This window comes from Schistocerca americana, chromosome 4, assembly GCF_021461395.2.
Source record: "Schistocerca americana isolate TAMUIC-IGC-003095 chromosome 4, iqSchAmer2.1, whole genome shotgun sequence".
Classification (NCBI taxonomy): domain Eukaryota; kingdom Metazoa; phylum Arthropoda; class Insecta; order Orthoptera; family Acrididae; genus Schistocerca; species Schistocerca americana.
Genome location: NC_060122.1, coordinates 455,856,585 through 456,000,763, shown reverse-complemented (window position 1 = coordinate 456,000,763; position 144,179 = coordinate 455,856,585). Strand labels below are relative to the sequence as shown.

The 144,179-nt window shown below is 42.2% G+C and overlaps 1 protein-coding gene across 2 annotated transcripts; it reads right to left on the bottom strand.

The window, feature by feature from the left end:
- Window positions 1–33,017: 33,017 nt before the first annotated feature.
- On the bottom strand, window positions 33,018–134,749 carry LOC124612692 (UDP-glucose 6-dehydrogenase). 2 transcript variants are annotated; one of them, XM_047141034.1, is made up of 11 exons: window positions 134,605–134,749; window positions 134,323–134,482; window positions 130,227–130,364; window positions 87,646–87,810; window positions 64,052–64,249; window positions 62,078–62,225; window positions 59,499–59,593; window positions 51,792–51,995; window positions 48,770–48,925; window positions 48,168–48,285; window positions 33,018–33,173 (listed from the first exon to the last, which is right to left on the bottom strand). In XM_047141034.1, exons 2-11 carry the CDS (start codon window positions 134,479–134,481, stop codon window positions 33,091–33,093), a joined length of 1,464 nt encoding a protein of 487 aa, XP_046996990.1. In that variant the 5' UTR covers window position 134,482; window positions 134,605–134,749; the 3' UTR covers window positions 33,018–33,090. The 2 variants fall into 2 exon arrangements, with proteins under 2 accessions (XP_046996990.1, XP_046996991.1); XM_047141035.1 differs by lacking the exon at window positions 33,018–33,173 and having other exon boundaries at window positions 45,256–48,285.
- Window positions 134,750–144,179: the final 9,430 nt, after the last annotated feature.

The following is a 144,179-nucleotide window of genomic DNA, read 5'->3' as shown; positions in this document are numbered from 1 at the left end:
AGATTCGAACTGACGTCCTTGGTCAGTTGTGACATGAAGGGGGCATCAGTACATCGTCCGAGTCAGGTGAATCACCACCACAAACAACAACGTCACCGCCCCCGAGACACCCGACGCACACCAGAGCTGGACGTCGAATAAAATTCAAGTATCAAGATATACCTGGGGCTCCGCACTTTAAGGGAGCGGCTGTGAGGCAGTGATATTTTTCATGTCTGGTGCAAAGTGAGATCAAAAGTGCGCGAGAGTTTTTTTGGTCATGTGTTGTTTTTTATCTTTGCCGTAAGACTATAGGATCTCCCAGTTTTTGTTACTTCTCTGTTGTTTTTAGTTTCTTCTCAATGTGAGTTTTCACGAATAAATATTTTTCGTTAACTCATTATACCGGACGGCTATGCAATTATTTGTTGTAGGCAACAAACATTAGAATACCGCGCAATTGTCTCTCCTCTCCCAAGTTTTGCGAATACAACGTCTTCGGGGGGTATATTTCCTATTTAATGTCAGAGTACCCGTGGAAAGTGTTTTTTAGGTTCAACATTGTTACAATAATTGTCCAAGCAAATGTGATGACCAACATGCAGCTTTTCTGCCATCAAATGCAAAACGACCTTTTCAGCGTGACATTTTCCCCCCATATTTCCACTACTTCCCGTTTACACAGCGCACTTATTTATGAAACCGCCTGGATTGTTGAGCATGTACATCTTAATGCCATATTTATTACGTTTGCTTTTCATGTATTGTCTAAATGACAATTTTCCCCTCCAAAGAATCATTGATTTATCTATTGATAAATCTCTTCCCGGGTAATACACGTGAGACATTCTCGTGTTAAAATAATCCAACAAAGGTCGTATCTTATATAAACGATCGTCTGGTTTCGGGTTTCCTGGAAGTGGTTCTTTCTTCCAGTAGTCTTATAATCGCAGATATTTAACGTTATCCATATGTAACGAAACACCCAGGAAAACTAGTAATTCGCCGATACTTAGAGTTTTCCATTTACCGATCCTACATCCCTCTTTTGTATTTTCGCTCAGCAATATGTTGACTGCGTTATCGTTCGTTTCGTCAACTACAAGTTGCATCAATTCGTCTGTTACCAATAATCTGAAGAAGTCCTTAGGAGAATTGCCAGCAGAATGAATTTGCAAAACTTCTTCCTTCGTAAATGGGCGATACTACATATTATGTGGTTCTTTATGCCAGGACTCACCTGGATTATCTCCGTGTGACAGGTCGAGCTCTTTTTCGTCGTCGATTTCCATACAATCGTCGTATTCCATATCGCCAGATTCGGAACTGCCACGAAACGGATTCGAAAGCTGTGCTTCCACGCTATCATCACTCTGCAATTCTTCTGCAGCCTCTTAATGACAATCTGTGCGGTATGCCTCGTCCTCACTACACGGAAAATCACTGTCGTCTAGTACACTAAGTAACTGCTGCTCTGTCAATTTAACGTTTCCTGCTCCTTTTCACATTGGAAGGTCCAGGTGTCGGTTCATTAGCCGCCATTACGAACAATATACGTTCGATAATTGGCCACACAAAACAAAAATTTACACGCTTTGATACTAGCTCAGACGCTGCAACTAGACTGAGTAATCTGACAGTGAGCGCGGACGCTTATAAGCGTCAGCCGCACTGGCTCGTGGCTTGTTTTGACGCTTATCAGCGTCAGCAGCAGCGAAAGTGTTAATATAAAGATTGCTGGAAGTGATCATATGATATTGACGCAAAAATGGCAGATAAACCTGCAAAACTTAATTCAGTTAAAAAATATGTTAAGGGATAAAAATGGGAAGCAGTGTATGCAGACAATGATGCAAATACTAAATGTGACCAGTTTTTAACTTTAATTAATATCATTATAATCTTACAAGTCCTGTCAGCAAAAGGGGTAGTCAGTAAGTACCAAAGAAAGAAAAGCTGAGTGATGGGAGATGTACTCCATAAGAACACTGAGGCATATAATACTTTGCACAACATAAAAAGTAAGAGTAGTGTAATTTCCTGAGAGAAACAAAGCCATTATTTATTAATACAGCTGCAGATACAGGAGAGAACTACACAAAAGACATGATACTTCATAAATCAAGAGAGAGGAAAAGTAACAAAACTGACAGAGGACATCTGCCCACTGAAAGATGACAAAAATGAATTAAATCGTCTCGAAATGGCAAACATTGGTAACAGATACTATATAACTGTAGAAGAGGAACTGTTTAAACAAAATAAAACATGAACACAACCAAAAATCCCATATGTAAACCACACCATTTCCTTCATGCCAGCAACCGATATAGAAGTTTCAAACGTAAAAGACAAACTAAAAGTCAAACATTCATCTGGCTTAGATGGTGTTACATCACATCTCATAAAGGAATGTGGAGAAAAACCCTTAATAAAGGAAACAGAGGTGAATTAGGAAATTACAGGCCAATATAACTGATCTCCACTTTTGCCAAAATATGTATGAAATTATGATAAAGAATAGAATTGTAAGGTGTATAAATAAATTTAAAACATTACGTTCATCACAATATCATTCAGAGAAGAGAAATAAACAATAACAGCCTTGACAGATTTAGTTAACATATTCTGAGTTCATGTGACAAAAGACATGTGGGGTCTTCATGGCTAAGGAAGAAACTGTACGAGTATGAGATTCAAGGCAAATGTTATGACGTAGTGAAATCACACATTATGAATAAGAAACAGTGCACAGAAATCAAACAAACTAATAGGGGAAATTTAAATAATTCCAGATCTGAATTACAAACTGTCTGACACAAGACTCTGTGCTCGGGCCAGTACTGTTTATGATTTCCCAGAATACATAAAACAGAAATTTAGAGTATATGCCAATGATACTATAATTATGTGTGTCAGTAAGAAAAAGGAGAGCTTGAAAAGAAAGCAATCCTAAATATTGAAACTGCATACAAATACCTATTACAAAACAATCTTTTTATAAATTAGTCTAAAACAATGCAGTAGTGTTCCAAACAAAGCAGAGTGAGACATATAATGTAAATATTAAATAACATAGTGAGGAAATTAAAGAAGTAAGCAGAGCAAAATTTTTAGGAACTGTTATAGGTAAGCATTTGACATCGGGGGGGGGGGGGGGGGGGGCACATTGATGTACAAGGTAAAAAGATAAACACACAGATTTTTCTCATGTGCAAAACAGAAAAAGTTGTGAATGATAAAGTTCTCAGGACATTGTACAATGGACTTGTGTTCCCACATCTGTCCTGCTCAATTCATATATGGTGAATGGCACAAGATAGCTATTTAAAAAGAATATTTAAAAGTCAGGAGAGAGAGAGAGAGAGAGAGAGAGAGAGAGAGAGAGAGAGAGAGAGAGACCTCCTAAAAAGAGATACATGACCATCCACCAAGAGGACAGAAAAACTATTACACAAGGCTGTGTAATCCCAAACTGACAATGAGTGCTCCTGATGTAACAGGTGCTACAAACTATCAAAATCAACTAAGGAGAAAGGTCCGAACTGTATGGAGGGTGGCTGAGAACCTCCCATTTGAATTTCTGCAGGAGTGCCATGACTGTGTTGGCTGTATGAGACTTTGCATTGATGTGGAGCAGAATGGCCCCAAGGGTGAGATTGCCTGGTTGTTTTGATCTGATCGCTTGGCGGAGGGTGGTCAAGGTTTGTGAGTAATGCTGGGTGTTCACTGTTGTCCCTGTGATTACACCATTTATGGTCCCCTCAAAAAGGCTCTGAGGGGCAAACGATTCACCTCGGATGACGACGTCCAGCTGTACATGCGGAACTGGTTAACATCGCAGCCCTGAGAATTTTATGAGACAGCCATTCACCACCTTGTGTCACAGTGGGACAAGTGCCTCAACAGGAAGGGTCAATACTTCTAACATACAGGTACTGGTTTCTGTAATTATGCATCCAGCTCGTTTCTTTTTGAACGCCCCTTATATTGAAAAGAAAATTGTATAGCTGGTTGGCTGAAAACAAATGTTATAATAGAACAGAATTTTCTGATGGAGAGATGGGGAACATATGTTTAAAATTCAAAATGTATGACTCAGTGTCTGACTGAGTATGTATGAGTAGTTTTGTATATTGATAACTACATGTGTCTGTAATTATGTAAAAGATATGAAGCCTATTTTTTTTCATAAATAGTCAATTGTGAATAAAAACGAATAATGTATACTGTATGTGTGAACGACACAAAAGACATCAGTTGTGTTTATATGGTTAAAGATGGATACTAAATAAAATTATTTGTACAGAAAAAATGCTTCTTAACTTGTATGATTTCTACAGAAAAACGTGCTGGGCTGAATGAAACACTCAGTTGAGACAGGGCAACAGAGGCGAAAGTCTCAATTTATACAAAGAAAGTTTGAAGAATTAAGAGCCTTAAAGGAAGAAAGGCAACTTGTAAATGTTTCTTTCTGATATTTGGTGTACTGCTGGAAATTATACAACAGGAGATACTTCCATGATCTGAATGCCTGATGTCATACTATATCCTTTTAACCGAAGGTTTCAAACATGTAAGTTTGAAGCACAAATGCTTTTTAAGGACATAGTGTCTGGAACACACAGATAATATCTAACCTGAATTGATACTCTGCAAACCATTGTGAAGTTTATGGCACAACATGCTTACCATTGTGCCAAAAACTGAATATGGAGTGTGAGAAGAACTATTGCTTAAATACCTCTCCATACATTGTAATTGTTTTAATCTTGTCTACTTGTTCTATGTGGAAGTATTTCATAGTGGGCTGAAGCATGTTCACAAATGCCTCACTTATTACTCATTCTTACAAGTACATAAGTAGGCTTTTCTGTAAAACACTCTCTTGGTTTAGAGATTATGTAAGAAAGTTGTATACTTGGTAGAGACCTGGAGACACCTGACATTTTCTAATAGAGTATATAGTGGTAAGACAAAAACTTCAATACCTGATTTTAAACTGCATGTCATTTCCAGAGGCAGATGTGGATTGATTGATTGGTTGGTTGGTTGGTTGGTTGGTTTGGAGTATAAAGGAACCAAACTACAGGGTCATCAATCCCCTTTTCCTGTTGCAAGCAAGGCTCAAGGTACAAACACACCCAACACCACACCTAAAAAGGAAACCAATGGAACGAACAAAAATGGGGAAAACATACCACAAGGAAAAGTAGTAGAAGGTATTAAAATCATAGAGCATATGGTCTGGGCTGGCTGACAGACAATAATAAAAGCGGGTGAGCCAGCCACTCTGCAACACATTAAAATGTCCACCCCAAAAAGACAATGGGAGATGAACACATGTAGGGAAAAGACGACCACCAAGACAAACAGATATAAAGAAAGTGCGACAGAGTTAAAATGGAGGGAGGGTGGCGACCTCAGAGATAAGGCTAAATGCCCACCCTTAGATGGTACAATAAAAACCGTCCTCACAAATAAAACGTAAAACTAAATTTGCTGTTGAGGCATTGTCGCCCAAAACCAAAAGTAGGGTGCTGGGAAGGTTGAAAGGCCGCTGCAGAGTGGCTAAAAGTGGGCAGTCCAGCAAAATGTGGACGACAGTCATATGTGAGCCACAGTGCGGTCCTCGCAACGGAGGAGGTAGCCATGTGTTAGCCAAGTATGGCCAATGCAGAGCTGGTAGAGAACCACAGAGTTCCTGCGAGAGACACGAATGGAAGTCTTCCACACATTAGTAGTCTCCTGAAGGGCACACAGTTTGTTTGCATACTGAGATTATTCCATTCCGTCACCCAAAGCTGAAAAACCTTGTGGCATAATAATGATCGCAGGTCAGTTACAGGGATACAAATCTCCAGAAGTGGTTTCCGTGTAGCCTGTTTGGCCACCCTGTCAGCAAGTTCATTTCCTGAGATTCCAATGTGGCCTGGGGTCCACACAAACACCACTGAATGGCTGGACCTTTCCAGGGTAGAGATGGACTCTTGGATGGTCGCCATCAAAGGATGGTGGGGGTAGCGCTGGTTGATAGCTTGTAGGCTGCTCAAGGAATCAGTACAGAGAGGAAATGACTCACCAGGTCATGCAATCTGAAAACAAAGGAAGTAGGTTACAGTATGCTTGTTCGCCCACTGCTTGAATACTGCTCAGCAGTGTGGGATCCGTACCAGATAGGGTTGATAGAAGAGATAGAGAAGATCCAACGGAGAGCAGCGCGCTTCGTTACAGGATCATTTAGTAATCGTGAAAGCGTTACAGAGATGATAGATAAACTCCAGTGGAAGACTCTGCAGGAGATACGCTCAGTAGCTCGGTACAGGCTTTTGTTAAAGTTTTGAGAACATACCTTCATCGAAGAGTCAAGCAGTATATTGCTCCCTCCTATGTATATCTCGCGAAGAGACCATGGGGATAAAATCAGAGAGATTAGAGCCCATACAGAAGCATACCGACAATCCTTCTTTCCACGAACAATACGAGACTGGAATAGAAGGGAAAAAAGGTGGCTTGCGGAGTATGGTGGTAGATGTAGATGTAGAGCAGGTGTGCTCAAGAGCACAATAAATGGCCGCCAGCTCTGCAGTGAAAACACTACAGCCATCTGGCAAGGAGTGCTTTTCAATATGTCCTCCATGAACTTATGCAAAGCCAATGTGACCACCAACCATTGAGCTCTCAGTGTAAACCACTTCATGGTCCCAGTACATGTCAAGAATTGACAGGAGGTGACAGCAGAGAGCTGGGGCTAACTGAGTCCTTAGGACCATATGAAAGGTCCACGTGAAGCTTCAGCCTAGGTGTACACCATGGAGGTGTATGTGAACAGACCTTGAGTACAGGTGGTAAAGGCAAGGACTCCGCTTGAGAGAAAAGAGATCAGACCGCAGTCTTAAGCCCTGACCTGGGCCTCCAATGCAAGAGATGAACTGCCATGGATGGGAAAAGGAGACAGTAATTCAGATGCTCAGGAGAACTATGAATGTTTGCAATGTAACTGGCGAGCAGTTGTGCACACCTAACCTTCAATGGAGGGACTCCGGCTTTCACCAGGATGCTGGTCGCCAGACTCGTCCTCAAAGCTCCTGTTGCCAGTTGAATGTCACAGTGGTGTACTGGGTCAAGTAAACACAATGCTTAGGGTGCTGCCGAACCATAACCAGATGGGATTGAACAAGGGCTCTGTAGAGCTGCAGCAGCATAGAGCGATCTGCACTCCAGTTGGTGTTGCTCAGGCAGAGGAGGGCATGGAGGTGGTGCCAGCACTTCTGCTTCATCTGAAGAAGATGAAGAAGCCATGTCAATTGGGCACTGAAAACCAGTCCTAAGAATCAATATGTCTCCACTACAGTGAGTGGATTGTCATCTGGTATGAACGATATGACACCGACAGAAGTGCATGACACAGATGAATGGTACGACACCGACATAAGTGCATGACACAAATGAATGGTACAACACTGACAGAAGTGCATGACACTTGACTTCGCACCTGAAAACTGGGAGCTGTGGGCTAGAGCCCATGACTGCACCTTGTGAATGGCTCCTTGTAGGCGCTGCTCGCCAACACCAGTACTGGAGGAACAGTATGATGCAGAAGTCATCTGCATACAGAGAAGGTGAGACCAACAGCCTGACAGCTGCTGCTAGACTGTTAATGGCCACTAAAAATAGAGATACACTCAATACAGAGCACTGCGGGACCACATTCTCCTGGATATGTGGGAAACTATGGGAGGCTCCAACTTGGACACTGAAAGTATGGAGCAATAGGAAATTTTGGATCAAAATCAGGAGAGGTCCCCGGAGACCCCATTCATATACTAATAATGTGGCAAGGATATGTTGTCACCAGGTCATGTCGTAAGCTTTCCATAAATCAAAAAAGATGGCAACCACGTGTTGGTGTCTGGAAAAGGCTGTTCGGATGGCAGACTCAAAGGAAACTAGATTATCAATGGTAGAGCGACCTTGGCAGAAATGGCCCTGGCATGGAGCCAGTAGGCAACATGACTCCAGGATCCAACCCAACCCAACCGCCAACTTGCCATACATTTTAACAGCTTACAAAGAACATTGGTGAGGCTGATGGGCCGATAGCTATCCACATCAAGTGGGTTTTTACTGGTTTGAGCACTGTAATGATAGTGTTCTCCCGCCATTGCGATGGAAAGACGCCATCACACCAGATCCTGTTGAAGATGAGGAGATGTCACTTGTAGCCAGATGAGAGATGTTTGATCATCTGACTGTGGATCCCATCTGGCCCAGGAGCTGCGTCAGAGCAATGTGCAAGGACGCTGAGGAACTCCCACTCTGTAAATGGAGCATTACAGGCTTCACTGTGATGTTCAGTGAATGAGAGGGCTCTCCTTTCAATCTGCCGTTTGAGGGTGCGAAATGCTGTGGCATAATTCTCTGATGCGGAGGCTTGAGCAAAGTGCTCGGCAATTGTGTTTGCATCGGTAGATAACGCGCCACTAGTGTTAATGGCAGTAACACCTGTCAGGGTCTGGTACCCACAAACACGTCTGATCTTCATCCAGACTTGGGAAGGTGATGTATGGCACCCAATGGTCGAGACATACCTCTCCCAACATGCCTGTTTCCATCTTTTTAGAAGCTGGTGAATGCGGGCTCAGACCTATAAAAGCCATTAGGTGCTCTAGAGAAGGGTGCCACTTATGTTGCTGTAGAGATCGCCGATGCTCTTTAATGGCCTCAGCGATTTCTGGCAGCCACCAAGGTCTCGACTTTCATTGGGGGGCACCTTAAAGAACAGGGGCTCGTGTTTTCCGCCACAGAAACGATCGTTCTAGTGACCTGCTCAACTACCACTTCAATGTTACCTTGTGGGAGAGATTCAACAGTGACAGCAGGGGTGAAAGCTTCCCAGTCTGCCTTGTTTAAAGCCCATCTTGGTAGATGTCCGGGGGAATGGCGCTGGGGGAGTGACAGAAAGATGGGTAAGTGGTCACTACCACACAAGTCATCGTGGGCTCTGCAGTGGACAAGTTGGAGAAGTCCTGGGCTGCACAGGGATAAATCAAGGGCCGAGTAAGTGCCATGATCCACACTGATATTTGTGGGGGCCCCAGTATTTAAGAGGCAGAGGTCGAGTTGAGACAGGAAAGTTTCAACACCTCTATCTCGGCCAGTAAGCACAGTGCCACTCCACAAGGGGTTATGGGAGTTAAAATATCCCAAAAGTAGGAAAGGGTTAGGGAGTTGAATCACTGCAGCCAATGTGTTCAGGGGTACTGCATCATCTGGAGGAAGATGTAGGTTGCAGACAGTTATTTCTTGTGTCGTCCTTATCCTGACAACCACAGCTTCAAGAGGGGTTTGAAGGGGCACAGGTTCACTGTGTACTGAGTTCAGGACATAGACATGAACTCCACCTGACACACTATTATAGTCGCTACAGTTCATGTAATATCTCCTATAGCCGTGAAGGGCAGGGGTCCGCATTGCTGTGAACCAGGTTTCCTGGAGGGCAATGCAGAAAGCAGGTGTAAAGTTTAACAGTTGCCGTAGCTCATCCTGGTGATGGGAAAAAACCACAGCAATTCGACTGGAGGATGACATTATTGTGAAGCTGGGAAGGCATGAAGCATGCAAGGAGGCTGGTTATGCCTCTGGGTCACCTGTTGCCACCGATTGAGTATTTGTATCCATTCCTATTGTGGATGAGGCATCATTGAGATCCAGGTCCTCAGGGGACACTGAGATCTCCACCTCATCTGCAGGTGGAGAATTGGTAGGGAGTGGTGGTGTTGATGCCACTGGAGGATCCATTTTCTTAGCAGATTTCTTTGTTTGCTTGCCCTGTCACTTCTCTTTAAGGGCTTGCTGAGAGGATTTCTCTGAAGTAGCTTCAGGCATGGAGGAAGACCGTGAAGCTCTTTGTCCAGCAGCTTTTGGCTCCTTAAGCCACTGGCGAGTTTCTGCTGTGGCATTAGTGGAGGCTTTGGGAGAGAGGGTCCCAAGGGACACCTTCTGTATGAGAGGAGCCGGAGGAGGCTGTTGGTTCTCTGGCTGGGGGGAGGGGACCGATGTCCCTTGCATTTGGGGGATTTGGGGGGCTTTGGGAGCAACAGAAGGAGATTTTCCACCTGCCACCAAGGGGGCAGATGTATTCTGGAGGCCCAAAGGCCCCACAGTTTGGGGCATAGAGTGTGGTATGATTGGTACTTTTCATGGTGATGGTTATGTAGGTGCAGCATATGTGAATGTCAACTGAATCGGGTATAATCGTTCAAATTTACATTTAACGTCTTGGTAAGTCAACCGGTCCAGGGTCATGTACTTCATGATTTTCCACCCCTTTTGGAGTACTGTGCAGTCTGACGAGCAGGGGAGTGCTGCTCTCCACACTTGATACAAGTAGGAGGAGGCACGTAGGGAGTACCTGGATGCAGTGTGTAACACTCCGGTTTATTTTACTGACTTAACCCGCTCGATCGGGATCTGATAGCAGCCCAAATAGATAATAATTAATGTGACCGTGTACCTAATGGGGCTGGCAATCGGATTGGACTGCTACGGAGTTGTTACATTCCATTTTGTCCTTCTCGAATGCTGTAATAATGAATGACTGGTGCCAAGAAGAACAACAACACAGCTTCATTAATCAACGAACTATATTCACCACAAAAAAAAAAACACAACGTAAGGAGACAGCCACTGCCTCCGTCGTACAGAATTAATAACGGCTAATCACAGCACAGGCCTCTTCGTCATTTATTATCGTCACACGTAATTTCAATCACTGTAATCCAACACTGCAATCCAACACTGCTATCCAACACTGCAATCCAGATGATGCCGGCGCGGTAGACGCGTAATTACAAATATCGGCACAGAAATCTCACTGATCACGCTATTAATTATACTTTTACACTTTCCCGTATATTTCTAACACAAAGGGGTTAAGCCGCGGCGATGGCCACTCCCTTTGTCGGTGCGGTCTTGCATTCCAGCAACAGACCTCCACCCGGCTCGGCCCGCAGCGCGTACCACACTCTACTATCTCAACACTCGCTCTCTCTCTCGCCACCCGACGCACACTATCGATTGTTTGTCCTGTCGACCTGTGCTGTCGCAAAACTTATAGTAAGGGCCTACGGACCCCTTACAAGTGGACATCCGCAGTCTCGACATGTGGTGTTGGAAGTGCAATGGGAAGACATGTGCCCGAATTTCCAGCACTTAAAGCACCGTATAGGGGGAGGGACATGCGGTTTAATGTCACAGCAGTAAACCATCAGCTTGTATTGTTGTGGCATGTAGCCGACATTATTAAATCTATACATTCCAAGCATTGAAAGAAATGAAGGCGAAATTTTGGATTGGAAAGGAAATTAAAGTTAAGTGGTAAGAAATAAATAGTTTATGGTTTGCCCATGACATTGGAGTTCTGTCAGGGACAGCAAAGGACTTAGAAGAGTAGTGGAAAGAAGTGTATAGTGTCATTAAGAGATTTACAAGATTTTTATCAAAAAAGTAAACCATAGGTAATGGAATACAATCGCCAATGGCCTTGCCGCAGTTGTAACACCGGTTCCTGTCAGATCACCGAAGGTAACTGCTGTCAGGCTGGGCTAGCGCTTGCATGGGTGACCATCGGGTCGCCGAGCGCTGTTGGCAAGCAGGGTGCACTGAGCCCTTGTGAGGCAAACTGAGGAGTTACTTGGCTGAGAAGTAGCAGCTTCGGTCTCATAAACTGACATATGGCCGGGAGAGCACTGTGCTGACCATGTGCCCCTCCGTATCCACATCCAGTGATACCAGCGGCTGAGGATGACACAGCAGCCAGTTGGGCTTTCATGGCCTGTTCAGGCTGAGGGTATTTTTTTTTTTTTTTTTTTTTTTTTTTTTTTTTTTAAATGGAACGTACTCAAATTAAATCAGGCCTTTGTGAGGGAATTATATTAGGAAACGAGACACTGAATGTTGTAGATGAGTTTTGAGTTTTGCTATTTTGGCAGCAAAATAAGTGACAATGGACAAAGTAGAGAGGATAATATACTATCTGGCCCAACAAGTTCGAAAGCCCACCAGAATGCATGGACCTACATGACAGCTGCCGAGCGGCGCATATAATAATTGTGAGTGCTATTGTTACTCCCTCTGTTCTAGGTGTGGGCCATGATCCATGTGCCAGTCTATTGGTGCCTGCGGCCATGCTATAAAGCTAGCAGTGCAGAGGCACAGAGCTCAGTTGCATTCCGACTGCACTCTCATATCATTCATTGTATGCAGTGTTGCTTGGTTCTAGATATTACTATGTCTAGGCTCTTTATTTTGGTTTACACTCTGGACTTGTCTTTTTTTGTGTTGTCTTGTTGTTTGTCCATAGCCGTTGTTATGTTTTGTGGTTTTTGGCGACTCATCATTGCCACTCTCGGCCGGTCGGCCAGCATCTCCTGATCATGTCCAATTGTGGTTGCTATAATTGACAACAAGGAAAAAGGTTAACAGTGTCGTATGGACGTGAAACTCGTGCAGCTCATGGAATAACATCTGCAGCAGCAGACCGATTTGTTATGCCAGAAAATTCAACTTTTGTCAGAATACTTGCATGTGCAGGGTTCACAACCTATTCAGGCTGTGGTTACTTCCCAGTCCCACCCACTGGCATTTCCACCATTTAATGACATAAAAGAAGAATGGGTCATATACTTTCAGTGGCTGAAACAGCACTTTGCTGCCTTTTGGATTTCTGATGATGCCCTCAAAACAGTTGCTGTTCTTTTCTTGGGCTTCCCATACACATTTTTCTTACAAAAGAAGTTGGCTTCCATCACAAATCGGGTTGCACTCACATTCGAGGAGATGAGTTTGTTGCCACTGAACTGTTATTCACCACGATTCCATGTTGTTGCATCATACTTTGTGTTCCATCAGCACCACAAGCAACCGGGTCAGTCACATCACTTGTGAGTGGTGGCTCTGCAAGGACTGAATCAACATTGTGATTTCACTTACATGAGATGTGGTGTCCAACTGGCTCCCAATCTGGAAGTATGCATGGCAGCCCTCAAGCTGGATAACCCTTTTTAGGATGATATTTTGAAAATCATGCAACAGTCTGGATGACAGACTGATCTGGCCTTATAATATTAACCAAAATGGTCTTGCTGTGCTGGTACTGCGAACAGCTGAAAGCAAGGGGAAACTACGGCCGTGCTTTTGCATGCAGCTTTACTGTATGGTTAAATGATGATGGCATCCTCTTGGGTAAAATATTCTGGAGGTTAAATAGTTCCCCATTTGGATCTCCAGGTGGGGACTACTCAGGAGGACATCGTTATCAAGAGAAACAAAACTGGTGTTCTATGGATTGGAGCATCGAATGTTGGATCCCTTAATCAGGCAGGTAGGTTAGAAAATTTAAAAAGGGAAATGGATAGATTAAAGTGAGATGTAGTGGGAATTAGTGAAGTTCAGTGGCAGGAAGAACAAGGTTTTTGGTCAGGTGAATACAGGGTTATAAATACAAAATCAAGTAGAGGTAATGCAGGAGTAGGTTAAATAATGAATAAAAAAATAGGAGCGCAGGTGAGCTCCTATGAAAAGCATAGTGAACACATTACTGTAGCCCAGATAGACATGAAGCCCACGCATATCACAGTAGTACAAGTTTATATGCCGCCTAGCTCTGCAGGTGATGCAGAGATCGAAGAAATGTATGATGAGGTAAAAGAAATTATTCAGATAGTGAGGGGAGCCAAAAATTTAATAGTCATGGAGGACTGGAATTTGATAGCAGGAAAAGGAAGAGAAGGAAAAGTAGTAGGTGAATATGGAATGGGGGTAAGGCATGAAAGAGGAAGCTGTCTGGTAGAATTCTGCAGAGAGCGTAACTTAATCGTAGCTAACATTTGGTTTAAAAATCATGAAAGAAGGCTGTATATGTGGAAGAGGCCTGGAGACAGTGGAAGACTTCAGATAGATCATATAATGGTAAGACAGCGATATAGAAACCAGGTTTTAAATTGTAAGACATTTCCAGGGGCAGATGTGGACTCTGGCCACAATTTATTGGTTATGAACTGTACACTAAAACTGAAGAAACTACAGAAAGGTAGTAATTTAAGGAGATGGGACCTAGATAAACTGAAAGAACCAGAGGTTGCAGAGAGTTTCAGAGAGAGGATTAGGGAACAACTGACAAGAATGTGGGAAAGAAATAGAGTAGAAGAGGAATGGGCAGCATTGAGAGATGAAACAGTGAAGACAGCAGAGGATCAAGTAGGAAAAAAGACAAGGGCTAGTAGAAATCATTGGGTAACAGAAGAAATACTGAATTTAATTGATGAAAGGAGAAAATATAAAAATTCAATAAATAAAGCAGGCAAAAAGGAATAAAAACGCCTCAAAAATAAAATCGACAGGGAGTGCAAAATTGCTAAGCAGGGATGGCTAGAGAACAACTTTAAGGATGTAGAGGCATATATCGCAAGGGGTAAAGTAGATACTGCCTACAGGAAAATTAAAGAGACCTTAGGTGAAAAGAGAACCACTTGTATGAGTATCAGATATAAAACCAGTTCTAAGCAAAGAAGGGAAAGCAGAAAGGTGGAGGGAATACATAGAGGGTCTATACAAAGGCAATGTTCTTGAGAACAATATTATGTAGATATAAGAGGATGTAGATGAATATGAAATGGGAGATATGATACTGCGTGAAGAGTTTGACAGGGCACTGAAAGACCTGAGTCGAAACAAGGCCCCGGGTGTAGACAACATTCCATTAGAACTACTGATAGCCTTGGGAGTGCCAGCTCTGACGAAGCTCTACCGTCTGGTGAGCAAGATGTATGAGACATGCGAAATATCCTCAGACTTCAAGAAGAATATAATAACTCCAATCCCAAAGAAAGCAGTTGTTGACAGATGTGGAAATTACCGAACTATCAGTTTAATAAGTCACGGATGCAAAACACTGAGGAGGAGGAGGAGATTAGTGTTTAACGTCCCGTCGACAACGAGGTCATTAGAGACGGAGCGCAAGCTCGGGTGAGGGAAGGATGGGGAAGGAAATCGGCCGTGCCCTTTCAAAGGAACCATCCCGGCATTTGCCTGAAGCGATTTAGGGAAATCACGGAAAACCTAAATCAGGATGGCCGGAGACGGGAGCAAAACACTGACGTGAATTCTTTACAGACAAATGGAAAATCTGGTAGAAACAGACCTTGTGGAAGATCAGTTTGGATTCAGTAGAAATGTTGGAATAGCATTTGAAGACTTAGAGAAAGCTTTTAACAATCTCTCTTTCAAATTCTGAAGGTGGCAGGGGTCAATTACAGGGAATGAAAGGTTATTTACAATTTGTACAGATACCATGTGGCAGTTATAAGAGTCGAGGGGCATGAAAGGGAAGTAGTGGTTGGGTAGTGACTGAGACAGGGTTGTAGCCTGTCCCAAATTTTATTCAATCTGTATATTGAGCAAGCAGTACGGGAAACAAAAGAAAAAATTGTAGTAGTAATTAAAGTCCAGGGAGAAGAAATAATAACTTTGAGGTTTTTCAATGACATTGTAATTCTGTCAGAGACAGCAAAGGACCTGGAAGAGCAGTTGAACAGAATGGACAGTGTCTTGAAAGGAGAATATAATATGAAAATCAACAAAAGCAAAACAAAGATAATGGAATGTAGTTGAATTAAATCAGGTGATGCTGGGAGAATTAGATTAGGAAATGATATACTTAAAGTAGTAGATGGGTTTTACTATTTGGGGAGCAAAATAACTGATGATGGAGGAAGTAGAGAGGATATAAAATGTAGACTGGCAATGGCAAGGAAAGCATTCCTGAAGAAGAGAAATTTGTTAACATTGAGTATAGATTTAAGTGTCAGGAAGTCTTTTCTGACAGTATTTGTATGGAGTGTATGGAAGTGAAGGGTATGGAAGTGAAACATGGATGATATATAGTTTAGACAAGAAGAGAATAGAGGCTTTCGAAATGTGGTGCTACAGAAGTATGTTGAAGCTTAGATGGATAGATCACATAACTAATGAGGAGGCGTTGAATAAAATTGGGGAGAAGAGGAATTTGTGGCACAACTTGACTAGAAGAAGGGATAGGTTGGTAGGACATGTTCTGAGGCATCAAGGGATCACCAATTTACTATTGGAGGGCAGTGTGGAGGGTAAAAATCGTTGAGGGAGACCATGAGATGAATATGCTACGCAGATTCAGAAGGATGTAGGTTGCAGTAGGTACATTGAGATGAAGAAGCTTGAACAGGATAGGGTAGCATGGAGAGCTGCATCAAACAAGTCTGTGGACTGAAGACCACAACAACAACAACAACATGGCTTGTCCCCAGGTGTCAGTAGTTCAGCTGCCACCAAGGGGATGAAATTCTCATAAATTGTTTTCCCAATGTTTCATGACTGTTTCACAACACACCAATGTGCAGACTGTCCAGATCGCTGCGGGCACTTCACCCATTGTGGGAAGTATGAGCACCTCCCAACTGTCAGATGTCATGCGTTGGGAAGTCAAACCCCTCTTAACACTTGTGTCAAGGGATGCTGCAAGAACTATAAGCCATTGTTGCCCAGGGAAGTCCTCCTGCAACCAAGGTGGTCATGTAGCACCACATTTCGAAAGCCTCTATTCTCTTCTTGTCTAAACTAGGCCTATATATACAGCTCTCATGATTGCAAATCAGGACGTTCATTTACATGTAGACACAGGAGTAATGGTTTCCCTCATGAACTTACCAACATTTCCTCATCTGGGTTACCCAGGGGTGACTATGCCCTCCTGCAAATTGGTTGCAATGGTGGCAGCTCAATTCCCATAAGAGGTCATTTCGCAATTACTGCAATGTTCACTACCAGTAACAATGTTTGTTGTCAATAGTCCCTCAGCTGGTCAGCTGGCAACATTTTTGGCCTGGATGTGCTTGGATGAGCAAATTTCAGATAGTCTCAGACACGGTTCCCTTCGAGGAACTTGATAACCTTCATGCTTCGTTTGCATTTCTGTTTGAAACTGATGTTGTGTGCACCACCAGTTTCAAGGTGCGTATTTCTCTATGCCCAAATGCAGTGCCTTATTTCTGTCAGGCAAGTCCACTTCCAGTCTCCCTACAGATGGTGGTTAAGCGTGAACTCTATCACCTTCACAAAGCTGTGGTGATTGAATCTGTCAAAACCAGTGCTTGAACCACAACCCTGATGATGGTTAAAAAACCAAATGACTCCCTCTGGCTCTGTACGGATTTTGGGTCAACAATAAGTGTCCAGGCTCATGTGCAAACCTTCCCCATATCACCTTCTCACAAAGCTTGTCAGTGGTTAATATTTTTGTATGATAGACCTTGCCAATGCTTATCTACAGACCCCAGTGGATGAGGAATTACAATGCAATACGGTCATCAATACACCATTTGGCTTGTACAAATACAAATGTTTGCCCTTTGGGATACCTTCTGCTCTGGCAATCTTCCAGGTATACCTGCAACAGTTAACCTTGTCCATTCCCACTTGTACCATTTACCTAGATAACCTAATAGTTATGGTTGCTATATGCGCAACCTCTGCGCCCTCTTTACTATGTTGCATAGTGCAAGGCTCAAGTGCTGCCTACACAAATGCAAGTTTGTTTTTACATTTACTTTATTTTATTTTTTTGTGAGCAATTGGAGTATCTTAGACAGTTGCTCAACAATGACAGGATGCAGCCTACTGACCATAACATTTTGGCTGTTGGCTCTCTCCATGTACCCAAAAACTACAGGAGATGCAGGCTTTTTTGGGTAAAGGGGATTATTATTATTGTAAGTTCCTTCTACAAGCAGCACACAGTATGCACCCACCCAACTAGTTGCATAAGAAAGACGTTCAGTTCCAAAACACCATCCAGAGCACTATAGAGCCTATTACCCATTTTGGGATTGGTGGTGGTGGTCAGGAGTATGTATCTGGTATTTCGTCCCGATGAGTTCAAAAGCCCACCAGAATACATGGACAAAGCCTTATGCCCTTTTCTGTATCATGTCCCCTTGTTTTGGCTGCTGATGCTTCCCCCTATGATACTGGTGCAGTGCTGGTGCACGATAACAGTGATGGAACTGAGTAACCCATCACCAATATGTTGAGGATACTGATGCCTGCTCAAAGAAACTACTCACAGATTGAGAAGAAGGCTTTAGCAATTATCTTCAGTGTTAAGAAATTCCATGTGTACCTCTTTGGGCTAAGTTTACCCTCATTACTGACCATAAACCATTGGTAGCACTCCTTGGGCCATGCTCTCAGCTTCCTGAGCAAATGGCTTGAAGGCTCCAGCTTAGGGCTCTTTTCTTTAGTTCTTACAATTACACCATTAAGTACAAGCCTATTGCACAACATGTAAACATTGATGCGCTCTCTCATCTACCCTCAGGACAAGACCCAGCTTTTGACCAACAGGAGATCCGCTGTTTCCACATTGACATAGAATGTCGCTGCACCTTGGATGGGTTTACCATTAATGTTACATTGTGGCAAATGTGCTATAACTCAGTCTTGCAGTGTGTCATGCACTATGTGCTATATGGGTGGCTCACTTATTTTTCCCAATCTGCTGGTCCAGAACACCAGGCTTATCTGCTGGTCCAGAACTCCAGGCTTGAGCTTGCCTTTCTTATCATTTGTCTGTTGTCTCTGGCATGCTCCTGCTGGATGGGGAGGTTGATACCCACCATGTCATTGTCCCAACTATCTTATACTCTCGTATCTCAGAACTCCTCCATTGTGGGCATTAGGTTATGTTGCAGATGTAAGCCCTTGCCAGGTGACATGCATACTGGACAGGACTGGGTCATGGTGCACAGCTGTTCTGCGTATGCCCAATATCAGGCTGCTGCACTTCAGTCTTCCGCCCAATGACCCTCTCCCTGTTGGCACTGGGACAACATTCATCTGGATTTTGCTCGTTCTTTTCTGGACACTTATTGCAACTATCCCTCTGTGTTTAGTGTGGTGTCCAGCACTATGACCGCCACATTCAATGCACTTATCCAGATTCTCGCTGTCAAAGTGCTTCACTGCACCCTCATGTCTGAGAGTGGGCCCCAATTCAAGGTGAGAGCCTTAGAACAGTTCTGTGAGACCAGTGGCATTGAACAATTATTTATCCCACCTTTTCACTCATGCTCCAGTGAGGAAGTGGTGCAGATGGCATGTATATTCAAACAACAAATGTTCAAAACAGTGGGCACATCCTCCACCACAGCAACACTCACAATGTTCCTGAGCATCTATAGAACCACTCCTGTCCATGACTGTAACACAGTGGATCTCCTCCATGGGTGACAGCCAAGTACTATCCTCCACCTCCTGGCACCACAACTCTCGGATCCCCAGATCAAACATGCTGGACAATACCCCACAGGTTCAGCAGTCTGGACACATTCAAGTGGAGCGAAAGCTTTGTGGGTGCCAGCTACAGTGGCAGCTACCCATGGGCTGCACCTTATGAGGGTCAATACTCTGTCTACTGACTGTGCACCCTTCAGTAGGTCATTTGGAATTGGAGTGGCCACCCTTCCAAACCCCTCAACTAAACGGGTACAATTTGCACTACAGGGCACCATCGGCATTTCCTGTGGATGTGGGTTTAGAGGTTGAGACCTCACTGCAGCATCCATCCCTCATCACTCTTCCCCAGTGCACCATCAAACATTCCGCATTCCTTCTCCCAGGTGATAGGTTCTTCTGCTGGGACACCAACCACACCACTGGTTCACATTCTGAAACATCATCCATGGCACTTCAGCCTCTTCACATTCATTTCGGGGATGGGGTTGGGTTGGGGGAAGGAGGTATCTGGTATTCTGGCCCAACGAGTTTGAAAGCCCACCAGAACTCATGGACCTAGACACAGCTGGTGGGTGTTTGTGAGTGATGCTGTTGCTGCTTCAGCATCATGCCCCACACACGAGCCTGTAGGCACCCGTGGCCATGCTTTAAAGCTAGCAGCATGGGTTCCTGGAGCTCAGTCGTACTCTGACTGCGCTCATTCCTTGTATGCAGTGTTGCTTGGTTCCAGGCACTGCTATGTCTGGGCTCTCGATTTTTTTTTTCACTCCAGACTTGTCATTCTGTTGTGCTGTCGTGTTGTTTGTCCATCACAGTTATTATCTTTCATAGTTTTCAGTGATTCATCATTGAAACCCTGAGCTGGTTGGCCAGTGTCTCCTGGTCATAGTTTATTTTGTTTACTACAGATATGAAATGCAGACTGATGATGGTGAGAAAAGCATTTCTGAAAAAAGAAATTTAAGGGTTAGGAAGTCTTTTCTGATAGTATTATGTTTGGAGTGTAGCATTCTGTGGAAGTGAAACATGGATGATGAACAGTTGAGATGAGAAGAGAAGAAAAGCTTTTGAATTGTGTTGCTACAGAAAAATATTTAAGATTAGATGGGTAGATTGAATAATTAATGATGAAGCACTGACTCAGACTGAGGAAAAATATCTGTGGCACAACTTGACTAAAAGAAGGAATCTCTTGATAGGACACATGCTGGGGCATCAAGGAATAGTCAATTCACTAATGGAGGGAAATGTGGGCGATGAAAATCGTAGAGATAGATGTAGGCAGGAGTACAGTAATCAGGTTCATATGGATGTAGTTGTGGTGGTTACACAGAGATGAAGACACTTGCACAGGATAGTCTGGCATGGGGAACTGTATCACACCAGTCTTCAGACTGAAGACCACGGTAATGGGTTGCACAAGAGTTTATAAGCAGCCTCGACTTTAGAAGTGAGTACATTTACAATTAACTAAAGAAAGTAAAAATAGGCGTAAATCAGCTGTGTCTAATACAAGAAAGGATAAGTGGAAGTAGTATCTAAGTACATAATTAGAAAACAGCATATGGTGAGTGCCATACAAAATATTCAGTGCAAAAGTGAAGACCCCTCATGATATTGGCCAACCTATTACTAGACATCTGTGAATTGACTTGGGAATGGAGACAAACAGCATACATTGTCATCCAAACAGACCAAGTAATTGAAACTTTGCTCACAGCAGAAATGGAACAAAATTACACAGCAAATATGATTGTTTATCCAAATATATAAGAGTGGATTGCACTAACAGTGCCCAAGCTAAAGATGCAAGGTCTCCTGGTCCTGATGGCATGCAGTCAGAAGTGGTGCAACATCCATCACCATAGGTTGTACCGTATCTAACCAAAGTTTGAAATGCTGCTTGAAGGCTGGGCTGGATTCATTAAGCCTGGAAGATTATCAGAACAATAATTATTAAAAAATCCATGGACAATGATCCTGTGGATACTAAAATAAAGGGTGATTATAATTAAAAGTTAAACTTTCAAATGGCTATAGAAATAACACCACTGGTCAGAATGATGTCAAATTGCAATGGAATATTACCAGAGAAGGGGGAAAACATATGGCAGAAGAAAAATAAATAGTTACAAAATGTAGCAATAGATAGCGCTGTAAGCATCATGATTTAATTGTGGTCAACTACAAATGACAAATGACTTGTACAACAATGCCTAAGGTGTGCATTTGATGTTAAACAAACTGTTCTACTCAGTATGCACGTGTGTACAGGAGTGATACTTTTGCTTATGTATGCCCGTCCACCACGGCAAGGTTGTATCACATCAGATGGGAAAAATAAGTTTTTAAGTGTCCTGAGGCCAAAAACTGCATAAAAAGCGACTCACATCAGTTTTTTATTGTCCTGAGGCCAAAAACCACTTAAAAAGCATCAATCACATGGGCTTTTAATTGTCCTGCAATACTGCACAAAAAGCATCAATCAAAATCAAATCGGATTATTAATTTCCATGTGACTGTCGCAAAACATGTTCAGTATGCTGTCCACCGTTTCCTGCAACAAGTTGAAATCGAGAAACAGCATGTTCCACAACTGATCGAAGTGTTTCTGGGGTCACGTTCAGAATGTGTTGCGCAATGCATGCCTTCGATGCAGCTAAGTTTGCAATCGGAACACTGAACACAACATCTTTCAGATAGCTTCACAGCCAGAAGTCACATGGATTAAGATCAGGTGATCAGGATGGCCAGGCTGTAGGGAAATGGTGGCTGATAATTCTAGCATTTCCGAAATGGCGCTTCAGCAGCTGCTTAACTGGATTTGCAATGTGTGGAGGTGCACCATCTTGCATAAAAATGATCCCATCCACACATTCACACTGTTAGAGATCTGGAATGGTGTGGTTGCTCAAAAGACACGCATAGCGCTTACCAGTGATGGTACAGCTAACAGGACCAGGAGCACCTGTCTCTTCGAAAAAATATGGCCCTATGATATATGATGCAATAAACCTGCACCACACAGTGACCTTTTCAGGATGAATTGCTACTGGTTGATTTGCATGTGGATTTTCTGTTGCCCATATTCGACAATTCTGTGTAATGACATATCCTGTCAGATAGAAGTCCACAAAATCTTCCATGAACGATCATTGTCCACTTCCATGCGAGCAAGAAATTCTAAAGCAAAGGTCTCTCCTGCTGGCAGGCTCGCAGAAAGCAACTCATGCACTTGGGTAATTTTGAGTGGATAGCAAAGAAGGACGTTTCGTAGGATCTTATGCACCATGCTCATGAGTATCTCCAATGTTTGGGCAATTCTCCGTGCACTACATGTTTGCACATCACCACTTGTTTCCTCCTGCATTGCTGTGGCCACTGCTTCCACTGACTTCAAATCAAATTGTTTCTTCCCTCTGCCAGATTGCACACCAAAATAACCATCTTTGAATTTCCGAGTCATTTCCTCCAGACCCACGGCAGTCATTTGACCAACGCCGTTTTTCAAACCCTTCAGTGTCCAGAACTTCTGCAGAGCAACTTGTGCACAGTCATCATTCTTGTAATACAGCTTTACAAGCACTCCTACATTGAGACAGTCATGGCGAACATCACAGATGAGAAAGGACGAAAAGCCGTGTACCCGGTGTGTTTATACCAACTTCAGTGGGTCATGGGCATGACAGGTGTTTCCATTTATGTATTCTGACACATACAACACCATCTATTGTACAATTTTCACACAATTTTTTTTTTCTTCTGCCATACATTTCCTGCCTTCCCCAATAATATTCCATTGCAATTTGATGTCATTCTGACCAGTGTGTTATTTCTACAGCATTTTGAAAGTTTAATTATAATCACCCTGTATATAAACCAACATATAATTGATACACTGACTAATGAGTGGGAACATTTTATTTACAGCCACCTTCAAGTGCACATGGAGTCTTACAGAATTGGGCAAGTCAGTGCGACTTCAGATAAACCAAGTCAACTGATGATGCTGCTAACCAAGCAGGTTAACCATGCACATAGCAGGTAACACTGCTGACAGATATGCAATGGCAGTAATGATGAACATCATAGGCACAAAATTTTGGAACCAAAGTATAAAACTCTGTGATGTTTGAAATTTTCACGGCGTACTGTTTGTTCCATAAAAACACGGGAGAACTGCCGTAAGTCAGTAACATCTTGCCACGATATTTCGGCACAAAGTCTTTTGGCCATCTTCAGGTGAGTACAGCTGGAGAAGTACTGGCGAATACGCGCTGAGCTCTGCTATTTAAAGCCAAAGGGGCTGCATTGTATACTCTTGCAACAGAGCATAAAACTTATTCTGAACCATAGATTGGGATGCATAGTCATTATGCCATCCTTTGCAAATTAAACAAATTATCTGATGCTAACCTGGCCTCTGCAGGCTCCATTGAATTTGGGTTGCAACACACTTGAGAGGTTGGCCGAAAATCTTATATTGTGATAGTCTTTTTGTTGTGTCTGTCTATGACTCAGGATCTCCACTATATGGTGAGCAGCGATTTTCCTTTTCATAGTATTGAATCATTCAACCTTGCCGTGGTGGATGGGCATACATAAGTAACAGTATCACTCCTGTACACACATTTGGAATGAGTCAGGTTAAACATTAACAGCAAATCAGTTACAGCCACTTACACTGACAGTTCTGAAATTTACTTATAGATTATTTTATACTTGTGTACATTTTGGCAGAAAAACAGCTGCATGAAAAAAGAAAAACCATTATGCCTTCTCTTACCCTATTAAGCTTTTTTTTTTTTACCTCATACTTCAAATAAAGCAAGCATTTTTGGGTAATGTCTAGATTTATTTATTACAAAATTAAGAGTTAGGTTTTCGGATACATGAGGATTTCCAGATTGCTGCCTGCTCTCTACTGTTAACCTTTGTATACTCTTGCAACAGAGCATAAAACTTATTCTGAACCATAGATAGGGACGCATAGTCTATGTGGAAATTATTTTACTTCTAATGTTGTTGTGAATTTCACGCACTTTGCAGCCCAAATGTAGGTACACTACCTCTGTCTCGTGTGGAACACACAACTGTGTGCCAGGTTCAGAAATATGAAGTTTTGAAACTACTGGGATAACTGTATCTGATATTTGAAGTGTTTGACACACCTGTCAGCTCCAAGGCTGCATCACACTGGATGAAGATAGGTAACCTTGACAAAGTTAAGAGGATATCTGAATGATAAATAAATAGCTCAACAAGATGCAAATGGATACAAGGCAAAGAGAGTGGAGAGAAAGCAATAAATTTTGCAAGTTTTCAGTTAATGCTGTGTATTGCATAACTCATGATCCATCTTAGCAAAAATGTGGTGAGTCCTAACATAACTGCAGCAAAGATATTAATAATCAGTAATAATAATAAAGACTGGAAATATATCTTCATTCATCCATTGTACAAGATCGGGCACAAAACAAATATGAACAACTGCCAAAAAAATTTCTCTCCTTCAAGTCAATTTTCTCAGCCTGTCACAATAACAGAACAACAACTAAGTATAAAAATAATGGAGAGTACCTTGAACCAAGCAAGCTTCTGCCCTCTTTAGTGATGTGCAGAACAAATCTTCAATGTACAAACAATACTAAATACAAAGCAGTCAGAGACAGCCGAATCATCTGTTTATTTTTTTTTAACACTAACTAACAAGCAATCTCTCATTTCCATGCTCAAAGTACAATGGCTGAATCCTAAAATTCTAAATATAAATAAACAGACCCACGCCAATATAGAAAAGTGATATTCTTCAGCAAAATATCTGTATCTTACTGATCAAAACATGTCTCTGGCAGGGTAACAATCTGTTTTCACTCCTCTTTAACATGATTCTGGAGAGAGTCATCTGAGAATGCAAAAAAAAAAAAAAAAAAAAAAAAAAAACAAATGGAAAATTCTAAACTAGCAGAGACCCATACAATTAGAATGACAGAAAGATGAAATCAAAATTTCATGCCTAACTTCTGCAGATGACTTGGCCATATTAGCACTGACAGGTCACTGCAATGAAACACATAAAAACCCTCCAAGAATGTGCTTAAAAGTTTGCTTAAAAAATTCCTTCCATGAAAGCACAAATCATGAGTTCAAAACCTTGCATCCAAAAACTGTCTACAAAGTATATTCAGACTGAGAGAGTTCTGTATGTGAAGCACCTAGGTGAGATCTCTGAGAAGAGAAAAAATAGCATGGAGGATACACATACAGAAACTCAAGAAGACATATGGAAGAACTCATGATATCTACAACTAAAAATCTCTTGTCACACATTTAAATATCAGGCTGAAATGCTGTATGCCAGCAGTACTCTCAGACTTCACATAAAAGAAAGACATGGAAAACATCTGGAAACAGGAATGCAAAATTCTTGGCACAGGCATAAAGGGTTATGGCTATAGACAAAAATCAGAAAACAACAAAAAAATTCTCAAACTGTTTCACTGAAAAGGAGATAGAAAATTAAGGGGAACATCCATGGGCACTCAGCAACATGACTTACCTACAAGATTTTAACATACATAGAACAATTGAAAGCTATATCCTGTATTCAAAAGTCACAAAAGGTGATTGAAAGCTGTACATGAGATTCACAAATCACAAAAAACCAGAAAGTGGCCAGGAAAATTCGTTGTAGCTTTTAGACAGAAGCTCGTGCCAACAAAAAATTGACAGATGGTAAGTGAATTCAGAGAATGAAACTGCAAAGAATGCAGGAACAAAATGGACTGAAAAAAGAAAGAGAATTCATAGAGAGAGAAAAATCAGAGCTGCATTGGACCTCAGAAAAACTGAATCATAAGGCTTGCATGGTCCAATCACACATAATAATATTAATAATAATAATAATAATAATGTCTGAGAAAGGAAAGAATAATAATAATAACAATAATAATAATAGAAGATAGAAAAAAAATGAAAATAGAAGGAAACAAAACTAAACATTCAACACAAACCAAAATAAATTTTACCAGACAATAGATAACACACACATTAAAATAGACAATCCACCAAACATAACAGACATGGAACACTTCTGGAGCAACATATGGTCAAACCCGGTACAACATAACAGACAAGCACGGTGGATACAAGCAGAAACAGACACATACAAGATGATACCACAAATGCCTGAAGTGATAATTTTGCAACATGAAGTCACCCAAGCAATTAATTCTATGCACAATTGGAAAGACCCTGGAAAAGATAAAATAGCAAATTTCTGGCTAAAGAAGTTAACCTCAACACATTCACATCTAACTAAATTACTTAACAGTTACATTGCAGACCCATACACAGTCCCTGATACACTTACACAAGGAATAACTTATCTGAACCCTAAAGACTGAGCAGACACAGGAAACCCAGCAAAATATTGCCCCATAACATGCCTACCAACAATATACAAAATATTAACTTCAGTCATTACACAAAAATTAATGACACATACAACACAGAACAAAATTATAAATGAAGAACAAAAAGGCTGCTGCAAAGGAGCACGAGGATGTAAAGAGCAACTGATAATAGACGCAGAGGTGACATATCAAGCTAAAAGAAAGGTTGCTACACTAGGCATACATTGATTACCAAAAAGCTTTTGATAGTGTACCCCACTCATGGTTACTACAAATATTGGAAATATACAAAGTAGATCCTAAATTGATACAGTTCCTAAACATAGTAATGAAAAATTGGAAAACCACACTTAATATCCAAACAAATTCAAATAATATCACATCACAGCCAATACAGATTAAGTGTGGAATATACCATGGAGACTCATTAAGTCCTTCCTGGTTCTGCATTGCTCTGAACCCACTATCCAACATGCTGAATAATACAAATTATGGATACAATATTACTGGAACATACCCACACAAAATCACACATCTGCTATACATGGATGATCTAAAACTACAGGCAGCAACAAATCAACAACTCAACCAATAACTAAAGATAACAGAAGTATTCAGCAATGATATAAATATGGCTTTTGGAACAGACAAATGTAAGAAAAATAGCATAGTCAAGGGAAAACACACTAAACAAGAAGATTACATATTGGATAACCACAGCGACTGCATATAAGCGATGGAAAAAACAGATGCCTATAAATATCTAGGATTCAGACGAAAAACAGGAATAGATAATACAAATATTAAAGAAGAGCTAAAAGAAAAATATAGACAAAGACTAACAAAAATACTGAAAACAGAATTGACAGCAAGAAACAAGACAAAAGCTATAAATGCTTATACTATACCAATATTGACCTACTCATTTGGAGTAGTGAAATGGAGTAACACAGACCTAGAAGCACTCAATACACTTACACGATCACAATCCCACAAATATAGAATACATCACATACATTCAGCAACAGAAAGATTCACATTAAGCAGAAAGGAAGGAGGAAGGGGATTTATCGACATAAAAAACCTACATTATGGACATAATAGAGGGAAACATTCCACGTGGGAAAAATATATCTAAAAACAAAGATGATGTAACTTACCAAATGAAAGTGCTGGCATGTTGATAGACACACAAACAAACACAAACATACACACAAATTTCAAGCTTTCGCAACCAACGGTTGCTTCACCAGGAAAGAGGGAAGGAGAGGGAAAGACGAAAGGATGTGGGTTTTAAGGGAGAGGGTAAGGAGTCATTCCAATCCCGGGAGTGGAAAGACTTACCTTAGGCGGAAAAAAGGACAGGTATACACTTGCACACACACACATATCCATCCGCACATACACAGACACAAGCAGACATTTGTAAAGGCAAAGAGTTTGGCCAGAGATGTCAGTCGAGGCGAAAGTACAGAGGCAAATATGTTGTTGAATGACAGGTGAGGTATGAGTGGCAGTAACTTGAAATTAGCAGAGGTTGAGGCCTGGTGGGTAACAGGAAGAGAGGATATACTGAAGGGCAAGTTCCCATCTCCAGAGTTCTGACAGGTTGGTGTTAGTGGGAAGTATCCAGATAACCCGGACAGTGTAACACATCGACTACACCATTGCAGTTTCATAACCACTTCTACAACCCTTTAGATCACATAACATCAACAGATACAAAGAAAGTACATTGGAAAAAGAAAACACTACATGGCAAGCATCCGTTTCATCTAACACAGCCACACATCGATCAAGACGCATCCAACACATGGCTAAGAAAAGGCAATATATACAGTGAGACGGAAGGATTCATGAGTGCAATACAGGATCAAACAATAAACACCAGATATTACAGCAAGCATATTATTAAAGATCCCAATACCACAACAGATAAATGCAGGCTTTGCAAACAACAAATAGAAACAGTAGATCACATCACAACCAGATGTACAATACTAGCAAATACAGAATACACCAGAAGACATGACAATGTAGCAAAAATAATACATCAACAACTTGCCATACAACATAAACTAATAAAACAACACATTCCCACATACAATTATGCACCACAAAATGTACTGGAGAATGATGAATACAAATTATACTGGAACAGAACCATTATAACAGATAAAACAACACCACATAACAAACCTGACATCATACTCACCAATAAGAAGAAATTAACACAACTAATCGAGATATCCATACCAAATACAACAAATATACAGAAGAAAACAGGAGAAAAAAATTGAAAAATATATCCAACTGGCTGAGGAAATCAAGGACATGTGGCATCAGGATAAAGTTGACATTATACCAATTATACTATCAACTACAGGAGTCATACCACACAATATCCACCAGTACATCAACACAATACAGCTACATCCAAATGTATATATACAACTACAGAAATCTATAATTATTGATACATGTTCAATTACCCGAAAGTTCCTAAATGCAATGTAACATATACCATACAGTTAAAAGGAAGTCACACTTGATCAAGGTCCGCGTCACTTTCCATTTTTAACCAGACATAACATCTGAGAAAGGAAAGAAATAATAATAATTAGTTTGGAGATGGTATCTTGTTACTGTTTAGAGGAGTACAATTTTTAATGAACATGTGTGACAAGCATGTGTAATGTGCAGTGAACTGAGCTAACAAATCATGGCTTAAGGACTGATTTAATGCTTCAGTTTGGCACTAGCTGCTTGCCGCACCTTCAAGGTGCTACAGACATTCTTTGGGGTTCTGACAAAAGGGATATCATTGGAGTGTTCAACTCAACAATGTCACTCATTTTAACTTATTAGCAAATGTATACATAACACTTTCCAGACTTTTGTAATACACTACCTAACATATTCCTAATAATATTACACAGTGATATTTCACTTCTGTTAAGGGGATACGGAATCGGATTTTGGGTTAAAAAATCGAATTTTTTTTTATTGGCGTATTATATTCTGCCATGTTTCCTCTTTAAAATGACGTATCATACATAGCTCTCCTACAATTATAACTATTTTATTTTTATATATTTGTGAGATCGGGTATTGCGCTTTAGTTATACACGTCTCTCGTGGCTGACCATGAACTTTTTGGCAGTACCTTTAAAGTGACATGAATTCAAATATCCCGGTTTCCAGCAACTATTTATACACTAGTTGCCCGAAAATGTTTGTCTCTGGTTTCCTCAAGTTACTCTTTGACTTTGTGGCGGGACTGTTTTGTAAACAGTGTGATATAAGAAAGTAGTTGTTGTTGAGTTATTTCGTATTTAGTGCTTCATTTTTCGCAGTGAAAATGCCTAGAGCTAAAGCAAAAGTATTTGAAAAGCGTGTGAACTGGCAAAAGAAAAGAAATAATGATTCATTAGCAAAGCAAAGCAGTTCATCATCATCACTGTTGGAAAATGTGAATCCACTTATTACTGATTTGCCGAACGAACTTACACCAAATGAAAACAGTGCTTCTCATAAAAAACTAAGAGATTTGGAAGAGAAATATAATTTACTTGATAGAGGGAATGAAGTTTTTGAACTCATTGATACGAATATATTGTGTGAAGCTCTTGAAAACAGTTTGTGCTGCAAAAAATGTCATGGAAACGTTTCTCTGAAAGTAGAATCCCATGTTGGCCTGGCTGCCCAGTTTAATTTAATATGCAGTGTTTGTAAATACAGCTGTAAGTTTCCAAGTTCGGTTTCAGTAACTGTAAATAATGGATACAAGAAAACTGAACTTTATAGTGTAAATATTAGGTTAGTTTATGGATTGCGAGCAATTGGTAAGGGCAAAGCAGCTGGTGATATGCTATGTGGTGTTCTAAATCTTCCAAGTGCACCTTCAAAGTTTGAAGCTTACAATTATGTACCAGGATCTGCAGTTGAAGATGTAGCACAGAAGTCAATGCAGGTTGCTGTGGAAGAAGCAGTGGAAGAAAATGACGGCAGTCGTGACCTCACAGTGGCGTTTGATGGCACGTGGCAGAAAAGGGGCCACACCTCCAACAATGGTGTTGTAACAGCAACTAGTGTTGATACTGGCAAGGTTATTGATGTTGCAATAATGTCTAAATACTGTAGGTGCACAGGCAGGCTGAAAAATGAACACAGTGATGACTGTATTGCTAATTATTATGGTAGTAGTGGTGGCATGGAGGTTGCTGGGGTGAAGAAAATTTTTCATCGCTCTTCACAGTGGTATAATGTTCGCTATGTCAAATATCTGGGAGATGGTGACTCTAAAGCATTCAAAGAAGTTTTGGAAAGCAAACCATATGGGAACAGTGTAAATATAAGCAAACTTGAATGTATAGGACATGTGCAGAAGAGAATGGGTGCCAGGCTGAGAAGGTTAAAATCAGTTATGAAAGGGAAAAAACTAGATGATGGGAAAACCTTGGATGGCAGAGGAAGATTGACTGATTCCATAATAGACCACATTCAGAACTGCTATGGCCTTGCAATCAGGCAAAATACAGGCAATCTTGAAGAAATGAGGAGAGCTATATGGGCTTTATATTTCCACACCGCATCCACGGATGAGCATCCACAACATGGTTTGTGCCCCAAAGGTGAAAACAGCTGGTGTAAATACAATAGGGGACTAACAACAGGAGAGAAATACATTCACCACCACAGTCTACCATCAGCCATCATGGCAGAAATAAAGCCCATTTTCAGAGATCTGGCTGACAGAAGTCTTCTGATGAAATGTCTTCACGGAAAAACGCAGAACCCCAACGAGTGCTTGAATAGTGTGATATGGCATCGTCTCCCAAAAACAGTGTTTGCCGGAATTAATACACTACATTTTGGTGTGGCAACCTTCAATCTTGGAAATATAACTAAATGCCAGGTCCTTCAAAAGTTGGGTATGTGTGTTGGTTCCCGTACGGTACGTGCTATGTTCTTTTTAGATCAGCACAGACTAAGGCATGCTGATAATATAATCAAGACATTAGTGAAAAAAGCAAGACAGGTGCAGAGGGGTGCCAAAAGAAGACTTGAAGATGATTATGAAGACTGTGAAGGGGGTATTAGCTACGGATCAGGAATGTTTTAATCTTCTTTCTCCGTTTCCCGTAAGTTTACTTTTTACTTCATCTAGGAACATTATCTCAGGTACTGGTCAACCTAGAAGTCTGAAATTTTTATGACGTAGTGACATAGGTCCCTATTACATACTGAAACAACGATTTTTTAATTACTTGATTTACAAAAGACTTAGGGGTGATAGTCTAGTAAAAAGCGATGGAAAAAATTTACTTAAAAATAAATGTACAATATCTCTGTAAGAAAATACTTTGACAATAAACTGTTGTTTCAGTATTGTTGTAACATATGAATGCACATACAGTAAAATTTTTACCTCTCTGTCTCCAGTAGTTTGTGAGAAAATGTTCCCTATAGTAGGCATATATTAACATTGCGGGGATAGGTGATTCCATATCCCCTTAATACCCTTTTCATTTTGCCCAGTTTTCTCAAAGTTGCGAGGTGACAAGAATGTTTTATAACTCCTTTGTACTTTTTTCCTTTTTCCTGTCCCTAACATAATCAATTTTTTCAGTTTGTTGGCCCAGTGTCAAGAAACATCACTTACACATTTATTTTTTCATCATACATCTTCAGTAGTACACTAAAACAGAGAAGCAGGGCACTCCAAATTATACTGCATGTTCTGGACCTGACCACAATCAACCCTCATCCTTCAAGCTCCAGCTTGCTAAGTTTGTCACTTATCATTCATTCATTCATTCACACATTGTGTTCTGTAAATCTCACCACAATGGAAAGGCTATGGGGATGTGGAATGAATCATGTCACACATTAACAGGCAGAAGCAGCCACAGCAGGTTACTTCATTGATGCCACAACTGAATAATCTCTAAGTCTTCAAGTGATGTTTTCACTGTTTTCTTCAATACATTTGTCTTGGAAGGTAGGGGATAGGGGCAGGTTAGTAATTCAAACACATTGAAGATCGTGTTATGCAGAACATCCAAGATATTACAAGCAGTGGCTTAATTAAGAGTACACCTCAATTATTGTAAATTATATTCATCATTCGTGAGGCATGCCATCTGTGACCTCTAGTTATTTAAAAAATTAGAAATCAATGCAATCTTAATGTGTGCAGCATTATAATTTAAATAATTAGAAAAAGGTGAAGAATGAAACAGTTCTGTCAGTTTCAGGGAGAAAGTGGGCTGTACCTGACTCCACAAATACTTAAATGAATTCCAGTATATTTTTTTTTATTGGGATGTAAGTTCTTACACATTACAGTGCCATCATAAATGCATCAATGTACTTTATTGCACTGCAGTAGCAATGTTGCCAGGGAAGGATGTAGCCATGATCTCCCATAAGAAAGTCTCCCAGCACCTGGAGAGAAACAAATAAAACAGTAATTAGAATGACAAGATTTTTTTTAACAATTAGCATCTCAAATATTTGTTGAGTAATTGTACTTGTACTTCAATTATTATTTTATTTTGAGTTTTTGGATATGGTTTCAGTGTATAAATAACTTACTTATATGTGGAAAGCTAACATTACATGCATGCTTAGTGTGGCTCTGTTGATAAAATACAATACTTATAGCTACATCTACATACATACTCTAGAAGCCATAGTATGGTGTGTGTTGGAGAGTACCTTATACCACTACTAATCATTCCCTTTTCAGTTCCATTCACAAATGGAATAGGGATAAGACTCTAAAGTTGCCATTTTGGTCAGTTTTGAGAACTGTCATGCCACAAGAACTAAATTTTATAGGTGACACATAAAACTTATTACATTCCAGAGCATTATTGGTTATTCATTTTGTATAAGAATTCTGTAATGAATAACAAATCTGTACTCGTGGCTAGTGCCTCCTTGTAAGCATCTGTGGGATAGATGGTTCACTATTGATGGACTGAGCTTGTGCTCTCTTGAAATGTCACGATCAACTCTTTAGCAAATTCTTAATGTAATTTGGAGTAAATAAAAGTGCGTGCAAGAAGAGATCATGGATGTTTGACTGAAAAACACAAGAAACAAAGTCTACACTGCACCATTTGAAACAAGCAGCGTATTTCTTGTCCATTGACATTGTGCTTCTTCGCAAAAACACCCACTTGCATTCTGCTGAGTTGATGGAGGATTTGTTCCAACAGTTTAAATGGGTAGTTTCTGAACATTAATCTTATAGCCTGGTCTTGGCCTTGAGTGATTATCATCATTTTCCCAAATAGAAGGACTTTGTGGGGGAAGGAGCACTGTGGAAATGACAACAAACTGAGAGAGGACATTAGTGCCTGATTCAACAACTTGATGGCAACTGAGAATGCAAAAGGCATGTGAAAGCTTGTGGAGACATACATAAAATGTTTTTAAACTTGAAGAGAGACTACATACAAAAATAGCTAAGATATCAAAATATGTTGTAACATGAGTTTCCTTTCCTCATCTTGAACTAAAGTACTTGGAGAAACCAACATTACTCTTATTCTACGTATCATTAATATGTTGTTTCCAATTAAATTTCTTATCAGTCTGGCTACTAATTGTTTGTTTTCTTTAACATTTTTTGCTAGTTACTGTCCTTACTTTATGCTCTTCCTTTATTGGTTAAGTTATGCACTGTCTAATACAGATTTGTGGGTACCATGTTTTATGTTAAAATGTAATCATACAATAACGTTAATCACTCCTCCTATTGACATATGTCAGTTGTATTCCATTTTAACTTAGTTTTGTCAGCAAAAATAACTATTTTGCTTCACAAATATAAGAGAGGTCATTTATGTCCTTGTGATTTTCAATTTGTAGACTGGTTTGATACAGCTCTCCACATTAGACTTCCCAAGATTTAACTTTATATACAAAGTTAAAAAATTTCTCTTTTCCAGGAATGTTTATCTTGCTATTGACAGTCTTCATTTTACATCCTGTCTACTTTGTCACTTACATTATTGCCCAAATAGCAAAATTGTCTACTACTTTTAATGTTTCATTTCCTAATCTAATTCTTCAGCATCACCTAATTTAATTTGACTACATTGTTTCCTTCATTTTACTTTCATTGATATTCATCTTATTACCTCTTTTCACAACACTGTGCATTCTGTTCAAATGCTCTTCTAAATCTTTTCCCATCCCTGACTGAATTAAAACGTCATCAACAAACATCAAAGTTTTTACTTCTTCTCATCGATTTATAATTCCCTTTCCAAAATGTCCCCATTTCTTTTAGATATCACTAAACATATGGTTTGAATAACATCAGGCATGTACTACAATAATGTTTCACTCCCTTGTTACCAATGCTTCCTTAAGTTCTTATAACCCCAGTCTAGTTTTCTGTACAAGTGGTAGATTACTTTTTGCTTCCTGTATTTTATTCCTCTTACATTCAGAATTTCAAAAAGTGTATTGAGCCGCATTGTTGAAAGCTTTCTCTACATAAAAGAATCTGTTAAAGGTAGGATTGCCCATTTTAAGTGTATCACCTAAGGTAAGTCTTAGGGTCAGTTTGCCTAACATGTTCCTACATTTCTCTGGAACACAAACTGATCTTCCCCAATGTCAGCTTTTGCCAATTTTGCATTCTTATGTATTCATGCCTTTCAGCACCTGTTGTCTATGGATTCAGAATTATTACCTTCTTTTTGAAGTCCAAGAGTATTTTCTCATATATCTTGCATACTAGATACTAGGTTGAATAGTTCTATCATGCCTCTCTCTCTCTCTCTCTCTCTCTCTCTCTCTCTCTCTCTCCCTCCCTCCCAAGGATCTCAATAACTCTGAGCAAATACCATCTCGGGTCTTTTTTCAACATAGGTCATTTAGTCCTCTGTCAAATTATTCTCACAATTTGTCTCATCATAACCTACTTCCTTTTCTCATTCAACAACATTGACTTGAAGCTCATTTCTCTTCTATATATTCCTTCCACTTTTCAGCTTTCTGTCCTGGCTCTTGATATTCATAGAGCTCTTTCTTTTTAATCCAAAGGTCTCTATTTTCCTACAGGTAACATTTGTTTTTTCCTCTAATCATACATGGTTCTAAAGCCTTGTATTTCTTGTCCAGCTATTCCTTCTTGGCCATTTTGTACATTCTGCACTCACTTTTTAGATGTGTGTATTTGCTGTCACCTGCTTGATTTGCTGAGTTTTTATATTTTCTCCTTTCATCATATCAGTAAACATCTCATTTGTTATCCAAGGATTTCTGCTGGGCCACATGGTTTGCCTGTTTGATCCTCTGCTGTCACCACAATCTACCTGTTTATCTTCTATTGTATTTCTTATCCCCATTTCTGTCAATTGTTGCTTAATACTCCTTTTGAAACTGTAAACTGCCTCTGAATTTTTTTCAATTTATCCACCTTTCTGCAGTTTCTTCAGTTCTAAGCAGCAGTCAATGAATTACATGTGCAGAATACACACATGGTCTTGGGGCTGGTTTGTAGTATAAAACCTGGTTTCGAAATCTCTGTTACCATTATGTAATCTGTTTGGAGCCTTCTGGTGTCTTATCTTATATATCCGGTATTTTATTTTTTTATATACATATAAAAGGCATGTCTGGAAAGTAAATACTATTTTGGAAAATAAGTCTAAACATTTTTTTTTTTTCAAACCAAACTTTATTTTCACAAGAAAGAGCATCACTTGAACTCTTAGTCTATGCAGTAGTCACAATTGTTCAAACATTTGTAACAGCAGGAAAGTAACTTTTCTATGCCTCTTCATAGAAAGATGCTGCTAATGAAAACAGCTACTGCTGAACCCCATTTTTTGCACTGCCATCCCTATCATAGTGCCTTCCTCCAAAATCACACTTCAAGTTCAAGAACAAGTGGTAGTCAGAAGCTGCGAGACTGGGGCTGTATGATGGGTGATCCAACCGCTCCCAACCAAATTGCTGAGTGACACCAGAACAATGGGGACATGCATTGTCACAAAGCAACACAGAGCCTTGACTGAGTATTCCACGCCTTTTGTTTTGAATTCAGTGCTTAAGTTTTCAGTGGTTGGTTGGTTGGTTGTTTCGGGGAAGGAGACCAGACAGCAAGGTCATCGGTCTCATCGGATTACGGAAGGACGGGGAAGGAAGTCGGCCGTGCCCTTTGAAAGGAACCATCCCGGATTTAGGGAAATCACGGAAAACCTAAATCAGGATGGCCGGACGCGGGATTGAACCGTCGTCCTCCCGAATGCAAGTCCAGTGTCTACCCACTGCGCCACCACGCTCAGTTTTCAGTGTTTCACAGCATTGTACCACATTGACAGTCTCACCTTTGGGAAGGAAGTTGTCAGACAGTCTGCCCTGAATGCAGTGCACAATTTTTTGTGCAAGAAATGTTTTGATTTTTTTTTTGGGGGGGGGGGGGGGGGGGTGAGATTGTGAGAACCTCCAGTCCATCAACTGTTGTTTTGATTCTGGAGGGACCTCACAAACCCATTTCATCAACAGTCGCAATTCTATTTAAGAATTCATCTCCCGCATAAAGTATTCGGTACGAAATGTCAAAGCACTGCAGTCACTTTGTTTTGCGGACTTCTATAAGCATTTTCAGAACCCAAAGGGAACACAATTTGCAAGAATTTAAGTGATTTGTGACAATCTTGTGCAAAACCATTTTCTAAATCTTTGGAAACTCTACATAGACCATTTTTATTGTGAACTGTCTGTTTTCATGAATTTTCTCAATTGCTTTCTCGACTAAACCATCATTAAATTGTCCCACCCACTTTCTCATCATTTCATGTCATTACATTTTCATGATAAATCTCTAAAAGCTGATGAATTTTAACTGGCTGAGAATTCTTCCCTTTCAAAAACCATATTACAGAAGGCGCTTCATACTCTGTAGGCTCAGAGATGGTCTTAAAAGTTTTGAGTGATCACTAAAAAATGTGAACACAACACAATCCTGCTGTAATGACATCAGTGGAAAGACAATGAACCAGAGAGGCGAGTGTGAATGTGTGGAACTGTGATGCTAGTGCTGCGGTGGTAGTAGAATGAGACTTTACTTAGTTTCTGGACACACCTTGTACAGTTGGAAGGTGATTCTTGGTCGACATGATTATTTCTGGTTGGTTAAATGTGGTATATAGGTCACAATTAATATTACGTGGGGAATATAAAATGTTGGAGTAATTTGTGAATAGTGAATGAAAACATCATGCAGGATCTACATTGCCACTAACTGTTCAACCATATAATTTTTGGAGTATATTTTCTACAAGTTAAAGTCTTTAAAATATATATATATATATATTATATATAATGCTATGGGCTAAAGAATTAGCGTTGTTGCTCTACAGTTTCCACATTTCAGCAGTTCATTAGCAACACATGTAAAATAGTTGCCCAATTAGATTGTCATCTTCAATATCAAGCATTGTGATATTAGATAAGGAGGCTACTGGGATAAATGCACATTTTTTCCTCAGTTACAATCAAACTGTACTATATTACTTCATGTCAGTTTGAATGTAGCAAGTTGGAGCCGTGATCTGCTTTCAAAATACCTTCTTTATTATAAATCTTGTTAATAAAAGAATGTATTTTTGTAGTGCAATTTATAACTAAAATAGCACATTTTTAAACTAAATATTGACCTAATTGAGCACAATTGTTCTCTAGCCTTACTTTTTCAGTAAAATTGGTTTAGCTGAAAATAGCTGTTAGAAGGAGCAGTGAAATATCTGCAGCTTTCATCTGGAATCCCAGTAAAAATGCTATTAATGAATGTAATTTATTTGGGTTCATTATCAAAATTATGGTAAGCAGCACTCTGTCCTTTTAATAATATTATTGTTATGCCATCCTGGGCTTTCTGGGGTTAGTTTAAATTAGGAAATAAATTTAAATCATTCAATCAATGAATTAAAATCATGCCCTCAATGTGTATGCGATGATTTACACTTCAGCAATATAAGATGATGAATAAGGTTGAAAACTGTATTTCTTCATGCATTGTATTCCATAGATACCATTCAGAGGATGAACCTTCAGGTGTATGGAATGAGTCAAGTTATACATGAAAAACAGACAAGCAAATGATATAAACTTAAATCATACACTGTAGCAATGATAAACTGAAATGCTTAATACTCTTTGTAATTATGACAGTGAAATATAACCTAGCAAATTAGAGAGGAAGCCATAACACTGAAAAAAGCTGTTTGTTCCTCTGCTGAACTCCAGTTGGAATCCCAACAATATTAGGAAATAAACAGATTGCTAGTCACTGTAAAGATTGTCTGTTGAGCTGCAGGCAGGCACAATGAAAAGACTGTTACAAATTATATTTATTGGCTAAAGCCTTCTTCACCGAAGAAAACAAACACACATCCACACAAGCAAGCACACCTCATGCACGATGACCACTACTACTGGCAGCTCAGACTGGAAATGCTTAGAAAGACATCTGCGAGGTGTGAGGTTATCTACTTTACACAATAACTTCTTCTGAACAAATACTTTATTTACTTCAGCCGCACTACACCAAAAAGGTAATTCCTTAAGAGAACAGGGAGCTTACGTCTGTAGAAAGATCATACCTTTGTTTTTTGATCAACATAATGACAGATGCTTCTAAGGGCATAATGCTCTTGATTAATTTTTATCCATGTGTTGACTCCCTTTTAACTTTTTGTCCAACTGGACCACAAAGAATTTCACACACTGCTTCATTCAGTACATGGCTATTGATGTCTACTTCTGGTGCTAAAAGGTCATCTTTGCTTGTTTAAAATTGTATAATATGAGTCTTTGAGAGATTAAGACCAACTGTTAGCTGTGAATCACTTGGAGGAATGTCCACTATTATCTGAGTTGCATCTACTAATTTGAATTTGGACCTTGATTAGCATGCTCATGTCAGCAGCAAATGTTACAGTTTTTGAACTGTTCTTTAAAGTCATTAGAAGATCATCTATGTATGTTAAAATAAGTAATCCTAATGCAACCTTCGTGGGAGCCCACAGTATGTTTCGCCATTCCGAGATTAGTATCATTCTTGTGGCACAGTCTGATAATGTGATTCTTGGCTTTCTGTTGTGATGGTACGATGCCATTTGTTCGAGAAATATGTTACTTATGCCATAAAAATTTAGTTTGTCAAATAATATTTTGTGTTCCACACTATTAGTTACTTTGTCAAGGTTACAGACTATACCAACAGGATAATATTTATTGTTTAGCTTTGCCAAGAATTCACTTGAGTTCCCGTATGACTTTCTCAGTGGAAACCTATTATGAAAAGTCAAACTACAAGGCATTTAACACATTCTGCTCGTAAGAATGAGACAACATTCTATCATAGGCTACTCACTCAAACACTTTTCAAAAGATTGTAAGGAATCAATCAGGTCCGTAATTAAAAGTGGTTTGCGTATTTCTAGTTTTATAGATGGGTGCTACTACTGCACATTTAAGTCTGTCAGGAAATACACCCCACGTCTTTGACTGACTGACTAAAATGTAGCTTACGACTAATCCTATTGAGTCACAACAAAATTTTAATACGCTGAAACACCACAATATCCAGCAGCACAACTACTTTTTACACATAATCTTCTTCTTCCATTGGCTCTACATCCCAGGATGGGACTTGGCCTCCTCAATAATTTTCTGCCATTCCTCTCTGGACTTCGCCATGGACCTCCAGTTATGGCAACCGACTCTGGCAGTGTCCTCTCCAACCTCGTCGCTCCATCTCAACCTAGGTTGTCCTCTTGCTCTTCGTCCTCTAGGTTCACTGCAGCAGGCTTTCCTTGTGGGATCTATCTCGAGTTACATTACATGTTGAGCCCATCTCAGTCTACGCAGCTTTTTGAACTTTACCACGTCATCCTCCTTATAGCAGTCATAAAGTTAATCATTTCTTCACCTTTTCCAGGTCCTATTTACATATACAGGTCCAAAAATCCTCAGTATACTTCTTTCACGTGACCACAATTTTGTTTTTCATCTTGCTTCATAATTGTCCATGTTTCTGAGTCATAAGTAAGTACTGGGCATATCAGCATTTTGTAAAGTCGGCACTTAGTCCCTATTGATATAAGCTTGGATTTAAAATGTCGCCACATTCCAAAGCAGCATCGGTTAGAAGCACTTACGCCAGCCATAATTGCAGTAAAGGTGGTGCCATTTGAGCCCATATAGGTGAAACATTCCACTCACTAAAATGTCAATCCATCAAGGGTTATTGTGGGCTGTAAGGGCTGGTGAGTGCCATTATACATATACTTTGTCTTTTCTTCATTAATTCTCAGGCCCATCTTCTCTGCACTCAGTTTTAGAGCTGAAAATGTGCTTTGTAGATCTCTAAGTGTTCTGCTCATTAAATCCAAGTCATCTGCATATCCCAGCAATTGTCCAGACTTATAGTAGATAGTTCCTCTTGTCTGAATACCCGATTCACATACCACTTTTTCAAGTGCCAGGTTAAAAAGTAGGCAAGAAAGCCCATCTCCTTGCCTTAGCCCACTGAGGTGATAGTCTTGACTGCACTTGCATGGTACTCTGGGGATACTTTAGGGTAACCTCTGTTCAATGCACCAATTTTCCAGGCACTCTAAATCCCCGCATTGCCCCATAAAGTTTGGCCCGGTTTATTGTGTCAAATGCAGATTTAAAGTCAATGAAAAAACCAACATTGAATTTACTGGTCTTTTCTACTATTTGTCAGAGAGTATATACCCGGTTTACAGTTGACTTTCCTGGTTTGAACCCACATTGATAGTTTCTGATCTGCTATAGGTGAAAGTCTACTAAACAGGATATTAGATAGTACTTTATATATAATATTTAAAAGTGTTATGCCTCTGTAGTTGCTGCATTCAAATAGATCTCCTTTCTTGTGCACCAGACACACTATCCCTATATTCCATTCTTCTGGTAACTCTTCCTTTTCCCAGATGAGGCACTCAGTCTTGTAGATCCTACGATTTAGCTCAACTCCTCCAGCTTTCACTAGCTCAGATGTTATATTGTCAGTCCCTGGTGCTTCATTGTTCTTCAATGGGACAATGGCTTTCTTCACTTCTCCTTGGGTGGGGGTGGGGGGAGGCATCACCTTCTGGAGCAACTGGGGACTCTGAAGCATCCAACAGTTCACTGAAATACTCTACCCAATGCTTCAATACCTCTTGATCATCGGTCAGTAGTGTCCCATTTTTACTTTTACACAGGTCGATGCGCAGCTTAAATGCTCTTCTTTCACTATTCATTTCCTGATAAAATATTCTAACATCATTTGTTTTCCCAATTGTCTCCAGCTCTTCAGTCTGCTTTCTTTCCCATTCCCTTTTCTTTCTCCAATACAGTTTCTTCCCTTCTTTACTCTTATCTTGATAATTTCTTTTTGCTAAACAAGTATATGATTTTTCAAGCATTTTCCTGTATGCCAGATTTTTCTCCTGACTTTTCTCTTACATTCTTCATCAAACCAGGAATTCCTTGGTTGTTTTCCTTCTTTCCCTACCACTACTTCTACTGCTTTAATGACTGCATCACTGCAAGTGTTCCATTCCTGATCCAGGTTATCACTTACACTAGGGGTGTATATTGCAAGATTCTCAGCAACTTGCGCAGAATACGTTTTAAAGAGGTCTTCATTTTTTAACTTCGATACCATATACTTACTTTGAGGTGTTCCTTTGACTTTTCTTGCATTGGATATTCGAGCTCTTAGTTTCGCAATTACAAGGTAGTGGTCTGAATCTACATTAACTGAATCTACATTAACTCCTCTGTAAGTTCGTACATTAGTAAATTTGAGGAATGTCTGCCATCAATAATTACATGGCCAATTTGGTTGAAGGTACTCTGATCAGGGCTACAACATGTTGCTTTATGAACCCTTTTGTGTGGGAACATAGTGCTACCTACAGTCATGTTATGTGACAGTGCAAACTAAATGACTCTGTGGCCATTGTCATTTGTGTATTCATGGAGGCTGTGCTTTCCTATTAATGGGAGGTAATGTTGTTCTTTACCAATCTGTGCACTGAGGTCTCCAATAATTATTTTAGTGTCATACACAATGCATCTATCATAAGTTCTCTTGAGGTTCTCAAAGGTGTCTTTATCCTGGTCATCTGATATTTCTGTGGGTGCATATACATTGATCAATGGGTAGTTTGAGAATCGGGTCTTCAATCACATTTGTGAGATCCTAGATGTTATTCCAGTGAATCCACTCACTAAGTGTTTACATTTTTGTCTTACCGCGAACACTGTACCAAATTCATGGTGGCTCTCCGAACCATGGTAGAAAATTATCCAGCTTCCCCTATCAAGAATTCCATGTCCAGTCCATCGTATTTCCTGTAGGGCAATTATGCCTGCCTTGGTTTTACTGAGTTGATCTAGCAGTGACCTCAGGGCCCCCGATCTGTACAGCGATTGTACGTTCCAGGTTCCAATAAATACATCATTTTTTCGTTTGCCTTTAACAGTACCATGTCGTCGTTCATAAATTCCTCCGGCTTCTTTACTCTGAGGTTCCTGAACAAGAGTTTTTTTTTACAGGAAGGAGTTGTTAGCCACTTGCCCAACCCCCAACTTGGAGGACCAGGATTTGTATGAAGTTTACTCCTTTAGGGAAGCTGGCTTCACTACGCCTATAGAGCCCTCCCTGCCCTATGTTGTGGGACACACTTTGTCTGACTCCTTTGTCAAGAGCACTCCAGCTTGAGTGACCCTGCCAGTAGCTACGCTACTGCCGACACAGCTCTTGACTTCATCGGAGCACGCAAACCCTCCCGCCCGGCACTGAAGGTACCTTTGATAAGGCGGTGTCCCCTGGGAAGGTTTTACACGTAATAACTTTTTAAAATATTCTTAGCAGTTGTATTTTTGAAACTAATATCTATTGATTGTGTAAACAGTGTCTACACAAATATATCTTTCACAGCTGTGTGTGCATTCAGATGACTGCAACTGAACTAGTACATTACAGCACAATCACTTTGGTAATCAATGTGATACAATTTTCCTTATTCCTAAAACGTTCTATAATAAACACACACTGATGAGCCATAACATTAGGACCACCTGCTTAACAGTGTGTTGGTGCACCTTTGGAGTGCCATACACCAGCAATTTATTTGGCATGGGTTGGACAATTCCTTGTAGGTTTCTGGAGGTATGTGGAACTGTACGTATGAGCACTGGTTGTGCAATAACCGTACCTTATTGGCTGGTAATTTGTGGGCTTGGAGCTGACACCATATTGCATCCCATGTATGTTCCATCTGGTTCAGATCAGGTGGATTTGGTAGCCAAAACATCAATGTGAGTTTACTGTCAAAACACACCACAGCAAGATCCTGGCCAAGATTATCCTGCTACAAGATGCCACTTATCAGGAAAGGCATCACGCATGAAGTCATGCAAATGGCCTGCAATAATGCTCACAGAGTTCACAGCTGTCACAATGCCTTTGATTACTACCACAGGTCCCAATGGAATTCAACATGGATGTCTTCCACAGCACAGTACTACTCCCTCTGTTCTAAATCTGTGGCATGGTGCATGTTTCAAGCAGCTGTTAATCTGGATAACAGCATGTCGGACACGACTGTCGACCTGATGCAACAAGAAATAGGATTTTTCTGGCCAGACGACATGTTTCTATTGATCTGTGGTCCAATCCTGATAATCCCATGCCCACTGCAAATGTAATGTCATTGGTTAATACAAGCACGAATAGGGCTCGTCTGCTACAGAACCCCATCTTCAACATTCTGCCCTGAATGGTGTGCTTTGAAACACTTGTGCCTGCACCAGCATTGTACTCTGTCATCCGATCTGACACATATCACCACTTATCCTGCAGAGTGGGAAAGCCCTTCACCTTCATGTTCTATGAATAGGTGTGGGCATCCTACAACTTGTTGCCTACTCATGGTTTCACCATTGTTCAACCACTTCCACAGATGCTCAAGACAGGAGCATGTGAACAGTCTACCAGCTTCATATATCATTGCTGGAATGGTTTCCCATTCATCTCTGCTCCATTTATTTGCTTTCCTCTCCATGTCGCCTGCCAGCAGTCTCACAGTGAGCATGGTGATAATGTTTTGTCTCAGCAGTGTATAATGCTAAACAACTGGTAGTAAAGTTCCTACAGTGGTGTACCTCACATGGAGCAATAGAGGCAAAGTTACCCTTGTCTCTTACAAGGACTATAAGAACAGCCTCATTAAATGCATTAAAATTATGGAACACATTTTTTGCACTAAGCAGCTTCTCTGTTGGCATAAGATTATCCCAGTTCACCTAAGAGCACACATTTATGAAATATCAGGCCCAATACAGAACTGAATTAAGAATGTCTTGATAGATAACAAAATGTGCAGCACTGGAAGAACATAAATGTAAATTTAGGTCAGTATTCCGCAGTAACAATGTTCATTTTGAGGAATAAGCGAGAAAAATTTTAACAAAATGTATTTAGAATTCATGTATTTGCACAGTTACAGATAATGCACAAATTACATGGTCACTTACAATTTAATAAATAAAACGGACAACATAAAACTGCATTTGATTTTCACGTTTGACACAGATTGAGACATCTCCACAAGACTGACCCTGGCAAATGAGATTATGGGTGGCATTTTTGGTATCAATAATTCAAAGCCAATTCCGTGGTCTTATCACAAGTGCAAGACATTTATTCTGGAATATATATTACAGTTGCTGAGAAAATAACAGCTGTGAATAGAATCATAAAAGTTATAATGCATGATGCAATTGTAGTAAGTCATTCATATAGCTGAACATGTATTATATTCACAGGGCTGTTAAATTATGCAGATAAGTTGGTGTGGGGGTGGGGTGGGGGTGGGGGGGTGGAGGGTAGGGAGGAGATCAACCTCACTGAGAAAAATGCATAATCCCAGTTGCCAGGATCAGGTTACATGCATAAAATCAACACTGGATGTGTTAACTGTAGCACTTATCCCATGCCCATCACCACTTAAATGAACTAACAAGGAAACATTTTATGTTACTTTAAGTATGCTACTGTCAACTGAAGGTTTCTGCTATGGAATGATCAATTGTACAAGTATAGCAGTGTAACAGAACAGTATCATAACTGGCCTAATTTAATATGAAATTCAGTCATGTTTACAAAATTTAACAACAATGGATACACAAAAGCACACTCAAGAAAATAAAATTCAGATTGCTGCCTTAACTTGAAGTACAGAACTATCACATACAAAGAATAACTGAGAAGAAAGATGTGAATGCTGGACGAACAGAAGGTTGTGAATGACTGCCAGCTCTATCGGAAATATTAAAAATATTTTTTTCCATCAACTTCAAGTAGTCAGTAGTAACAATAAATCGAGATGCATTTCACATTCTTTATCATATCATTATGGATCCATTCTCTTTTTTATTTCTGTTGTATAGACTTGTGCAGAAACTTTAGCTTTTGATATCTGAAGTTTGCATTATTTTATTTGCTGATGCTGTCATTCACTCCCCAATCCTCCCAACATCAGGCAAGCAAGATCTATCTATGAGTCTAGCACAAATGAAATATGGGGAGAGGTAACCACACACCCACTTGTAAGTACTGTCATTTATCTGCAGGTGACTAGTTGCTTTCCCTCATTTTTGCTGTGGTTGTTTCTATCTTGATATTTTCATTATTGAAATACCACATACAAAATATTTTCCTGAACAACATGGCAGCTTTTAGCACACACAAATTAATATGGTAGTTACATCATCTAAAGACTCACTCAACTAAAGAGTAAATATTACAGATTCATGTGTACATAATGATCACTGGCATTTATTTGTTGCTGCATCAAAAGAACACATCAAGAAGTCTACAAAAAGCAAGTTTAACAATTAGAAAAATCACACATATAATTAAATACTTTTCATTCTATAATATTTTTTGTAAATGCATATTTGTCTTGCTGTAGTACATTTATTATACGATTAAATGCTTTCAACACATGTACAAAGAAGCTGGGAACAAATGAATAACACATTTTCACAATGAAGATCTTACTTCTCTACATCATTTCTTTTTAACATAATACTCTCTTAAGGGTTGCCTTCTTCAAAGAATATTGCAGTAGGTCAGAGGACAAAACTAGTTTGTTATTTAAGAAATTGATCAGTGGGGAAATTTTGAATTAAATGTCCCATAAACAAGTACCCTGACAACTACAGTCCTCAAAATACTGCAAATACTTCAAACAGGAATCAATTTTAAATGAGATGATACTTCAATAACAGTATCAATTGACAGCAGTCAATATTTATATTTGTGGTTTTATGTAATGAAATTTAATTCCACTATAGGGAAAGAGAAGGAACAATAAATAGCTAAAATATATTGTGAAACTATTAGGTGTAAATGGAATTTATATTGAAGTACACACAGAATACTTTCCTTTAAAATGTTATGCTATATATCTGATAATACTGATGGTATCTTGCTCTAGTTTCTGTATGGCAAAGGCAATTTCCCATAGAAATTACCACCACCTTGAAAGCACAGAATGAAAGTAAATCATTAAACTCCACATTCCTGGCTCTCAATGGTAACATAGATAATGGATTAATATGAAAGGAGAAAGTGCATATAAACATTTTTAACTTGTGCTCTCTGCTTCCTCTTGCCTTATACCAAAAAGTGGAGGTGAAGATTGAGGGAGAGGGGAAGCAATGGCAGAGGGGGATAGAAAATATTAGTCTATATGATGGAAATCGCATGAGGATTATGACAGGGCACTTGATAAATATAATGGAGAGGACGGGTGTGAGGGGCTAGTAGCTTGCTGTCTCCATCAGTGCCCTGTCACTTACAGTCACTTTCTGAAACAAAAGTGCTACGAAGGTTATGACAACGACACCTGTAGTGTCATTCATGAAAGTTACATTGACCACAAAAACTACAAAATGAAATCAACAATAAACATAAAACTACTTACGTGTGCTACTATGCAGGCAAAAACTAGATCTTTATGAAACTAAATGAATATTATCTCCACAAGTTGCAACAGTGATCATTAAAAGACAGAAAACAAGAGTTATAACACAACAGAACACACCTATACAAAAGTGTAAAAGATGTAGATGATTAATATACAATGAACAACATACATCTTTAAGTTATATGTTTTATACAGAAAATAAGTCTTTAAATGCTAACAAGTGTTCACATACGGCACAAGTTACAGGAAAATTGACCTGCTTTCTGTCTGAAACATACTACTCAGTCTGACAAGATCATCTATGCAATGTCACTTTCACATTCAGTCTTTATTTAAACCTGTGTTGTACTGCCCCACACTCGAGATACAACTGGTCGTGAAAGTCTTTTACCTATTGTCTGTACTTGGAAACCAATCTTCATCAGAGCCTCATGATCCAAAATTTTCCGTCCATCAAATATGTATGCTGGTTTCATCATTCCATTATAAATGCGTTGGTAATCAAGAGTCTAGAAATAACAACAATGATAATAATAATAATAATAACAATAATAATAATAATGATAATGATAACAATAACAACAACAATAATAGTAATTATAATGAGTTTTACTATCAGCACAAAAATTGTGAGGGGAGCACTTAAGCATGAAAGTATTATGGCATGCAGAAGTTTATAAAATTAAGCTGTTAACATTTATATGTTTATAATTACAGGCTTATTCCACTACATGAAAACTTTTCTCCTACAAGCAAAACCCACATTTTAAAATTCTCATGCAACTGTTTTAAAGTGCTTGTACAAGAGGAGGGGCATCTGACAGCAGGAAATGGGTAAGGAGTGCAAGAAATTGGTAGGAAATGGGAGGAAAAGGTATAGTGTATGGAAAGGAGGACGTGGATGTGGGTATGGATGTGGATGTGCACGTACCATCAAACTAACCCATGTTTCAAAATATGATATCAAAGACAGGTAATTCTATCAATACTTACAACAAACTCATCCCACTCGGTACATAGTACTATAGCATGCGTTCCCTTTGTTGCTGTATATGCATCACTATGTATCTCAATTGATTTCTTCACCTTTTCAGGCTCTTCTGTGACAGATGGATGTGTCAAGTCCTCAAGAATCTGTGAAGGTTCCACCTAATACAAAGCATCAACATCAGTTACTGCCAAAAATGGTAACAGTTGGCTAGAACACTAAGTGACAAGGCAGCACGCCAGCTATGAGATACTTTCTCTTTTGCATTTGTGACAAAAGTAATGCAGTTATCTACATTACCTCAATGAAAGTAATAATGTTGTGAATATTTTTGGACGTGTACATGTTGTTCTTTTATTTACTTGGTTATCTTGAGGGCACATTATGAAAATTGTTCTAAGCTACCAATATATTTCCTCACAGACTGTTGAAAGTACGTCTTCATACTGAAGCCAGAGACTGGAATTGTCTCCTATGAAAGAGCCTGTAATCTACTGAGTCATTATCTAGACACACCCACACATTATTGAACAGAATCACAGAAACGCAGTATTTAAAGGAGACGAAGTATCACGGACTGGCACGATGATGTGTTTTCTAGTTTGGAAAGCCCTTTTTGTCCAAAATAAAATGCTCAATAGCCTCTCTTTACATGGTGAGCAGCAATCTATCCTTATCATATCAATTTTTGTTATTCCATCCTGGATTTTTCATTACGTGAGAAAAAGACTATTCGCCACAGACATTCAATTTTGATAATTTTGGATGAATTTTTTTAAGACAACATTGCTGAAATGCCTCTAAACATAAACAACTGATAAATAAATGAAACCCTTTTTCACAATCTTTATTGTACAATGTAGGTTTTGAGTTATAGGACCAGTCTCTGCTATGTAACTGATACCAGAGATGAGAACCAAGCAATTCTATTTCTGTTAATTGTATAATTTTAAAGTTATCTCTGTTGTTAGTTTTGCTACAATTATATATGGAATTACATATTCATTAGTCCACCTCCATTGCGCAGCAGCAGCGTTACCGCCTACCATGCAAGGGGGCCTGGATTCAATTCCTGGCAGGGGACTGGGTGTTGTGTGTCCATCATCATTTTCATCAACATTGACACGCAAGTCAACGAAGTGGCGTCAACTAAAAAGACTTGCAATACGGCAGCCAAACCCCGAAGAGGATAGGCCAATAAATGTCATAAGATCATTTCATTTCACATCTTCATTAGCACAGCATTTATCATAAGTATGACTAAACATACACTGGACTAGAGCTATGCACAGGAATGGAATCTATTGTCATTATCTACTCATGAATGAAGACACTAATTTTTCTTCTATGCCAGAGGAGTAACATTGTCTAAAAAGGAATGAATAATTGAATTGTTCGTTCATTCAATAATAAATGTGGGGATACAGACATTTGTTTCTTAGTTGCTGATATCTCTGAGTGAGCTCTGCACCCTTACTATGTATGTGCAAGACTTCTACATCTACTTTGTATTTGTCATTTTCATCTAAACAATGTTCAGAAAAAAACTAATCTGGCTTCTTTAATACATTTAGTCACAGTTTTGGTAAATGCTGTCCTAATGAATTTTTAAATTGTACTGCCAACACAGACAGTTTACAGTTTAAGTCTAAAATTGAAAGATTAAAGTTGACATGTTAATCTTTGCTTGGTTCTCATTTTTGGTATCACTTGCGTATTGACACTGGGCTAATAACCTGGAACCTAGGTCGTACAATAATAAAGACATTTGTGAAACAAAGCTAAAGAACTGTTTGTTTGGTTAATACAATATTTCACCAAGAACCCACAGATGAACAAAGAGAAATAAACACCTGACATCTTGTCAATATATTAAATGGTGGATTTCAGTTACCTTAAGCCTAATAAGAATAAAAATTTTAAAGGTAGTTAGGAAAGGAAACGTGTAACAATTATTGATTACATGAACAAAGAGAGGCAAACATATTTTGCGGTGTGCATCACGAGTGTGTGCGCAGTTCCAGGATCTCTTCCTAAATCCCTGCATTGATTTTGACACGGACACAGCAGGTTGCAAGAGTATCAGCACTCTGGGGTTTATAGCCTCCAAGCTCCAATAGGAGCTGAGATGTAGGAAACAGGTTTTTTTTTTTTTTCATCCCCTGGTGTATAGGCTGGCCTGCATGACAGGTATGTAGTGTGGGAGCAGTGTTGGTCTGTCTAATCAAACTGCTTTGCATAACAGTCTCTTGATGTGTAGGCGTCCTGGCATGACAGAGGTGTTGTATAAGAGCAGTATCAGCCTGCTTTGTCAACTTGTTTTGTGGGCAGCATACATGTGTGGATGGGCACAGCTGCGGCAGTTTGAGACAGACAGTGGAGGGGCAGGAAGGAGGGACAAAGCGGAGGAGGAGGAGGAGGAGGAGGAGGAGGAGGAGATGGATAGGTAGTTGGAAGGGTGAGCAGACGAGAGAGAAAGAGAGACACAGAGAAGGGGGAGGATAAGGTGCGTGCAACATATGTATGGAATGTATACGTGAATGAAGCTTGGGAGGGGGAGGGGGGGGGGGGGGGAGGCTAGTAAATATATAAAGGAAGAATAAGTTAAGTGCTACTCCAACTACTCATGTGACAAACAAGTGGGAGACTAAATTAATAAAAATGGTGGGTTGTTATACTGAACAAGAACACTAATCCATCATATAATCAATTATTGTGAAACTGAATATCAGTGAAAAGTGTTTTATCAAATGTAGCTTGTTATGAAAGTCCAGAAAATTTTATACTTTTACCTTGAAACATAAAAGTTTGTAAAGTTATAAAACAAGAACTATGAAGCTTTACAAAGAAAAGAGTACTTTCTTATTGATATGACAGGAGGCAAACAGAATGTGAAATAAAAATAATACATCTGACTGAAGACGGATTTAGCATTAATTTTGCTGCATACTCAGTCCAATAAGGCCCCTTAAAAATATATAATCTGTAAGGAACATGCATGCAAACTGCATATTTAACAGTACAAACCTTTGGATCATAAATATGCAACTTTGCTCCTTCATCTAGTAATGTCGTTGAAACGTGTATGGCTGGAGACTCCCGTGTATCTCCTGTATTCTTCTTAAATGCAAATCCAAGTATTGTTATTTTTTTGTCTGTTACAGTATTAAACAATGATTCTATAACTTTAGCAGAAAACCGAGATTTCTGATATTCATTCATATCTATCACCTGCAAAGGAAAATAGAACTATAATTTCATTACTGCTCAGTATCAGTTATTTAATTTTTATGTAAGCAATTTGAAAAGGAAAGGGATGAGAGTGCTGCTGATAAAGCGCTTAAAGTGTTATCCAAGAGAGTAAAGACCAACATTTACATGTCTCACTTCTCCCTCCTTCCATTGTTGTTGCCACTATGTTGTAAAGGGGCAATGTAGTATGGTTTTTTTTTTTTCTTACATGGCTCTAAAATACGTAACAAGTATAATGTATATCCTTTCCACACTACAAGTGGGTCCTCATCCTAGGTCTGAGTTACTGGCTCTTCCTTTTTAACCTTGGTAACATATCTCTCACTACTGAGGAATTATTAGTTCTGAGATGCAGGTAATGTGTCCTGTTTACTTTTATTTCTGTTTGATGCTCACTGATATGTCTGTATTACCCATATTCCAAAATAAATGTGTTTAACAGCAATACTACACATTTTGCCTCCTGAAAGTAGGCACGGACCAGAAATAAGGTCTCTCAATTTATTAACAGATATAAATACTCTGCCAAAAAGGTGAGTCAAAATGTCACCAGCTTTCTGAAGGCTAAAAAGGTTAATTATACTAAAATTCACAAACTGTTAGTGACTGCAGCATCTTCTGCGCATCATTTAAGTTTAAAAGTATGTTCACTATGAACTTGATAGTAGTTCACAAGAAGCGAACAATGAGAGCTATCTTTAAATATCTCACCTGTCATGGGAGCTTCATAACGAATTTTCTTTAAATCGTGGTGTGACTGGTGAACTTACGGAACATCGATCTGCAACTGCACTATAGCTTTCTAGTAGATAGAACTCTGCATATCACTCTGAACATGAAGAAATTGACAGATGTTCAACTATACCAAAGGGAGCATCAATGGTTATTTACTGTTAAAAATAACTGCCACACCAAAAAAAGTGAAGCACCCAGCAGACACGGCTGGATTCAGTCTAACTTCATACACAGGCCCGTCATCAATGTGTATGTAAATAGTTAGACTTACAATTCTCTGTGACAGGTATAAGAACCACCAAAATGTGTCAGTGCCTTTAGTGCTGTTACCTATGTAAGGGGGGGGGGGGGGGATGTGAACAGTGCCAGGTGTTCAGTGATCACAGTGTAGGAAATGGAGATACCATGTACTCATAAGAGACAGCACTATCAGCAGCTTTTACTGAGATTTTGGGTCTCAGTTTGGCTGCTAGCTGAAACACGGAATATCCAGATTTATGGGGCATTCAGGTGTGAGAGTGGCCTGATGTTGGGCTGTAAAGGAAGTGTGGGCATGCGTATGCATCGACAACATTCTGGTCGACCATATCTAACCACCACTTGTGCCTTATTGGGCACCAAGAGTGTCATAATGTGCTCACATCTTCACCTGCTATTTAAAAACAGCTAATGGGCTCCCTGCAACATATTGTGTCATGCTGCATCATTGGTTGGAGACCAGCAGCAGCTGGACTATAGAATTACCATTCCATGCATGCTCAGCTTTTAACACCATAACACAAACAACTGCATTTTGAATCGGGCAATGACTGGGAAGCATGGACTACTGAGGGATGGTAAAGCATTGTGTTCAGCAACGAGTCACAGTTCTCCACTTCTACAGATGACCATCGTTGAGTTGACCTGGGGAGAGATGCCACCCTTTCAATGTTTGGAGAGGCACAGTGGTGTTACTCTTGGGCATCAGAGTCTGGGGAACTATCAGATATGACTTCACATCAAGGCCATTAGTGATCAAGGGAGCTCTGACAGTAAAGCAGAGAATCTTTCATCCTCATGTGACAGTATCATGGTGCAATTTTTTGATGGGACAGTTTTTTTCAACACATGGCATTTATGTGTATGAACTAACTGGCTGCTCGATGTTGAGGTACTCCCATGGTGAGCGTCTGCTCCCAATAGAACATGTGTGGGGCCACCTCAGATGCCAGCTTTGTCCCAGTGTCTGTATCTAGGATACCGATGATCAGCTTTCCACAGCAGAAGCTGCAACAGCTTTATGACATGCTTCCCAATCGAATGAGTGCATTTCTCGAGGCCAGAGCAGTGCAACGTCATACTGGTAAGGAGCTCATATTTCCAAGTTCTTTGTAAATTTAACTCCATTTCATTAGCACCAAAATAATGGCACATACCCTCTCACCCATGAAGTTTCATTTTATTTTCTCCTTTCCTTCTGGGTGCTTCACTATTTTTGTCAGGCAGTATGTATTCAAATGATGTGGCGGGTAACAACAGAAGTTTTGTAACCTTGTAACTGTAAAATATCTAGTAGTAGTTGTCCTAAATGCTTCAATGTGTAATGACCCTATAAAACTAGCTGTAAGGCAATCTGATGTTAGACAGATTCATTTAAAGAATCCTAATGATGTGTAACCCTTTCCTTAAAGAGGTAGTTTACAAAATCTTATTTGACTGATTTGTAATATTCTTAAATCAGCAATAGAGGAGATAAAGACGTGACTAGAACTACTGGTCACCAAAGGGACTTCAGGAATCTTGGAATCTTGCCATGTTGTCATCTCCTCCACTGCAGAGTCCTGAGGATAAAAAGCAATTCCTCACAGTAAACTGGTCCAGGAGCACTGACCTGAGACACATTTGGGGAACACAACTAAACAGACAATAAAGCTCCCCTTCTTAGACCATCAGTGTAAACACTAATTAAATTCTGGGCAGCAATTTAAAACAATGTAAAATTTAGTTTTAAAAATGTAATTTGGGTTATAATTATTCCTGCACCTCTTTAATTCTAAAATTAACCTGAGTGTGGAGTGATTCCCCTACTCTATCCCTGGCTTTGGAGCTTAATCCCCCCTCTCACCTCTAATAGCTCGAGTCTCTCCCTCATGTGGATTCTGAATGGTCTTGTTACCTATGGGCAGTTATTGAACAGATGTCCCAGTGGTGGCCAGGAATTGGAAATGAATGCTGATGATTTTGAAGATGTTATCAAACTGACAATGCAGTCTCACCAGCATCTGCGAAGAAGTTAGAAACTGGGCTTGTGTGATAAGGCCCCATTGCCATCCTAACAGCCTCATGCTGTATCACATCCAGATATGAAAACCTTGTTTATACAGAAATCTGGCAACTGTATTAAAGTGGCATCTGCATGACGCCTTAATAAAAATGGAGCAGACATGCATTATCTTATTCCCAAGACTGACGACTAATGCATTTTAAAAATTTAAAGCCTTGAGACCTCTTAATTTCATGTCTTTAAGGTGTGACAGCTCAAGTACTTCATTTTTTCTGTAAAACTGAGAACAGTGTCCCTCAGTTTTAAAACAAGTATATTACCGAGAAGTGGGAACAATTAAAATCAACATAAACAGTTTCCTCTGAAGAGAAATTAAAACCTGTGGCAATCACCCAATTCTCCAATTGCCTGATAATCAAATGCAACTGATAAGTGGTTATTACTAGAGAACACGCAGCAGTTTGAAAACTCATCCATGAAAATCGAACATTGTGCGAGACTCCTTACCACGAACATAATGCTACTATTTATCATAATGCCGAACACTGTTACACTTTAAAAACTTCCTGAGGCATGGTGTTCTTCTTAAAATATTCCAACAAGCCCTGTATCTAAAAACACTGTTCTGACAGGAAGGAGTGTATGAAACTGGGGAGGCATCCATGGAAACCACACCTGTGGAGCTGAGATGAGTGACTGGACACAAACTTTGGTGCGACTAACAGCCTTTACATGACATCAGAATTTCTTTGGGTTTTGTGAAAAAGAATTTGACAATATTCTGCTACGGTAGTCATTGAAGGCTGCTCTCGACAACCAAACACATTTTACTCAGCGTCTCTCTATAGCCCTATGCTTTGCTCTACACTTATTTAGCAATAGTCTGTTTCTTTAGAAGTTTCTTTACAGTGCTTGTTTACCATGAAGAGCCTCCCCACCCCTTCCTCCATTATGAACTTTTCTATTGGGTTCATATCTGTCCAATGCATGGTCAACTACTCTTTTATATGTGAACTATATTTCCTCGACATGACCCCGTCCATTGATAGAAGTTTGAATGTCCTCATTGAGAAAAGACACTGTCTCTTTTATCTAGTATTTCCAAACATACAAATCTTTCTTCTTGTTTTAGTTGCCTTTTATACTTTGGTTGTCACTGTTGCCACAACCGCCTCTTGGTCACTGATACCAGTGAGTGATCCTCAAATAAGTCAGGTCTGTTTGTTGTCATTAGATTTATTTCCATCATGAGTGGGATTCTGAACTATCTGTTCCAAGTAGTTTTCAGAGAAGGCATTTAATAATGTTTGAGAGGACATCTTGTCACACCCACCACTAACAAAACTGTAATTTTCCAAATCATATTGGTTGATCAAAATCTCCACTGATGATTACAGTATGACTGGGGAACTTATGGACAAGCAGACTGAAGACTTCACTAAAAGCTTTCGGTTATGTCAGGAGGTGAGCCTGCTGGTCAAAAGGAGGATTCAATTACAGTTTTATCCCATCCCCAATATTGATTCCTGCACAAACAATCTTGTATGCAGCTTTAATTTTAATCTCGTTAGATGTGAGTTTGTCTACTGTGACAAATACGCCACCCCATTAGCCCATACTTTCAATACACACTTAAATTTTTCCTAAAAATTGCACTGCTATCAACTTTCAGTTTTAGCCAGCTTTCCTGTTCCTAGAATTGCACGAGTGTCACTGCTTCTCAGGAGCACTTTAAACTATGACACTTTGTTGTGAATGCTTCAGCAGTCAAGTACTAGGATTTGAATACTCTCACCTTTGGGGGGACATTCCTTTGGATCTTAACCAACACTTTCAGGTCTCTCATAACATTCATTAGCTGTACTGGATGGAGAGTCACTTAATCTGAAAAACCCTTGTGTCTATACCACTCACAGTCAACTACCTGCAAAGCAGCCTCTAATGTGCACTGCACACCTGGCCCATTTAGGGGGAACCTACAGTTCTCAACCCTATGGCACAAGTCCAGAAACTCGCAGCCTAGCTTGTCACAGAACTCTTGAAGTATCTGGTTCAGTCCTTCCACTCAACTCAGAACAAGGGAGCCACTATTAGTTCTGGAAACAATGCTACAAATTGTGAGCTTTGTAGAAACATGTGTGAGGCTGTTCTTCTCAAATCTTCTCTGCCAACTGCTGGAATGATTGATGTATTAACTCAAAGCCCACAGGAGAGGCATCGTTTGTTTTAACATTCACCACAGCTTGCAATTGATTGCACCCTGTCCCATCAATGGCTGCCAGAATAAACTTTTCAACATGTTGAATGAGGCCCCCATGCATACACACTGAGTGCACCTGGAGTCCTTTCATGCCCCTCGCTACCATTTCCCTGGTGTACCTTTACTTATTGCCTGGGGCTACCATTATTTACTGCAGGTTCAGTTTACCTTAGTTAAAACCGTGCAGCACCAACAAAGCAGCTTTTCTGCTTGGGGTGGTTAACAGTGCATACAACTGCTTGATGTCCAGATGATCAACAAATTAAAACGGTATCTTGGAAACATAGGCAGAAGCGTTTGCCCAATATGTGAAGTCTCAATTGATCCATGTGTCCTGTATCCATTCTTGTTCCACTGAAGTATGGGAGCCATTTTAGTGTTTCGTTTTTTAATCTCCTCCTATCTTTCTGCTGGGACGGTGAGGCACTGACAGATTGTGGGGGAGGCATTCTGTGTGTAGTGGCAAGGCATCTAACTCCATGATATCCTCCTCATCAGTCAGATGTGCTATTATTACATGTTACGGTACCTGGGACATCTTTTGATCCAAACATCATGCTACTTTCCCGGTCAGTTTTCCCTTGGAGGTTGGTAGGGGAAATGGCAAGTTGAGAGAGACACTTTTTAGATTACCTTTTCTATAAACACTGTTAAAGCATTCCTTCAGCAATGTATGATTTTATAATCTTTACACAGATTTTACAATACCAGCAGAGCCATTCTAAACCTTCATGGATATAGAAAAGTGGCACTTTTTTCAAACATCCCCTCTATGTTTTTAGTAAATACAATCACATTTTGTTTGATTACATACTGAGACCCTTTACTAATTTTAATCAGACTATCAGAAGGAAACTCTTCTCTTACTCTTTTCGCCATGTGGTTGTGAATTCTTGCAGACAACACACCCATCGCATTTGGAGTGGTTTTCATCATGGTGTTCCCACGAGCAGCTTGGGATGTAAAGATTCACCCATACGGAGCCCTACTTGCCTGGGTAAGCATTACACAACCGAAATGTCGCAGGTTCCTCAGTCCTCAGAGGTTGTCTGGTGATGACAGATAGGTTTGTACCATCCTAGAATTGTGGGTGGTTAAATCAGGATCCTTGTTTCCTGTGACACACAACATTCCACCGGCTTGCCCCACAGTGGTCGCTGAAGCATGCTCAGAACTTACAGTTCTAGAGGACTGGTAGTCTTCACCAGATCCCAGCTCAGGTAATGCAAGTTCACAAAATCTGTACTCAGCCAATGAAGGCCAAGTTTCCTATGGTGCTCTTCGTCTGGCAAGGTTTATTAATTTAATAGCAGCACTTGCTTGTGAAGGCCATGCACAAACTGGAGCATTATGGAATTAGGGGAAAAGTTAACCAACACTTCCTTCTACATCTATAAAAGGTTCAAGCAGAAGCTCATCCTCTAGTGTCAACATGAAGAGAATATATAGGATTACTATAATGATGTTATGAAGTGTGGGGCACCACAAGATTCTATTCTAGTCCATGGCTTTTCGAGACATAAATCCAGCAACTGCCGTTGATATAAGAGCTGATTCAAAAACAAATGGATAAACCAGGACCACTTGGAAAAACAATGGATCATCATCATTATTATTTACATTTTATGGCATCCAATGGACCACTTTACGCAATTTTATTAAAAGAGTTTTTCAGTTTACTGTTGGACCAGTATTTCTCTATTATCTCAGATATCAATTTTCTTTTTTTTTTTTCTTTCCCATCTGAAATCATCCTTCGCATTTTCTGTTTGCTGATATTTGAGTTATGTTTGTAAAATTGTTGAACCATTTCTATCTCTTTAGTCAGCATTATATATTCAGTATCTGGGGACCTACCTGAACCTTGCACGGCACCAAGCCAGAGATTTAAAATTCTTTTACACAGAAGGTAAGATCAGAGAAGAGGGTACTATCCAGATTGCCACACCTTTCACATCATTCTCATGACTGTAATGTCGCTGAAGAGTTTGGAGGCACCAGACAACCGATGAAGATAAACAGCCAGAACTTGGTACAGCACTGCAGCCTTCATTAGTATGAAGGATCAGAATGGCATTAAATTCAAGATATAGCCAAGTACATTTTAGGAATGGGTGGTCATGAGTAGACTTATAAACACATTGTTATAAAATCTAGTAATTTTTACTAAAATGCAAAGCGATATCGATGAAAAAATGTCATTAAAAATAATAGTAACACTAACCTGTTGCCAGTAAGCTGCAACTTCTGGGAGGTTAAGACATTCACAGATGTACACAAGATTAAGTATATCCTTCTGGAAACAGCTACCACCAAACCCTGTATAAGAAAATACACCACATTAAAATTACTGCTACACCTTAGCTGCACTTTGCACACTTTTCCTGAAACATTATACAGAAGTACAAGGGTTATTTTAGACTAGAGGTGATTTCTTTCTTTCTTTCCTACTTTCTTTAATTGATTCTATGCCACTGTGACCATTCCTGACAAGGCTGTGTGGTGAAGTTGAAAGATTATGGAGGAAAGTGTCAATAATAAGACAGATATTGATAGCATAAGAAGAAGCATACAGCCTGAGGCAGGGATTCAGGTTTATATCCCAGTTCATGTCCATAATTTTAACTTGTCAGTAATTATTAACCATTTCTCATGGGAAATATATTAATATTTTATTGAAGGATAAAAACAATACAAAAGAACTGCCAGACTGTGATGGTTTTAGGAGTACGTTATTTCATTCCAAAAGGTATCAGTCATTTCACTTATGGTCATGATGTGGTATCAGTATTTTTCATGATGTGGGTTTCAGTTTGACCAGTTGTATTTTCTTTTAAGTGAATTACACATCCAATCAGGCAATGAAATATTAAAGGCTCATATGCCTCAGACAGAACAGCAAGTCTGCCATGATGGAGCACCACAATAAGTTTAAATCACACTGTACTGTTCTGGAAAGCTTTCATGTACTAGCTGCACAGTCACTTACTTTCAATAGTAAGATACAAGAAGTGACAGAAATTGTGAAGCAGCCTGCCAACATGAAGCACAATGACAGATACAGGCAAATCTTGCCTTGGCTGTCAACAGAAGCTGGCCTAAGAGCCAATGGCATTTGGGAAGCTGCACCGAGAGATGTGACAGTAAACAAAACAGCCAAAAACATCTATTGTATGCACAGTTTAACTTTGCAGTTACTGTGGGGGATGCTGAGAGCGATGCCTCCATCCCACAAGCACTCACAACTCTTTGTTGGCTGCCTCCCTCTGACTGCTAACCACCCATCCCCAGTCCCACTCCCTGCCTCCCTTTCCCTCTACCCACCCTGCCCAACACTATCACTGCCACAAGCAGTACACCACCCACAAAATAGCATTGGTGCTGTGAGATTAGCTAGCACCACTCAAAGTATTTATGAAATTATACTATATAAGGTTTGATTGTGGGACTGGTCCTAAAAGTAAATTTGCCACCCTAATGGAGACCACTTGGAACAGTGGTTGGAACACTGGTCTAAAAAACATGACGACACAATTACACAATGGGAAAAGTTTTACCGAAGTTGGGCAATTCAGTTTTCATTATACATAGACTATTTATAAGGTGTCTCTCACTGACTCCTGTTGATTGCAGATCACACATGTATACATTTTTCTAGTGTTCTGCTCATTTATGGTGTCATAGAATAAACATTTTCTAGATATTCCTGACAATTTCTAGTCCATTCATACTGTATACTTATTCATACTGTATCTTCTATATTCTTCCCAAAACATCTTAATCATTTCATTAATTACTGATTCACTTAGCTAGACATAAAATATGATAAAAGATTCCTTTGCTACACACACAATAACAACATGATCAGCAATTGCACTGTAAACTTTCATTGGCTAATATCGTAAATCATGTCTTCTTCTTATTCAATCTGAGGACCAGTTCGATGCCTCTGTCCACATTATTATATACCATGTGAAACTTTTCATCTCTGCATTAACTACTGCAACCTACATCCATATCAGCATACTTACTCTATTCATCCCTTCATCACCCACTACAATTTTAGTCCCCCCCCCCCCCCCCCCCCCACATCCTGGTGCCCCCACTTCCTTCCATTACCTAGCTGATAATTTGATTCATAATTAATCTCTCCATCTAATCTTAAACAATTTACTGTAGCACCACATTTAAAAACCTTCTATTCTCTTTTTGTCTAAACTGCTTCTTGCCCAAGTTTCACTCCCATACAAGGCTACACTCCAGACAAATATCTTCAAAAATGACTTTCCAATATTTATATTAATATCTGATGTTAGCAAATTCCTCTTTTTCAGAAATGCACTTTGCACCATAGCCAATCTAATTTTATATCCTCTCTGTTTTGGCCATAATCTGCTGCTCAAATAATAAAACTCATGAAGCTTTAGTGTCTCATTTCACTTCATAATTAATTCCTTCAACATTACCTGATTTAAATCTACTACATTCCATTACCCTTGTTTTACTTTTGTTGATATTGATCTTTTAACTTATTTTCACAACATTATTCCATTCATACTGCTGTTAAATAAGAAACGCATACTTACACCTTACGGTCCATTCTCAGTGCTTGCAAAATTATACTGTGGTATCCAAACTGCTTCCCTCACACAGGCTACACATCACATACATACTAGCATTTCTCTCATTTTGAATAAATTGTTCAACACATAGCACCTTCTAAGGTAATAGTGTTCTTCACATTTGAAATAATTACCTGTAATCAATGTGAAGCTATCATGATTACTTAAATAAGTGTCTTACCAACAGATGCTTGCAAAAATTTTGGACCAATCCTGGAATCAAGACCCACAGCACGTGCGACTTCAGAAATATCTGCTCCTGTTGCTTCACAAACAGCAGACAGTGAATTAATGCTTGAAATTCGCTGGGCCAAGAAAGCATTAGCTGCCTACAAGAAAAAATTAATCAGAGGCATTAACACAATAAAGTCAATTAGGAAAAGTCAAAATCTTCCAGATAAAAAAAGATATTAAGATGAAAATACATTCCACAGCAGAAATTGCATCAAGATTAATGTCAGCAGTAACAAGCTTTCAGGCATGCATGTTCAGAGTGCAATGCTTCTAGGCACGCATGTGCAGAGTGCGGTGCTTAAACTTGGGCAAATTTCAATTTGAATTTCCCACCATATCATAATTCCACCAGAGATCACAATTGGCATTCTTGAAAGCCATATCCATCTAGTAAACAGTCAGAATCTCAAAATGGCCAAGGTGTTACAGACAAGTGCAGAGTACAACCAAAGAGCTGCAATTATCGAAAGTCTTTACGCTGGGCGTTCACCCACTGAAACAGTTTAATTAACTTCAGGTATCTGAGATTAACTGTCTATGGGTGTGGCCAAGTATAATGCTTCAGAGAAGTGTGCAGTTTACATACTAGGTGTTGCGTATGGTGAGGGTGATATCATTACTTTGAATAGGGACAAACTGTCAGAAAAGAAATTTATCTGCAAGTTTTGACGAATGTTACAAAACTGTTAATGGTAACTGTGCCCTCAGGGAGACAATATGTCTTGCAACAAGATGGTACACCAGCTCATAAGAGCCATTTAGTCCAAAACTGGCTCTCTAATAATGTTGACATATTCTGGTAAAAGGAGTTATGGCCAACAAACAGCCCATATTTGAACCTCCTCGACTACTATGTTGCAGCATAGTTGAAAGAGTTACCAATAAGATGAGGCTCCCTAATGTCGCATCTCTATGCACCACCACTGAAGCAGCATTCATGAATATGGACAGCACTGTTTTAAAGAGTGCGTGGAATTGCTTCAGGACAAGACTACAGGCGGTCATTGCGGCTGAAGGTGGTTACATCGAGTAATGTTACTCTTGAAAGATACCATTACTTATACGTAAAAGGATTTTCATTTGTATTTTGTTTTAATAAATTTGCTTTTAAAAAAGTTTCATTTTTCTGGATTTAAATGCCGCAGTCTGTACTTGGAGGTAGCAGGCACCTATACATGGAAGCAGGAGACAAGACAGGGATGCTAGGAGAAATTTTGGAGAGAAAAAAAAGAAGAGTGGAGAGAGAGGAGGAGGAGGAGGAGGAGGAGGAGGAGGAGGAGAAGAAGTAGTAGTAAAAGTAGAAGTAATGGAATGATGATGTGGAGCACATGTAGCTGTAGAATGAGATAACTGAAGACATGGGTGGTGAGAAAAGTAACAGGGTGTCAGATTGTGAAGCTAGCACTGAAGTAAGTACATTATCTTACACTGCATGCTCTGAAACTGAGTGCTGTACTTGACCATTCATAGGTCTTAAAAGCTGGAAGGAAAACTTTGTATAGTGTCAGGTAGGCAGTGATAATTTCAGTGCATTCACTAATTAAAATTACATAAAGCTACAGTTACTAGCAGAAAAGCTAGGGAATGATTCTATAGGAATTAATTGTGCAGCCAGCAATTCTTATTCTCACCTTCTTGTTTGTTTTATCTGTCTTAGTAACTAACTCATGGCTGGCAAAAGTCATTTACGTCCAGGATTTGATTCACCATGAAAACTCAGATTTTTCTGAGGGTAAGAAATTCTGGAGTGTAGTTCACTCAGATTAATGAATGAAAATTAGGAACTGAAGAATGACTAGTGTCATTAATAGAGAGGCTATCAAGTGACGGCCTAAAATTGAAAGGCTTGCACTGGTGTTGGGAGCCACACGATATTTACATTACCTATCAAAGTATGAATATTAATTTGTTACACACTAACCAGTTTAGACAGTTCAGATGACCATGTATTTGTTGTTATTATATTTCGTCTTGATATCCAATGTTCATACACCCAACACAATTTTTCAATAGCTGCTTGTCCTTCAGGTGAATCTTCGCCACCTATGAGCACTCTGTCTGCGTTGATCAGATCATCAATAGCAGTTCCTTCAGCAAGAAATTCTGGGTTTGACAAGATCTGAAAAATCCATATAAATTTATTAGATACAGCAAAGAGTAAACAGCCACTACCAATACATGGAAAACAACAATAAAAAGGACAAAAATCGTATCTAGGAGAATAATTAGTAAGACTAATTCAGTGGTACTACTGACTTATGATTTTAGAGGAAAATAACTATAGAAAGGAAGGCTAAATACAAATGCAGTCAGACTTGTAAGCAAAATAATGGACTATATTATAGATATAAAAAACAGACTGTGTGTATGTATGTCCAGATCTCCTCCCAAAAACCTGTATCATATGTCACCCAGATTTGGCACACAAATAGCAAACTTCGTATCAGCACTGTGGAGTTTATAACCTCCTATAGCCTCAATAGCAGCAGAGATATTGGCAAACATGTGATTTTAAGCCCCTGCTGAATATGCAGCCCTGCACAACTGGCATGTCGTGGGAATATCATCAGATGCGTTACTGACTTGCTTAGCGAAGCAGTCTATACATCAGCAGCAAGGAAAGATTTATCCAGTCCCTGTCATGTAGACTACCCTGCACACCAGGCATATTGTGAGAGCAGTATCAGCTTGCTTTGTCAACTTATTTTGCACTAGCAACACTTGAGAAGGGCAAAAAGAGGAGGAAAATAGACAAACAAAAAGAGGAGGAGAAGATATGAACTGGGAGAGGGGGAATAGGGGATGAATAGGGAGGTGTGGGGGAAGAGGTAATAGACAGAAGAGAGGGAAGAGGAGATGAATATAGACAGGGTAGGACATTGACATTGAGAAGGGGCAGGAAGGGATGGGCAGATATGCAGGCAGGAGGAAATGGGCACGGAGAGTGGGAGGAAAAGATGAGTAGAGAGGGGTGAGGAGGAGATGGACAGAGGGGAAGAAGGGTACAGATAGAGATATGGGGGAAGGAGTGGTCAGAGAAGGATGAGGTATGAGGAGAGACAGGCAGTGAGGGGCGTGAGAAGGAGATGGGCAGACAAGGAGATAGACCAAGAGAGGCGGAGGAGATGTGTGTAAAGTATGTGTTGAACACTCATGCAGGCAAAGCTGCAGGGAAAAGGCTAGTGTGCATCTATAAAGCAGAGCATAAGTATGTATGTGCAGGAACTCCTCCCAGACCCCTGCGTCAATTTAAACCAAATTTGGCACATAAACATAATCTTCACGAGCATCAGCACTGTGGTGTTTATAATCTCCTGGCTGCACTAAGAGTGGAGATAGAGGCAAAAACAGTTTGACATGCATGTTGTGTGGGAGCTGTATGGACCTGCTTCACAGGGCAGCCATTATATCAAGGGGAATAAACGGTTTTATGGCCCCTGTGGAGTAGGCAGCCCCACACAGCAAGTGTGTAGGAGTAGTATTAGCTTGCTGTACCAACCTATTCTGCAAGGGCCACATGTGCTGATGGCACGGCTGTGGGAGGGTTGAGATGGATAGAGGGGAGAATGGACAGAGGGGGGGGGGGGGCAGGAGTGGATGTATAAGAAGAGAATGATGCAGGAGTGGATGGATAGATGGAGGGGATCGACAGAGCAGGGGAGGGGGTGATGAAAAGATGAGGGAGGAGTGACAGAAAGAGGAGAAATACACTCCTGGAAATTGAAATAAGAACACCGTGAATTCATTGTCCCAGGAAGGGGAAACTTTATTGACACATTCCTGGGGTCAGATACATCACATGATCACACTGACAGAACCACAGGCACATAGACACAGGCAACAGAGCATGCACAATGTCGGCACTAGTACAGTGTATATCCACCTTTCGCAGCAATGCAGGCTGCTATTCTCCCATGGAGATGATCATAGAGATGCTGGATGTAGTCCTGTGGAACGGTTTGCCATGCCATTTCCACCTGGCGCCTCAGTTGGACCAGCATTCGTGCTGGACGTGCAGACCGCGTGAGACGACGCTTCATCCAGTCCCAAACATGCTCAATGGGGGACAGATCCGGAGATCTTGCTGGCCAGGGTAGTTGACTTACACCTTCTAGAGCACGTTGGGTGGCACGGGATACATGCGGACGTGCATTGTCCTGTTGGAACAGCAAGTTCCCTTGCCGGTCTAGGAAAGGTAGAACGATGGGTTCGATGACGGTTTGGATGTACCGTGCACTATTCAGTGTCCTCTCGACGATCACCAGTGGTGGACGGCCAGTGCAGGAGATCGCTCCCCACACCATGATGCCGGGTGTTGGCCCTGTGTGCCTCGGTCGTATGCAGTCCTGATTGTGGCGCTCACCTGCACGGCGCCAAACACGCATACGACCATCATTGGCACCAAGGCAGAAGCGACTCTCATCGCTGAAGACGTCACGTCTCCATTCGTCCCTCCATTCACGCCTGTCGCGACACCACTGGAGGCGGGCTGCACGATGTTGGGGCGTGAGCGGAAGACGGCCTAACGGTGTGCGGGACCGTAGCCTAGCTTCATGGAGACGGTTGCGAATGGTCCTCGCCGATACCCCAGGAGCAACAGTGTCCCTAATTTGCTGGGAAGTGGCGGTGCGGTCCCCTACGGCACTGCGTAGGATCCTACGGTCTTGGCGTGCATCCGCGCGTCGCTGCGGTCCGGTCCCAGGTCGACGGGCACGTGCACCTTCCGCCGACCACTGGCGACAACATCGATGTACTGTGGAGACCTCATGCCCCACGTGTTGAGCAATTCGGCGGTACGTCCACCCGGCCTCCCGCATGCCCACTATACGCCCTCGCTCAAAGTCCGTCAACTGCACATACGGTTCACGTCCACGCTGTCGCGGCATGCTACCAGTGTTAAAGACTGCGATGGAGCTCCGTATGCCACGGCAAACTGGCTGACACTGACGGCGGCGGTGCACAAATGCTGCGCAGCTAGCGCCATTCGACTGCCAACACCACGGTTCCTGGTGTGTCCGCTGTGCCGTGCGTGTGATCATTGCTTGTACAGCCCTCTCGCAGTGTCCGGAGTAAGTATGGTGGGTCTGACACACTGGTGTCAATGTGTTCTTTTTTCCATTTCCAGGAGTGTAGATGGACAGAGAGGGGAGAGGGATGAGGTGACGGGCAGAGGGGGGGAGGGAGGGACGAAGTGACGGGCAGAGGGGGGGGAGGGAGGGACGAAGTGACGGGCAGAGGGGGGGGGGAGGGAGGGACGAGGTGACGGGCAGAGGGGGGGGGAGGGAGGGACGAGGTGACGGGCAGAGGGGGGGGGGAGGGAGGGACGAGGTGACGGGCAGAGGGGGGGGGGGGAGGGAGGGACGAGGTGACGGGCAGAGGGGGGGGAGGGAGGGAAGAGGTGACGGGCAGAGGGGGGGGAGGGAGGGAAGAGGTGACGGGCAGAGGGGGGGGAGGGAGGGAAGAGGTGACGGGCATAGGGGGCGGGAGGGAAGAGGTGACGGGCAGAGGGGGGGAGGGTAGAGGTGACGGGCAGAGGGGGGGAGGGTAGAGGTGACGGGCAGAGGGGCGGGGGGGAGGGTAGAGGTGACGGGCAGAGGGGCGGGGGGGAGGGTAGAGGTGACGGGCAGAGGGGCGGGGGGGAGGGACAAGGTGACGGGCAGAGGGGCGGGGGGGGGAGGGGCAAGGTGACGGGCAGAGGGGCGGGGGGGGAGGGGCAAGGTGACGGGCAGAGGGGCGGGGGGGGAGGGGCAAGGTGACGGGCAGAGGGGTGGGGGGGGAGGGGCAAGGTGACGGGCAGAGGGGCGGGGGGGAGGGGCAAGGTGACGGGCAGAGGGGCGGGGGGGGAGGGACTAGGTGACGGGCAGAGGGGTGGGGGGGAGGGACTAGGTGACGGGCAGAGGGGGGGAGGGACTAGGTGACGGGCAGAGGGGGGGGGAGGGTAGAGGTGACGGGCAGAGGGGGGGAGGGTAGAGGTGACGGGCAGAGGGGGGGGAGGGTAGAGGTGACGGGCAGAGGGGAGGGAGGGTAGAGGTGACGGGCAGAGGGGGGGGAGGGTAGAGGTGACGGGCAGAGGGGGGGAGGGTAGAGGTGACGGGCAGAGGGGGGGGAGGGTAGAGGTGTCGGGTAGAGGGTGGGGGAGGGTAGAGGTGACGCGCAGGGGGGGGGAGGGTAGAGGTGACGCGCAGGGGGGGGGAGGGTAGAGGTGACGGGCAGGGGGGGGGAGGGTAGAGGTGACGGGCAGAGGGGGGGGGGGGGAGGGTAGAGGTGACGGGCAGAGGGGGGGGGGGAGGGTAGAGGTGACGGGCAGAGGGGGGAGGGTAGAGGTGACGGGCAGAGGGGGGAGGGTGGAGGTGACGGGCAGAGGGGGGAGGGTAGAGGTGACGGGCAGAGGGGGGGAGTGTAGAGGTGACGGGCAGAGGGGGGGAGGGTAGAGGTGACGGGCAGAGGGGGGGGGGAGGGTAGAGGTGACGGGCAGAGGGGGGGGGAGGGTAGAGGTGACGGGCAGAGGGGGGGGGAGGGTAGAGGTGACGGGCAGAGGGGGGGAGGGTAGAGGTGACGGGCAGAGGGGGGGGAGGGTAGAGGTGACGGGCAGAGGGGGGGAGGGTAGAGGTGACTGGCAGAGGGGGGGGGAGGGTAGAGGTGACGGGCAGAGGAGGGGGAGGGTAGAGGTGACGGGCAGAGGAGGGGGAGGGTAGAGGTGACGGGCAGAGGAGGGGGAGGGTAGAGGTGACGGGCAGAGGAGGGGGAGGGTAGAGGTGACGGGCAGAGGAGGGGGAGGGTAGAGGTGACGGGCAGAGGAGGGGGAGGGTAGAGGGTACGGGCAGAGGAGGGGGAGGGTAGAGGTGACGGGCAGAGGAGGGGGAGGGTAGAGGTGACGGGCAGAGGAGGGAGGGTAGAGGTGACGGGCAGAGGAGGGAGGGTAGAGGTGATGGGCAGAGGAGGGAGGGTAGAGGTGACGGGCAGAGGAGGGAGGGTAGAGGTGACGGGCAGAGGAGGGAGGGTAGAGGTGACGGGCAGAGGAGGGAGGGTAGAGGTGACGGGCAGAGGAGGGAGGGTAGAGGTGACGGGCAGAGGAGGGAGGGTAGAGGTGACGGGCAGAGGAGGGAGGGTAGAGGTGACGGGCAGAGGAGGGAGGGTAGAGGTGACGGGCAGAGGAGGGAGGGTAGAGGTGACGGGCAGAGGAGGGAGGGTAGAGGTGACGGGCAGAGGAGGGAGGGTAGAGCAGATGGGCAGAGGAGGGAGGGTAGAGCAGAAGGGCAAAGAGATGGTGGAGATGGGCAGAGATGTGGAGAGGAAGAGAAGTGTGTATGACATGTGAAAATCACTTATACGGGTGAAGCCGCAGGTATCCGGGTAGTTTAATATATATCTGAGGTTCTCCTAAATCACCTCTAGCTAGGAAATTGTTCACCACGCAAGTCGTTCACAGAATGAAGATTAATAAATAGAATACAACAGACATAGAACATGCAATGGTATACACAAGTGTTGTTTCATACTGAAGGTTTCCAAAGTTGTAGATCTGTGAGGAGAAGTGCTGGCAAAATCCTGCAATACTGCCGTGTACAGCAGCTTTCCCACTCTCAATGCTTATCTTCCCCACTTCTCCCCACTGCTCACTGTGTGTCTAGCACCTGTCTACAATGGAAGTGCTGACTGTTGCATCTGCCAGGTATGAAATCCATGCAGTTACCTAGTTTTCAAATATGAACCTAGTTTTCAAATATGAACAGGGTTCCACCTATCGAAACTAACCATCACTTGTGTGAAGTTTATGGCAAAAAAGTGTAAGGCCATTCATAATGTCTGCAGGTGGTGTAGGGAGTTCACTGCTGGTAGCATGGACATTCACACTGAAGACTGGAGCAGAAACCACTGATTTCAGATGAGACTGTTCAAAAGAATGTGACACTACTGTTCAAATATCAAAATATCACCATGTGTGAACTGGCTCTTCAGGTTCCTGAGATTCCGCTAGCTCTGTTGAGAGAATATTTTGTCTCAAAAATTGACATATCACATTTTTTCATGTGATGGGTCCCACGAAGCAACTACAAGCAACTGCTGGCAAAGTGACGACGACTCTGTTTTCAGACAGGTATTGTGAGACACTAAGGGACCTCAGGCAGGTGATCCAAAACTGCCAGAGAGGAAAATTGGGCAGAGGAGTGATGATGCTGCATGCTAACACTCAACACAGCATCTATTGTCAAAACCAAGTCCTCCTGGAAGGATTTGGCTGGACTGTCATTTCCCCACCCCTGCTCCTCTCTACATGCTGAACCTAGCCCTTAGTGATTACCACCTTTCCTGAAAGTGAAGGAACAATGGGGTGGACTATGATCACTGACTGATGAAATCAAACACAAGGTTATTTCATTACTCAGTGGTATCTCCAAAAATGTTTTGATAGAAATGATAATTATGTAGGAAAATAGAGTAATGTTTGAGCTTTAAAATGATGTGAGCAACTATGAAAATAAACAATGCTTTTTATTTCCAAAAAAATACGGCAATCTTAGTTTGAAAAATCAAGCCTCGGACATACGATTCTTAATATAATACTGCAAAAGACTCTACTGTAAGAACACACGTCATGAATCATGAACTAACCTATCACATCCGCTATCACTAATTTGTACTGCTATCTGTATTTGTGTACAAGCAACCATTATTTATTTGTTTCTTACACACAATCCATTCTTAATATTCCTCTGTTTAATAGTGCTTCATATGCATTTCATTCTTTTCTGGCTTTCTCACATTTCTTGAGTCTTAATTTGCAATGAATGTAGGATCTGCAGTCTCCTCATAGTCCTTTCTCACCTGAATATTCTTGTCACAATACGAACACCTTTGATATCCATACAGAATTTAACTATGCCTGTAATCTCTATGCTTGATACTTGTCTGTACTGTTAAATAGTCCTTGACAACAACTGATCTAGTTCCAATGTAGACTTGGCTTCTCTGTATCAGAATCTTCCTCATTTATGAACTGACTTGAATTATGTGATGCACTGTTAATCTATATGTGGCTGCAAGACTGGAAGACGAAATAAAAATGAATATGTCTTCCACAAATAAAGAGCACTGGATAGTGCACTTTACCATGAATGCAATACAATCAAGAGCTGTTGAAAACATAGTCACTTTTGTATAAAAAACAATCTTGTAGGATCTCTCCATTCTAAAATAACAATATTAGGAAAAGGAAAGCTGCCACTCACCACATAGCGGAGGTGCCGAGTCACAGATAGGCACAACAAGAAGACTGTCACAAATAAGCTTCCGGCCAGCAAGATCTTTGTCAAAAACACACACACACACACACACACACACACACACACACTACTGCTCTCTGGCAACTCAAGCCACACAATCTATATGCAACTCAGTACCTCCGCTATATGGTGAGTGGCAACTTTCCTTTTCATAATATTGTCGCATCCCATCCTGGATTTTCCACTGCGCAATGTCTAAAATAGTGTTAAGAGAGTAAGAATTTAAAATAAAAATAAAAAAAAGACCTTGTCAAGGTTATAAAACAATTGGATGTTGCTTGCATATGAAAGCCTGCTCTACAGCCACTTACAATAGAGGCTGTAGCGACTAAGCAGCTGCTTGAATTCTAGTATACCAACAAAGCACCAACTGACCACCTGATTTTAAGTCCTCTCTCTTACATCCGGCATACCAATGTTACAACAACTACTTGGGACCTACATGTCCTTAACTGACTTAAGGAGAGGAACTGAAATGGCTTTCTAGCATTACTCTGGGAACTGTTCAGTTTACTGTATTTAGTTTAAAATTTGGAGCAGGATTTTCTTAACATTTCCAATAATAAGGGCAGTAGCTCACAATTGGTTACACCTCTTACTTTAGCAACAGACAGCAAAAGGTCATTATTCACAATGTTGAGAATGGCTGTGATGTGGGGTCTAAGTGGGGTACAGTCAAGTGGGGGGGTGCCCTAGGGACCAGTGTTGGGGTCACTCCTGCTCCTTATTTATATAAATGATATGCCCTCTAGTATTACAGGTAACTCTAAAATATTTCCGTCTGCTGATGACACTAGCCTGGTAGTAAAGGATGTTGTGTGCAACATTGGTCCAGTTTCAAATAGTGCAGTTCATGACTTTAGTTCATGGCTTGTAGAAAATAAATTAATGCCAAATCACAGTAAGACTCAGTTTTTACAGTTTCTAACACACAATTCAAGAAAACCTGACGTTTTAATTTCACAGAATGGGAATATGATTAGTGAAACTTAACAGTTCAAATTTCTAGGGGTTCAGATAGACAGTAAACTGTCGTGGAAAGCCCAAGTTCAGGATCTTGTTCAAAGACTTAAGACTGCCATTTTTACTATTTGAATGGTATATGAAATGAGTGACTGTTTGACAAGAAAATTAGACTACTTTGCTTATTTTCATTCGCTTATGGTATTATATTTTAGGGTAACTCTTCCCATTCTAAAAGGATATTTTTGGCTCAGAAATGGGCGGTTCGGGCAATAAGTGGTGTAAGTTCACGAACCTCTTGTCCACTCCTGTTTATGAGTCTGGGTATTTTGACATTAGCCTCTCAATGTGTGTGTGTGTGTGTGTGTGTGTGTGTGTGTGTGTGTGTGTGTATTCCGTACTGTAATTTATTGTTAACAATATTAGCTTATTCCCATGAATAAGCAGCTTTCCCTCAGTTAATACTTGGCAGAAATCAAACCTGTATCTGGATTGGACTTCCTTAACTCTTGTGCAGAAAGGTGTACAGTATACTGCTGCATCCATTTTCAGTAAGCTACTGCTCAAATTCAAAAATCTCAGCAGTAATCCACACGCTTTCAAATCAAAACTGAAGAGTTTCCTCATGGCTGCTTCTATTCTATCGAGCAATTCCTTGAAAAATTAAGCTGATTCTTGTTGTATTGTTGGTTGCGTTTACTTAAAATTATGGCTTGACTTTTTCGGGTTCATAAACATTTCATTTTTATGTCATTACTTTTATGTTGTAATTATGTACTGACATGTCCCATGACCTTGGAGATCTGCTCCTCAATTTGGTGCTATGGAACTTGACGTGTAAATAAAATAAAATAATGCAGCTTATAGGAAGTAAAGAATTTTTAATGACATGGAGCTGTGTCCCCGCTGCTTCCTCAAAGAGAAGGTACTGTTCATCACTGGTATAACAGAAGTCCCAACATCACTTCTCATTATCACACTGTAACAAAAGAAAGCCAGAGCCTGACTTGCAGTGGTGGTGATGTTTTTGAAGAAAAAGAAGCTCTTGTCCTTTATTAGAGAATTAGGAGGGCAACTCATATCTCCCTCTGAAAGTCTCAAGTCTCCGAATTTCTACCTAAAGTCTCTGAATAGCTATGCACATATCTGCTTGTTTAATTAAATGGGTGAAGAAGATCAGAAACTGAAGCCATGGTCTTGTTTCTTTCTCTTTAATTATAGGTACCCGTTTTGCCGTTTCTGTCCTAAAGGCTGCAAGATTCTCACCAGATGACATGCCCTTGGAGCTCTGCAGAACCACCAGTCTGCCCGATTGTAGAGTGGCATTCATCATTTCATTGAGGAACAGGTGGCTCTTGGGGATGACCTGTGAAGGGCGAATTAATATTGTGGTGAACTGTTTGGTTATATGATCCATTCATTTCTGGGCCTTCTATCTACATTCAGGCACAACCAGTTGGCTCTACAATGCACAGTTTGGGTTGCTGAGCCCCCATTTGTAAAGCTTACTTTTGGGTGCTGTGCTCTGTCTGGTAGATGTATCCAGATTGGAAAGTGGTCACTGAAGTGCAGATTATCACTCACCTTCCACTGAGCAGGCTGAGAGAGAGTTGGAGACCTTAAGCCTAGATCAATGGCAGAATTAATCTGTAGCACTGCTAAAATGACAGGTTTTCAATCACCACAAAGTTCTCAATAGCTTGAACCCAGGTGCAGGCGGCAGTGAAGCTCACAGCGCATGATGTGTGTGAAACTGCTCACAGAGTAGGAACATGCAAGCAACCGTGTGATAAGATTGTGCAGAGGATCAATTGCTAGATCATTACAAGGCAGGTAAAGGCTAAATATTGACACAAGAATGTAGCTGTTCTCAAAGGAAAGAAATGAGACATGGTATTCATAATTTATTAAGGTGGCAATGTGCCTATAGCCCTCCCTCCATCCTTTATGTGGAGACTATAATCCTCGAATGGGGTGTCAGTCTCTTTACAATGAATCTTCTACATGTTAATTCCTTCACACGGGCTGTAAACTATTTCCTGGCTGTGTTAGGGGTTGTGTCCTTGGCTATTGAGTGTGACATAGGCAGTTTCCAGTATCTGGGAGGTGAACCCTTTTCTTCAAGCTGTTTTGGAGATTATGAGTTGGTCTTTCTGTAATCCTTCAATATGAATTGCGATTGCAATCTATTAGATTAACTTAAGAGCTTGTGACTTTCCAATGGTGGCAGTGATTTCCTTCTGAAACGTTCTGGCAGAAAACAGGGCTCTGAAGGGTAGTGCTTTTGGTGGGAGCAGGAAATGGCCAACTGAAAGGCCTGAATTTGGCTCCTGAAGCTGGCAGAGAGAAAGGCTTGAATTTTAAATAATTTTGTGCAGTGGTTTGGGGCTTGTGAAACTGAGAAGATGGCTGACAAGTCATGGGCCCACAGGGCTGGAGGTGGTGTTTCCAACTGCATTTCTCAATGACTGTGTGTCAGATTAAGACTCGAACTTGGCACCTTTGCAATTTGTGAGCATGTGCTCTACCGACTAACCTAGCCAAGCACACCTCACAACCCATCCTCATGGCTTTAATTCTGCCAGTACCTCATTCCTACCTTTCAGACTTCACAGAAGCTCTCCTGCAAAACTTGCAAGAAAGGATGTGAGTCATGCCTGGGTAGCTCAGTTGGTAGAGCACATGCATTTATGGAGTCAGTAACTGAACCTTAGTGAACAACAAAGCCATTATTCAAATAATGCCTACATGAATCCAAAAGTGCATTCCTGTTCACAGATGTCGAATTCGCATAAGAATTGTCTGTTTTCTTTGCAAATGTTACTGTTTAGTGACTGAGCATGTGCTCAATAGGGTGAGACCTCAAATTAAGTTTTAGAGCTAAGTAGCTACATCGACTGAGGTGTTTAGTAAACAAGACAGACTTTGCTAAGTTTAATTGATGTCAACAAATTATTTTTGTTTTCACGGAAACTTGAGGTATGGTTGTTTGGTGTGACCTTTAATCCTGCTGGCTTTGAACTGTTATCTTGTTTCGTTTTTAATGGAGATTATTGACAGAAGTTGCAAGAAGCCAGCTGGGGGTAGTGTATCAACTGTCAGCAGTGTACAGGGGGCGGACAAAAATATCAAAGTCAGAACCTCTTACCATGCCTAATATGGTGCAGGAGAACCACTGTCACTGAAAACTGCTTCCAGGGATCTCAAAATGGATAAAAACAGCACCTGTATGGTTTTCAAGGTAATCTTATTCCATTCTTCCTGCAAAATGGGGCAAGGTCATGCAACAAAGATGGAGGTGGATAGCCATCACGCATGTTTCTCTGAAAAATAGACCACAAAAGCTCAATAACATTGAAATCTGGTGATTGGTGGCCGGGGGAGATGCAACAATTCATCCTCGCACTCACAAAACAAGTCCTACACAGTGAAAGTTGTATGAACAGGTGACCTGTCATCTTGGAACACAGCATCACCAATGAAGAACAAAACACTGTACCTCAGAATGGACTTGATCAGTCAAAATGATCATATAATCCCAGAATGAGATTTTCACTCTGCAGCGGAGTGTGCGCTGATATGAAACTTCCTGGCAGATTAAAACTGTGTGCCCGACCGAGACTCGAACTCGGGACCTTTGCCTTTCGCGGGCAAGTGCTCTACCATCTGAGCTACCGAAGCACGACTCACGCCCGGTCCTCACAGCTTTACTTCTGCCAGTACCTCGTCTCCTACCTTCCAAACTTTACAGAAGCTCTCCTGCGAACCTTGCAGAACTAGCACTCCTGAAAGAAAGGATACTGCGGAGACATGGCTGTGGCTAAGCCATGTCTCCGCAGTATCCTTTCTTTCAGGAGTGCTAGTTCTGCAAGGTTCACAGGAGAGCTTCTGTAAAGTTTGGAAGGTAGGAGACGAGATACCGGCAGAAGTAAAGCTGTGAGGACCGGGCGTGAGTCGTGCTTCGGTAGCTCAGATGGTAGAGCACTTGCCCGCGAAAGGCAAAGGTCCTGAGTTCGAGTCTCGGTCGGGCACACAGTTTTAATCTGCCAGGAAGTTTCGATCATATAATCGTTGGCAGTAATGCAACCTTGCAGAGTAAACATGGCATCCACGGAATACTATGAAATGGCTGCCCACATCATTACCAAACGCCCACCATGTTTCACTCCTCTTAGAACGTAAACTTGATCAGAAGTTCTCAACAGTGTGCAACAAGACGCCTCTAATCAAATGACTTTTGCTCAATGATGCACAGTCCCAGACCATGTTCTATGGTTTTAGCACCATGTTTTCCTGTTACAGGTATTTGAATCGCTGAATAGTGATTTTGGGAGCTTCCCTGCAATTCCGTACTTACGGAGCACGCTTCTTCTTGTTTTTGTGCTGAGAAGGGTTCATGAGTACAACAGTACTGCAGGGACTTACGCAGCTGTCATCCTCTTAGTTTTCATAATAATTCTCTTCGATGACTGTTTATCACAAACACTCAACACATACTTTCACCCGAGTTGTGACTTAGCAGATGATGTTTTTTCACTTTCCCTGTATGTGGTATGAAACAGTGCCTCTTGAAACATTGAACACTTTGGCTACCTTGGTTATGGAAGCACCAACTGTAAGAGCATCAATAATTTGTCCACATTCAAATTCTCTTAACTCCAAAATAAAACACTCATAACTACGCAGAACATTGTTCTGAAGACAACTGGCACTTTTAACTTATTGAGGACATTGCGCACGTGCCATTCTTGGTCAACTACTACAGCGCAAACTGCAGGCATGGGCTAGCATCTGCATTATGTTCAAGCACACTTCAGCTTTGTTTTAAATACCACCACAATGGTAGTGAGGATTAGTTACCTTTGAGACAAAGTGGCAAGTTGAGGGGAAAGAGACAGGAAGCAAAACAGCTAGTTAACAATACACAATTCTCAAGGCTGATACCAGGATTTATTCATGGTTGCCAAAAGACAAACCGAACTGACAGGCAGACTTTGATGGGAGTGCTGTAGGGCAAGTACAATCAAACTGCTGGCAATGCAGCTGAATAGCTGCTGGAGTCAGTTGGTTGTATCTCCCTGTGGTGATGCGTATGTGGTGGGCAGTGTGTATTTTTGGCATAGGCCACAGCTGGTGTCTGCTGTTGGCAACAGTGCTGCACGGAAGCCAAGTCTCATGAATGCCGTAATCGATGTTTCTACTCCAGGAACTTCTGTGGCCTCTCCTACTGAATCTCGCTTAGATGTGTCTCTTCTGGAGTCCCCAAGTCAACTCTCCCACACCAGGATGGTCTCTTAGCATTCTGCAGACCTCACTCTTCAGACGTGGCCACACATCCAATTGGCCAGATCATCATCTTCTGCCTGATCAAATTATTTTGCAACATCCTTGTTAATTACAGAGGCTGGACAAAAACACGGAAACACCAAAAACACCTGTTCCCATACCCAATATGGTCTAGAAACTGAAATATGGCATCCCGGCTATTACACAAGTTGAAAATATGGTCACTATTTTTTTATAAACTTAAATTTGCCATATTTCGTGACAGTACCTTTTCCATTAGACGTTTGCAAGCAAATATAAGTCTTGGCTTCAGTTGTCTAAGTATGATTCCACAATGCATCGTTGTCGGCTGCAGAAAATGACGTGGTTCAACGTGTTTCTCTCATTTTGGTGTTTAAAATACAGTTTCTTCAAATGTAGATTCTTCTTTTTAGTTAATACAAAAATAATAGTTAACATAATTCAAAATTATTTATGACGGCGACCTTCACATTGTTCTTCCATCAACACACACCAAGAGTTAGCTTCCGACTCGGACTGACTATAGTCAAAGACTACTCCAACGTCAAAGATATTTTACACAATCAGTTTCTTTGCTATTCTTCGCTACATTTTCTAATAGTAATCAATATGCTTTTACTCTCAAAAACAGAAGTAAATTAACATATAATAAGACAAATTATAATAAATTCTGACAAAAATATAAGAAAACATTTTCAATTCAGTATCGACAAATACGGTAAAAAAATAACATCTCCCAGATCCATTACAAAACCCAATGGCACCCAAAATCACATCCAGTCACCTCGAAATGAATAAATACAGACCATGTATGGTTTTCAAAGGAATCTTATATCACTCTTTCTGCAAAATAGAGGCAAGTTTGGGTAATGACGCAGATGGATATCAATCAGTCACCTTTCTTCCCAGAGCATACCACAACGGCTCAATTATATTGGTATTACTGTGGTGGCTAGGGGAGATGTGGCAATTCATACTCATGGTCACAAAACCAGTACTGAACAGTGCAAGCTGTGTGAACATGGACCCTGTTGTATTGGAACACAGATCACCACTGGGGAATAAACATTGTGCCACGGGAGGACCTCATTGGCCAAAATGGTCACACAATCCCTGCACTAATGCAACGTCACAGAATAACCTTGAGCCCATTGAATATCATGATATGGCTGCCCAAATCATCACTGAACTCTTTTCATGTTTTACTCTTACAATGTAAACTTGGCCAGAATCTGGAAACAGCATTCAACAAGACTCATCCGGTTAAACGACTTCCTTCATTGTTCCATAGTCCACATTTTGTGGTTCTGGCACCATGTTCTGCTGTTATGAGCAGTTGCAATAATTGACGTAGATTTGGAATTCCAACTCACCCTGCAATTCCCAGCTTATGGAGCACTCATGTTGTTTTGATGCTGAAAGGATTCGTGAGTGTGACATTCAGTTCTGCAGTGACTTCTGCAGCTATTGTCCTCTTATATTTGATGACAATCCTCTTCAAAGACTGTGTCATGATAATTCAACAAACCCTTTCTTCTGTGTTGTTACTTAGTGGATGATGTTTTTCCACTTTCCACATGTATGGCATAAATCTCTGATATGGTTGTTCTTGAAACACTAAATACTTTGGCTACCTTGGTCATGGATACACCCACCATACGAGCACCAATAATCTGGCCATGATCAAATTCACTTAACTTTGACATCAAGCACTCACAATTTCACAGAACACAGTTCAGATCCTGACTGACACTTGCAACATATTGACAACATCGCCAAGATGCCATTCATGATCAAATACAAAAGTGAAACCTGCAGGGTTGGCTAGTATCTGCATTTATGTTCAAGCATACATTTCTCACAGTGTTCCCATATTTTTGTCCAGCACCTGTACATTTTGTAGTCCAGTGGTTGCATGGCAGAATCATTTTGAGAGTAGTTGCATTTTTACAGGCCATTTATTGGTGGTACAGAAGTAGTTACAATTGTAACTGTGTCTCATGTGTCCAAGTGAGGCTGGCGACTCTTATGCAGATTGATTTAATAGTGTAACAGGTTAGAAGATTAATCCAGATCTGCCAATAAAAGTGTGTGTCGTATATTTTGTTTTGCGTACTGCACATCTCAGAGCCGCATGGATTCTGGCCTTGGAACTTCAAGCAATGCCACTGAAGTTCTGAGGCACAGATGAAAGGTACATTTTAGGATCCCCAGCCCACCACTGTTGAACTTCAGTATAACAGCCATTTTAACAGAGAAGTTTTTATCTGTTTTTCAGATTCTGGTGGGCTGATGTGCTTATTGCAGTTGGAGGTTTGGATGAGAGCTCAAAAGTTTCTCTTAGGGATAATTCGTATTCTATAGACTCTGCAGACAAAGTATCATCTGTTATGTAAAACAGAACCACACCAGTGCAGTCTGATGTTTCTGTTTTATATTCTGGATTTGAAATTACCAAATTGGCTGTAAGAGATAGACTTTCTAGCTTCTACATACTGATGTGGCAGTCACAGCTTCCACTTAGATTTGTGTAAAACAGTTACTTAATCCTACTAACTTTTTAGTCTAAGCGACAAATGGTGGTGTGAACAATGACAGTTTTAGAGCACGATACAGATTTTTCACTTCAGTGTAGGGGGATTCACTGTGTTGATTTTATTTTTATCAATGACTGCTGAGGACTTTTAACTCCAGACTTCAAAATTCCCACTGCACTTTATGCAGAAAAATAGCAATGATGTGGTGTTCCAGGTTATATGCTGCTTTTGTCACATTTGCTACAAACTGCCTAACTTTTGCAATTAATACTGGTGTACCCATAAACCACGGACCATGCCACTAGTGGGGTGGCCTGCGTGCCTCAGTGTTACAGATAGCCATACTGTAGGTGCAACAGCATTGGAGGGGTACTTGTTCAGAGTTCAGACAAACAGGTGGTTTCTACAGAGGGGAAGCAGCTGTTTCAGTAATTGCAGCAGGGGCAACAGTTTGGATGAGTGACTGATCTGGCCTTATAGCATCAACCAAAACTGCCTTGCTGCAGTGGTACTGCAATGATTGAAAGCAAGGGGAAACTACAGCTGTAATTTTCAAAATGGTTCAAATGGCTCTGAGCACTATGGGACTCAACTGCTGAGGTCATTAGTCCCCTAGAACTTAGAACTAGTTAAACCTAACTAACCTAAGGACATCACACACATCCATGCCCGAGGCAGGATTCGAACCTGCGACCGTAGCGGTCTCACGGTTCCAGACTGCAGCGCCAGAACCGCGCAGCCACTTCGGCCGGCAGCTGTAATTTTTTTTTTTAAGGGTGTGCAGCTCTACTGTATGGTTAAATGATGATGGGTAAAATATTCTAGGAGTAAACTAGTCTCTCATTTGGACCTATGGGCAGGAATTCCTTGGGAGGATGTCATTCGAAACAAAATTGGCACTCTATGGACTGCAGCATGGAATTTTAGATTCCTTAATCAGGCAGATAGGTTAGAAAATTTAACAAGGGAAATTAATAGGTTGAAGTTTGGTGGGAGGAGGAGGAGGGAAAAGACTCTGGTCATGTGAGTAAAGGGCTATAAATACAAAATTAAATAGGGACAATGCAGGCACAGGTTTAATAATGAATAAGAAGACAGGAATGTGGGTAAGTTGCTAAGTACAGCATAGTGAATAAATTATCACCACACCACAATAGTACAGTGTCAACTAGCTCCAAAGATGAGAAGACTGAAGAAATGTATGTTGAGATAAAACCACGCAGCCTGCAAGATCCGGGCAATCACAGAGGGTGGGATTATTGGTAGTTGGAAGTTCCAACATTAGGCACGTTATGGGGCCCCTTAGGGACTTGGCTGACAAGGAGGGTAAGAAAACCACTGTGCACTCCATGTGCATACTGGGTGGAGTCATTCCAGATGTGGAAAGGGTCCTCCCGGATGCCATGAAGAGCACAGGCTGCAGCCAACTGCAGGTGGTTGCACACGTTGGTACCAATGATGTGTGTCACTTTGGATCAGAAGAGATTCTCTCTGGTTTCGATTGGCTAACAGAAGTGGTAAATGCTGCCAGTCTTGCTTGCAAGATGAAAGCAGAGCTGACCATTTGCAGTGTAGTCGACAGGAACGATTGCGGACCTCTGTTACAGAGCCGAGTGGAGGGTCTGAATCAGAGGCTCAGACGGTTCTGCGACCATGTAGGCTGCAGATTCCTCGATTTGTGCCAAAGGGTAGTTGGGTTTTGGGTTCCGCTGAATGGGTCAGGTGTCCTTACATGCAGGAGGCAGCTACACGGGTAGCAGGGCCTGTGTGGCATGGACTGAGTGGTTTTTTAGGTTAGAGGGTCTCGGGAAAACACAAGAAGGGCTTCAGTCACAAAGGGTGCAGGCTGAACACAGGAAGAACATAGATACACAAACCATTGGTATAACAGTTGTAAATTGATGTAGCTGTGTTGGGAAAGTACCAGAGCTCCAAGCGCTAATAGAGAGCACTGATGCTCAAATTGTTACAGGCACTGAAAGCTGGCTAAAGCCGGATGTAAGCTCAGCTGAAATTTTTGTGAAGAACCTAACGGTGTTCCAAAAGGATAGGTTAAACACAGTTGGTGGTGGCGTGTTTGTTGCTGTCAGAAGTAGTTTTACTTGTCGCGAAATTGAAGTAATTACTTCCTGTGAGTTAGTGTGGGCAGAGGTCACTGTTGGCAACGAGAATAAAATAATAATTGGATCCTTTTATCAACCTCCCAATTCAGATGATACAGTTGTTGAAAGGTTCAAAGAAAAATTCAGTTTGGTTTCAAACATGTACCCGACTCATACGATAATAGTTGGTGGTGACTTTAATTTACCCTTGATATGTTGGCGAAAATACATGTTTAATTCTGGAGATATGCATAAAATACCATCTGAGTCTGTGCTAAACACATTCTCTGAAAATTATTTTGAGCAGTTAATTCATGAGCCCACAAGAATAGTAAACGGTTGTGAAAAAACACTTGACCTCTTAATAACAAATAATCCTGAGTTAATAACCAGTATCAAAACCGATATAGGGATTAGTGAACACAGGGTTGTTGTAGCGAGATTGAATATTGTAATCCCCAAATCCTCGAAAAATAAGTGAAAAATATACATATTCAAAAAAGCAGATAAAAATTTGCTTGACGCCTTCCTGAGAGACAATCTCCACTCATTCCAAATTAATAATATAAGTGTAAACCAGATGTGGCTTAAATCCAAAGAAATAGTATCGGCAGCAATTGAGACATTTATACCAAATAAATTAACAAACAACGGAGCTGAACCTCCTTGGAACACTAAACGGGTTAGAACACTGTTGCAGAAACAACTAAACAAACGTCTCAAATTTAAACAGATGCAAAATCCCCAAGATCAGCGATCTTTTACAGAAGCTCAAAATTCAGTGTGGACTACAATGCGAGACGCTTATAACAGTTTCCACAATGAAACTTTGTCTCGAAACCTGGCAGAAAATCCAAAGAGATTCTGGTCACATTTGAAGTAGCAATCAATGCCTTCTCTACGCGATAACAATGGAGATACTGTCGAAGACAGTGCTGCCAAAGCAGAGTTACTAAACACAGCCTTCCGAAATGCCTTCACAAAAGAAGACAAAGTAAATATTCCAGAATTTGAATTGAGAACAGCTGCCAACATGAGTAACGTAGAAGTAAATATCCTTGGAGTAGTGAAGCAACTTAAATCACTTACTAAAAGCAAGTCTTCCGGTCCAGACTGTATACCAATTAGATTCCTTTCGGAGTATGATGATGCATTAACTCCATACTTAACAATCATATACAACAGTTTGCTTAACGAAAGATCCATACCCAAAGACTGGGAAATTGTACAGGTCACACCAATATTCAAGAAAGGTAGTAGGAGTAATCCACTAAATTACATGCCTGTATCATTAACGTCGATATGCAGCAGATTTCTGGAACATACATTGTGTCTGAACATTATGAATTACCTCGAAGAAAATGGTCTAATGACATACAGTCAACATGGGTTTAGAAAACATCATTCCTGTGAAACACAACTAGCTCTTTATTGACATGAAGTGTGTGTGCTATTGACAAGGGATTTCAGATCAATTCCGTATTTCTGGATTTCCGGAAGGATTTTGACACTGTACCACACAAGTGGCTCATAGTGAAATTGCGTGCTTATGGAATATTGTATCAGTTATGTGACTGGATTTGTGATTTCCTGTCCGAGAGGTCACAGTTCGTAGTAATTGATGGAAAGTCATCGAGTAAAACGGAAGTGATTTCTGGCGTTCCCCAAGGTAGTGTTATAGTCCCTTTGCTGTTCCTTATCTACCTAAATGATTTGGGAGACAATCTAAGCAGCCGTCTTTAGTTGTTTGCAGATGACGCTGTCGTTTATCGACTAATAAAGTCATTAGAAGATCAAAACACAAACTGCAAAACAATTTAGAAAAGATATCTGTATGGTGCAAAAAGTGGCAGTTGACCCGAAATAATGACAAGTGTGAGGTCATCCACAAGTGCTAAAAGGAACTCAAACTTCGGTTACATGATAAATCAGTCTAATCTAAAAGCCATACATTCAACTAAATACCTAGGTATTACAATTATGAACAACTTAAATTGGAAGGAACACACAGAAAATGTTGTGGGGGAAGGCTAATCAAAGACTATGTTTTATTGGCAGGACACTTAGAAAATGTAACAGACCTACTAAGGAGACTGCCTACACTATGCTTGTCTGTCCTCTTTTAGAATACTGCTGCGCGGTGTGGGATCCTTACCAGATAGGACTGACGGAGTACATCAAAAAAGTTCAAAGAAAGGCAGCAAGTTCTGTATTATGGGAGAGAGTGTCACAGAAATTATACAGGATTTGGGCTGGAAATCATTAAAAGAAAGGCGTTTTTCGTTGCAACGGAATCTTCTCACGCAATTCCAATCACCAACTTTCTCCTCCGAATGCGAAAATATTTTGTTGACACCGACCTACACAGGGAGGAATGATCAACGCGATAAAATAAGGGAAAAAATGGTTCAAATGGCTCTGAGCACTATGAGACTTAACATCTATGTTCATCAGTCCCCTAGAACTTAGAACTACTTAAACCTAACTAACCTAAGGACAGCACACAACACAGAGTCATCACGAGGCAGAGAAAATCCCTGACCCCGCCAAGAATCAAACCTGGGAACCCGGGCGCGGGAAGCGAGAACGCTACCGCACGACCACGAGCTGCGGACAAAATAAGGGAAAGCAGAGCTCGTATGGAAATATATATGTGTTGCATTCTTTCCGCGCACTATACGAGATTAGAATAATACAGAATTGTAAAGGTGGTTCAATAAACCGTCTGCCAGGCACTTAAATGTAATTTGCAGAGTATCCATGTAGATGTAGAATTGTGAAAGAAAGCTGTATACATGGAAGGGACCTGGAGACACTGGAACATTTCAGACTGATTATATTATGGCAAGACAGATATTTCATAACCAGGTTTTAAATTGTAATACATTTCCAGGGCAGGTGTGGACTCTGAGCACAACTTACTGGTTATGAACTATAGATTAAACTGAAGAAATTGCATTAAGGTAGGAAATTAAGGACATGGAGCATTAGGCAACAGTTGATTAGAACAGGAGAAAGCAATACAGTGGAAGATGAATGGGTAGCCTTGGGAGACGAAATAGTGAAGGTAGCAGAAGATCGAGTAGGTAAAAAGACAAGGCCTAGCAGAAATCCTTGGGTAACACAGGAGATCATGAATTTAATTGATGAATAGAGAAACTATAAAAGTGCAGCAAATAAAGAAGACAAAAAGGATTAGAAATGCCTAAGTGATTATACTGATAGGAAGTGCAAAGTAGCTAATGAGGAATGGCTAGAGAACAAATGTAAGGATGCGGAAGCATAGAACACAAGGAGAAAATAGATACTGCCTACAGGAGAAATTGAAGTGGGCTTTGGAGAAAAGAGAAATAGCTGTATGAATATCAAAAGCTCAGATGGAAAACCAGTCCTAGGCAAAGAAGGGAAAGCTGAAAGGTGATAAAGACAGTCTATACAAGGGAGATGAATATAAAGCCAATATTATAGAAACAGAAGAGGATATAGATGAAGATGAAATGAAAGAAGTGACATTGCAAAAAGAATTTGACACAGTGCTGAAATATCAAAGTATAAACTAGGTCCCACGAGTAGACAACATTCTGTCACAATTACTAATACTCTTGGGAGAACCAACCATCACAAAACTCTTCCACATAATCAACAAGATGTATAAGACAGACGAAATTCCCTCAGGCTTCAAGACGAATGTAATAATTCCAACTCTGAAGAAAGCAATTGCTGAGAAATGTGAAAATTACTGAACTATCAGTTTACTTACAATGGTTGAAAAATACTAGTACGAATTATTTATCAAAGAATGGAAAGACTGGTAGATCCTGACCTCAGTGAAGATCAGTTTGGATTCTGGAGAAATGAAGGCACATGCAAGGCAACACTGAACCTATGACTTATCTTGGGAGATAAGTTATGGAAAGGCAAACCTATATTTATAGTTTTTGTAGACTTGGAGAAAGCTTTTGACACTCTTCATTGGAATATGTCTTTGAAATTCTGAAGGCAGCAGGGATAAAATACAGGGAGAGAAAGGGTATTCACAACTTGTACAGAAACCACACGGCAGCTGTAAGAGTCAAGGGGTATAAAGGGAAGCAGATATTGAGAAGGAAGTGCAACAAGGGTCTGGCCTATCCCCAATATTATTCAGTCTGTACATTGACCAAGCAGTAAAGGAAACCAAAGAAAAACTTGGAATAGAAATTAAGGAAAAGAGAGAAGAAATAAAAACTTTGAGGTTTGCTGATGACCCTGTAATTCTGTCACAGACAGCAAAAGACGTGGAAGAGCAGTTGAATGGGATGAACACTGTCTTGAAAGGAGGCTATATGATGAAAACCACAAGCAAAACAGCGATAATGTTATTTAGTCTACTTAACTCAAGTGATTCTGAGGGAATTAGATTAGGAAACAAGGCACTTAACATAGGAGGCACATTTTGCTGTTTGGGAAGCAAAATAACTGACACTAGCTGAAGCAGAGAGGACATAAAGTGAAGACCGGCAATGGCAAGAAATGCGTTTCTGAAGAAAAGACATTTGTCGTCATTGAATATACATTTATGTGTTAGGTAATCTTTTTTGAAAGTATTTTGCGGAGTGTAGCCATGTATGGAAGTGAAACATGGATGGTGAACAGTTTAGACAACAGGAGAATAGAAGCTTTTGAAATGTGATGCTTTAGAAGAATGCTGCAGATCAGATGGGTAGATCGCGTAATTGATGAAGAGGTACTTAACAGAATTGGCGAGACAAGAAATTTGTGGCACAACTTTACTAGAAGAGTGGGGTCGGGTGGCAGGACACATTCCGAGACATCATGGGTTCACTAGTTTAAGTACTGGAGAGAAGTGTGGGAGGTAAAAACTGTAGAGGGAGATGAAGAGATGAATACAGTAAGCAGATTCACAAGAGTGTAGATGAAGAGGTTTGCACAGAATAGAGTAGCATGGAGAGCTGCATCAAACCAATCTTAAGACTGAGACCACACCAACAACAACTTCAGTACTTTATCAGTTAAGGCAAACATAGCAGATATGATGCACTGCTTGTGTAAAATAGAATTACAGCAGGCAACCAACCAATAAAGAACACAGACTATGTTACATCTTACTACTACTGAAACATGTTACATGTTCTTCCCAAAACAGCAAACAAGTAACATTGGTTCCCTATACCTACAGGAAGACCGAAAACACATGCAGAAATTCATTTCCTATGCTAGTTCATAATCTTCTGGATATGTCATCAGCCTTCTACTTACATTAACTTAAGCATATTTTGTAATCAGTTACCATATCTATAATGGTGAGGTAAACATCCATACCTGATACGATACACCTGGCTTTTTATTTGCTCTCAGGATGTTGAGTATACTTTCTGCTGCCCTAACAGGTACAGTGCTCTTTTCAACAACTATCTTGTCACCTGTGGCCATATCTGCAATCATTCTGGCAGCACTCTCCACATACTTCAAATCTGCAGCTCGACCCTGTAAAATGATAATGCATGAAATCCAGGCAAATTAGTCCCTTACTAAGCATATGAATATGGGTTTTGGTTCAGGTTAATTGATATATCATCCTAAGTAAATTGGTAGCAGTTGCAAAGTTTGGCAGTAAGTGTTACATACACTTGCTTCACTGACATCTAGAAATAAATCCAATAATATCTGTCTCTTCTTAATAACTCACAATACTTAATATATGGCAATATAAATCCTGACAGCAGAACATTAAATGTTCACAAAATGCAAATATTTACATAAAACTCATACTAATTATGAGTCTCTCACATGCCAATCATAAAGTATGAACTCACATAACTGACTTCTCTGATTTCATTCACCACGAGACAAATTCTAAAATCCCACACCATTGTTCCTTGAAATGACACTGCTCAAGGTTTCTGCCAGCGGAGCGGCAGTGTAAAGAAAACTACTGTGAAAAATAAGAGGTACACTTCCCTGGTCAGGTGTGAGAACATGATTACAACTTCAACTGATGCAGTAATATGAAGCACAAACGTGGATAAAAGTAAAGCAATGAGATTTTGATATTTTACATGGTATATGTTTTACATTTACTCTAATTTATCGATAGCCATTATGTCCATATAAAACTAATAGGCTAACTGGATGGAACCAGAAATAAATAGGAGTAAATCTAATTGTAAATGTATTATTTTCTGAAAGATAAGCTAGATGACATTAGTGGTGGGTTGTTTATGGTCATAAAAAAGTCTTATAACTACAGTGCCCATCACATCAGAAGGTAAGTGGTGTGAAGGGAGAAAAGAATATGGAAGCATGGAGGGAAGGGGGGGTCTGTTTACAGACAGTGGCAATTGGGGTTGTAGGCAGTGGGGGCATATAAGACAGGCCATTGATGAAGTTGGCTGCAGCAGCTGTACTAAAATGAAAAGGATAACTGGCAATAGTGCACCATTAATAAGTAGTCTCCACCCAAGATATTAAGTCACGGGACAGTTTATTATGGTTTAATAACAATTTTAGAGCATTGGTACTGAAGCAAAACATTATTGAAAGCAGATTTAAACAAATATATAACTTAAGTGACGAACAGAAACTGAATGAGACCAAATGTGGAAAAAAAGAATAATTATGGCCATATGTACAATTGTTTGACTTTCTTGATAGCTTGGTTCTCCTGCTCTGGATCTACACAAATCTCAGGCCAACAGTATTTTGTACGAACCCCTTGACAATCTCACAGATTTAACAGTAACAATACAGTATGTAAAACTGAACTGAATAGTGGCAAAAGAATACTTTTTCCGTGTTACTAGTTTATTTCAAAACTTGTGATGATGCAACTCCATGCATCTTGTAGGTGCTACCTGTGATCCCTTGGTCACAATCAACGAATAAGAAAAAGCATTTACTTACATATAAAGCAATACTAGAATAGTAGTATCAATCGTTTATTTAAATTTATTTCTCTTAATCTCCTTAAGGTCAGTATCTTTGCTTCAATTACATTTTTTAAAAAATGAAGGTGGACACCATACAGGTATCTGACTGCAGTTTATTTTATTCCACTGATCAGTGGCATTGTATCAGTTTATTTTTACAAGATTGAAACTCTGATTTATCTTTTTTACATTTGTTGCCCTTTTAAACAGTAAAATACAGGGAGTGAGAGGCTATTTTCAACTGGTACAGTAACCAGATGGCAGTTAAAAAAGAGTTGAAGGGCATGAAAAAGAAAGGAGTGCAACAGGACTGTAGCCTATCGCCACCCTCCTTTAATCTGTACACTGAGTAAGCAGTAACAGAAACAAAATAAAAATTTTGGAGTAAAAATTAAAGTTCTGGGAACAGAAATAAAAACTTTTGAGGTGGTTTGGCAATGACACTGTAATTCTGATAGACAGTAAAGAACTTTAAAGAGCAGTTAAACTGAGTGGACAGTGTCTTGAACGGAGGATACAAGATGACCATCAACAAAAGCAGAATGAGGATAATGGAATGCAGTCTAACTAAATCAGATGGTGCTGAGGGAATTAGATTAGGAAACAAGACGTTTAAAGTAGTAGATGCGTTTTGTTATTTGGGCAGCAAAATAGCTGATGATGGCTGATGCACAGAGAGAATAAAATGTAGAGTGGCAATGCAAGAAAAGCCCTTCCGAAGAAAAGAAATGTGTTAACATCGATTAAAGATTTAAGTGTTAGTAAGTATTTTCTTAAAGTATTTGTAGGTAGTTTAGCCCTTTATGGAAGTGGAACATGGATGATAAGAAGAGAATAGCAGCATTTCAAATGTGGTGCGATAGAAGAATGGTGAAGATTGGAAGGGTAGACCACATAACCGGTGAGGAGATACGAACTGGGCTGAAAAGAAATTTGCACCACAACCTGACTAGAAGAAGGGATCAGTTGACAAGACCCATTCTGAGACATCAAGGGATCACCAATTTAGTACTGGAGGGAAGTGTGGTCAGTAAAAATTGAAGAGGGAGACAGAGATGAAAACAGTAAGCAGATTCAGAAGGATGTAAGTTGCAGTAGTGATTTGGAACTGAACAGGCTTGCACAGATTATAGTAGTATCTAGAGCTGCATTAAACTAGTCTTCGGACTGAAGACAAAATAAGATTGGCTACATTACAGAATATAGATAATTAAATATTTCATGGAACTATTCCAACAATATCATGAAAAGGATAGTTGCTACTCACTATATAGTAGAGATACTGAGTCATACATAGGCACAACAAAAAGACTGTCAAAAGTGAGCTTTTGGTCGATAAGACCTTCGTCAAAAATACACAAAACACACACACACACACACACACACACACACAAAACAGGAGTTTCTGGCTGTTGAAGCCAGACTGTGAACAGCAGTGCATGATGGGAGGGACAACCAGGTGGCGGGGGTAAGGAGGAGGCTGGGGCAGGGAGGCGGGACATAGCAGGTTATGGGTGGGGAACAGTAAGTGCTACTTGTGGGAGTGTACAGGTACAAGATGGAGAAAGGGTATGGCAGCCAGGTGCAGATGTGAGGTTAGACAGCGGAGGGGAGGAGGGAGGTAGCAGGAAAGGAGAGAAGTAAAAAGACTAACTGAACGTTGGTGGAATAGAAGGCTGTGTAGTGCTGGAATGGGAACAAGGAAGGGGTTAGATGGGCAAGGACAATGACTGATGAAGGTTTAGGCCAGGAGGGTTACGGGAACACAGGATATGTTGTGCACCTGCACAATTCAGAAGAGCTGGTGTTGATGCGAAGGATCCAGTCATTGAAATGAAGAATGAAATATTGGGGGGGGGGGGGGGGGGGAGGTGCTTGCTCAATAACGAGATGGTCCACCTGTTTCTTGACCACAGTTTGTATGCCGACAGACAGCTTGTCGATTGTCATGTCCACGTAGAATGCAGCACAGTGGTTCCAGCTTAGCTTGCAGATCACATGACTGGTTTTGCAGGTAGCCTCGCCTTTGATAGGCTCTGTGATGCTTGTGACAACTGGAGTAGATGGTGATCGGAGGATGTAGGGGACAGGTCTTGCATCTAGGTCTACTACAGGGGTACGACCATGAGGCAAGGGGTTGGGAGCAGGAGTTATGTAGTGATGTATAAGGACATTGTATAGGTTCTAGGGGAGACAGAGTACCACAGTGGGAGGGGTGGAAAGGATAGTGGGTAGACATTCCTCATTCATGCTCTGAAATAAGGAATGTCCTATCCACTATCCTTCCCATCCCTCCCACAGTAGTATTCTGCTGCCCACCAAACCTACACATTATCCTCATCCATCTCTACAGAAGCCCTGCTCCCAAACCTTTGCCTCATGGCTCATATCCCTGTAATAGACCTAGATGCGAGACCTATCCTGTACACCCTCCCACCAGCACCTACTTCAGTCCAGCCACAAGCATCACCTATCCCATCAAAGGCAGGGCTACCTGTGAAACCAGTCATGTTACCTACAACCTAAGCTGCAATCACTTTGCTGCATTTTACGTGGACCTGACAACTAACACGCTGTCTGTCCGCATGAATAGTCACTGACAAACAGGTGGACCACCCAGTTGCTGACCATGGTGCCTGAAATGACTGTCTTCATTTCAGTGACAGCTTCATAGCCTGTGCCATATAGATCCTTCCCACCAACACCAGCTTCTCTAAATTGTGCAGGTGGGAATTCTTCCTGCCATATATCCTAATTTCCATAACCCTCCTGGACTCTACCTTCATTGGTCATTGTCTTTACATGTCAGCCCCTTTCCTGTTCCCATTTCAGCACTATACAGCCCTCTATTCCATCAACACACTTTCAATCTTTTCATTTCTCTTCTTTTGCACTCCCACCCCCCCCCCCACCCATCCCCCCCCCACCCACCCTCCATTTAAACTTCCAACAGCACCTACCTGCCTGACCCTCTCTTGATCTCGTGCCTGTATGCTCCCACAAGTAGCACTTAGAGAGGAGAGAGAGAGAGAGAGAGAGAGAGAGAGAGAGAGAGAGAGAGAGAGAGAGAGAGAGTACTTTTCTGATGAAGGTCTGGTTGGCCAAAACTTACTACCCGACAGTCTCTTTGTTGTACCTATCTGCTATCTGCAACTCAGCATCTCCTCTATATGGTGAGTAGCAACCATCCTTTTCATTATGTTGTTACATTCCATTGTGGATTTTCCACTGTTTGACAGAACTGTTCCAAGTTATTTATATGGAAGAAAAAGCCAATTGTACAGATGGGTGGTACAGGCCGTTCACATTCAATGTTGTGAAAACATAGTATCAAGAGGTGCAGCTCAGTGGGCAGGTATAAGACAAATCCAAAGGTGCGATACTCAATTCCAAATCAATCTTAACATATTTTTCTGTTACTTATTGCTTCTTTCATCTCTAGAAAATTATCAGCTAATGTGAAAAGTTTCACAGTGCTTCAGAGTCCACATTAAACTGTTGATCCCCTTCCTACTGGCTGGGTAAGTCAGGAACAAATTATTAATTGATTCAGATTGACAAATATAACCTCTACTCATACTCACAGGAACCTTCTACTTCAATTTTGCTACAAGGTAAACTACTACTAACAGCAACAAACATGCAACCACCAACTGTATTTAATCTATGCTTTCGGAGTATCCCAGATTCCTTGCAAATATTTCAGCTGAACTTACCTCTGACTTCAGCCAGATTTAGGTAACTGTAATGATTTGAACTATGTTTTCTGTTAGCATTTGGATCCTGGCTCTTTCGCAACTCAACTATGACAATTTAGCAATACAATATGGACTTTTGCTATGTGTACTCTCGTCCTGTGTTTGTCCAGCATCCTTCAAGACTGAAGCCCTTTCTGTACTTTCCTGAGATACTCTAACTTAAAAAACAGCACAATCCATTCCGCACAACCCCCGTTATCTGTGTAGCCTCCTCCTGTGTGTAGTGGACCCCTGACCTATTAAGTGGAATCCAAAACCACACTATTCTATGGCACAAGTTGAGGAGTCTGCAGCCTACACAGCCGCAGAATGCTACGAGTCTCTGGTTTACACTCTCCAATTGGCTTTGTATCAAAGATCTGCAATCAGTCCTTTCAATGATGCCAGAGATGATGAACTATACCTTCATCTCACATGCAAGACTGGCACTCTTTACCAACTCAGATAACCAACCAAAACCAGAGAGAATCTCCCATAATCCAAAGTGACACATACTGTTTTTCCAACATGAGCTACCATCTGCAATTGCTCATCTGGAAGGACCTGTTCCATTTTTGGGATGACCCCCCGCCTGTAGTATACACACTGGACTACTACTGTTGCTTGGTAGCCATACCCCTAAGGGAGCCAATTACCAATCTAACTTTGGAGCTCTCAACCACCAGTAATCCCACCTCCTGTAAATGCCCAGACCTTGCAGGCTGAGAGGTTTCCTCTGAAACAGGGCACACAACTGCATTAGCTGTAGACAGCATTTGAAACCTGTTTGTCAGTCAAACCACAGAGACCTTGCAACCAGTCTCCCAGAAAGTCTTTTGCTGCCTGCCACACCACAAAACAATCTGCCATTCAACCACAGGTGGGGGGAGTCACCCTCAATGTGAGCAGTAAATGGGGTGATCACAGTGGTGGAGTGACTGGGGGACACGTGGGATATACTAAACATCCCTTGGATCCTCACATTAAGCCTCCACAGTGATACCCCACAGACAATAGCCTCAAGCTGCGTAACCAATGTCAGCACCACCTGGAGGTGTGAGTGAAGGGTCACCAACTCTACTTGCATCTGAACACATCAATCGCAGTCCCTATCCATATCAAAGATGGTGGATCTATACACTAGACAATTATTAAAGTGCAGAACTGTGGCTACTTGACACACAAACATACAAGGAATTTAATATTTTACACTAAAATGCACACACTCTCTCTCTTCTCAGCGATCACAGGCCCTGTAGACCACGCGCTGCATCAACGATCTGCTTCCACCACCTCCTATCTCTCGCAGCCTCTCTCCACTCTGCGAAAATTCCTAATGCTGCGATGTTCTCCTCTACGTCATCTTTCCACCTTGTATGAGGTCGGCCCAATGGTCTTGTTGCCTGGAGAGTTCCTTCAAATGCTTTCTTGGTGATTCTGTTGCTTTCCATTCTGGCCTCATGTCCAGCCCACTGCAACTTTTTAATTTCTGGATGATAATGGATTGATTCATTAACTGATGAATTTCATTGTTCTTTCAAATTCTCCATACGCCATTCTCCAACACAGGTTCCCAGATTTTTCTCATTACTTTTCTTTCAAAAACATTCAGTTTCTCTCTTTCATTCTTTGTAAGCGTCCAGCTTTCTGAACCGTACAGTACTACGGGGCAGATAATAGTGTTGTATATCTTCATCTTTGTGGTGATTGACAAAGCTTTACTTTTGAGTGGGCTGATTAGTGAGTACAGACATCTTGACCCTGAGGCTATTCTTTCATTTATATCCATTGTTATGAAATTTTTACTGTTGAAACGTGATCCAAGGTATTTAAACTGGAGAACTTTTCTGAATTTAGAATGTTGGTCAATTTCAAAGTAAGGATTTGAGTTTATGACTTGACCTATTTCCATATATTCGGTTTTCTCTTGGTTAATCAAAAGCCCGATTTTGCTGGCACTCTGCCTGAGAGATCTGTACATATCTTTCAGTTCTTCTTCAGTTTCACTCAGCAACACTATCTCATCTGCATAAGCCAGGAGTTTTACCTCACTGTGTTTGAATCGGAGACCATTGCATACATGTAAATTACTCTCCCGAACCACTTTCTCTAATGCAAGGTTGAAGAGGACACATGAAAGAGTGTTTCCCTGTCGTAAGCCTGTTTTCATTGGAAAGGTGGAGGATATGGATCCTCTGAACTTCACTGCTGCCTGGGAGCCATCCATGCACAGTTGTATCATCCTAATGATTTTACTGGGTATACTAAATTCTTGTAATGTGTTGTAGAGGCTACTTCTGTGGATGCTGTCGTAGGCTCGCTGGAAGTCAATGAAGAGACAGTGGATGTTTTTGTTAAGTTCCCAGTATTTCTCAAAGATCTGTCATATAGTAAACAAATTATCGGTTTGTTCGAAATCCAGCCTGGTAATCTTGAATAACGTTTTCCACGTAAGGTTTAAGTTTTCCAGAATGGTCATTGACAGGATTTTGTGTGTTATGTTCAGCAAACTGATTCCTCTAATTTCCACATTCCACTCTGTTTCCTTTCTTGTGTATAGGACAAATTATTGCAGTTTTCCAATCTTCAGGTAGCGTTTCAGTTTTCCAGATCATTGCGATAAGGTTATAAATTTCTTTGTGTAGTTTGCTTCTGCCCTCTTTTAACATCTCTGCTGAAATCTGGTCCTTGCCTGCTGCCTTGTTGTTTTTGAGCTCGTGAATGGAGCCGATCACTTCCTGTTCTGTGATTCTACATTCGTCATTATTAATGCTGTCACTCTCAGACATTGCATAATTGAAGGTTATGTGCGGATCAATGCAATTTAACATTTCTGAGAAATACTCTTTCCATCTTTCTAGGATACCTTCCAACTGCATTAGCATATTTTGATTTTTATCTTTTATGAATAGGTTTTCACTTTGATAACCTCTCTTACTTTCCTTTGTATACTGAAACAACTTCTTTGAGTTTCCATTCCTGCTTTCCACTTCTATAGATTCTAGGACTCCAGTTATATATTTCCTTTTCTCTGTTTGCAGAACTCTTGCTGTTTCTCTTTTAACCACGTTGAACATCTCCCTCCTGTCCTCACTCTCCTTATTATGCAGCCATAGCATCCTGGCTTCTTTCCTCCTTTCAACTGCTCTGTAACACTTTTCCTTAAACCATTTCTGTTTCTTTGTTTTCTTTTTCTTGCCCAGTGTTTTTTCTGCTGCATCTGTTACTGCAGTCTATTCTTTCCCAAGCCTTCTCGACACTATTTTCCTCCACAGCTTCTTGCAATGCTGTAAATCGGTTATTTATTTCAATCACATAGGCTTCTGTAACAAACAGTTCCTTCAGTCATTCGATGTCTAAATTTGGTTTTGGTGTGGCTTTTGGTTGTTGATTCCAAATCATCTTGATTTTCATCTTTCCTACCACTAGGAAATGATCCCAGCTAATTTCAGCTCCTCTATATGTCCTGACATCTCTTATAAATGAAGTGAAACGTTGTTCTGTCATAACAGGGTCAATCTGATTTACTGTTTTGCCATCTGGAGAGCACCATGTACCTTTGTGTGTATATCTTTTTGAGGGAACATTGTCGAGCAAATTCTCATATTCTTTGACAGTGCAAAGTTGATCATTTTTAATCCATTTTTGTTTGTGGTCGAGTTTTTTTTTTTTTTTTTTTTTTTGTTTGTGGTTTTAGGGCGCAAAACTTCTATGGTCATTAGCGCCCAGCCCGTGACGTAGAAAACAGGAAAAAAACGAAATTTAAAATCAGCAGCAATGGAAACATAGTCAGAAAATTGGAGAAACTAAAGGCAGAAGGAATGCTTAAAAGTCCACTATAGAAAGGGGTTGGTTGTCCACAAAAAAAAACTTCAAATGACTGACGTCATTTCACTGTCACTAATAAACTGTAGAACGCGGTCAGCTGAGCGCGTGTCATCTGCTAAAATCGACGATAGATCAGGCGATAGCTGTAGACGGGAGCGTAACGGATTAAAATAGGGGCATTCAATTAAAAGGTGTCTGACCGTCCACAGCTGAGAGCAGTGGGGACAGAGTGGGGGAGGATCACCGCTTAAAAGATGTCGATGACTAAAAAGACAGTGCCCTATCCGGAGTCGAGCTAAAATTACCTCCTCCCGACGACGCGTTCGGGAGGAAGAGGTCCAAGCGCAAGGAACGGCTTTCACTTCCCGCAATTTATTGTGGGGAAGTGTTGACCAATGCGCATGCCATAAATGAGTAACTTGGCGACATAAACCGCTCCGTAGATCGGTAAACGGAAGAGACGGAAGAGCTGGCCGAGGAAGAGAGACTGCAGCCTTGGCCGCTATATCGGCCGCCTCATTTCCACAGATACCAGCGTGTCCCGGGAGCCAGAGGAACGCCACTGAGACGCCCCCCAGGTGGAGCAAGCGCAGACAGTCCTGAATCCGGTGGACCAGAGGGTGCACAGGGTAAAGAGCTTGGAGACTGAGGAGAGAGCTGAGAGAATCTGAGCAGATTACGTACTGTATCCGCTGATGGCGGCGGATGTAGTGGACAGCCTGGAGAACAGCGTAAAGCTCTGCAGTATAAACCGAACACTGGTCGGGAAGCCGAAAGTGATTTGGGGTGTCGCCAACAATATAGGCACTCCCTACACCTAACGATGTTTTCGAGCCATCGGTGTAAATAAATGTGGCTTCCGTCATTTGTGCACATAGAGCAGCAAATGCCCGACGGTAAACAAGTGTAGGGGTACCATCTTTGGGAAATTGACATAGGTCTCTGAGCAAGTCGATCCGGGGACGGTGCCAAGGCGGTGCTGTACCCCAAGTTGTCAAGAAGGTTTTAGGAAAGCGGAAGGAAAGAGAATGGAGCAGTTGACGGAAGCGGACTCCCGGGGGTAGTAGGGAGGAGGAGCGGCCTGCATACCCGACATCAAAGGAGGCGTCGAAAAAAAGGTTATGGGCTGGATTAGCAGGCATGGAAGACAGATGGCTAGCATAACGACTCAGAAGGACTGCCCGGCGATTGGACAGCGGAGGTTCAGCAGTCTCAGCATAAAGGCTTTCCACAGGGCTGGTGTAAAAAGCTCCAGACACTAAACGTAATCCACGGTGGTGGATAGAGTCGAGACGCCGAAGAATAGACGGCCGAGCAGAGGAGTAGACTATGCTTCCATAATCCAATTTCGAGCGCACTAAGGCGCGATAGAGGCGGAGAAGGACCACCCGGTCCGCTCCCCAAGAGGTACCATTCAGGACACGGAGGGTGTTAAGGGAACGCAGACAGCGAGCCGAAAGATAGGAAACGTGGGAGGACCAGCACAGTTTTCTGTCAAACGTAAGACCCAAGAATTTAGCGACGTCGGAAAACGGAAGGTTGACAGGACCTAGATGTAAGGAGGGCGGAAGAAACTCCTTACGTCGCCAAAAATTAACACAAACGGTCTTACTGGGTGAGAAACGGAAGCCGGTTTCGATGCTCCACGAGTAGAGGCGATCGAGACATCCTTGAAGACGTCTTTCAAGAAGGCTGGTCCTTTGAGAACTGTAGTAGATCGCAAAATCGTCCACAAAGAGGGAGCCCGAGACATCAGGAAGGAGACAATCCATAATTGGATTAATGGCGATGGCAAACAGTACAACACTCAGCACGGAGCCCTGGGGTACCCCGTTTTCTTGGGAGAAAGTACGGGAGAGAGTAGTGTTCACCCGCACCCTAAATGTGCGCTCTGCCATAAATTCGCGAAGAAAAAGGGGCAGCCGGCCTCGAAAGCCCCAAGAGAACAGTGTGCGGAGGATGCCTGTCCTCCAACAGGTATCGTACGCTCTCTCCAGATCAAAAAATATTGCTACCGTTTGGCGTTTCCGGAGAAAATTGTTCATGATATAAGTGGAGAGAGCAACAAGATGGTCAACAGCAGAACGATGCTTTCGGAATCCGCATTGGGCTGGTGTTAAAAGACTGCGGGACTCCAGCCACCAAGCTAAACGGTAATTCACCATACGCTCCAAAACCTTACAGACACTACTCGTGAGAGAAATGGGGCGATAGCTAGAGGGGAGATGTTTGTCCTTTCCAGGTTTCGGAACGGGAACGACAATAGCTTCCCGCCATCGCCTGGGAAAGGTACTGTCGGTCCAAATTCGATTATAAAGGCGAAGGAGGTGACGCAGGCTATGGGTTGATAAATGCAGCAACATTTGGACATGGATACCATCCGGTCCTGGGGCGGAGGAGCGAGAAGTAGAGAGTGCATGTTGGAGTTCGCGCATGGAGAAAACAGTATTGTAGCTTTCGCGATTTTGAGAGGAGAAAGCAAGATGCCGCACTTCTGCTGCACGTTTCTTCGGGAGAAACGCTGGCGGGTAATTTGAAGAGCTCGAAATCTCAGCAAAGTGCTGACCCAATGAGTTAGAAATTGCGACGGGGTCCACTAAGGTATCATGCGCGACAGTGAGCCCAGAGACCGGGGAGAAACTAGGCGCGCCTGAGAACCGTCGAAGCCGACTCCAAACTTCCGAGGAGGGAGTGAAGTTGTTAAATGAGCTAGTAAAGAATTTCCAGCTTGCCTTCTTGCTATCGCGGATGACGCGACGGCATCGCGCACGGAGCTGCTTATATCGGATACAGTTGGCCAAAGTTGGATGGTGACGGAAAATGCGAAGAGCACGTCGCCGCTCACGTATTGCGTCACGGCAGGCCTCGTTCCACCAAGGAACTGGAGGGCGCCGGGGCAATTCGGAGGTGCGTGGTATTGAACGTTCCGCAGCTGTGAGAATAACGTCGGTAAAATGTGTGACCTCATCGTCGACGCTTGGAAAGCGACGGTCATCGAATGTCGCTAGAGACGAAAAAAGTGTCCAATCGGCTTGGGCAAACTTCCAGCGTCGCGAGCGCATATATGGCAGTTGAGGCTGCAGTCGAAGAACACATGGAAAGTGGTCACTCGAGTGTGTATCATCAAGGGCGAACCATTCGAAGCGCCGAGCTAGCGGAACAGTACCGACCGCAAGGTCCAAATGGGATAAATTTGCCGTGGAGGCAGACAAAAATGTAGGGACCCCAGTGTTGAGGCAGACTAGATCCGCTTGGTGGAAGACGTCTAGCAATAGTGAGCCACGTGGACAAGGATGTGGAGATCCCCAAAGCGGGTGGTGGGCATTGAAGTCCCCAACCAGCAAATAGGGGGGTGGAAGCTGATCAAGAAGATGAAGGAGATCAGCTCGTGCCATTGGTGTAGACGATGGAATGTATACCGTACAAAGAGAGAACGTGTATCCAGAAAGGGAAAGACGGACGGCGACAGCTTGGAAGGAAGTGTTTAAGGGGATTGGGTGATAATGGAGAGTATCATGGAGCAGAATCATGAGTCCTCCATGGGCTGGAGTGCCTTCAACTGAGGGGAGGTCATATCGGACGGACTGAAAATGAGGGAGAACAAAGTGGTCATGGGGACGCAGCTTTGTTTCCTGAAGACAGAAGATGACCGGCGAGTAGGATCGTAAGAGGATCGACAATTCCTCCCGATTGGCGCGAATGCCGCGGATATTCCAGTGGATAATGGACATAGGGTGAACAGAAAATGGAGGAACGGCACCAAGGGTGCTGTCAACTCAACGACTGCTCAGAGCTTGCGACCGACAGCATGGAATGGCATTCAGTCGAAGGCAGAAGATCCTGATCCATAGGTTGGTCAGGAGCAGCTCCTGCCACCAACGATCGGCCAGTTGACCGGCCACCAACAGTGCGCCTCGGCGACACAGAAGATGGCCGAGGGCGATTTCCGCCAGGTGGTGCTGTAGATGGGACACGCCTTGGCGGAGAAGGAGAGGAACTGTGTTTCTTCGTAGCCTTCTTGGAGGTATGTTTAGATGATGGAGGAACCGATGGTTGTGAAGTTGCAGTACGTAAAAACTCTTCACGAGAATGCTCTTTTTTTGTAGACTTGGTGTCTGACTTTTGGGCTCGAGATTTAGCAGAACCCGACGAAGGGTGAGCCATAGAGTGGGCAGGCGAAAGAGGTGAGGTTGAACGGGCGATCTTTGCGCTGGCCGATCTGACGACCGTGGTACTAAATGTGAGGTCGCAAGTCTGCGTGGCCGCCTCCTTTGTTGGCCGAGAAGAAGCAAGGACAGCGCTGTATTTTCCTTTCTGAGGCACGGTGGGCTGTCGACTGGCGAGTAACTTTCGAGCAGCAAAGGTCGACACCTTTTCCTTCACTCTTATTTCCTGGATCAGCTTTTCGTCCTTAAAAACAGGGCAATCTCGAGAGGAAGCAGCGTGGTCACCCATACAGTTGATGCAGCGAGGGGATGGAGGTGGACAAGCACCCTCATGGGCATCCCTGCCACACGTAACACATTTGGCTGGATTGGAACAGGACTGGCTGGTGTGATTAAACCGCTGACATCGATAGCAACGCGTAGGGTTTGGGACATAAGGGCGAACGGAAATTATCTCATAGCCTGCTTTGATTTTTGATGGGAGTTGAACTTTGTCAAAAGTCAAGAAGACAGTGCGGGTTGGAATGATGTTCGAGTCAACCCTTTTCATAACCCGATGAACAGCGGTGACGCCCTGGTCAGACAGGTAGTGCTGAATTTCTTCGTCAGACAATCCATCGAGGGAGCGTGTATAAACGACTCCACGCGAGGAATTTAAGGTACGGTGCGGTTCCACCCGGACAGGGAAGGTGTGGAGCAGAGAAGTACGCAGCAATTTTTGAGCCTGGAGGGCACTGTGTGTTTCTAACAACAGGGTACCATTCCGTAATCTGGAACAAGACTTTACAGGACCCGCAATTGCGTCGACACCTTTCTGAATAATGAAAGGGTTGACCGTGGAAAAGTCGTGACCTTCGTCAGACCGAGAAACAACAAGGAACTGTGGCAACGATGGAAGAACCGTCTGTGGCTGAGACTCAGTGAACTTACGTTTGTGAGCAGACATAGTGGAAGGTGAGGAAACCATTGCGGAAGAATCCCCCATGATTACCGGCGTCTCCGATGGCGCGCTCCTCCCTTGTGGGGGCCCTCACCGAGGGCACACCCGCCTTAGGTGATTGTTCACACCTCAGGTCACACCTCCCGACATACGGACGGAGGGACCAATCGGCACTTTCGGAAGGTATCAGCTCGGGTAATCACCCCTCCCTGGGCCTGGCCTTTACCAGGGGGTACGTACGTGTCCTACCTGTCTACCCGGGGCGGGGAATTACGCGTTACCCCGTCACCGGCTACGCATGGAAGTGCGTGGGTCGGCCTTCAGACACGCACAGGGAGGAAGAAAGAGAAAGGGAAAGGAAAGAAGAGGGGGTCTCAAACGCCGCAGCGGAGAAAAGGGTAAAGAGAAGAGGTAAGGAAAGGAGATGGACAAAGGAAGGAAGAAGACATACAAGCAAGGAAGAAGAAGAATGCAGTACATTTACAAGCGTCCGTCTCCGGACGTAGGCGCAAACCATACTCCCAGAGGGGGAGAAAGTGAAGGAAAGAGCAAGAGGTGAGGGGGGGGGGGGGTGAAGACAGGGGATGGGGAAGGATGCGGAAAGGGAAGGTATGCAGCCCGGAAAGGAAGGAAGGCCACATTAGCTCGGGGCCCCGTGCTCGCTACGCACGTATCCACAAAAGAGTTGTGGATCCCCTGGGGGGTTGTGGTCGAGTGCTCGCTATGTTTTCCTATTGTGGGAATGACCAGATCCTCTTTACCTATTTTTCTATTAAAGTCCCCTAAGATAATTCTCATATTTCTTGTTGGAATACTTTCGACTACTCTCTCCAATTCTTCATAGTACTCATCTTTCTCATTCTCAATTGAATCTTCAGTCAGTGCATGGACATTTATGAATGTTATATCGTACCACTGGTGTTTGATTGTTATGTAAGACATTCTTTTGTTAATGGGATGGAATTCCTTAACCCGATTAATAATCCTGTTCTTAACAGCAAAACCAGTACCAAATTCATGATGTTTTTCACCTCCCCCATAAAAAATGACACAATTATCCTCCGTGTGTGTCCCTTCTCCAAGTCACCTAACTTCCTGTAGAGCTACACTATCTGTCTTGCATGTTTTTAGTTCAGATAGCAAAGTCACTGCTGCAGCTGGTTTATTAAGACTATGAACAATCTGCCACCTCACAGCTTCCAAGCTTGCTGAGTAATATTTTGGATTACCATTTCCTGGGCAGATTGCCTTTCCCAGGCTCCGAGCTCTGCCTGCCCCGTAGACATGCCTTCCGCCTCTTCTACTGTTGGAATGCTATAAAAAAACATTCTCTTCCAGCATCTGAGCCGTTGACTTCCTCTTCACTGGTTTTTTGTCCACCCCAGGTATTTTATTTCCACGGTACCCACCATATCTGGTGAGCAGTCCCCTATCCGCCACCTGGGGAGGAGCCCAATGGGGGACCAGCAACCCCTCACAGTAAATTAAAGTAAGTCGCACCCTGTCAGATCTCGTACAACTCACAAATGAAACACAATGCTCTGATGTGCTGCTGCAGCGACAGAAGCTGTCTCCTAACTCTCTGTGTAGCGTTATTTTTATAGCTCCTTTACTGCTTTTGGTTCTTTCTTGGATATGCTAAATCTCAATCTTGGTGCTTCCATGATCTTGCGGCATGTATCACAGTGGACCACTTTTGGCATTCCTGGAGAAATAGAAGCTCCCATTTTCTCCACAACATTAATACACTGTCCAGTAACGTTAATGTGACCACTTTTCAGAAGCATGAATAACCACCTTCTGCAGCACAGACTGTTACGAGGCATACAGGAAGACACCAACAGGGATGCAGAGCCAAGCACATTCCAGTTCCATGGCCAGCTGTGCTAGGTTTCTTGGACGAGGATCTATGTTGCAAACAGCCTGATTATCGTGGTCCTCCGATTCTCAACTGGGTTTAAATCTGTGGAGTTTTGTGACTATGGGAGTACAGTATACTCATTTCCAGTAGATAAATTTAATTATATTTCAAGAGACTGCAGTCTCAGGCAAAAGTGAGAACTCTGCAGAGCATATTTTAATGTTAGTTTATTCTCCTTGTTATGTTTTTTGTACATTCAAGCCTCATTAATGCAACATTCAAGTAATTTTTTTCATTTTTGGTAGTCTGTTTGTATGTTCTCAGTTACTCCTGACTGCTTTGCCTGTATTTTTTGAGATCTTATTCAGTTCCTTTATGTATTACGATATGGCTAGGAACTGAGCTGGTTGTGAGCAGGCACAAGTAGAATTGGGTGCTGTCAGTAAACAGCTGGAAGTTGAGTTGGCTATGGTCAACATTCAATAGGCTTCTTCCTACTGCTCAAAGCTCCAATAACTTGGTGGTGCTGGCGACGAGACCTGTGACACCTTTGGTACCTCTGGAATCCCCCGGTGACCTGGTTATTGTTGTGTCTTCTGATATGCAACATCAAACCGGTCTCCCCACACAAAAGAGACAAAAGAGGGAATGGGCTGGATGGCTGGCACCTTGCCCCTTAGCAACAGCTATGATGTACTGCTTAGTGTTGATAACACTTCTGAAACAGATTGGGATGCCTCTACTGTTGGGCCAGTGGCCAGTTTTCCTGCCCAGTCCAGATAGGTGCAAAGGGCAGGTATGCTAGTCATTTGGAGCTCCAATGTTGGGTGGGTAATGCGGTTCTACATCTACACCTACATCCATACTCCACCACACACCTCTATGGGTTCTCCCTTCTACTCCAGTTGTTCGTGGAAAGGATTGTCGGTATGCTTCTGTGTGGGCTCTAATCTCTCTGATTTTATCCTCGTGGTCTCTTCGCGAGATATACGTAGGAGGGAGCAATATACTGCTTGACTCTTCGGTGAAGGTATTTTCTCGAAACTTTAACAAAAGCCTATACCGAGCTATTGAGCGTCTCTCCTGCAGAGTCTTCCCCTGGAGTTTATCTATCATCTCCGTAACGCTTTCGCGATTACTAAATGATCCTGTAACGAAGTGCACTGCTCTCCGTTGGATCTTCTCTATCTATTCTATCAACCCTATCTGGTACGGATCCCACACTGCTGAGCAGTATTCAAGCAGTGGGCGAACAAGCGTACTGTAACCTACTTCCTTTGTTTTTGGATTGCTTTTCCTTAGGATTCTTCCAATGAATCTCAGTCTGGCATCTGCTTTACCGACAATCAACATTATATGATCATTCCATTTTAAATCACTCCTAATGCGTACTCCCAGATAATTTATGGAATTAACTGCTTCCAGTTGCTGACCTGCTATTTTGTAGCTAAATGATAAGGGATCTATTTTTCTATGTATTGCAGCACATTACACTTATCTACATTGAGATTGAATTGCCATTCCCCGCACCATGCGTCAATTCGCTGCAGATCCTCCTGCATTTCAGTACAATTTTCCATTCTTACAACCTCTCGATACACCACAGCATCATCTGCAAAAAGCCTCAGTGAACTTCCGATGTCATCCACAAGCTCATTTATGTATATTGTGAATAGCAACGGTCCTATGACACTCCCCTGCGGCACACCTGAAATCACTCTTACTTCGAAAGACTTCTCTCCATTGAGAATGACATGGTGCGTTCTGTTATCTAGAAACTCCTCAATCCAATCACACAATTGGTCTGATAGTCCATATGCTCTTACTTTGTTCATTAAACGACTGTGGGGAACTGTATCGAACGCCTTGCAGAAGTCAAGAAACACGGCATCTACCTGTGAACCCGTGTCTATGGCCCTCTGAGTCTTGTGGACGAATAGCGCGAGCTGGGTTTCACACAAACGTCTTTTTCGAAACCCATGCTGATTCCTACAGAGTAGATTTCTGGTCTCCAGAAAAGTCATTATACTCGAACATAATACGTGTTCCAAAATTCTACAACTGATCGACGTTAGAGGTATAGGTCTATAGTTCTGCACATCAGTTCGACGTCCCTTCTTGAAAACGGGGATGACCTGTGCCCTTTTCCAATCCTTTGGAATGCTACGCTCTTCTAGAGACCTACGGTACACCACAGCAAGAAGGGGGGCAAGTTCCTTTGCGTACTCTGTGTAAAATCGAACTGTTATCTCATCAGGTCCAGTGGCCTTTCCTCTTTTGAGCGATTTTAATTGTTTCTCTATCCCTCTGTTGTCTATTTCGATATCTACCATTTTGTCATCTGTGCGACAATCTAGAGAAGGAACTACAGTGCAGTCTTCCTCTGTGAAACAGCTTTGGAAAAAGACATATAATCTGTCATCCTCTGTTTCAGTACCATTTTGGTCACAGAGTGTCTGGACATTTTGTTTTGATCCACCTACCACTTTGACATAAGACCAAAATTTCTTAGGATTTTCTGTCAAGTCAGTACATAGAACTTCACTTTCGAATTCATTGAACGCCTCTCGCATAGCCCTCCTCACACTACATTTCACTTCGCATAATTTTTGTTTGTCTGCAAGGCTTTGGCTATGTTTATGTTTGCTGTGAAGTTCCCTTTGCTTCCGCAGCAGTTTTCTAACGCTGTTGTTGTACCACGGTGGCTCTTTTCCATCTCTTACGATCTTGCTTGGCACATCCTCATCTAACGCGTATTGTACGATGGTTTTGAACTTTGTCCACTGATCCTCAACACTATCTGTACTTGAGACAAAACTTTTGTGTTGAGCCAACAGGTACTCTGAAATCTGCTTTTTGTCACTTTTGCTGCCAGTTACTCAGGGATAGAGCATGCTCGACATGAAAAATGGCAATGTGCACTTGGAATATCTGCCCATGGAGGGGGTGCCTGGAGAGGGGAGCTGACTCATTCATGACGTGGAGGAGGCCCTGCCAGTGGGTACAGACCACACTGGGCACAACCGGCTGCAAATAGCGGCATATGTTGGGATGAATGATGCTTGCCACTTGAGTTCTGAGGCCATCCTCTGCTTCTTTTGATGGATGGCTGATTTGGTGAAGCCAACTAGCAACACACAAGGGGTGTAGATTAAGATTACTATTGACAGCACAATACCCAGGTCCGATCCTCTGGTGTGGAGCAGAATGAAAGGTCTAAACCAGAGCCTCAGACAACTCTGACAGTATCGGATGTGAATTTCTTGACCTCCACTATTGGGTGCAGAACTGTAGGGTTCCTCTTAACAACTTAGGTGTGCAGCACATGCAGGAGGGGGCTACTATGATAGCGGAGGACATGTAGCATGCAGATGGTCTTTTTTTAAAAGTAGAGACCCCCTCCCCAAATTGGGATCAGAGATGAAATACATACCAATATTGAAGTTACAGCCATCACAAAGTTATCAGAGAATGCTTGTTTTCCCAGAGAGGTATAGAAAACCTTAATATGGTATTAGTAAACTTCAGGAGTCTCCAAGGAAAGATCCCACTGATTGAAACAGGAAGTGAATAGCTTGGTTGGTTGGTTTGGGAGAGGGGACCAAACAATGAGGTCATTATTGGTCCCATGATCTAAGATGGCAGAAAGTAAGTGAGGAACAACACAAATAGCACAGTCAGTCAACGTGCAAACAAAGAGGGAAAAGGGATGTCAGGGCAGCAGGAAGAGGAAAGAACAGGAGGGAAAGTAGGTGGAAACGGGGGGAGTAGGGGCTGGGGCAGTGTGGCATCAGCACTGCCACTGCCACCAACCTCTCCCAATACCTACACTGTACCATTATCACGCTACAATGGGGATGACACCTGAGGAAGAAGTCACAAGAAAAGGTAAAATAAAACAGTGCAACAGACCAGACAGAAATGTAGGGAAAGGGGGTGGAGGGTGGGGAGGATGGAGAGCCTGGCCAGTGTTGAGGCAAGGTTAAAGGCTCCATAACCAACGCCTATGCTAACCGAGGACTAACCAACCCAACCTAGTACAGCCAATACAAGGCTGCAGAGGATGGTAGATTCCCAACAGGAGAACAGCGGTAAGAACATCACATGGTGGGAGTCTCCTTGACAGCACAAAGTTTATTAGACAAGGGGGTGGCCTTCCAAGAATCAGCCCATGATAGAGCAGAAAAGGATTTGATGTAAAGCCATAAATCGGCCCATGGAGGGGTGACAGATAATGTCGGTAGGTGGTTACCCCCACAGCCAAATGATCAGCAAGTTCATTACCTGGGATACCTACGTGGCCAGGAACCCAAAAGAAATCAACCAAACAAGCACCACCACCAAGATCAGCGAGAAGGTCGTTGATGGCAGAGAGTAAGCGGTGGTGGAAAAAAGCACTAAGTGATAGTCCTGAAGGCCACTAATCAAGTCCATAATAACAAAACTCAGATGAGAGAGGACTGTTTAATAAAACAGAGGGCCTGCTACATGGCCATCAATTCCATAGCAAACACCGCACATGTGGCAGGCAAGAGATGGTGTCCCATACCAACAGAAGATGTGAAGGCGTATCCCACATGATAAACATATTTCAAGCCACCGGTATAAAAAACAATGGCATACTGAGACTCCTGTAAGAGTGTTTGAAACAAACATTGGAACACCATTGGAATGATGGAGGCTTTTGGCCCCAGAAAAGATCCATCTTAATCTGTAGCCAAGGAACTAACCAAGGAGGGGCAGTCGGGAGAGTACATGGGGAAGAGGACAAGGAGGGGAGACAGATGTCAGAGGAGAGAAGTGAGGCAGAGCCCAACTAAGAATCCCACCTGAGAGTGGGCAGTGGGCACTGGATGGCCCAAAGTTGTGAAAAGAATAGAATAGGAAGGGTAAGCATGGAAAGAGCAATGGTACAGGAAACCAGGAGCTGGGACAGTCAAATCGAAGGGTGAAGGATTCCAGTGTCAACCAGAAGACTATTGACAGTGCTAGTGGCCATGGCACCAGTGGCTAAATGGATGCCACGATGGTGAACCAGATCCAAGAGGAGTAATGTGGAAGGGTCAGCTGGTCCATAGTCCAGGTGGGGCAGAACCAAAGCCCTGTAAAAGCGGAGAAGGGTCAGACTTTCTGTACCCCAAGATTTGTGGGCAAGGAAGCAAAGAACATTGAGTTTACAAAAAAAGCCAATCTTCGGATGATGGATATGAGGCAATCAAAAGAGCTTCTTGCAAGAAATGGAACTGGGGGACCAAGGTCAGGCGCGGGCAGCGAGGTAAAAGTTCTGGATGAGGATGTGCTGTAACACGGCGACAGAAATGCACCACCCTTGACTAAAGGGGAGAGAATTGAAACCTGTGTGAGAGTGTCCATGTGGAAGCATGCCAGATGACGTCCTGAAGTAGTTGTTCTGCAGAGGCCACCGAGTGGTATCTTAGCCAAATACAGAAATCTTCCACACACAGAACAGTGGTGACCTATGATTTGGCACAGGCCACAAATGATTAGAAAAAGGACATTTAATACTGAGCTCTGTGGAACACCATTCTCCTGGGTCTGCAGAAAGCTGAGAACAATGCCAATCCGGACTCTGAATGACCAACCGGACAGGACCTGGTGAATAAAAATTGGGAGGGGGGCCCCAAAGACCCCGAGTGTAAGGAGGATGTGATGGTGCCAAGCTGTGTCGTAGGCCTTGGTTCGTTGGTTTAAAAGAGGGGGGGCGGGGGGGGGGGGGGAGGGGGGGGGGGGACCAAACTACGAGGTCATCGGTCCCTTGTTCCTAACTAAACGATGCCACAAGTGTGAGAATAAAACAGGTGAGACATATAACACAAAATGGAAAGAAAGGAATAACCACAAGAACAAAGGAAAGGCAACGAACACTAAAAGGAGCAACAGAGGACAAGAAAACAACTGGGAGACACTAGACACAGAAGAGAGTAAAACAAGAAAGCAGATTACAGTGGCTGGCTGACCACGAAAATAAAAAGGAAAAGCCAGCCACCCTACAACACAATAAAACCTCCACCCTAAAAGCACTAGGGTGGAAGAGACAGAGGGACAAAGGACATGCACTAAAACTTAGATCAAATCATAAAACCCACCCTCACCAATAAATCGTAAAATTAAATCAGACAATGAGGCGTTGTCAGATAAAATGAGTGGCAACAAGACCGGTTACCCAAGATTTCGTCGCTGGGTAGTCAAAGTGGGACAGTGCACCAGAATATGGGCCACTGTCAACCAGGTGCCATACCGACACTGAGGTGGGTCTTCACAGTGCAGGAGGTAGCCATGGACCACCCAGGCATGGCCAATGTGGAGCTGGCGGAGAACCATGGAGTCCCTGCGAGGGCCCTCATTGAGGAATTCCACACATTCGTGGCCCCCTTAATGGCTCGCAGTTTGTTGTGCATACTGAGATTTTGCCATTCCATCTCCCAAAGCTGAAAAACCTTGCGGCGTAATAACATACGCAGGTCAGTTGCGGGGATGCCCATCTCTAGAAGTGGTTTCCGTGTAGCCTGTTGGGCCCACTTTTCAGCAAGTTCATTTCCTGGGATTCCGACGTGACCAGGGGTCCAGACGAACACCACTGAATGACTGGACCGTTCCAGGGCATAGCTGGACACCTGGACGGACGCTACCAAAGGATGACAAGGGTAGCACAGGTCGATAGTTTTCAGGCTGCTCAAGGAGTCAGTACATAAAAGAAAAGACTTCCCAGGGAATGAATGGAGATACTGAAGTGCACGAGAAATGGCTACCAGCTCTCCACTGAATACACTGCAGCCATCGGGTAAGGAATGCTGTTCAATATGGCCGCCATGAACATAGGCAAAGCCAACGTGACCATCAGCCATCGAGCCGTCGGTGTAAACCACTTCAGATGTAGCCTGTTGGGCCCACTTTTCAGCAAGTTCATTTCCTGGGATTCCGACGTGACCAGGGGTCCAGACGAACACCACTGAATGACTGGACCGTTCCAGGGCATAGCTGGACACCTGGACGGACGCTACCAAAGGATGACAAGGGTAGCACAGGTCGATAGTTTTCAGGCTGCTCAAGGAGTCAGTACATAAAAGAAAAGACTTCCCAGGGAATGAATGGAGATACTGAAGTGCACGAGAAATGGCCACCAGCTCTCCACTGAATACACTGCAGCCATCGGGTAAGGAATGCTGTTCAATATGGCCGCCATGAACATAGGCAAAGCCAACGTGACCATCAGCCATCGAGCCGTCGGTGTAAACCACTTCAGAGCACCAGAACACGTCAGGAATCGAGAGGAAGTGAGAGCGGAGAGCTGCAGGATTAATGGAGTCCTTAGCGCCATGTGAAAGGTCCAGATGAAGCTGTGGCCGAGGTGTACACCATGGAGGTGTATGCGAATGGACCGCACGTAGAGGTGGTGAAGGGAAGGACTCCAGTTCAGAGAGGAGACACCGCACGCAAACTGCAATCGTTAGCCCCAAACTGGGCCGGCGATGCAGGAGATGGACTTCTGTGAGCAGGAAAAAGGAGACGGTTATTAGGATCCTCAGGTGAAATACAAATGTGTGCAGTGTAACTGGCGAGCAGTTGTGCACATCTGATCACTGGACTCGTCCTAAAAGCTCCTGTCACTAGTCGAATCCCGCAGTTGTGCACAGGGTCAAGTAAATGCAACACTGAGGTCGCTGACGAACTATAAACCATACTCCCATAGTCAATTTGGGATTGGACAAGGGCTCTGTAGAGCCACAGCAGTGTAGAGCGATCTGCACCCCAATTGGTGTTGCTCAAGCAACGGAAGGTATTAAGGTACTGTCACCACTTCTGCTTAAGCTGACAAAGATGAGGAAGCCAAGTCAATCGAGTATCAAAAATCGGTCCACTACAGTGAGTGGGTCGTTATGAAGGTAAAGTTCTGGGTCCAGATGAATGGTACAATGCCGACAGAAGTACATGACACACGACTTTGCAGCTGAAAACTGGAAGCTGTGGGCTAGAGTCCATGACCGTGCTTTGTGGATGACTCCCTGTAGGTGATGCTCAGCAACACGAGTCCTGATGGAGCAGTACAAAATGCGGAAGTCATCTGCGTACAGAGAGGGTGAGATGGACGGCCCTACAGCTGCTGCTAGACCATTAATGGCCACGAAAAATAGAGACAGACTCAATACAGAGCCCTGCAGGACTCCATTCTCCTGGATGTGGATGGAACTATGGAAGGCACCAACTTGGACACGGAAAGTACAGAGCAACGGGAAGTTTTGGATAAAAATTGAGAGTGGGCCCCGGAAACCCCACTCATACAATGTGGCAAGGATATGATGCTGCCAGGTCGAGTCTTATGCTTTACGTAAGTCAAAAAAGACGGTAACCAGGCGTTGCCATCTGGTAAAGACTGTTCGGATGGCAGACTCGAGGGACACAAAATTATCAGCAGTACAGCGACCCTGGCGGAAGCCGCCCTGACACGGAGCCAGTAGGTCATGTGACTCCAGGACCCGACCCAACCGACAACATACCATACGTTCCAGCACCTTACAAAGAACGTTCTTGAGGCTGATGGGCATATAGCTATACACATCAAGCGAGTTGTTACCAAGTTTGAGCACTGGAACAATGGTGATCTCCCACCACTGCAGTGGAAAGATGCCATCGCACCAGATCCGGTTGAAGATAACGAGGAGATGTCGCCTGTAGTAAGATGAGAGATGTTTAGTCATCTGGCTGTGGATCCGATCTGGCTCAGGAGCTGTATTGGAGCAATGTGCACGGGCATTGAGGAGCTCCCACTCTGTAAATGGGGCGTATAGGATTCACTGTGGCATGTAGTGAATGAGAGGACGTTCCCTTCCAGCCACTGTTTGAGAGTGCGAAAGGCTGTGGGATAATTCCCCGACACAGAGGCTCGAGCTAAGTGCTCGCCAATCGTGTTTGCATCAGTAGATAACACGCCATTTATGGTAACACTAGGAACACCTGTTGGGGTCTGGTACCCAAAAAGACATTTGATCTTTGCCCAGACTTGGGAAGGTGACGTATGGCACCCAATGGTCAAGATGTATCTTTCCCAACACTCCTGCTTCCATCATTTGATAAGCTGGCGAACTTGGGTATGGAGCCGTTTAATACCTATGAGGTGCTCCAGGGAAGGCTGCCACTTATGCCGCTGTAGAGTTCGCCAACGCTCCGTAACTGCTTCAGGGACTTCTGGTGACCACCAAGGGACTGCCTTACATGTTGGGCACCCTAAAGAGTGAGGGATCGCATTTCTTGCCGCAGAAACAATTGTTGTAGTCACCTGGTCAACCATCACATCAATGTTGCCATATGGGGAGATTCAATGGTGTCATCAGAGGTGAAAGTTTCCTAGTCTGCCTAGTTTAAAGCCCATACAGGCAGGCATCCATGGGCCTGATGCTGGGGCAGTGACAGGAAGATGGGGTAGTGGTCACTACCCCGCAGGTCATCATGTGCTCTCCCAGTGGATAGGTGGGAGAAGTCCTGGGCTGCAAATCGATAAATCAATAGCCAAGTAATTATCATGAGCCACACTGAAATGGGTGGCAGCCCCAGTATTTAAGAGGCAGAGGTCGAACAGAGACGGTAAAGTTTAGATATCTCTGCCTCAGCCAGAAAGCACAGTCCCACCCCACAAGGAGTTATGGGCGTTCAAATCTCCCAAAAGTATGAAAGGTTTAGGGAGTTGATCAATCAGTGCAGCTAATACATTCAGAGGTACTGCACCATCTGGAGGAAGATATACATTGCAGACAGTCATTTCCTGCATCATCCTTATTCTGACAGCCACAGCTTTAAGAGGGGTTTGAAGGGGCACAGTTACACTAGACTGACTTTAGGACATAAATGCAAACTCCACCTGATACTCTATTATAGTCGCTATGGTTCCTGTAATATCCCTTGTAGCTACGGAGGGCAGGAGTCTGCACTGATGGGAACCAGGTTTCCTGGAGGGCAATGCAGGTAGCAGGTGTAAAGCCTAACAGTTGCTGTAGCTCAGCCAGGTGGTGGAAAAAACTGCCGCAATTCCACTGGAGGGTGACATCGTCATGAGACTGGGAAGGCACAGAACATCCAATGAGGTAGTTTACACCTCAGGGTCACCTGCTGCCACCGACTTATTACCTGAGCAGTATATATCCATTGTGTCTGAGGGTCTGGCGAGATCTAGGTCCTCAGTGAATGCCAAAATCTCCATTCCATCCTCAGACACAGAGCTTGTAAGTAGTGGTGGTGTGGATGCCACTGCAATTTCTTTGGTCTTAGGGGGTTTTCTTTTTAGATTTCTCTCACTGCTCCTTGTGTTTCCCTGACTCTGAGGACTTCACTGGCTCAGTCCCTGGGACTGAGTATGAGTGTGAATTCCTATAACCAGCCACTATTGGGCTCATCAGCCACTGGTGGGTGTCATCTCCACTAGCAGAAATCTGGGAAGGGAGTGACCCAAGGGACCCCTTCCTATCGAGAGAAGCCGAAGAAGTTGTACGCTTCTCCGGCTTGGAAGTGGGGACTGATGTCCCCGATGGTTTGGAGGGGGGGGGGGGGGGGTTGCTCCTGAAGTAGGTGGTGCAGGAGCAACCGGGAGGGGAATGCCCCCCCCCCCCACCATCAAGGGGACAGGTGTAGTCTTCCAGCTCTGATAGGAGACTGGGATTGGCGGAGCTGATGGTCCCAGAACTGTTGTAGCAGCAGCATAAGACGATGTTATATGCACATGATGTAGGCGTTCAAATTTTCTCTCAGCCTAAGTGCAGGTCAGTCGGTCAAGGGTCTTTTACTCCATGATTTTCCTTTCTTTCTGGAGAATCTTGCAGTCTGGACAGCAAGGCAAATGGTGCTTTCCGCAGTTGACACAGATGGGAGGCGGGGCACGTGGAGTATTGGGATGTGATGGGCATCAGCAATCTCGATATGTGACGCTGGAAGTACAGCAGGAACACATTTGGGTGAACTTCCAGCACCTAAAGCACTGGGGGAGGGATGTAGCGCTTTACATCACAGCGGTAGACCATCAACTACCTTCTCGGGCAACGTATCACCCTCGAAGGCCAAGATGAAAGCACCGGTGGCAACCTGATTATCCCTCAGACCCCGGTGGACACACTGGACGAAATGTACACCTTGCCGCTCTAAATTGGCGTGCGGCTCATCATTGGACTGCAAAAGAAGGTCCCTGGACCATATTTCACCTCTTATGGGGCATGATGATTACAGAAACATCCCTCAGCTTGTCACAAGTGAGTAACACCCATGACTGGGCAGAGGATGCTGTTTTGATCAAGACTGACCCAGATCTCATTTTGGACAAGCCCTCCACCTCCCACAATTTGACTTCTAAATGCTCAACAAAAAGCTGACCCTTCAATGTCATGAAAGATTCCCCATCAGCTCTCTAACATACAAGGTACTGGGGCAAATAAGATCTGCTGCTATCCTTAGCCTGGCGTTCCGCCCATGGTGTGGCCAGGAAGGGGAACAATTTGGGGTTGTACTTTTGTGCATTCAATTGAGCTCGTGAACGCTTAGAGACTGCTGGTGTTTCACCATCAGCAAGTGATGATGGACTATGCTTCATCGCGTGTCATCCGCCCTGGCGCCACCCACTCCGACCATGGGCCCTCCCCACAGGTGCCACCCAGCTGCAGCAAAAGCCACCTGGCAGGGTGGTCATTGCCAGGAGTCCCGATACCCCAGGGGGATGGACATCTACCCCTTGGTATATGTGGGAGTTAACGGTGCAGGCATCAGCAGAGTGATCCCTGTGTGGTCAGGGGCCTACAACCTAGAGGGTACATGGCATCCCCACACAACAGACTGGCTACCGTGCTGGATAACAGGTGCAAAGAAGTCCACTGTCATCATCACCACAGAAAGTGACACTGCAGAGCACATGGTGGGAAATGCACCCAGGAAGGTGTCCTCTCCCAAGAGATGGAGAATGAATGGGACTGAAATGCGCCTACGAGAAAGTGCGCTAACGATCTCAATGCACGATGGACACAATGCACTATGTAAGGTGCCCTTCCCCAATTGGCTCGCTCTTTAGGAAAATTTTGCAGAATGGAGGTCAAACCCTACAGGAGACCATCACATAATGGCCGAAACGTATGAAACTCCTTTTAGTCGCCTCTTACAACAGGCAGGAATACCATGGGCCTATTTTTACCCTCGGACCAGCAGTGGAAGGCGGCAGAGGACAACTGTTTCCCTGTGAGAAGACCACATGGAAGACTTCCACACATTCATAGCCTCCTTTATGCAGTATGCAGTTTGTTGTGCATACTGTTATGCAATTCCGTCTCCCAAAGCCGGAAAACCATGCGGCATAAGACAGAACACAGGTCAGCATGGGAGATGCCCATCTCCAGTAACGTTTTCCGCATCGCCTGTTTGGCCAGCCTGTCGGCAAGTTTGTTGCCTGGGATTCCGACATGTCGTGGGGTCCACACAAAGAGCACTGAACGACGGGACTGCTCCAGTGCATAGATGGACTCCTGGATAGATGCTACCAGAGGATGGTGAGGGTAGCACTGGTTGATAGCTTGTAGGCTGCTCAACAAGTCAGTACACAGGAGAAATGGCGCGCCAGGGCATGAGCAGATCTACTCAAGAGCACGAGATATGGCCGCCAGCTCTGCAGTGAAAACACTGCAGCCATCTGGCAAGGAATGTTTTTCAACATGTCCTCTGTGAACATACACAAAGCCTATGTGGCCATCAGCCATCAAGCAGTCGGAGTAAACCATGTCACAGACCCAAGAACACATCAAGTATCGAGAGGAAGTGACAGCGAAGAGCAGCTGGGTTAACTGAGTCCTTAGGGCCATGCAAAAGGTTCAGACGAAGCTGTGGCCAAGGCGTACACCATGGAGGCGTATGTGAACAGACTGCGAAACCATGAACCACACTCCCATAGTCAATTCAGGATTGGACAAGGGCACTGTAGAGCTGCAGCAGCGTAGAGCGATCTGCACCCCAATTGGTGTTGCTCAGGCAACGGAGGGGAATTGAGTTTCTGCCAGCACTTCTGCTTAAGCTGACAAAGATGAGGAAGCCAAGTCAATGGAGCGTTGAAAACCAGTCCTAAGAATCGAATTGTCAGCACTACAGTGAGTGGATTGTTAAGAAGGTAAAGTTCTGGGTCCAGATGAACAATGGAAGTGCATGTCACACGACTTTGCGGCTGAAAACTGGAAGCTGTGGGCTAAAGCCCATGACTGCGACTTGTGGATGGCTCCTTGTAGGCGCTGCTCAGCAACACCAGTACTAGAGCAGCAGTATGAAATGCAGAAATCATATGCACACAGAAATTGTGAGACTGAAGGCCCTACAGCTGCTGCTAGACCATTAATGGCCACTAAAAATAGACACACACTCAATACTTAGCCCTGATGGATGCCATTCTACTGGAGATGGGGGAAACTATGGGAGGCACCAACGTGCAAATGGAAAGTACGAAGAGAAAGGAAGTTTTGGTTAAAAATTGGGAGTGGGCCCGGAGACCCCACTCATACAATGTGGTAAGGATATGGTGTCACCAGGTCGTGTTTTATGCTTTACGTAAGTCAAAAAAGACAGCAACTAGGTGTTGGAAAAAGCCTGTTTGGATGGTAGACTCAAGGGATACCAGATTATCAGTGATAGAGTGACCCTGGTGGAAGCTGCCTTGACATGGGGCCAGGAGGCTACTTGACTCCGGAACCCAACTCAACTGCCGACACACCATACGTTCCAGCAGCTTACAAAGAATGTCACTGAGGCAATGGGCCGGTAGCTATCCGTGTCAAGCAGATTCTTATCGGGTTTGAGCACTGGAATTACGGTGCTCTCATGCCATTGCGATGGAAAGATGTCATCGCACCAGATCTGGTTGAAGACAAAAAGGAGATGCCGCTTGTAGTGAGGCAAGAGATGTTACACAGCTGACTGTGGATCCAATCTGGCCCAGGAGCTGCGTCGGGGCAACATGCAAGGGTGCTGAGGAGCTCCCACTCTGTACATGGGACGTTATAGCATTCACTGTGGCATGTAGTGAACAAGAGGACTTTCCATTCTAGCTGCCGTTTGAGAGTGCGAAAATCTGGGGGGTAATTCTACGATGCAGAGGCTCGAGCAAAGTGCTCGGCAATCGCATTTGTGTCGGTAGGTAACACGCCATTTATGTTAACACCAGGAACACCTGTTGGGGTCTGGTAACCGAAAAACTGAGCTGTTTAAAGCCTACAAGGTGCTCCATGGAAGGGTGCCGCTTATGCCGCTGCAGAGTTCGCCAACACTCCTTAATTGCTTCAACGACTTCCGGCTACCACCAAGGACTGCCTTATGCCTGGGGCACCCTAAAGAGGGAGGGATCGTGTTGTCTGCCACAGAAACGTTTGTTGTAGTCACGTGCTCAACCATCACATCGATGTTACCGTGTGGGGGAGATTCAATGCTGGCAGCAGAGTTGAAAGTTTCTCAGTCCACCTTGTTTAAAGTCCATATGGGCAGGCATCCATTGGCGTGACACTGAGGCAGTGACAGGAAGATGGGAAGTGGTCACAACCACATAAGGCATCCTGTGCTCTCCAGTGGATAGCACTCATTGCACAACGGACACAACGCACCATGTAAGGCGCCCTTCCCCAACTGGTTTGCTCTTCGGGAAAATTTAGAAAGATGGAGGTCAAATCCAACAGGGGACCATCACATAAAGGCCAAAGCCTGCGAGACTCCTTTTAGTCACCTCTTACAACAGGCAGGAATACCTCGGGCCTGTTCTAACCACCAAACCTGCAGGAGGCCATGATGAAGAGACAGAAGAACCCAGAGAGGAAGCATAGCGTTCCCATCACACCAGTTTGCTCTGTTTACGTAACGGCCTTTGGCACAAGGTAATAAGACCGACAGAGGATGGGTGTCACTTATGTGTTGCAAAACATGACAACCACAGGTAGCGGTTGCTCCACCAAAGAACTGACCAATGGCAAATGGGGGCCATCAAGCAGAGAATGGCAATGCCGGCAGCATGGATTATCTTACTGCACAGATTTCAGATGACTTCACCAATGCAACCTGACAAAGACGATGGAAACATGACCTACGAGGTATATAGAGGCCAATCAGCATGATGGAAAGCCCAGGGGGGTAACCGAGTCATTGGGAGGCAGGAAGGGAGGAAGAGAATCAACAGAAACTGGTCACTCTCACAGAGGTCATCCTGTGGTGACCAGTGTAAGGAAGGATGAAGGGATGGGGAAGAGAGCGGAAGATCAGTGGCAGAGAAAGTGCTACATGCAGCACTAAAATGGAAAGGGGGACCATCATTAAGAAGGCACAGGTTGTGGCCTACAAGACACTTGTCAGTGAGGGGCCCCCCACCTAGATGACTAAGCACAGCTCCGCAGAGGGTGATCGGAATTAAAATCCCCAACGAGGAGGAAAGGAGGGGGGAGTTGCTGAAGGAGGACAGTTAGGGTATCAGATGTAGGTTGCCAGCCAGTAGGAAAGCAGAGATTGCAAACTGTGATGGCAAAGTCCAAGTGCACCCAAAAAGAAACTGGTTCCAATGTGATACGAACTGGGATTCACGTACTATCAATATCCATATGGACCAACCTGCAGACGCCACCAGAAATCCTCATAAGACCAACTCAGTTCCAACAGAAAGCACGAAACTCATGAATAGACAGTGAGTGAGTATCAGTACAGTGAGATTCCTGGAGAACGACCCAAAGTTGCCGAGTAGAAGACAAGACAGTAGTATCCATTACACACTGAAGAGCCAAAGAAACTGGTACACCTGCCTAATATCGTGTAGGGCTCCTGCAAGCATGCAGAAGTGCTGCAACATGATGTGGCATGGAGAAGACTGATGTCTGTCGTAGTGGTGGAGGGATTGACATCATGAATCCTACATAGCTCTCTGTAAATCCGTAAGAATACGAGGGGATGGAGATCTCCTCTGAACAGCATGTTGCAAGGCATCATAGATATGCTCAAATGTTCAAGTCTGGGGAGTCTGGTGGCCAGCAAAACTGTTTAAACTCAGAAAAGTGTTCCTGGAACCACCTGTAGCAATTCTAGGCATGTGGAGGCTTGCATTGTCCTGCTGGAATAGTCCAAGTTCTTCGAAGTGTGCAATGGACAGGAATGGATGCAGCTGAGCAGACAGGATGCTTACATATGTGTCACCTGCCATAGTCATAACTAGACATTTCAGTGGTCCCATATCACTCTAATTGCAGATGCCCCACACCATTACAGAGCCTCCACCACCTTGAATAGTCTCCTGCTGACATGCAGGGTCTATGGATTCATGAGGTTGTCTCCATACCTGTACAAATCCATCTGCTCGATACAATTAAAATGAGACTCATCTGACCAGGCAACACGTTTCCAGTCATCAACAATTCAATGTTGGTGTTGGCGGGCCCAGGTGAGGTGTAAAGCTTGGTGTCGTGCAGTCATTAAGGGTACATGAGTGGGCCTTCAGCTCCGAAAGCCCATAACAAGGATGTTCTATTGAATGGTTTGCACGCTGACACTTGTTGATGGCCCAGCACTGAAATTTGCAGAAGGTTTGCACTTTTGTCACATTGAACGATTCTCTTCAGTCATCATTGATCTCGGTCCTGCAGGATCTTTTTCTGGCTGCAGCGATGTTGGAGATTTGATGTTTTACTGGATTCCTGATATTCATGGTACACTCATGAAATTGTCATACAGGAAAATCCCCACTTCATTGCTACCTTGGAGAAGCTGTGTGCCATCGCTCAAGCACCGACTATAACACCATATTCAAACACACTTAGATCTTGATAACCTGCCATTGTAGCAGCAGTAAATTATCTAAAAACTGTATCAGACACTTGTTGTCTTATGTAGGCAATGCCAACTGCAGTGCCGTATTCTGCCTGTTTACATATCTCTGTATTTGAATACATGTGCGTATACCAGTTTCTTTGGTGCTTCAGTATAGTTCCATTGAATGATCACAGAGTGGGTATGAAAATGGGTGGTAAATAGGTTGGAGCAAATCATGCCACTGGATCACTATCCATCACCAACGATGATGTGATGACATCCAGAAATAAGACGTTAGACTCAAGTTGTGAGGGGGAGATGGTAACTCCAGAGGCACCGGCATGGAGGGAGGGGCTTGCTCTGGGACTTATGCTCCTACTACTTCTCTTTTGGAGGTTGAGGAGGGCAGGGCACAGAGGCAGAGCAGGCTTCTGCAAGATCCAGAACTGAAAGAGAGTGGGCGATCTTGGGGCGCACGGACTGTGTGTCCCATTGCCGAATTGTTGTATCAGGCCTCCAGTCTGAGAGACACAGGGCGGAGGGGGGAAGGGGGGAGGGGGGGGGGGTGTCCTGGGAGGGAACCCTACCACCAGCAGCACCGAACAAGGGTGGGTGTCCACAACCTCCACACAGCAGGAAAACATATGACCAAAACGCAAACACTGGCAGCATCACAGGTAGCGGGGCGTACGGCTTTACATCACATTGATAATACAAAATGTTGACCAGCTCTAGGATGGTATCTCCCAAGAAGGCCAGAATAAAGGCGCCAGTGTCAGCGCAGTTGTCTTTACTATCCTTCTGCACATGTTGAGCAAAATGAACGGTGCATCGCTCCAGCCCACTTTGGCCCAAAGTCCCTGATCAGTTTGAAGGATGAGATCCCTATGAAAAATCACTTCCTGGGCCATATTCAAAGACTGGTGAGACTCTGGGACATTTCCAAGATGATCTCAAGCACAAAGAGCTGCAGACTGGATGCATCTTACTGAGAGACTTCAGTTCACCAAACTTGTCCTCAATATTCTTCACAAAAAACAATGGCTTTGTGGCATTGAATGTGTCCCCATCCATCCTAGTACAGACCAGGTACTGGGGAAAATGTTTCATCCCAAACGCAAGCCCAGCCCTCCTCCCACAGGGCAGCCAGAGAAGGGAAGATTGCAGAGTCCTAAGAAGCAGCATTCAATGATCCGTTACCAATAGAAGAGATGGCAGTTTGAGAATGGCCAGATTTTTGCAGCTTGATATGCTTCACTTGCCAAGCATCTTGCCTGATAACAACCCACACTGCTCAGAGGCTCTCCTCATGGGCACCACCCACCACAGCAAAGGCCACCTGGCACGGTGGCCATTGCCAGTAGTTATGATGCTCCTGGATGACAAGCAACCACTCCTTGGCACATATGGGAAGCCAACAGCTCAGGCATCAGTAGTGTGATCCCTGTGTTGTCAGTAGGATCAGCCAGATGAGAACATAACAGCCCCACCATACAGACTAGCTGCATGTGCTGGTGACCTAGCAGGGCGAAGGGTGGTTAGGTGGGGAAGGAAGGGGGAAGGGGGGGAGAGACAAATCCACACTGTAGATGCTACAGAGGGAGTTCTTTCCCAAATGACTCACACTAAGGACATAAGATTTAGAAGTGGAGGTCAAACACCTAGGGGGTACCTGAAAACACCAAAAATGATGAAAGAGAAAAGGCAAGAGAAACGAAACCACAAGAAATACAGAAAACCACATGGATCCCCAGGTCGACATAACTAAGAGCACTGAAGGAGGGGAAGTAAGGGGCAGCAGGAAAGGAGCGAGGATGGGGAGGGAGGGGTGCAGAGAAGAAGAGGCTGCAACAGCTTGGGGTCCCATGCTCGAACTCACGAAAGAACCATGAGCTCCCCGGGGAGGGAAGGGTGGGGGTTGAATAGCAACAAAAACCTGGTTTCAGATTGGAATATTTATCATAAGTTAGTTGTCAATGGTGATGGCACATTTATTGCAGTAAAGAACCCAGTAATATCTAGACAGGTCATTATGGGTTCTGAATGTGAATTAATCTGGGTGAAGTTAAGCATCATAAGTCAGCCAAAAATGGCCATTGGATGCTTTTATAGAATTCTGTAGTTGTAGAGCATTTCAGAGAGAACTTGCAGAATATCGTTAATAATTTCGTCGATCATGCTGTAGTAATGGGGGGTGACTTCAACTTGCCAGGTATACAGTGAGAGAGTCATGCTATCAAAACTAGTGTCATTGACTAGGATTTGTGTGACATTATTAGAATATCGATTTCAAAAATTACTTTGAGCAGATGGGTAGAGAACCATCTTGTGAGTCTTAGGTGTCCTAGCAACAGACAGACTTGAACTTATCAAATCACTTAACACAGAGTAAGGTATCAGTGTCCATAAGACTGTGATGGCAACTATGAGCACAGGTTTTACAACGAATGTTAAGAAAGGTTGGAAGATATTTTTGCTTAGCAAGAGTGACAGGATAAAAACTGCAGAGTATCTGAGTAGGCAGCATCAAATATTCAGTGATGAAGACAAAGATGTGAGGCACAAATGGAAAAAAATTCAAAAGTACTGTTTAATATGCCTTAGACAAGTATGTTCTGAGCATGTTTTTAAGGGATTGGGAAGATCCATAATTGTTAATAGCCATGTTAGAAAACTGACACATAAACAAAGAGAGCTTCGTCACTCTTTCAAGAGAAGTCAAAACCTAGCTGACAGACAAAAACTGAATGAAACTAAAATGAGTATGAAGTCAGCAATGAGAGAAGCGTTCAATGGCTCTGCAAGTAATATTTTGGCAACTGATCTCAGTAAAAACCATAAGAGGCTTTGATCTTATGTAAAAATCAATAAGTCATTCAAAATCCTCTGTTCATTCACTCCGTGACCATACTGGCACTAAAATGGAAGATAACAGAGAGAAGTCTGAAATGCTGAATTTGGTCTTCTAAAATGCTTTCACCATGGAAGATTGTAACAAGGTCCCTCTTGTCAATCACCATATGGACATCGATATGGCAGGTATTGAGATAACCAACTGTGGATTAGAAAAACAATTACAGTCACTTAGAAGTGGAAAGGCATCAGGAGCAAATGAAATCAAATGGGCGAGGGCCTCCCGTCACCTAGATCTGGTGCAAGTCTTTTTAGTTGGTGCCACTTCAGTGACTTGCTTGTCGTTGAGGATGAGATGATGATGAAGATAACAGAACACCCAGTACCCGAGTGGAGCAAATCTCTGACCCAACTGGGAATCAAATCCAGGCCCCTCGCATGGCATTCTACCATGCTGACCACTGAGCTATGAAGGCGGACATCAGGAGCAGATGAGATATCTATAAGATTCTGCAAAGATCATGCAAAAGAATTTGCTCCCCTTCTAGCAAGAGTTTATCGTAGATTGCCGGAGTAAAGAAGGGTACCTATCGATCCGATAAAGGTACAGGTCAGTTCCATTTTCAGAAGGGCCTTAGGACAGATGCATGTAATTATAGGCCTATATTGTTGACAATCTGTTTTAGAATTACAAAACACGTTTTATGCTCAAGAATTATGACACTTTTGGAAAATAAAAATCTCCTCCATAAAAAATCAATATGGATTCCGTAAACAGAGATCTTGCAAAACTCAGCTCACTCTGTTTCTCCATGAGATCCATAGTCTATTGACAATGGCTCAGGTTGACGATGTGTTCCTTGACTTCAGAAAGGCATTAACACCGTCCCACACTGCTGGTTGGTGAAAAAAATATGGGCTTATCAAATGTTGGACCAAATTTTCAAATGGATTCAAGAAATTCCTTGCGGACAGAACTCAACGTGTTGCCCTAAGGATGTGTAATAGGACCATTACTGTTTACAGTGTATATAAATGACCTAGTGGAATGGGTCAGAAGCTCTTTAAGACTGCTCACAGATGATAGGACTGTCTACAGGAAAGTAGCAATGCCAGATGACATTATCGAATAGCAGAATGACGTGCAAGGTATTGATGAATGGAGCAGGCTCTGGCAGTTGACACTGAATGTGAACAAATGTTATGTATTGCACATACATAGGAGAAGAAATCCTTCCACATGCATCTCGTGATATGACCATAAAGAGAAAACTGGAGAAATTAGAGATAATACAGAGGCTTAACGGCAATCACTCTTCCCTCACACCATTTGCGAGTGGAACAGGCGAAGGGGGATCAGAAGTACCCTCTGTCACACACCATTAGGGGGCTTGCAAAGTATGATGTAGACCTAGATCCTGGTGCCCTTTGAATCACACGTGAACATTGCTAGCTGCGTGACATGTTGCACTGTCCTGCAGGTACATGCCATTGTGCCACGAAAAAGCAAACTGCAAGTAGGGGTGGACATAGTGCCTGAGGATAGGTGCATAATTGTGTTGATCCAATGTCCCTTTCAGAATGATGAAATCACACAATGAATTCCCTCTGTCTTCCTGGACCTTTCCAAAGATTGTTGCAGTGAGTTTACTTTCAGACTTTTCATGCCATAAACGCCAACAGCCATCTGTCCAATGGTGCATAGAACATAGTTCATATGAAGTGGCCACCTGTCGCAACTCAGTGGACATCCAGTTGTGATACTGGCATGCAAATTCCACCTGCATCGCCAATGAACAGCAGTCAGTATTGGTGCCTGAACCAGGTGCTTGCTGTGTCTGAAGTTCCATGTGGCTTTTTGCGGATGATGCTGTAGTATACAGAGAAGTTGCAGCATTAGAAAATTGTAGCGAAATGGAGGAAGATCTGCAGCGAATAGGCACTTGGTGCAGGGAGTGGCAACTGACCCTTAACATAGACAAATGTAATGTATTGCGAATACACAGAAAGAAGGATCCTTTATTGTATGATTACATGATAGCGGAACAAACACTGGTAGCAGTTACTTCTGTAAAATATCTGGGAGTATGCGTGCGGAACGATTTGAAGTGGAACGATCATATGAAATTAATTGTTGGTAAGGCGGGTACCAGGTTGAGATTCATTGGGAGAGTCCTTAGAAAATGTAGTCCATTAACAAAAGAGGTGGCTTACAAACACTAGTTCGACCTATACTTGAGTATTGCTCATCAGTGTGGGATCCGTACCAGATCGGATTGACGGAGGAGATAGAGAAGATCCAAAGATGAGTGGCACGTTTCGTCACAGGGTTATTTAGTAACCGTGATAGCATTACGGACATGTTTAACAAACTCAAGTGGCAGACTCTGCAAGAGAGGCGCTCTGCATCGCGGTGTAGCTTGCTGTCCAGGTTTCGAGAGGGTGCGTTTCTGGATGAGGTATCGAATATATTGCTTCCCCCCTACTTATACCTCCCGAGGAGATCACGAATGTAAATTAGAGAGATTCGAGCGTGCACTGTGGGTTTCAGACAGTCATTCTTCCCGCGAACCATATGCGACTGGAACAGAAAGGGGACGTAATGACAGTGGCATGTAAGGTGCCCTCCGCCACACACCGTTGGGTGGCTTGCGGAGTGTGAATGTAGATGTAGGCCCATATGCAGCAACACTTGCTGAATGGTCATTGATGAGAGACTATTGTTAGCCCCTTGGTTCATCTGTGCAGTTAGTTGCTCATCAGTTGCACATTTTGCTGTCCACAGTATGCATTAAACATGCCAGTACACAGGAAGTTCATAAAATTAGACATTTTGGATACTCTTCCACCTTAGGCCCAAAAGCCAATGATCATGTCCCTTTAGCTGTCGGGTCAATCACATTACACATTATGACAAAGAATGCACTGTTTTCCGTATCCCCCTGATAACCTGCCATTTGCCACCTGTGAGTCGTCATTGTCTCTTGACATTTAACATAGGTGGTGATAGTGTTAATGTGACAGGACCATGTATAATGTGTTACTACTGGTGCTTTTGAAGTCCCACAAAGTTCAGTCCTTTGCACAGTATATGCAGTGCTGTCATTTATATACTTCTCTGTTGGGCTGACTGTTTCTTGCCTTAGCTTCTTTAGCAGACAATCTAAATTTAACTTCAGTTGAGCAGCAGTCTTATAGTGCCAGGTTTCTGTTTGTCCATTCCCTCCATTCCATTCACATGAATTTTGCAAGGGATGTGGCTATCATTTGGAGATGGAGATAAAGTATCCATTCTTTCTCCCCAATCCTTTCTTTGTTTAGTGCCAGCCTGGCACATTTTATCTACATCTACATTTATACTCCGTAAGCCACCCAACGGTGTGTGGCGGAGGGCACTTTACGTGCCACTGTCATTACCTCCCTTTCCTGTTCCAGTCGCGTATGGTTCGCGGGAAGAACGACTGTCTGAAAGCCTCTGTGCGCACTCTAGTCTCTCTAATTTTACATTCATGATCTCCTCGGGAGGTATAAGTAGGGGGGAAGCAATATATTCGATACCTCATCCAGAAACGCACCCTCTCGAAACCTGGACAGCAAGCTACACCGCGATGCAGAGCGCCTCTCTTGCAGAGTCTGCCACTTGAGTTTGTTAAACATGTCCGTAATGCTATCACGGTTACCAAATAACCCTGTGACGAAACGTGCCACTCATCTTTGGATCTTCTCTATCTCCTCCGTCAATCCGATCTGGTACGGATCCCACACTGATGAGCAATACTCAAGTATAGGTCGAATGAGTGTTTGTAAGCCACCTCTTTTGTTAATGGACTACATTTTCTAAGGACTCTCCCAATGAATCTCAACCTGGTACCCGCCTTACCAACAATTAATTTCATATGATCGTTCCACTTCAAATCGTTCCGCACGCATACTCCCAGATATTTTACAGAAGTAACTGCTACCAGTGTTTGTTCCGCTATCATGTAATCATACAATAAAGGATCCTTACTTTAACGTCTGTAGACGTCTCTCCATTGATAACAACATGCTGTGTTCTGTTTGCCAAAAACTCCTCAATCCAGCCACACAGCTGGTCTGATATTCCGTAGGCTCTTACTTTGTTTATCAAGCGACAGTGCGGAACTGTATCGAACGCCTTCCGGAAGTCAAGAAAAATAGCATCTACCTGGGAGCCTGTATCTAATAATTTCTGGGTCTCATGAACAAATAAAGCGAGTTGGGGCTCACACGATCGCTGTTTCCGGAATCCATGTTGATTCCTACATAGTAGATTCTGGGTTTCCAAAAACAACATGATACTCGAGCAAAAAACATGTTCTAAAATTCTACAACAGATCGACGTCAGAGATACAGGTCTATAGTTTTGCGCATCTACTCGACGACCCTTCTTGAAGACTGGGACTACCTGTGCTCTTTTCCAATCATTTGGAACCTTCCATTCCTCTAGAGACTTGCGGTACACGGCTGTCAGAAGGGGGGCAAGTTCTTTCGCGTACTCTGTGTAGAAACGAATTGGTATCCCGTCAGGTCCAGTGGACTTTCCTCTGTTGAGTGATACCAGTTGCTTTTCTATTCCTTTGACACTTATTTCGATGTCAGCCATTTTTTCGTTTGTGCGAGGATTTAGAGAAGGAACTGCAGTGCGATCTTCCTCTGTGAAACAGCTTTGGAAAAAGGTGTTTAGTATTTCAGCTTTACGCGTGTCATCCTCTGTTTCAATGCCATCATCATCCCAGAGTGTCTGGATATGCTGTTTCGAGCCATTTACTGATTTAACGTAAGACCAGAACTTCCTAGGATTTTCTGTCAAGTCGGTACATAGAATTTTACTTTCGAATTCACTGAACGCTTCACGCATAGCCCTCCTTACGCTAACTTTGACATCGTTTAGCTTCTGTTTGTCTGAGAGGTTTTGGCTGCGTTTAAACTTAGAGTGAAGCTCTCTTTGCTTTCGCAGTAGTTTCCTAACTTTGTTGTTGTACCATGGTGGGTTTTTCCCGTCCCTCACAGTTTTACTCGGCACGTACCTGTCTAAAACGCATTTTACGATTGCCTTGAACTTTTTCCATAAACACTCAACACTGTCATTGTCGGAACAGAAATTTTCTTCTTGATCTGTTAGGTAGTCTGAAATCTGCCTTCTTACTCTTGCTAAACAGATGAACCTTCCTCCCTTTTTTATATTCCTATTAACTTCCATATTCAGGGATGCTGTAACGGCCTTATGATCACTGATTCCCTGTTCTGCACATACAGAGTCGAAAAGTTCGGGTCCGTTTGTTATCAGTAGGTCCAAGATGTTATCTCCACGAGTCGGTTCTCTGTTTAATTGCTCGAGGTAATTATCGGATAGTGCACTCGGTATAATGTCACTCAATGCTCTGTCCCTACCACCCGTCCTAAACATCTGAGTGTCCCAGTCTATATCTGGTAAATTGAAATCTCCACCTAAGACTATAACATGCTGAGAAAATTTATGTGAAATGTATTCCAAATTTTCTCTCAGTTGTTCTTCCACTAATGCTGCTGAGTCGGGAGGTCGGTAAAAGGAGCCAATTATTACCCTAGCTCGGTTGTTGAGTGTAACCTCCACCCATAATAATTCACAGGAACTATCCACTTCTACTTCACTACAGGATAAACTACTACTAACAGCGACGAACTCTCCACCACCGGTTGCATGCAATCTATCCTTTCTAAACACCGTCTGTACCTTTGTAAAAATTTCGGCAGAATCTATCTCTCGCTTAAGCCAGCTTTCTGTACCTATAACGATTTCAGCTTCGGTGCTTTCTATCAGCGCTTGAAGTTCCGGTACTTTACCAACGCAGCTTCGACAGTTGACAATTACAATACCGATTGCTGCTTGGTCCTCGCATGTCCTGACTTTGCCCCCCACCCGTTGAGGCTGTTGCCCTTTCTGTACTTGCCCAAGGCCATCTAACCTAAAAAACCGCCCAGCCCACGCCACACAACCCCTGCTACCCGTGTAGCCGCTTGTTGCGTGTAGTGGACTCCTGACCTATCCAGCGGAACCCGAAACCCCACCACCCTATGGCGCAAGTCGAGGAATCTGCAGCCCACACGGTCGCAGAACCGTCTCAGCCTCTGATTCAGACCCTCCACTCGGCTCTGTACCAAAGGTCCGCAGTCAGTCCTGTCGACGATGCTGCAGATGGTGAGCTCTGCTTTCATCCCTCTTGCCGGAAGCCAGAGAGGATTTCCTCCAATCCATAGCGATACACATCATTGGTGCTGACATGAGCGACCACCTGCAGATGGGTGCACCCTGTACCCTTCATGGCATCCGGAAGGACCCTTTCCACATCTGGAATGACTCCCCCCGGTATGCACACGGAGTGCACATTGGTTTTCTTCCCCTCTCTTGCTGCCATATCCTGTGTTGTTGACACAATGATACATTTTTACGTACACTGGTATACCTGTTTGTCCCAAAACCTCATGAAAGATCAGTGCACACAGTAGTCCATTCTTCTTCTGGTGCAGCTTATCAAAACTGAGTGTTCTATGAAACATATCACTCCCATACCATTTGGTTCGAGTAAAAAGAGCAAGCATCACAATCTGTATTTAACATCTGAGATAATGTAAGTTATCAAAATACAGTATATGTAAACTGACAGTTTGGCTGCAAACCAAACACTTGTAAAACACTCAAAGAAGATTTGTTATTGGACCAAGAGGCAATTGCAACCATCTGAGTGTGGACAATATTTATGACTACTAATTGTAAAATAGGAATCTTACCTTTCCATTTCCAAATGTCTTTGTAGGTGTGTTAACTGAAATAAATATTAGGTCTGCTTCTTTGATAGCAGTTTCAATGTCAGTGGAGAAAAACAGATTGCGTCCTCTGCATTCCTTTACAACATCATCTAGACCAGGCTGTAAAATAATAAAAGAAATGGAATACCGTGAACATCCATATGTATAACTCACCAACAAGATTGAGAACATTTTTTTGTTACATAACAGTTCCTCCTCCATTTAATTCTTCAAACTAATTTTTTCTGCTAGATTCCTCACAGAAAAAGTTATTTTGAACAATGCACTCCAGTAATATGCTACATCTGCTGCAAAGATTTTAATGTGACAATTAGTCTATGCATTATGTTGCATTAGTATAATGTTAAATATTGCCCTGGACCATCGAGAAACAGACAGAGAGAGAGAGAGAGAGAGAGAGAGAGAGAGAGAGAGAGAGAGAGAGAGAGAGAGAAGGAGGAGGAGGCACTCATGATACTAAGTAGAATAAAAAGGGAAAAATTATGGCAGTTTTCATCAATTATTTCTGAAAGCATTTGAACAGGAAGTAATATAAACTTCACAAACAATGCTAACATTCTTACACTTACCACTAGACTTATAACTAACTCTCTTATGTAGATAACTGTCTAAACCAATTTGACATCCCAAGTTAGCTAAGAGTGATGCTGGTACAAGAATCATTGTCCACAGTGATTTTGCTTGGAACTGGATGTTTGAGCAGAAGGCCAAGTTTTGGGAAGTTGCAATTGTACAGTGGTCTATATATGAGAACATACTATTCCATATCTCAACCTAAGCTGTTGACCAAGCATTACCAATGACAAAATACAATGTTATGAGAAGCAAGGTACTTCTCATTTGTATGTAACAAACATTTTGAAATGTTGCATCTCTATAGTGGTGTTACTAGGCTGATAATTTGAGACGACTACAAGATATAAAAAAGTTAGTAAAACTGTAACAGCTGCGCTTCATCCATAATCTTAGTGTGAGTAACAAATCCGAGGATGTTATGTCTTTGACCCAACTCATCTCTTGGCCACTCAAAGCCTGTCAATTTTTAGAGTTCTGCAGTTTAGGGTAGTCTATTAATTAGAAATACAAACATAGTCAAAACAGGATGAAAACATCAAAGATGTATCTATTGGGAACTTCACATTACTCTGTTGCCAATTCAATGGTCCCTTGTCATCTGATAAGATCATTTTGATCCTGGAAAATACTGTGTGGCGTGTAAATAATGGGATAAAGACAACAGATTATTAACTGAAGCTTGTGATACCACTTCACCAATTCAACCTCTACTATGCCCCTCTCTAGCTCAGGACAAATCATTCTGTCCCACAACCAACATACCAAAAAGTAATATAAAGACTAAAAAATCATTATTCTGTTCTCTTCCTATTTGCACATACATATTGCCGTTAAGTGACACATCATCATCATCATCATGTCATGGGACTAAGCCAGCATCTGGTATTGGTAGCTTCATTTGATCAAAGATAATGACATACCAAAAAGAAATACAATTGAATGTGGTTTCTCACTATGAAAGTACTATTAATGGTTGTAACACATGGGTAGATATACATCCATGCCCCATTTATGGTATGATATCACGCTCTGAACTTTCACGATAAAGTTGAACTGCAGAAAACCAGTGAAGATTTGAATTGTTTCAACGCACAAAAAGCAGTACTTGCATGAGAAACAGCTGTCATGCTACATATGAATACACCTTCAGAGGCCTTTATATTTCATTGAAGTTTCTCATACTGAGAAAATGTATGGAGTGATCTAAATTTAGCTTGAAAAACATTTTACAGCCAAGATCGCATTCATCAACATATATTATTGACAACCAGTTTCAACAGTTTAAAAAGTCATCATCTAATCTTCAAAAAAAAAAATTTAGGGATGAATTGCATTCCATTATGTTTATTTACACTTATGTAAAACGTGACAGTTGTTAATTTGTTACACATATGCAATGTCATTCACATCAATGCATCCACACCTTATTAGACTGGTTCACAGTAGATGCCTACTGTTCAGTTTGTATATTTTACAAACACATGAAATACATCATGAAACTTACTCACCAGGTAAATTATGACCATCCTAAGCATAACTCTCATCTCATTTACAAAGCAATTTGCTGTTCTGACAATTGTAATAACTTTGATCTTCTTTAACCCGTCTGTTTGTACCTTTGTGACTGCTCTACATTAACTGCTGTGTTCAATATATCACTTTGCCTGCTCACAAACAAACTGTCACTTTCCAACCTAACCTAGACCTCCGGTGGCACTACAGATCAGTATTTCACCAGATCAAAAATTTCGTATTCACCTTTGCTAGCTTTGCCAACATGCAACCAAATTGTCACTTTCCAACCTAATCTAGATTTTGAGCTACATTACAGATCAGTGTTATCATAACCTATATTTCAAAAGTTAATACATACACACAAAACTAAGATCTCAGTGATCTGTTCTCCTTCCATTTGCATACATATGGAGTCACCTGCCACATCATCATCATTACGTTCCCCCAACACCCAGTATGACTCCCATTCTGAAACTTTTTCCTTTGCACTCGCTTGCCATTAAGAATTTCAATCCAATCACAGATACAATAATAAGAAACTCAGAGTTGGTCCTTCCTTTCAACAACAGAGAACTATTTCTTGTTGCAGATCAGCCACAAGAAAGCACATTGACACATTGTACATATTTATCTACACTGCTGACAATAGAAAAGTTCATATAAAAATAGTCAATTACAATATTATTTTCAACTATGCACTACCTTACACATTATTAGAAGTTGGCGTAATGTGGCCGTGTGATTAGTTTATTGGCGAGGATTGTCAAATTAACATTGCTTTGGTAGGAAAGAAAAGAAAAATAGTAGTAATAATAATAATAATAATAATAGGAACCTAATCTTGTTTGTTGATTGTACTAGCTGCTCTGAAGATGACCTAAACAGGAGGCAAAAATATCTAGCAAGCAACATAAAAGTGGGCTATCTGTTTTTCATAATCTTTCCAATAAAAAAGTTTATAAGAATTGCACTATCCCAAAAACCAGTGTAGGCACCTACACCAGTAGTCGTTACTCTAACTCTTCTGATCAATCAGCCCAATGGAAATTGTAGGACAAGCATGTTTACGGTCATTGAAAAGTTATCGGAATTGTAAGACAGTCACTTGGGACTAGCATTTCTTCAAGAGCACAATCTCAAAAATAGAATTAAATACGCATCCTAAAGTACTAGTTCTTTAACAAATATGGTCATGTGAAATACAACAGAAATTTTAAGGAAACAAAACATTAGCACTTTATATTGGAACACAATCTTTCCCCTCATTTCAGTTTCAGAGAATAACTACTCAGCTAACCAAATGAGTCGGAAAGACTGAAAATCCACACAAAGAATTAATATCAGTGACAACAGCCCAAACAAGAATGATCAAAGTTTCCCTTGTGCATCCCACACTTACTTTTGAAAATCAGTTTATGGTTTACATTCCAAGTACAAAACCTGCAACTAAATGTTCAGCTGTTAGTGTGTTTGAGTACTGAAACAGATTTTCAATTACAGGGCATCAATTTTATTCTGTCTGACAATAATACAAATAAGTTTGTAGTTCCTCTTCTGTGGGATTTTAAGGAGTAGCAGTGTTGGGGATCTTGGAAGAAGCAGCCAAGTGTTCTTTACTGCTTCAAACTACAACAACGATAGCATCATAGTACTTTTGCACCTGAAAAATGGCAATAATACTAATCGGGGATCTGGTACACTCAGTTTTTATTGTGTGTAAACTAATGAATAACAAGAAATTTGGAGCACGTTTACACAGAATGAACGTATCATAATAGAAGAATGCAGATTTATTTTATTTATAGGAAACCTAACACGGCCTGTAAACATGCATCTAAGAAATTTTATTACATTAATTATGGATAATAAACAAAATATGTTTGTGAGAAAATTAGGTTATATAAATATCAGCGCACACATCTCAAATGCTACAGCTTAACAAAAAACATTAAAATTTTGAAGTTACCTCATATATTGGTAATTTCTCCGAATTCCATTGCGCTATTCTCTCCGTGCTCTTGTCAACTACGGTGACTCTGATTTTTGGACATTTCAACGCTATAACACTGCAGGTGGGTCCACCAACGTACCCGGCACCAATGCAACAAATTTTGTTGATAACCATGCTGTTAATAGGTGCGGAAATTAGAATAGTTCTCAATTTACACACAGGCAATTAAGAAATGTCTGACAATTAAACAAAATCCTTTTCTTCTGAGTAATGCTGACGATAAGACTTCCCGCTCACCTGCCTAATATGTGTACTGTCGCACTAAATTAAATAAATTAACTACCGTTTACTATTGCTTTGCGAGATCGGATGCGAAAAAGCACCCAGCGAATCTCACGTCACACACCCACTTCCACGCACACCGTCCCTGCTGCTGGTTACACGCACACTGATTCTACAGGAGCGAAGCCTTGTGTTTTGAAGAGACGCCAGATGACACTGTCTCTCTTCGCCCCCCACTACACCGACCGAAACAGAAGCGCGCGCTATTTAAAATAGCAATCTTCGAGTCGCTTCGGTCTAACTCTATGTTTCGACGCCAGTTTCCAGCAAAAGCGGTATTACGCGTGTTTGTTCGACGGATTTTCGCACTCGCATACTTGACCTCGTATCTAGCTGGAAATGCTATATTCTGTTACGGTACATATTTATTTGAAAGCGCACGGGTACGAAGATTTAAAAGTCATCCAGGTATCATCTTACAATGATACAGGATCTGCCATTGAAATAAGATAAAAATAATTAGCTCAGAAATATATAAACACAGAATATATAAGTATGCCTTTATGAAGATGGGGCGGCTGGTCGTCGTGGCCTTGATGAAGGAACCATCCCAGCATTTACTTGAAATGATTTAGGAAAACCTAAATTAGATGTCTGGACAGAGCAAACACTGTCCTCCCGAATATGGAGTCTGTGTCTTTACAACTGCACTGCCTCATTCGTTTGGTCCTTTTGTAAACTAGTTTCTGATTTACACAAAACTTGCTCTAGAAAACTTATAACATGAAACATAGTTTTGCTCTTCATTGCTGCACATTCAGGACATCTGCTGGTGACTCCTGAACCATGAATATGTACCTTGCACTCAGGGTCAGCCTTACGCATGTGCAAACGGTGCAATCGCACAGGGCTACGCGCTTGTAGGGGGCAGGGGTAGTTGTAGGGACGACAGTCTGGATGACTAACAGATCTGGCCTCGTAACATTAACCAAAACGGCCTTGCTGTGCTGGTACTGCGAACGGCTGAAAGCAAGGGAAAAACACAGACGCAATTTTTTCCGAAGGCATGCAGCTTTACTGTATGGTTAAATGATGATGGCGTCTCCTTGGGTAAAATATTCCGGGGGTGAAATAGTCCCCCTTTCGCATTTCCGAGCAGGGACTGCTCAGGAGGACGTCAAATAGGAGTAATGCAGGAGCAGGTTTAGTAATGAATACAAAAATGGGAGCACAAGGTAAGCTTCTACAAACAGCATAGTGAATGCATTATTGTAGGCAAGATAAACATGAAGCCCGCACGTACCACAGTAGAACAAGTCTATATGCCAACTAGCTCCGCAGACGACGAAGACATTGAAGAAATGTATGATGAGATAGAAGAAATTATTCAAATAGTGAAGGGAAATGAAAATTTAATAGTCATGTGGGACTGGAAAAGGAAAGGAAAAACTGTAGATGGGTATGGAATGGTGGTAACGAATGAAAGAGGAAGCCACCTGGTAGAATTTTGCACAGAGCATAACTTAATCATAGCTAACACTTGGTTTAAAAATCGTGAAAGAAGGCTGTATTCGTGGAAGAGGCTTGGAGACACTGGAAGGTTTCAGGTAGATTATATAATGGTAAGACAGAGATTTAGGAACCAGGTTTTAAATTGTAAGACATTTTCAGGGGCAGATGTGGACTCTGACCACTAGCTATTGGTTATGAACTATAGACAAAAACTGAAGAAACTGCGCAAAGCTGGGAATTTCAGGAGATGGGATCTGGATAAACTGAAAGAACCAGAGGTTTACACAGTTTCAGAGAGGGCGTTAGGGAACGATTGACAAGAACAGTGGAGAGAAATACAGTAGAAGAAGAATGGGTAGCTTTGAGAGATGAAATAGTGAAGGCAGCAGAGTATCAAGTAGGAAAAAAGATGAGGGCTAGTAGAAATCCTTGGGTAATAGAAGAGATATTGAATTTAATTGATGAAAGGAGAAAATATAAAAATGCAGTAATTGAAGTAGGCAAACAGGAATACAAATGTCTCAAAAATAAGATCGACAGAAAGTGCAAAATGCCTAAGCAGGGATGGCTAGAGGACAAACGTAAGGATATAGAGGCATAAATCAGTAGGCATAAGATAGATACTGTCTACAGGAAAATTAAAGAGATCTTTGGAGAAAAGAGAACCACTTGTAACAATATCAAGAGCTCAGATGGAAAACCAGTTCTAAGCCAGGAAGGGAATGTGGAAGGTGAAAGGAGTATATAGAGGATCTATACAAGAGCAATGTACTAGAGCGTGATATTATAGAAATGGAAGAGGATATAGATGAAGGTGAAATGGGAGATATGATACTGCGTGAAGAATTTGAAAGAATACTGAAAGACCTAAGTCAAAAAAAGGCCCCAGAAGCAGGCAACATTTCATTAGAACTACTGATAGCGTTGGGAGAGCCAGTCCTGACAAAACTTTACCATCTGGTGAGCAAGATGTATGAGACAGGCGAAACACCCTCAAACTTCAAGAAGAATATAATAATTCCAATCCCAAATAAAACATGTGTTGACAGATGTGAAAATTACCGAACTATCAGTTTAATAAGTCACAGCTGCAAAATACTAACACGAATTCTTCACAGACGAATGGTAAAACTTGTAGAAGCCAACCTTGGGGAGGATCAGTTTGGATTCTGTAGAAATGTTGGAACACATGAGGCAATACAGACCCTATGACGTATCTTAGAAGATAGATTAAGGAAAGGCAAACCTACGTTTCTAGCATTTGTAGACTTAGAGAAGGCTTTTGACAATGTTGTGTGGAGTACTCTCTTTCAAATGCTGAAGATGCACGGGTCAAATACAGGGAGCGAAAAGCTATTTACAATTTGTACAGAAACCAGATGGCAGTTATAAGAGTCGATGGGCATGAAGGAGAAGCAGTGATTGGGAAGGGAGTGAGACAGATTGTAGCCTATCCTCGATGTTATTCAATCTGTATACTGAGTAAGCAGTAGAGGAAACAAAAGAAAAATTTGGAGCAGGAATTAAAATCCACGGAGAAGAACTAAAAACTTTGAGGTTTGCCAATCACATTGTTATTCTGTCAGAGATAGCAAAGGATCTGGAAGAAAAGTTGTATGGGATGGACAGTGTCTTGAAATGAAGGTATAAGATGAACATCAGCAAAAGCAAAACGAGGGTAATGGAATGTAGTCGAATGAAATCAGGTGACGGTGAGGGAATTAGATTAGGAAATGAGACACTTTAAGTACTAGGTGAGTTTTGCTATTTGGGAAGCAAAATAACTGATGATGGTCGAAGTAGAGAGGATATAAAATGTAGACTGGCAATGGCAAGGAAAGCGTTTCTGAAGAAGAGAAATTTGTTAACATCGAGTATAGATTTAAGCGTCAGAAAGTCTTTTCTGAAACTATTTGTATGGAGTGTAGCCATGTATCGAAGTGAAATATGAACAATAACTAGTGTAGACAACAAGGAAGCTTTCGAAATGTGGTGCTACAGAAGAATGCTGACAATTAGATGGGTAGAACACGTAACTAATGCGGAGGTACTGAACAGAATTGGGGAGAAGAGGAATTTGTGGCACAGTTTGACTACAAGAAGGTATCGGTTGGTAGAACATGTTCTGAGGCATCAAGGGATCACCAATTTAGTATTGGAGGGCACTGTGGAGGGTAAGAATCGTAGATGGAGACCAAGAGATGAATACACTAAGCAGATTCAGATGGATGTGGGTTGCAGTAGTTATCTGGAGATGAAGAAGCTAGCACAGGATTGAATACCATGGAGGTCTGCATCAAACCAGCCTCTGGACTGATGACCACAACAACAACAACCTGAAACAAATAAAATAAGGTGTTTTATAAAATACTTTTAATGTAATGTAATTCTATTATACACCCATTGTGACACAACTATGGCCACTGGAGTACATCTCAGAAAATCATGCCTGCATTGGAGTCGAGGGAACCAGGGGCTAAGATACTGACTCGCTGTAGTAACATGTATAGTCATCACATGAATATTGCTCTTATGCATAAATAAGAGGTACGCGGGCATTGTTTCTCAGTGACTCTCTAGTCCCTCTCTACTCATTGTTGTGGCTAACAATCAAGAATTTTTCCGTCAGCAGGTGTTCCTCACAGAATTTGTTCATTGTCGTCAGTTTAAACGTAAGGTACTTTTCCAGTTCACAACATTTCACGTGTTGTGTATGCACTCTGTGTGAAGATACAGTGTTTTTGCATGTCCTGTGAAGGTTGAAGTGCCAACACGGAAATGTCTCGTGAAAGGGACAGATGTAGAAAATACTATTCTGGTGCTTGAAAGGTCAAGAAAGTGCTACAGCATGAACAATTTTTGAGCTCACCAAAAGGCGCTTTCGAAAAATTTCTTCGACTAACAACTTCAGGCAGCGAGATTAAAGTCTGCCTAAAGGACGATGGCATCAACGGTAGCCCCACATCATGTGGTGCTTTAGATACAAGTGAACATGAAACACTGAAATGTGGACCTTCTGTTATCTCCTATTCAGGTACGCCTGGTAGTAGCAATTGTGAAATAATCACAAATTCGAAACCAGGCACTTTGTATAATACGCTAACATCCTCTATGATAAATGAATCTGTACAGAAAGGCCCTTCTAAAATTGTAAATTTTGAGTATCCCTTAAATAAGAACAGAAGAAAATTTTCAGCTGATTTTTATGTAAGACCTTTACCAAATGGAGAAAAAAGGATCGTAATGGGCTTATGTATCCGAAATCTACCGACAAAGGTTTTCTGTTTTTGTTGTAAACTTCCTTTATCTCCTTCAAACAGGTTGTCAAGTGATTAACTCTGTGATTGAGTTCATTTAAGAAATCGGTTTCAAGAGCAGGAGCAATCATTTAAACACATAAACTGAACAAAAATTGATAGAATGTAAGATATGTTTGAAAGAAAAATGTGGTGTTGATCAAATTGACCTAGAACTACTGGAAGAGAGAAGGAACATTGGCGTCAGTTTCTAAAAAGAATGGTATTCACCGTAAGGCACCTTGCTCAACATAATATAGCCCACAAGGGAACCAGCGACAAGCTCTATCAAGAAAATAATAGTAATTTTCTTGGTTTGATCGAAATGATAGCAGAATTTGACACTGTTTTGCAGGAACATTTAAGGCGGGTAAAAACTCAAGAAATTCATGACTATTATTTTGCATAAACATTCAGGTTATAACTAACAGTCGAGATCGCAATAATATTTGTTTATTTACCCGTTTCGGCTATTGTTAATGCCATCTTCAGAGTTTTTTGGTCCCCTATGGCTGGTGCTGTCAGCTCCTCGGTTTTCTCATGATACCACGATCTCAACTCTTGGTTTTAACCTAAATATAGCACCAGGTTGCTGTACTCCTTAGATAATGCTGCCTACATTTAAGAAAAACATTCAAACTGAACCCATAAATTTGCTTGCCAATAAAGTAAAAAACAGCATTGTTAATTTTGTAAAAGAAAGTAAATATTTTTCTGCCATACTTGATTGTACTCCTGATGCAAGTCACAGTTAACAAATGGCATTTGTTGTTATGTTTGTAAATTTAGCAGAAGACGCAGTGACTGTGGAAGAACACTTTTTCGAATTCAGGACATCTCTTTGACAACATGAGAAAGTTTGACTGAAACCCTTTTGCAGCGACTAGATCAACTACGACACAAAATTCATGATTAGTGAGGGCAAAGCTACGATAATGGCGCAAATATGAAAGGCTATGGAAGTGGTGTTCACATCAGAATCCTAAAGTGCAATGCAAGAGCATTTTATACGTCATGTGCCAGCCACAGTCTTAATCTTGTATTATCAGATGCAGCAAAATCTACTGCAAAAGCACTCACATTTTTTTCGGTAATTGAAAGAATATACACTGATTTGAGTGCATCCACTCAGAGGTGGGAAATCTTATTAAAAAGTATACCAACTTTAACAGAGAAGAAGCTTTCAGATACTCGATGGGAAAGTAGGGTGGATAGTGTCAAAGCTACGAGGTACCAGACAGAAGAAGTCAGAGATACCCTTCTAGAGGTGAGCAACAACACTGTTGAATTGAAAAAAAAAAAAGAGCGAAGCACACTCACTTGCTGTGAAAGTTTAAAATACATGCCAGATGAAGAATTGAAAATGCTATGTAAAAACCTTCAGATAGAGCTAGGTGTAAACATAAATGGTGACTGTTCAAAAGACATTGCTCTATCAGATTTTTTGAAAGAAATCAAAGTGTTCAGAGAAATTGTGCCTGAGGACGTGAAAACTTCTATGTTAATATTGAACTACAAGAATGACATTGCAAACCCATTTCCCAGTTATATTGCCAACAGAATTATACTAACTGTGCCAGTGATTTGTTGCCTCCACTGAAAGGAGCTTTTCACGTTTAATGCTTATCAAGAATTACTTCAAAGCATCATCTCGCAAGAACACCTGCTTTCCCTTGACATACTTCCACTGGGACACAGTGTGGTTTCAAAATTGATTTATGAAGATATTATTGATGAATTTTCTCGTCAGAAAGCAAGGAAAAGATGTTTTGTGTAAAGTATGTAAAGCAGAAAATGCTTAGTGTTCATAACCTACATCTCATTTAATTTCTTGTAAATATAGAACACAGTCATGTGATGAAAACATTTAAGTGTATATTCTGAATAATACTTGTGAACCTTATTTGACTTTGGATTTAATTAAATTGGAAGGATTCTCATAGCTAAGTTAGTTTCTATTATTAACATTTTAGTAGTTACCATACCCATTAAGATTACTTCTCTGGTTAATTATTTTCCTATTACAACAGTAGGTCTGCTGTAGTGACATCTCCTGATATATTGGTGGTATCTCAATGAGAAAACTTAGAATTCTTTTGAACGTGATGAAGGTATATGCCACGTTGGAGGAGGGTGGGGGTCGGGGCAGATGCGGGAGAGCCCCCTGCAAGAAATTATGCAGATGGTCCCGTGTTAGCTAAGGCTGGCCTTGCTTGCACTAACTCCATTTTGCTCAGAAAACTGACTCCACTCTAGTAAATATGCAACTATGCAGCCATACACATCTTCCTGTCCTCCCCTCTGTCCAACTCAAAAACTGAGTCAGCATTCCCCCATGACAACTGAGATGTTGAACTCAGAAGAAAGTGTCTTGAGACAGTGTAACTCATGGCATGCATTATCAGACACGTTTCAATATGTATATTGAAGGTTACATCATTTGTGTAGAACATGTGAAAACCTATACAGTCAGTCAGTGGTAACGTATATCAAGAGTTTCACATATCAGAAAACTTTAAAATTATAGTGTTAAGATGTTCAGAATTTTTTTGAAGTCATTGCCTTGTTATTTGAGTTTCGTAAATGTAATACTTATTTGTGTCACTGTAAAGTGATTACAAGTGCATCAATTAACTGTTTGTATTTAATCTCTGTAAAGTAGTTTTCCAGAAAAACCAAAAATTGCTATTATCAGATTTTCTTTCAAAGAGGCTCAGTGAAGAAGTGCCAGACCATTAATCCGAAGCTCTTAGGTTCAATATTCTGTTAGTCGTAGGATTTGTATCTGTCACTTTTCACTTCTCTTACCGCTGTCAGTGATTGTTAATGGGAAAAAGGCTGAGTTGGACATGAACTGTAGGTCTCCCTATAAATTCCTGGGTAGGTCTGTTTAAAGATCAGAAGAAGGCAGCAGAGTACCTTCTCAGAGTAAGACAACACTCAAACCAGCCTTTCTAGTTGACAAAAACTTTACATATTTATTGATAAATAATTACCTGCTTCACTGGGAAGTTTTCTGAGATTTTTGAAAAGGTAATGTACAGTGCTCAAGAACGTTCATACCTTGTGCACAAACCTATAACCTCATCTATGATTCTTTAAGGAATTGAGCTCCCATGTGTAAAACAGCTTCAAACATATGATGATTTTACAGATGATTTAATGTATGAAATATATGATGTACAACACTATATTCTCAGTATCGTCAGTAGCATATCTGAAAATTTCTGGCAAAATGAGAAGCGAATATAGTTAGTAGTGAAGAACTAATAAATTCAAATGTCATGTTTGGTGCCTGAAGTTTTTACCCCATTATAACGAACATTTAGTAAGTGATTATTTTTTTGGGACTGTAAACGAAAAAAATTTATGGGAAATTAGAAATTAAGGTTTATTGCAAGTCGCTAAGTGTCCTCATTATCAAACTCTGGATGAGTATAGTCTGAGTAAATTGCACTCAGTTTTAAGAAAAGCTAGCTTTTCATGCATTTCAATATTTATGACTCCATATTTCCTGAATTGGGTGTCATTCAGTGGTAGTTACAATTTTGCGGTTAGGCCTACATTCAGTGATATAATTATGTGGATACTGATAATGCCTGCAAAAGAGTATTGCAAATAGAGTTAGTAATAAAGAAGTAATCAATTAAAATGTCATGCCTGATGCTGAAGTCCTATGCATGAACAGCAGAAATGTAGTGAGCAGTAAACTTATTTCTTTTCTATTTTTTTAAGATGTTAGAGAGAAAAAAATTTCAAAAAAGGTTCGAAATTATGTGTAAGGTTTTTGGAAGTCGTTACATCCTCACATTCTCAAATACTGTACGAGATGAATTGAGTATGAGTAATTTACAAGCCATGAGTTATGCAGCCTCAAGATATAAAACGTATGTTGTACTCAGTATCAACATTAATACTTGATTCACTATGTCTCATCTTTAACATAAGATTTTAACATTCATGTGTATACTAGCTTAGCGCCCACTGATTTACTCGTTTAAACTGTATGGTCTGCAGAGATTTTTGTTTTGTTTTTATTTCGTCGAATTTTTATGCTGTTCACAAATTGCAACACCTCCTAAGCCTTTCACACTAATTAAGGCCATATAAGCCTTATCTTTTCTGAATGTACTTCTGATCAAAAAGTGATACTGGTAGCTGGAGTTCAAAGTTTTTGTTAACCTTGCCTTTTGCGTTCTTGTGGAGATATTTCCATCGCAACTTCCATCCCCTAACAAATATTTCTTTACATCTAACTGAGAAGTGAAAAAACATCTCTCATAAATTTAGTTTCAAAATTTTTTGATGTAACAAAATATTTTAAAAAGAATTTTCATCTCCTATTGCACTCCTTTAGGGGTTGCATTTCCAGAAGCACTGAATCACGTAATTTTTCTTATTTCTAACTGAAAAGCCAAATACCAGTTGTAATAGATGTTGTCTTAAAAATCCTTAAGTAGTTCTTTAGTAATTATTAAATTTTACAAAACTTTCACCCACTGTTTTCCCGCCTTATTCCTTGAATTTTCAAATATGCTGAAACATGTATTTTTTCTGACTGAGAAGCCAAATACCAGTCTTTATAGTTCTAGCTTCAAAATTAGCTTAATAGTGACATACTTTCAAATAGCCTTTCATCCCCTATTTCACCCCCTTAGGAGTGGACTTTCAGGCAACCCCTTCCTAAATGATGCCTACAGTACGAGATCTACACCCTCTCCAAACTTCAAGTTTGTGTCCTTATGGCGTGGACTGGGCGATTATGAGTCAGTGAATCAGTCA

Bases quoted from the DNA above. Each gene is read 5' to 3' on its own strand.
- LOC124612692 (XM_047141034.1), bottom strand. From the start codon at position 134,481: ATGGTTATCAACAAAATTTGTTGCATTGGTGCCGGGTACGTTGGTGGA. The intron at 48,926-51,791 runs GTTTGTACTGTT...GCTTTGTATTAG, and splicing joins TGCATATTTATGATCCAAAG to GTGGAACCTTCACAGATTCT. The intron at 48,286-48,769 runs GTAAGTATTGAT...TGTTATTTCTAG, and splicing joins CCGAGTGGGATGAGTTTGTT to ACTCTTGATTACCAACGCAT.